At 41.1% G+C, this 123,067-nt stretch overlaps 3 protein-coding genes across 4 annotated transcripts in view; 2 read left to right on the plus strand and 1 right to left on the minus strand.

The window, feature by feature from the left end:
* chst11 (carbohydrate (chondroitin 4) sulfotransferase 11) overlaps positions 1-34,916 on the plus strand; it is a gene marked incomplete at both ends in the record, with an annotated part of 98,835 nt that extends 63,919 nt beyond the window's left edge. For both annotated transcript variants that reach the window (XM_083935455.1, XM_083935456.1), the window contains 3 exons: positions 12,001-12,086; positions 33,874-34,103; positions 34,292-34,916. In XM_083935455.1, the coding sequence (XP_083791581.1) occupies positions 12,001-12,086; positions 33,874-34,103; positions 34,292-34,916 (941 nt within the window). The remainder of the gene's footprint in view (positions 1-12,000; positions 12,087-33,873; positions 34,104-34,291) is intronic.
* Positions 34,917-64,319: 29,403 nt separating this feature from the next.
* slc41a2b (solute carrier family 41 member 2b) lies at positions 64,320-115,058 on the minus strand. Its single transcript, XM_083935127.1, has 11 exons — positions 115,020-115,058; positions 113,339-114,019; positions 111,727-111,834; positions 109,070-109,141; positions 108,285-108,429; positions 107,758-107,904; positions 97,946-98,093; positions 97,161-97,240; positions 86,706-86,837; positions 83,101-83,249; positions 64,320-68,842 (listed from the first exon to the last, which is right to left on the minus strand). Exons 2-11 carry the CDS (start codon positions 113,879-113,881, stop codon positions 68,657-68,659), a joined length of 1,710 nt encoding a protein of 569 aa, XP_083791253.1. The 5' UTR covers positions 113,882-114,019; positions 115,020-115,058; the 3' UTR covers positions 64,320-68,656.
* A 797-nt stretch (positions 115,059-115,855) lies between these two features.
* On the plus strand, positions 115,856-120,722 carry nopchap1 (NOP protein chaperone 1). The gene is made up of 4 exons (XM_083935627.1): positions 115,856-115,975; positions 117,926-118,000; positions 118,128-118,261; positions 118,372-120,722. The coding sequence occupies exons 1-4, from the start codon at positions 115,915-115,917 to the stop codon at positions 118,558-118,560; spliced, it is 459 nt and encodes a 152-aa protein (XP_083791753.1). The 5' UTR covers positions 115,856-115,914; the 3' UTR covers positions 118,561-120,722.
* Positions 120,723-123,067: the final 2,345 nt, after the last annotated feature.

Consider the following 123,067-nt stretch of genomic DNA (forward strand, 5'->3'; position numbering starts at 1 on the left):
GGTCACTTGTAACTGCGGTGTGAACGGAGCCTAAGTTACATTCCAGCACTTAGTATAACACACACTGAGCTCTCTGATGTTTGTCACTGTTCATGATTCACAACATCAATTTCAAAGAGTCTTTTTGGAGTATTTTTTTTTCATTTGGATGTCACTGTATTGTCCTTTTTTTCTTCCAAAGCCAACAAAGACATTTTGTTGGATGTTTTAAGTGAATTGTGAAATTTGTCTGTGTGTGACCTTCTGCGGCACAATGCGATTTCATTTAGTTGAGCTGTGCTTTGGGAAGCAGGGTGGGAGCATTAAGTTTTACTAGGAAGCATTTTAAGTGCTCCCTCTGGTTCTTAGTGGATGACAGAGAGGTCTGCTTGTTGTATTGATCTGGAAACATCCCATCTTCTCTCCACCTGCTTTTAAAAGGACTAATAAACCCGAAATTGAAGCATTTCTGAGCATTTTCAGTCAGCAGGATGATGGTGACAGGAGGGAGGAGGAGAGGCGGAGGGCTGTCAGCGTGACGGTATCCCTGCAAAGTCTGATAAAAGTGCAGTATGAAAGCTGAACAGCGTGTGCGCTGTGTTTCTGTACTATGTGTGGATGTTTGTGCAGCACACAGAGTGCCTCTTCCCTTTAGGCTACATGGCACTGGAAACTGACTGGGCTGCTGGTGTTCATGCTGGCAGGGACAGCACAGCCAGAAGGGGAGGGAGGGGGTAGGAGAGCATGGTAAATGGGGTTCTTTAAATTTAGGTCTCAATAACTCCGATGGAAATGCAATATGTCGAGCAAATTTGGTGATGATGATGAAAAACAGGGACATTCCCAGAATGCAACCATATGTGTTGACAACTGACTGGGATAGTGACTTGATTTAGGACTTGACTTGTCTTAACTAAGGACTTCATTTGACTTGACTTGCCCGAGGAAAAATTACTTTGGACTTGCTTTAGACTTGGACCAAAAACACTACATGTGGAAACATATGAAATTATTTGGTGCCTTTAAAACAATGTATACAAGTTAAAAATGTTAGCAGAGTCTGGATACTGCGGACCTGCCAACTTTTTGTCTTTCAGATGCTGCAGCAGGCTCAGTTATCACTGAGTGAAGATGTTTGTTGAATGCTGCTGATGTATGGTTGTAAAGTTTCATGACACTTTGTTCATCCTAGAGATCACAACAGCTCATTTTATGGTGAGATCAAGGTTAGAAAATACTCCCACTACAATGAAATGGTAACTATGGAGACGGACATCATCACACAAGAACATAATTTGGCTCATTGAATCCACAAGAGTTGCATCTGACTGAATTTATGCACTTCAAGACTGTTTAAGGACCCCAGGAGGCAGGCTAAGTGACTAGGTGAAAATAGAAATTACATGTATTTTGCCCCAAACTGTCTGGATTTTCATAAAGTGGGCATGTCTGTAAAGGGGGGCCTTGTGGGTGGAACCCATTTACATTGAGATATTGTAAGGTCAGAGTTCAAGGGACCCCTATGAAAATGGCCATACCGGTGTTTCCCTCGCCGAAAATGTTACTGAATTTAAACCGCTATTTATCCACCTTCCTGATAAGCTAGCATGACATAGATGATGCCAATATCTTCAGTTCATCTTAAAGCTAGAGTCTGCATTCTCATAAAGAAGCTTCCAAGGGTCTCTGACAGGCCACCCCCTAGAACTGCCCCTGGAGTTACAGTTGAGGCTGAAGCACTTCAGGAGTTGGAGTGTCGCTTGAAGTGCTAAACAGGTTTGAGTGTCAGTGTAAGTGTAAGAACTGACATCAGATGATATAACAGTGAAGGGTTAATTGCAGCAAGGCAATGAAGATCCAGTCAAAATGAAAGTGAATTACACGGTGTTCAGTGATGACACGGATGAGCGCTTATTTATGAGATAAAAGCGATTGGACTATCAGTTGACTATCTCATTATGTTTCTACTAGAATATGCATGCGTTAATGTTCAAAAAAGACCTCCTTTTTTCTTCTGATACTGCCCATGGGTGCTGCACCAGTATCAATGTGCATGTCCTGTAATATGTTTAAAAAACGCTCTGTTGTAGTGCCTGTCTCTTTAAGCCCCCCTCCGGAAAAAATCTGTGCACTTCCATCTCGGAACTGTCTGTCATTGCAGCCGGGGATTTTCTACCATGAAAAAGCAACAATAAGGCATCTCATCCAAATACTACACAACTGAACATGTTCCAGCAATAATGTTTCTGAAACTGGGGAGAAAGCAACACAGGGATTCATTTTAGGTCTGTACATCTGACATTGTAACATTATATAGATGACAAAAAATAAGGGAAAGCAAAATAGATCCCCCTTTAAACTCCCAATAAGTGCATTCAACTATGAGGTTACAAACCCAGAACAACAAGAATCATGTACACTGGCTTCAAAATGAGCCAAAATATAAAGTGCTACATACAGTACAGCATAAGTGCAGGATGTATGTGAAAATTATTATTATTTTTTTTTTTTTTTTTATTTGGACCATCATCTTCTTAGTCAAGGTATAGTTGGAAGACGTGTTTTTAGCTGGCTGAAGATGTGTAGACTTTCTGCTGTACCATTTATATGTTGCCAAATTTAAACTGGTCCAACATAATTTGGTCACAGATTGCAAAAACCACAGTGTCTTAAAATGCAGTCCCTCCAATGACCAATTGACGTTGGCTCCGGAAAACATAAAGGGTATATTTTCAGCAACTTTCTCTGGCAGTGAAAGGGCATATTTCAGCACTGTTGTTTTTCTACCAAAGACCATGGTCTTGCATTATTGGATGTGCTATACAGGCTGTAGCATCAAACATGTACTTTTTCATAAGAATGAGTGTGAAGGTAACTTTCAAAGCTGACGGTCTGTGAGTCCACAACACTGGCCTCATATTTATTAACAGTTGGGTCTATTAGCACATCATCGTGAGAGTTTTTTACTTTGCAGTAGTGCACGGCCCATACCTGTCAGCACTGAGGAAATGAAAAGGTTCAGCTTTCCCATGACCTTACCTGATTCCAGACCTGAGGAATCTGGCCAGCCGGTGCAGGTGAGAGGATGGTGAAGGGCAGTGGTTTCCATGGTTACGGCTCAGTTCCCACCAACCAATGAGTCAGGTGTTGGCAGGGGACTATGGGTGACCTCGTGTTCCTGTTGACTGCGTGAGCATACACTGGTTACACACCGAGCTCTGTGAGATGTGTTTCAGCCTCATTGTACAGGTCCCAGTGGCTTCAGTGTGTGTGTGTGTGTCTATGTGCGTGCATGCGTGCGTGCGTGCGTGCGTGCGTGTGTGCGTGCGTGCGTGTGTGGGATGAATCGCTGGTCAAAGGCAGACAACAGACAGGTTTACTGACAGATTCAACAGTTCAGCCTGTGTTTGTGTGTGTGTGTGTGTGTGTGTGTGTGTGTGTGTGTGTGTGTGTTTGTGTTTGTGTGTGTTTGAGAACAAAGGGATTTATAAAGATCAGCCTTTCTGTTTTCTCCAAGGATGGTCACATAAGCATAAACCTACACAGAAAATTGTTTCACTTTGAAATTGGTTAAAACACCCAAAATGATGATTGAAATTCACCGTCTTGAGGAAGGGCCGTCTGTTGAACCTTTGCTGCTGGAATGCCGTCTTAAGCCGGAATTTCTAAGTTCACAGTTGGAGATATATTGAAGCCCCGACCTCTCAATCCAGCACAGTAGTTAAAGCTTTAGGAATACACTGTTTATTCTCACTTCTGTCTTATTTGTGTCTTATTACAGTTTTTCTCGATTGCTAAGACACATGTCTTGAAAGCTTCTCTCCTTTTCTCTAAACTGTAAACACAAACCCCAATTTTCAAGCTACGTTCACAAAACCTCAGACTCTTCTTGCAAAACCAAACTTCCACCTCAAAACAGCTCAATCTGTGCCCAAAACTGAACTTTGTTATCAAATCATGCCCCAAGTCAGTAAAAACACTACTGAGCTGTCACTAAACACTACATAGAAAAATAGAAAGCACAATGCTCAGGACATGAAGGTGAATGCATGTTGCAAAACAAAAAAACTGTGCATTTAGCACTTGTACACAAAGACAAAAAACAGAACTCTTGTGCATTTACACGCAGCACTTGTACAAAACAAAGAGAAATCGTATGCATTTGCCACTTGTGTACATGTGCCACCTGTCCTCCCACCCCCATGTGACAGTCTTTCAATTCTACTAAAAGAGAACATGCAGATACAAAACATATACATGGAATACTAGGCCTACAGGCAGTTAGACTAACCCTCCATTACAATACTACAGTACATTGGCACAGTGATGTACTGAAACATATATTTACTTACAGTATACTGTGGTACAGTATATACTGTAATATGTCATACAGTAATTTGCTCTCAACATGTACATACTTTACTATAATGTCAAAAAAGATAATTACCTGTTCTCTTCTCTAAATCTTCGGATTATGGTGGACACAGTGAATCTACCAATGTTTGGTTGTACCCTTTGTCCGGCCTCCCTCATGCTCATACCATGGACAAGAACATGGTCAATCACAGTAGCTCTGATTTCATCAGATATTACTGTTCTTTGTCTTCGCTGACCACCTTGACCACCTTGACCACCTTGACCACCTTGACCTCCTCGACCTCCTCTCACACAAACTCTTCCTCTCAGATTTCTATCCATTGTAGTGCCTCACAAATCAGTGCTCTCTGAACTGGCTTTATATATTCCCTCACATCATTAGCCACAAGTGTGATCAATTTTGAGTTGTTGTGTTCAAGTAGGGACAACCGTGCTTTAATTGTGTTTGACTTTTGCCACCTGTGCTCACCATTATGCAGCACAGGTGCATCACAATGAAAATGTGTTGGTAAGTTGTGTCTAAACAGGTGAAAAGTGCTCATGGTTTTGCCAAAAGAGTGATTGATTCAATCAGTGGGTTCAGGCAACAGAGAAATTGGTTCAGACAACAGGGTTTAGTGTTTTAGCAATTGAGAAAAACTGAAATAAACGTACGCACATAACTGTTCATCTTCCATCTATCTGTGGACGTGTTCCTACAGTGTATAAAATAATAATAATAATGATAATAATAATAATAAAGCATAATGCATTGTTATCAGCCGGTACTGCAACAATGGCTGATCTGGCTAACCCATGAAACATAGTGGTTTTTCAAATTTGTAACTGGAATGGGGTCAACTCGGGTGTGACATCATTCCCATTTCCAACCTCCTACGTCTGAGGTCAATGGACAATTTGACCTTCACAAGCAGTCAACAGTTGTTGTTTTTTAACAAGGTGCATGGCACATTGTTTTTTTTTAAGGTTTTTCTGCAGGGATGAGTCCTAAAACCCCAAAATGAGTTGGCATTTTTGCATTTACACATAGACCACATGAAGAAATATGTTATTGGTGTAGGTAGAGCAGTGTGAAATAACTGCACTACATTACCTCAAATCAGAGAAAATGCATGTTTTCCAGTGTGTCCGAGTGTTGCAGCACAGCCAGAGGTGGGATTTACATGATTCCTGTGCCACTGGGTTGAGGTTTTCCATTAAAAGCTTCACATTAGTTAATAAATATTTTGTTAATGCTTTCTAGATCAGTTATAAGCCACAGAGAACAAGTTATGGTGAAATCCGCAACATTCCAAGTTTTGTTGAACGTTGTTAACGTTATCCCTCTCTCTCTCTGTCCACTCATTTCCTGTCGTCTTGCTACTGTCAAAATCAAGGCAGATAAATGCCACAAAATATATGTGTATTCCATGATTAGATGACTGAAAGATGAGAAAAAGTTGACCCTTGCCTTTGTGTTTTCTCTACTGTAACGCACTTTATACTGGACTAGCTAAAAACATCTATCAGCTGCAAGTTATTCACAATGCAGCAGCAGAAAGAGAACATATAACACCCCTATTATACTGTAGTAAGGGTGTTATATGTTCATACTGTAAAACTACAGAATTTTCTGTTTTAAGGTTGAAGGGAGTCTCCATAAACTTAACAGAAAAGGTACTAGTCATTTTCTGCCAGTACCTGATCTGTTCGTCTTACAGTGTGTAGTGTCATTACGATGGCTACCTGTAATGTTGAGGATGATTTTATATGATTTTACTTGTTCTTAAGGACCTAAAGGCTCTGTTTTAGCACCTTCATACCTCTCTGACTGCTTATCAAAGTATGTTCCGCACCATCCCCTAAGGTCATCCTGTGCTGGCTGCTCAATGAACCAAGTATTATTCATGAAACGTTTGGAGAAGCACCTTTCTGCTGTTATGCACCAACGGTTCCGAACAAACTCCCACCACAAATCAACGAACTTCTATTGATATATTTTTCACTTGTTTTATGGATTTTTAAATCTCAAAAAAGTTTATATTACTGTCAACAAATTGTAGTTATTACTTGTGTTTTCTATCTTCTGTCTGTATGTCTTTTTCTTTAATACCTGTGTTATTGATTTGTTTCTTTTGAGCTACATTTTATGCTATATAAGATTTTTCCTTAAAAAAAACTAAATCTGTAGAAGAGGAAAATTGGCCAGAAAAATATATTAATTTGATTGTAATAAGGTGGGGATTTGAAGAGCAGAGACTTGTGGAATTTCCATGTGTTTCCAGTGTGGAAGTTTTCAGATAACTAACCTGACTGGATTGATCCTCATTTTCTCAGCATATTCATCTGGGAACTCTCGTTTGGAGATATTTTGGGAAGGGGTAAAAATACTGGTTGCTGATTGGATAAACCATCTGTCTATAACAGCATTGAGGCAAAGCTCAGAAAGTAAACATGAAAAAGGATATTTTCCGTTTGTGTAACATGAATTTATGGATAAAAGGCACAATTTCAGGAGCCCGGTCCATATTCAACAGAAGGAAAAAAGAGTTATTGAGCGTCTTGCTCCATAGCTGCTCTCATCTCATCTGTGGAAGCCGCCATATTGTTTACACTGAACAGTCGCTTCCCGTCTCGTCAAACTTAAATCCGCCTCAAAACCAACGGTGATTAGTTCGGTCGCTTGGCAAACTTCTCCAAATTTTCCTCACCCCACGTTACCAGACTGATCTGAGAGTAAAATACAATGGAGCTCAGAGATCAGGATGGGCTCACGAGGCTGGCAGATAAAAGCACAGAACAACAGCTGCGGTGTTGCATGTGAAAAGACATCTCAAGATCTATTAAAAGGTTTTGTGATTAGCATCTGTTTTTCAGTGTTTTGATGATTTTCAGCCTGCACCAGATTATACAGGATCTCCTGGGCATCATTTGTGGCAAAAACTCTGTGAAGTGGCAGAAGAGGCAGCATAAGTGGTTAAAAGTGCAATCATTTACATGCATTACAGTGTTATTGCCCTCATTTACCTCTGGATCTTTCCACAGCGGATCATACTTTTAAAGTGCACTGAATCTCACTTGGGGAGGACAGATGACTGGAAGGGATCTGTTGGTGTTCACAGTCCGCACAGACAAGCTTTCAGCCAGATTTATCATTTATCATTAGCAGCAGGCTCAATGGGGCTAGCAGATAGATATCACTACAGCTCTGTGACCTGTCAGTGGCACATGGTGTGCACACACTCACACACACGCACCAGGGCCGAATCCTCATTACCTTGCCATGCACCTCCAGCTTGTGTCCACAGCCATCAGTAATCACCATTGCTTTTACTGATTCAGTCTGCTGGGAGTGGAGTGCACATGTGCTCCTGCATTTCAGTGTGAGCGAGCATTAAAAGCGGATATTCCATGATTCCATTATTGCTCTGAGAGCTCCAGTCTTTAGAGAAAGCAGTAATTGCCTGTTTACACCGTTCACAGTAGAACAGAGTGTTGAACTGCATTATTAAAAACCAGCTTTAGCAACAAGCTTGTGCTGTGTGTGTGTGTGTGTGTGTGTCTGTGTGTGTGTGTGTGTGTGTGCGTGTGTGTGTGTGTGTGCGTGTGTGTGTGTGTGTGTGTGTGCATGATTAATCGTGCATGTACTGTGTGCATGTGTGTGTGTGTTGAGGGTGTGAAGGCATCCCTTGATTCTCTCTATCCTCCCCTCGGCGTTTGAAGGTCATAGCTGTCTGTTGGGGCTCGTTACACTAACAAGGGCTCAGCTCACTCCCCAGGGCTCCTTCAATGGATCTGTGGTGTGGACCAATGGAGAGATAGCAGCTCACATACAGGTTTACTTGTGATATATCTGTGGTCAGTACCAACCTCGTCTCACTCCATCCTTCAATTATTAACCAGGAATTTTAAAACTGAGAGAGGAATGTCTATCGTCTCCTTTGCTTTGAAGTTCCTCTGATGTGAGATGAGAGAGTACGAGGAGACAAACGTATTGATTTTTAAGGGAGGTTTGGCTGCAGCTGCAGCAAGAAAAAAAAAAAAAAGATATTAAAGATGAAATGCTGGAAGTCACAAACAACATCCTCATTAGGCAGATACTGAGTGTGCAGTGGCTGTAAAGCAGAGGCAGATTTACATGTTTGTAGTCAACAGATCTGTACACTTACGGTTGGGTGCATGAGCAGGTGTGTAGATGAGAACCTTAATCAGCTTTACACAGTGGATGTGCAGGTTTCAGTCCTGCAGGTGACTTCTCCCACCACATATCTTAAATAGAAGTAAATATATACTATATAGTATATAACTGTCTGAACGTGTTTAATTGGCTGCTGACCCTGTATCATGGATGGATTATGACAGGCCCCTGGGCACAGACATGGGAGAAAACACCTTTCCAACAGTACATATGGGAGCAAGACACAGAGTGAAGGATAAATAAACTCTCTTGTTTCTCACACTAGCAGACACTTTTTGTGTGGTCCCTTTGCATCTCTTTCACATCTTTTGTGGTCATTTAGTCTCTTTGAGGTAATTTATGTGACTCTCTTTGGTCATTTTGCTTCTTTTTTGTGATCATTGTGTCTCTTTGAGGTAATTTATGTGACTCTCTGTGGTCATTTTGCACCTCTTTCTGGTTGTTTTGTTTCTCTGTGAAGCGTCTCTTTGTGTCATTTTGGGTATATTTTTGGTCCTTTTGCTTCACTTTGTGTCCATTTTGAGTGTGTTTTTGGTCGCTTGGTGTTTCCCCAGTGACCTGACCCATTGACCTCCTGGTCCTGTGATCACATCTTCACCCTTACAAACATAAACACTGAGGATGCTATCACTCATACATTTACGTACTTATTATTACATACTATTTATGTACAAAACTGTACTGATAAGTTCATATGAATAGTTTGTTTATACACTTCCATATAATGATATCATTTTTGATGTGACTAATGTAGCCACAGTAATTATTAGGTTCTTTAGAAGTAGGGCTGCGACCAGGGCCGTAGTTTAGATTTTGGCTGAATAAGGTTTTGCACTAAATTACAGAAGCTAATGGATGACATCAGGGAGTCAGCTCTTGATAATTAGTAGAATTATATAGTCCTACTAAATTATTACAAAATTATGGGCCAATAAAATAGCATTACTGTTTTATTACCCATCATGAAGGTCCAATACTTGCTTCAAACCCCTCTTCACACTGCCAGGAATACACTCCTGGTGTTGAAATACTGAACACTGGTGGGAAAATACTTATAATACTGTCTGAAAATACTGGAATTAAGCTTAAAAAGCTGTAGAATGTACATTCCTGCAGATAAAAACCCAATACCCAGAGGAAATATTAAACACATGACATCGAGTCCTAAATGTGAGCTGGATGAAACTTACTAGGATAGAAAACAGAGAAAAGTAGCGATTCCTCACATTTGAGAATTTTCTTGATAAATGACAATTAAGCAATCATCAAAATTGTTTCGTTGATCTGCAAGTTACAGAGTAATCACTGCTCGAAAAGGTAAGGTTACTAACAGTGTATCAAGTACAAACAGAACATTATTTTGTACTCTCGTTGTCGTATAACTTATTAATTGTGATGTGACTACAAACGCAGGCTTAAATGGTAAGGTTTGCTGCACAGAAATGTATCCAATGTGAAGGTGCATCACTCTCCTCATTAGCTCTACTGATGGCAGTAACACATGTTCATCCATGAACATGAGGCAGATGACGTGTGGAATAAACTGCCATTAAATCCTCGGCTTTCACGTTAGTGATTCATTTTCTTCCCTGTCGATCCTGTGCCATCCTTCAGCGCTTTTTCCATCCAGAGTAATTGGAGAGAGTGTGCTGGCGGGGGCGGAGTGTTGCGCTGGCTGCTCCCACTGAGCTGCTGCCAGCAGCTTCCGCTCTGTATTGAGTTGTGTAAAGAGCCAGGATCCAGCCAAACAAACGCTGACCTGTGGCTTCGCCCTTGGTAATTCAATGCTCTCATTATTTATCCCTGCAGCTTTCTGCCTCCTTCTTGCAGAAATTGGTCGTTTCAAGTGATGGTTTCCAAAGTGGCGTCCTTCAGGATGGGTCCAGGGTGTCCACAGCAAAACAAAGAGTAGTTTGATTTCACTCTTGCGTCATCACAAGAATACAGCTCAGGGAAGGAGCGACTCTTCTGATCATAAGCTTCTTCCCCGCACCATTAGAGAAATACCGCAAAAGTCTTCTCGGGATCTATAGCAACAAAACTTCTCAAACACAATGGTGCATAAGTCTCTTCTCTTTTATAATGGTGGTCTGTTGGAAATACATTTCATTGTACCGTTAACAATCATATGACTAAAAAAGTGAAAAAGCTTTTGGAGCCACCAATTTTTGGTTGCAGTACCATAGTTGGCTACCAGCAAAAATTGGCAGCAAGGCTGACCGGCGGCACCATACCCAGCTCTATTAATACACCTTGCTCTCAGTCATCGGAAACAAATTATACCTCAATATTATATTATTAGAAAACATATTTTGTTGTCTCTGAAACTCACCAGACCGCCAGTCTTTAAATTCAAAAATTATTATACTATAATTGATAAAGTGCAGACTATGTCCTGTCTGGTTGTGCAACTTGATGGGTCTCTATCTTGGAAAAAAAAGGTTTGCATAATTATAGTAAAACTGCAAAAAGGGTTGTTTTTTTGGGAAATGTCCAACCTATGATCAACTCTGAGGTTGCCAGAGCATCCTTTCTTCTTAATGGACAGAATCCCAACTATAAAGATGAACATCCTGAAAGGTTCCTGTTTTTGTTCTAGTGTCTGCCATTTTTTCTACCCAACTATTTTTTTTAGAATGTTAGGTGGGATAATTTCCGGGTTCATCCCAGGGCTGCTAGGCACTTCTATAGAGGCAAATGGAGGATGATGGGTTATCCCCTCACAACTTTTGATTTCACTACTGGGCAGCTAACATCCACACATTGCATTACTGGTATGACAATCCTTACATTGATTGGTGTTTACTTGAAGCTCGCTCCTGTCAGCCATCCTCTCTGGCTGCTCTGCTTTGTGCCCATTGTTCTTCTAGTTTCACTAAATACACTCTAAACCCCATTATCCTGTCTTCTCTAAGAAATTTGGAAACAGTTCTGACAACATTTTGGTCTCACCTCCTCTTCCGCCTTCAGTCCTGTTTGTAGAAACCATTTTTTTCTCAGCTAGTTCTCACAAGCTTGGTACAGCTTTTGTGTTGTGGGAAAGCAAAGGGTTAGTATATTTCTCTGATGCATGTATTCATAATTACGCTCTCTAATCAAATTATGTTGCCCAATGATGATGTCTTTAAAGCAAGTGATACAAGATAATTGAGGGAAATGAAGGAGATTAAAACGTGCCATTATCTTGCTATCATCACTTGTAGCCATGGTGACCACTGTGCAGCAAATTTTATACAGCTTTAACTGTAAGAGGTGTTTATGCAATGTGTTAACAGGCTATATTCTAGTAGAAGTAGACTGTATATTAAGTGCAAGACTATTTTTGAGCATGAAAGTCAGTGCTCTTGAACAACAAAGGTCTTAACTGATTCCTCTCAACTGCATCTGCCTTGTCGCTCTGTTTCGATTGGACTGGTCGGTTTGAATGATCCTCAGCTCTAACTGGAGTTTTCTTTGTGTTTTTGCAGTCATGCGGAGGAACCCCTTTGTGGTGGATGGCTGCTGTAGGAAAGGGTCCCGCAACGCCCTGCAGGAGCTCTACAACCCCACACAGGTAGGAGGCGAACATGCTCACATAACTGCTCTCTCCATCTATCTCTCTTGACCCTCATCTCTTCCTATTATACTCTGCTCCTCTCCCAGCTGACAGAGGTCCTCTGAGGCGCTGTCCCCAGCTAGCTTTAGTTTAGCATCTTTTGTGTATGCCTGCCACTGTGCAGACCTGTTCTGGGCTTTCCCAGTTTTCTTTTAGCTCCCCTATTCGTAAACATGAGCTGTTTCTCGGTCCTGGCTGACATGTGCAGCAGTGTCTGCATGTCAACCTTTGAGTGACAACACTCTTAATGTCCCTGCTCCACATTGATGACTCCATGAAAACTCCAGGGGACAGGGGATATTGGCTGCCCAGCGCCCATAGTCAGTCTTTGGGGAATGAAAATGGACAACAAGGAACAAAAAGGGATAGAGTAGCTTTGCTGAAGTCTAACAACATACCTCAAGGACAGAAAGGGAGTAAGCTACTAAAACAAATTGTTAAGAATTAGCAGGTAGTATTCCTCACTTGCTGTCACTGTGAATAGCAGGACCGTTATTTGCAACTTCAGTGTCTTTTCCAGCCAGTGAAGCCTCACTTCATTTAACATCCTACAATCTAGATGTAAAGAACTTAATGAGATAGCAGCCATCTGAAAACATGACACCTGCTCAAGTTTTAAAGGCTGCTTTATCGGGCAGTTTACAATGAGGAGAGACAGAGAAGATGGCACAATGAAATGGAGATGTGACAAAGATCTTACCCTGCTGAGCTAGCAAGACACCCTCTGTTAATTATTTGCTATTAAAACTATGCAAGGCAAGATTATAGGAAGAAGTCACCCATAAAAAAAGTTATGACAACTTTGACAAGTCAAACATCAGGAGTAAGAGTGTCCTACCCATAGAAAAAAAATACTAGTAGCATACCTGTCAGGGTCTGTTCTCTCAACTTGGTCCAATTTCCTCGCCTACGGGAGTCGCCATCTTGTCAGAAATGACTCCTCCTCATTTCCTCTTACCAAAAAAGGGCATTGATGTGACGTTGGGGGGAGGGAGATACGTCCATCTGACTGACTAATACCTCCGAGGATAAGTGAGGGCCAGCTAGCTGCCGACCCTTATTCATACACTTCAACTTCCAATAGAAATAAAAAAAAAAACACCTGGTACCAATAGTTGTAAGGATAAAAAGAAGCTTATTTTGGATGCCAACTCAGTTTAGATGTGGCTGCCAAAAAGTAATCCATGCTGTATTGTAAGGAAATCAAATTTGGAAGACAAAATGCAAATGTTGTAAAAAAGGATAATGTTAACTGAGTAATTTATGACACTGTGTGCAGAATTTCTTTGTGCTTACGGCTTTCTTTCAAGGTTTTCTGATGGCATCTAAAACATTATCCCACTGGCTATTGATGTAGTCTGTGATTGATACTCAGTACAGGGAGATGGAGCAACAGTATTGGTCGGCATTTCTATGAGCTGCAAAACTGGTAATATTTTTTTCCCGAACAGGCAAATAAAAAAACATTTGCTTTATTAGAATTTTAGAGAAAATGATGGATATGTACAGTATATCAGCAAAAAAGAAAAGAGCGCTGTATGGGGTCATTACTGCACTGTAAATCACACCTTGACATCACTTAATGATGTCATGTCAGCCAAAGAATTAGATCATTACAGACACAATCCTAGGATTGGGAGAGGTGAGGTGCAACATGACAGAAAAAAGTCTTTCAACACTTCACACATACTTTAGCCCTGTGGCGTGGGCGTGCTTCACCTGGTGGGGCCTCAGCACCCTACTTGCCATGGTTACAGCTACAGTTTTGTTTTCATCATACTACCACTAGGAATTACCAAGTCAGAATGTGAAACTCCTTTATTACAACTTGGGTTTTATTCTTTTTTAATGAAGTTATTGCTGAGATCTTGGAATCGAGTAGCATTACTATAAAAAGTCCAAACAAGCATGAGTGGTCTGTCAATAAGACAGGTTAGCTTTTGGGGAGACTGAGAAAATGCTTGAGAGATTATATATCTTATCCTGGCTGGGATCATCTTGAGGTCTCCAAGGAAGAGCTGTGAAGTATTGCTGGGGAGAACGGTGTCTGGAATATTCTGGATGGATGGATGGATGGGTGGATGGATGGAGTTTGGTAGGTCAGAGTTGAACCGGGAAGTGTTTAAGCTGTGATCCATGGACAGTTTGGGTTTTAATTTTACCATTCGCCTTCGTTTTGCTTTCCAAATAAATCTCACAACCAGTTAGGGTTTGTCTTCACAAACCTTTGGGCCTATTTTAAGCGATGCTGCCACATCTCTGCACTTTGGTGAGTATAATGCTATTACAACCAATAGAACTACGAACAACTTAATCTACAAGCTTTTAAGCTTTGGAGATACGGAAATAAAAACCAAGTTGTACTCGTTTAAAAATGATGCTCTTTGGCATAGACCTCCAAGTGTCCTTGCATGCATCATGAGTTTTCAAAACAGTCCCTGCTTGCAATGATAATGTAATTCTGACAAAAAGTAAAGTGGCTTAACGTTCACTGTGATGGATTACAAATCCCAAGCAAGTGAACTGAAAACAATGGATACCTTGAAGGTATAGGTAATCAATTCAACAACCGAATGCTCTAAAAAGGATTGGCAAGGATGAAAAGTATACACAGTGTGTACTTTATGGGCTTCATCATGCAAATCCACTTTTCCTAAAATAGACATTTGGAACATTATGGGGTGGAAGCCTGTATAGGCCTTTAAATTTGGTAGAAGATGAAGAACAATAGTACTCTTTAGTAGTGGTGCACTAGCTGAAGACCAGAGTGAGACAGGAGGACACTGCTGGAGGTGATGCTATCACGGTGATGGATTGGATAGTTTCTGCTCCTCTTTTATTCTCTCATCACAGTCCTCCTCACTATCTATCCCTTACTGTCTGGGATTTTTTTTCTGCAGCAGGTCTGTCTCTTTCCTCGCACCTCCAACTGTCCTTTATTCCCTCTGCTCTGCTTCTTCTGTCCTGTGCTGTCTCCAGCTCACTTTTCCCATTTCTCACATTCTCTTCACAGGTTTCCTTTTCCTCCATCTGCCATTTATCACCGTGCACCTTTCCAATGCATACAGGGGTCTTTAAGTGGCTTTCTGGACAGCTAAGATTAGACCAGATGCACATGGACTGGCCGTAGGTTCATTTGAGGATTTTTCCACACGTTCTCACTCATGTGAAGTCCCATTGATATATTTGTGTATGCACAAGGGGGTGTTACCACAGCTAGAGTCAACTTTAGCAGGGTGCTTGGGGTCAGTGGTCAAGAGAGAGCTGTTGCTGTGTGTGTGTGTGCGTGTGTGTGTGTGTGTGTGTGTGTGTGTGTGTGTGTGTGTGTGTGTGTGTGTGTGTGTGTGTGTGTGTGTGTGTGTGTGTGTGTGTGTGTGTGTGGGTGTGTTTGTGTGTGTGTGTGTGTGTTTGGGGGGGGGGGGTGACTGAGTGTCCTTGTAGCTCCGTCTTTGTGAGAAGCAATTTAAATTTTAGACCTTCAGAGTGGGGACACCATATTCCCCCAAGAACATTTTCACTTCTTTACCGGTTGACTTTGGGTTTCTGACTTTGGTTTAGGGTTGAGGTGAAGCTAATTAGGCGTGCAGTGTACAGGTTAAAGGGATACACAGAATATTTAGGAAAATAGCCTGCTGGTAGACACACTTGAAAAATAATGAAAACGAAGTAGATACCTGAAATGTGGTGGTTTTATGCTGTTTTATTTGGGCATGAGACAGGTGCAGTGAGCGCGTACTGCTTCCCGAAGTCTTGACGTCCCAGGGAGGTTGCCATGTTTGCTAGCACTGTGTTCAAACCCAGGGCCTTCTTGCTGTGAGGCGACAATGCTTAGTGAATATCCTCAGATATAGTAAAGAATATTCCATCCATAACCACAAACAATAGTGTTGTCTACTTGAGCATTTCAATATAATATACAGTATAATATTAAACTGAAGGTCAGAAAACTTGAGTTGCTATAATGACCTGAGCAAGAATAAAGTGATGCACATACAACTAACAAATAAACTTAATTACTATACACAACCACAACTAGAGTAATGTGTATCTGGATAAGTTAACGTTCTTGTTAACCCAAAGTGTAAATTATAATCAGAATGCTAACAGATCAGAGGTGGTCTGGCTCACCTTGTCATTGAATCTGTAAAGGTAATTCGCACAGTTTAGCCGCAGTCATGGAAAAACAAACTTAGCCTGGGAACCAGACAAATCTGCAAGCTTGTGTTTTACTTGCTCTCGCATATTGGTCTGGCCCCACTCCCATTTGGAGAGATTTCCAGCTGGCCAGATCCTGGCTGGGCCAATCACAACTGTTTATCTCATAGGCTTTGGGGAGGGTTTGATGCGAAGACTGGCAACTTGCAGAGCCTTCGCGCTTCAAGCAACATGCACGATGAGTTTGTTTTTATCACAATACCCTCGCATTGGAGCAAATATGGAGAGCGTTTTTGAAAACAACCAAGATGGCTGCAGCTAATGTGGAACTTTCTGTTAATGTATTATTTTCAAATGCTCATTACAAAAACGGCAACACTTGTTCTCAGACGTCCTGGTGCTACAGCAGCTAGCATCTTTGCACACTGTAGTCTGTTCAAACTTGTCCATCGCTCTGCGCTACATCACACGTTTCCGTGCTTTAATTGGTTGTAGGTCTATCTAATTGAATCAGGAGACATTTTGGTTTACAGCTGTTAAATTAAAGCCTTGGAAACTGAAAACAGAACAGGTTGCCCTTTCTTTGCATGGGATAAAATAAGCAGAGCTAATAGCACAGACTAAAGTCCCCCAGCTCCACTAATGGACATTAGGAGATCAAACATGTCTGTTTTTAGAGCTTTATTTTTAATATGTCATATTAAGAAACCCAACACAAATAATGCACCCGCTGCCTGCAAAAACACATGATAATAGGAACTTATGTATGTCAGTTTAAAAACACAGCATACGGGAACTGTTTCACAGTCAATCATAGCTTTAAATCAAGTGATCTTTTTTTTTTTAAAAAGCTGCATGTTGTAAATATCCAAATCAAACTTTCCCTAACTCCCATTCTGTCATCCATCTTTTTTTTCTTCTCTTTTTAGAATGTTTCTACATTCAGTTTATCGCATCCATGTTCTGTGGTTTCCTTACAAATACAAACTTTCCATTGAATAAATCCAGGGAAGAAAAAACTTTTTTTCTTCACTCCGAGGCTTAACTTCCTACTTGCTGAGGGCTGAAAGTACAGTCTGCAGAGACGGGGTGTCTTTGAGGATTCCAAAGGCTCATAGAGATCCTCTTCTTTGCTTTTTTTATCCATTCGTTTTTTTGCTCTAAATTTAGTAGTACTGAACTGAACTCTGCATCTCTGGGGCCTACACTGGTTTCATTAATCAGAATTAAAATCAGAGTGCCAAATGCAATAAACCGAGGGAATATAGGGAATTATTTGATGTGGCCACACACATGCTCAGATACCATCTAAATACAGGGAAGGAAACGTAATCGTTTCTCCTCATGGAAATGTTTTTTTTTCTTCCAGAGGCATGTAGACTCCATAATTAAACGAGCCAAAGCCTGGCTCACAGTTAAATGCTGATTCAGAGATCAGAACTGAGGCTGGTGAAAAGGAAGTGCAGATCAGGGTTTGGAACTGGGATGAATGACTCAAAGCTAACATCAGCACTAATGAAGGGTCACTGTAATAGAAGGATGTGTTGCTGTGTGTATATATATGTGTGTGTGTGTGTGTGTGTGTTTGTGTGTGTGTGTGTGTGTGTGTGTGTGTGTGTGTGTGTGTGTGTGTGTGTGTGTGTGTGTGTGTGTGTGTGTGTGTGTGTGTGTGTGTGTGTGTGTGTGTGTGTGTGTGTGCGTGTGTGCGCGTGTGCGTGTTTGCTCCCATACAACTAAACTCCTTTCTCAATAATAAGTGACTGTTTGAAGGACACATATTTTCTCCTGGATTACGTATATTTTTAATGTATCAGAAATATGTCAAAAGTCAACGCTGACTTACGAACATAAGTTAACTTTAAGTTAAGTGACGTAAAAAACATACTTCTTTTAACCTAAACTATGATGTTTTCCTAAAATTCTTTTGTTTTGCAATGTCAACCATGTGTTTAAAACTGTGATTATCTCACAAAGCGCACCTTTGTCGCTGGTATGAGAACGACTCAGATCTGGAAGGAAATGCTTCCCTCAAATCATATATTGAGATTGTAGTTTAATTGTATGGGAGTTGTATGCCTAAACCTTATCAAACCCAACCAACAAAGGCAACGAGTACTGGCCGATCAGAGGCAGAGTCGGGCATGTTATAATTTCTCCATCCTAGGAAGCACCTTTACTGGGTAATTCCCAGACCCCCAGGAAGTACCCTTGGCTTTGAAGCCAATTTGACATTGTGGTCAAATGTTGGAATTACAACTTCTGTGTCTGTCACGTCATGTCATTGGGCCCAAAAATACCTTTTCCTCATTGACTTTCGTGGTGAAAGTAATTCCGTCTGTAAATCTTTGGATATATTTTCACAACTAACACGAAATGACATGTTTCGCTATCAGAGTTTGATTCATAAGGTCCGATAAACCCTGGAAAGAATAGAAGAGGTTCATGATTAAATAACTGAATCCCTATTAGGGCTGCCCCCAAGTAGTCGACCTAGCGCTGGTCGGCCAAAAAATCATTAGCCGACCAAAATTTCCTTAGTCCATTGGTCGCAGGAAAAAAACAACAACATTTGGAGCCTTTTTCTTGTGACTGAGGGCTGGAAGGATTTTAATTTGAAGGGCCAGATACAGGAAGTCATGACACTCCCTCACTGTCAGTGTTTTGTTTTTTTAAGCACGGCAGGTCCAGGTCCCTTCGACATCATGGTTAGACAGTTAATAATTAATAGCCAATCATGTCGGACTTCTAAAATATGGGATCACTTTGAAAAGAACAAGGATGACCCCAAGAAGGTCACATGCAATTTTTGCAAAAAAAACTTTGCCTTTCACTCGTCAACAACAAACATGACCTACCACCTTAAAACATGTAAGGAACGTTAGCCTAGCTACCTGCCCATGGTACGACAGGGGGAGAATATATATATATATGCATCCATTAGTCGACTAATCGCTCCAAATGACGATCACTGGTCAACCAAGAAAACCCTTTGTCGGGGCTGTCAAACTATCCTCATCAGCTGTTCGTACATAAAACTTCCAAAACAATCCACGTATTTATAAGGGTACAAATCCTGAGCAAAAGAATGAAATCAGGTAACTTATAAGGTTTCTAACCTCTTCATAAGGAGGCAGGTTGGGATGGTGGATTGGTCCCAAAACACAGAACATGAACGGGGCTCTGCCTCCAACACTGAATCCTGTTCTCCTTATCACCCATGGCAATTTCGGTGAAGAAGCAGTGGTTGTACTTGCAGCTCCTTCAAAATGCTCCTGTGAACAAAACACATTTTGCCACTTGCATCATTCTTTCATCACCATCATGTTGACAGGAGGGTAGATTGATTGCTTGTTTGGATGACTGGTGACTCAAATATTCAATCAAGCTGTAGGCTATTTCTTCGGCTGAAGAGAGATGAAGAAGTCATCAGTCCTGGTTGGACAACCAGCAGCCAGAATTGGAAATGCTGTGAAATAATTGTGTTCTGAATATTAATCGTGTTGCGGAGAGTGGTCATTTTGGTGTTTCATGATTGAACGTATTCAGTGAAGTGAGGAAAGTGTCTGCATGTGTCTGTGCCACTGAGGCTACTCTGGTTGGTTTCTTTCACTAGCTGCAGATATCCCACTAACCCCACAATGTGTGTGTGTGTGTGTGTGTGTGTGTGTGTGTGTGTGTGTGTGTGTGTGTGTGTGTGTGTGTGTGTGTGTGTGTGTGTGTGTGTGTGTGTGTGTGTGTGTCTGTGTGTGTGTGTGTCTGTGTGTGTGTGTGTGTGTTTCTCACCTGTCCCTTCTGTCCTCCCTGGATCTGGCACCCTGGGCCAGATTAGGCAGGAACACAGTAGACACTGGCACTGACTTGAAAGAAGTGTTGCACCTTTCACCCACAGTGAATAGGGCAAAGCTGCTGTCTGAGTGAGCCTCTGCTCTAAAACTAAATCAGGCCAGAGCTTGTGTGTGTGTGTGTGTGTGTGTGTGTGTGTGTGTGTGTGTGTGTGTGTGTGTGTGTGTGTGTGTGTGTGTGTGTGTGTGTGTGTGTGTGTGTGTGTGTGTGTGTGTGTGTGTGTGTGTGTGTGTGTGTGTGTGTGTGTGTGTCTGTGTGTGTGTGTGAGAAACTGGATAAGTCATTCTGCCGTTAACGACAAAGGAATTTAGAGGAGTTGTTTTGCTCTCTGAGAAGATAAACTGTATCAAGACAAGAGACAGATAAATGCAATTTTTCATTTCCTTACGATCAAAGTACATCATTTCATGATCTTAACATTAAAAGCTTATTTTCTTGAGATTATTAAATAAGTCCTCTGTTGGACACAACATTATGTTCACAGTTCGATCCAGTTCTAATACAGATACAAGAAGCTAATAATAATCAATAATAAATAAATAATAATCCAGTTTGAATTAAAAAATAAACGGTTTAAATTGATTTCTCTATTTTCCCTTTTCAAGAGGAACTGTTCCCTACAGCAGTGTTTCTTAAATGGGAGTATATATACCCCTCAGGGTACTTTGTAGTACTGCAGGGGGTACGTAAGCTTATTAAAATTTCCATTCATGGATAATTCCTAAAACTAAACTATATACCATATAATGCCATAAGTTCAATCGTAAACTGCTGTAAACGGGAAGCTAGTTTCAATACTGAATGACAGACACAAATCAAGAAAAAGGATTTGTACTGAAATGCAATTCAGCTGAAAATATGGAAAATAAAAAAGATCCTCAGTGAAGCAAAAGCCTGTTTCTCATTCAATTGTAAGTGCAACTTATCAAAGAGACAAACTTCAATGCAGCTGCAATGCTGTCTTAGTAATATTGCATGATGACAAAAAAATATTTCAAAGGGGGTATATTATTGAAACAAGTTTGAGAACCACTGCAACAATAATCTGACATTGGAAATAGACAGAATATGCCACGGTGGCCCACCAGCAGATAAGATAAATAAACTCCACAAGCCGATGAGTCACAGGTGTAGACCCATTCTCATTCCCAGAGCGGCAAATACCAGCGTTTTGTCACAGCCCTCGGTGTTCGTCACTCTTGAGTGTCTGTATGAAACGCACCAGGCTTTCAACTGTAAACCCATCTGTGGTAATAAAAGACGCTCAGAGCAAGAGCTCCAGAAGTAAAAGTGACAAAGTCTGTAAAAGTGAGGATGTCGGGGTGGTGTATAGGTCAAACAAACAGGACTTTCACTCAGGAGATTGCAGTTTGTGTCCAGTGTGTCACTATTGTTACGTTACAACACACATATTTTAGCCCCACTTGCAATTTTTTTACCAACCACAACAAAGGTGGTTTTGTTGCCCAAACCTAACCATGTAGTTTTGTTTGAATGCACAATGATAATCACATGTTCCTGCGACGCCAAGACATCCTGAAAAAACATCAGGACGTGACAAGTTGGGATGAGAACGGCTTGGCAATACACACATTGCATACATGTAACACTATAATATCCTGGAACAATGTTTTCACAATTTAAATGATTGAGGATTTGTAGTTCCCTGGTCAGATCATGTTGCTGCACACTGATACGGTCTGATCACATGACACATCTGTCTGGTTATCCTGTGGAGCTACTGATATAATATGATGCTGAACTTTATGAAAACCTACACTGTACCTTTACATTTACAGAGTCAAGTCATGCTGTGATGAAGCCTTAAAGTGTAATTCCAGCGCAAAATCATCCCAGGGTCTTTTTTTGGCACTTACCTACATCAAATAAGCTAAAACAAGACAGTTTTTTTCCTGAAACAACTATTAACAGAGAAATCCCGGAGAGCCGCTAACAGTCGGACGTGGCTAACACTGATTAGCTCGGGGCAGCACGGCGTAGGCATTAAAACGTCTTTTTTAACCACTAATACTGCTGAAAATAACAGCAAACCTCTGCAGTAGCATGAGAAGAGTCCCTACCCAGAAAACGAAGTTGTACTGCCCCGAGCTAATCAGTGTTAGCCACGTCCAGCTGTTAGCGACTCTCCCGGATTTCGCTGTTAATAGTTTATACATGAAAAAAACTCTCTCCATGGCTTATTATTTTATTTATCAAAGTGCTGAAAAAGACCATGTGATGATTTTGCGCTGGAATTACACTTTAAAAAAGCAAACACATTCTTACTTGCTGCCATTTGAGGGCAACAGTCTGTAGACTCTCCAGATGCAGTTTCAAAAATGGAAATATGTTGCTGAGTGATAAGTGGAACATTCATTTCACTTTTTTTTTTTGCTTCTCCTCCTCTTCTCCTGTGATCTCTGCTCCCTGAGGGTTCAAACATGGTATGCAGGGAAAAAAAGGTTTAAAGAGAGAAACTTTGATGGCTCTGAGGGAAAGTCAAAGCAGTTTGTCATTATCTTGTCTGTTGTGCTATAATTATACTCCCCCTTTTCTCTTTTAGTTTTACTTACACACTAACACACACATGCATCTTCAGATGTGCAGCAGCACAAGTACACACGTCACACATATACTAATGTGATATGGATACAGCGATATGTGCAGCTGCAGCTTCTACTGTCCTGTTGTTCACATTTGAAGGTAATGGGACAGAATCAAAGAAAGGGCAGTGCTAATGTTTTATCGCAGGTGATGTGGTGCAGTAACAGACATGTTAACTTTCCCTTGGGAAGCAGGCATGAGGATGAGCTCAGGTTACAGGTTTAATGTGACCGTGGTCCGTGGGACAGGGAGAGTCAGGCTTACAGGTGTCAGATATCCTGCAGATCTGCCCTGAAGTGACCATGGCAGAGCTGTTTGAGTAGTGTGTGTTTATCCGTACATAGTTTGGCATCAGTCTTCAGCTGGAGGGCTCATGTTTAAACCATTCATTTGCAATTTTTTTTATCGTAGTTGCATTATGGGGCATCTTGTGGTTATGCAGCTGTGGGAGGAAGGGTTTACAGGCAGATGGTGCATTCAAGGACAAACCAGAGTCAGAAAGTTAGTAATTGGCTGCTTAAAAGCAACAGACAAGATCATTTAAAAGGGTTTTGATAACAGTCCCTGCTCCCAAATGCCCCACCACACTATAACGTAACATTGACTCAAGGGTGATGCAACTTTTGCAAAGTCTACTGAAATGGATTGAAACTGTTTGTAGTTTAGAGGCTAAATTATGGTAAAAGTCTGTGCCAGTATGGTGGGAACCAGACGAATCTGCTGAGCTCATGCTCTCTAGCAGGTATGTCTGCCCCCCCCCCCCCCCCTTTACTTTGAGACAGATTTCCAGCCAGCCAGATCCTTGGGAAACCAATCACAGTGGTTTATCTCATGTGGGGCGTGTTTAGGATGACGACTAACATAGAAACGTTATGCTTGAATGTAGTTACTGAACGTAATGATCATAATGTTCTTAATTGTATGTGTTGCAAAGCACTACGTCGCTTTATTGCGCTGAATGGTTACAGGTCACATTTCAATGCTCTGACTCATGTAGGTCTATCTAATTGTTCAAGAGGCTTTTTGGACGTGTTCGCACTTACTGGAAATACTCTGTTTGGTTTAGACTAGGGATGGTGCCTTGATAGGACATGATGAGATGATGGGACTTCGATCACATAGAAGGTTTATAAATTGGAAATAAAGAACTGAGGCACTTGCCATTCCTTGAATTTGTCTGATTATTTCAGCATTGGCCCCTTATTCACATACAAGTGGTGGCTGCTGGTCTTTCAAGGAGGGGAAGCTAATTTTTCCGGCCTACATCATAAATGTGTTTGTTTATTTATATGTAAATTCTACCCTTTGTTTCTTTTCACGAAAATAATCTGTGACCTTGTCGTACCAACTAGGCGTGTTTTCCAGAGACTTGACCAGCGTCCTCTCAATGGCAGCAGAGCTAGGCTGCTTAAACGGCCTTGGCCCAGCTGGAGCTGCTGCGCCAGGCTACTGTGAAGTGTGACCGCCTGTTAGTGTGAGTGATAGTGATGGGGGGGAAAGCTCCACAGCTGCCACTGCTCGTTGGGGGAAGAAACCGCAGAGAGACAGAACAGAGTTGCCCAACACAACACTAGTCGTTTTTAACAAAGAGTCTTAGAGCAATCACCACTGTCACATACCTTCCTAAAGATGGAATTTAATCAGTCTGTGTTAAACCCCTATCAGCTCCTGGTCTGCTGCTCTGAGCTGTCCACTGGTCTTTGCTTAATGCAAAAAGTGATTATCAATGGTATTCAAAGATATGGCATCAAAGCCCAAACCTATACTATTTGTAGTTTTCATTATTCATCATACATTAAAAAAACTATTTTGGTCATAGCTTTCATTTTAAATATTCTTTATGGAAGTGCAATACTTATTGCTGGAGTATCCCTTTAAACTGATTTCAGTACTTAGACTCCACCAGAGTAGCTCTTTAAACACAAGGTGCAAGCATTCATTTCTAATATTTAGGCTCTTTTTTGAACATTTTCTGTTCAGAAATATATAGCGCTTACTTCCAGAGTTATATCCCTGTCTTTCTTCAGTTAGAGCATCACAGGGCACTAAAAACTCTTCCTCTTGTGAAATGGTCTGTTAACAGCTACTTTAGGCTGTGTAAGGCCTCTGGGCTTCAGTGCAGCTTTTACAGACAATCATCCCTGAGGTGCCTAGAGTACAACATGATCCACACTTACATCATATTTTTTGTAGGCAACACTGACTCACTTATAAGCGAGTGAATACCTGACTTTGCTAAAAAGGGAAGTATTGGGGAGTAGAAAATCATTAAATTATCATTTTTATTAGCATTAATTGGTGCTAAGAACAGAAACCAAGCAACAAATAGCATCACAGTGTAGGTCTCAGTCTGTGTGTGTGTGTGTGTGTGTGTGTGTGTGTGTGTGTGTGTGTGTGTGTGTGTGTGTGTGTGTGTGTGTGTGTGTGTGTGTATGATTTTAGCCCCTGGCATACACACTGGGTCAATTCACTGCCTCCCTGCAGGGCCTTACTAAATACAGGTTGCACAAATAGTTACAACGTAGAGGTAAGCTAGAATTTAAAATGTACGCCTCCGCTGAGCAGGTGGAAAAAGATAATTGAAGAGGGATATGATAAATAGTTGTTGTAATGAAGTGATCGTCACACTTTTTTCACATCTTGTTGCCACGATCACTCCATTGTGTTGAATTGTTTAAAATTAAGTATTGCCCATTGCAGCAGCAATGTTCTGCATAAGGATCTACATACATTTTCTCTCAGCTAACGCTACCATTGAATTTCAGATCATAGTGAGACAAGGAAAGCGGATGCTCATGTTTATTGCTGGTATTATTGCAAAACATATTGTAATCCCTAACATAAAATAGCTTTTGACGTGTTTTACTGTTTATTCTGCCATAGAGCTGAATGTATGGTCCAGCCTCCCTCCTGCTCTTCAGTTGATGAAACACAGTCTGCAGGACAATTATGTTGATCAAACTTGTAAATTAGTGACACAGGAAGACCTTGTTTCCCGAATCTCAACAATGGGGAACATGAGTGCCAAGTTAGCAAAACCCTGTCACATTAGCCATAGTTACGAAAAACATACCAGTGTTAAATAAACCATAGCTTCCTTCAAAGGTGTTGACTTCTGTGGTTTCTACAATACTGAAGGGATTTTGATGTGGTTTTTAATCATGGTCAAGGTGTGTGTTAATGCATATTCACTTTGCCAAAGCAAATCACAGAGAGAGAGAGAGAAAGAGAGGGCAGTCGTGGTCGAGTGAGCTAGAGAGTGAATGAAGAGAAGGACATACATTTATGACTCAAATAAATAAGGCGATATTTTCTGATTGTTTTATGATGGTTACATTCTGAAGCTCAAAAAAACACAAACTCAAGCCTGCAGGGAGGTGACTCATTGCTCGATGTGTGTGAATGCTGCACACCCTGGGCACTGTTATTGGCCAGGGGTTTATTCGGTTGTATTTTTCTTTTAGTTTCTTCAAGTTTAAATGAAGTTTTTGCATCAGAATGATGATGATGATGATGATGATGATGATAATGATGACGATGATGATGATGATGATGATGATGATGATCCACTTTCCAAAAACCTCATAGACTGTAAAAAAAGATAAGACATAGCTTCTGGGTCTGAAAAGTCGATGCAGTAATGCCTTTAACCTGAATTCTTTCTCACGACCAGCAGGGGGCGACTCCAGCGGTTGAATAGAAGTTTGTATAGATGTCAATGAGAAGATGAGCCTACTTCTCACTTGTTTTATTACCTCAGTAAACATTTTCTTAATGAGTTTATTGCCTCACTCGCTAGTTTCTAAGTCTTCTTCAAAACAGCATGATGTTCATTTAGTAAATCATGGTCCCATTTAGAAAAAAAAAACAGAACATAAAGCAGGGATGCTATAGGGCGGGGCTATACTTGTGACCCTTCGCTCAAGGGATAGAGGTTTAATAATGTGTATGAAAAGAGTTCAATAGACCCTGCAGTACATGCAGATTTACGTAAATGTTTAGCATCCAGATCTGCCGTCCATCCCAAATAAGGTCACTCCTGGTTCCAAAATACCAAGACGCAAATAGCAAAATCTCCTAGTGTAGTGTATCTGTAGTGGCTATGTCCATTTTTAAAAATATTTTTTTTACAGTGCACACATTTACCCCATTTTTTTCAGCAGTTAACTTTGAGGTGCCTTTGAATACATTTTTCCTGACCTCTCCTTCGGAGCTGCTCAGTAGACAGATGTCTGTGGTTGTAGTGAGCTTTTTCCGGGTATGAATGTGTGGAGCTGCGTGAATTTGAAGCAGGGCATTTTTAGAAAAAGAGCATGTGTTCACAGTAGTTTCCGTGGATAAATAAAGGTAAAGAAACAGTTCCTCTGGTCTTTTCCGTGTCATAGCGGGTGCAGGTGCTCGCGGTGAGGGCCCGGTCCCCCTCTGCTGGTCCGACTTCTCATAAATGACATTATGGAAAGTTAATGTGCCGCCGGCCTCGGTGGAAAAGATGGCACCGCCTCATAAACTGTCAGCATTGTCAAGGTTTTATAGAAGGACCTCGCCTTGTTGCCTTTTATAGGGACTCAGGTGAAGCATTATGCACTTGAAAATCAGGTGTGTGTGTTTGGTACAGTTGCGGTACACTGGTAGCTTTATTCCTGCCTGCTCTATGAATGCCAGTCTGTAAGCAGAGAGGGTCAGCGAGACAGACTGCCTTTAGTACTCAGTGTGTGTGTGTGTGTGTGTGTGTGAGAGAGAGGGAGAGAGAGAGATGGGGAAAGAGAGGTGCTTTGATGAATCCTATTTATCTTTGTTTAGATGACTTCCCAGCTAGCAAGAAGAGAGGGAAATGGATGCAAAAACAGAAGACGAGGAAATGGAGGAGTAGTTTAGCAGAAAATAAGCATTCCTCCAACATGACCAACATCAAACCAAAGTGAGAAGAATTACTGCTGCAGCACTTTGCTTTCACCTTATTCACTTTGGACGGCAGGGGCATCGTTCAACAATTCTCGCCCGTTTCCAGACACAGAGGAGTATAAACTTGAGAGGCAGCACCAGAATGGCCTCACAGAAAATAAACAAAAGCTGTGCATTTAAATGAGGAAACATCTAAATATCAGCACTGACTGCTGCAGTGTTTGAATTGCAGCTTCTTATTTCTTAGAGGAAACGGTCTTTCAGGCATCTTCTCTAAACAAAGTGCTCTGATGCTCTGCAGATTCCCTGGGCTACAAATCACGACACATTAGCATCTCATTTTCTCCACAGACAGTGTTTATAACATATCTCTCAACATTCTGAGGAATACATTATCAGCAGAAAGCTCTTTCCATATGTATGCTAATTTAAAGTGCAAATGTAACATCCTCAAGATATATATCGTAGTATGAATTTTGGTCACTTAGATCCTTAATTCTTAGTCCATGAATCATTTTAACTGATTCTATGTTGTGATATCACATGGCCAGAGGTTCCAGGGCAATATCTTTGCAATGTGTATGAACCCTGTACCCGTTAAAGGCCCCCTGTACCCTGAGTTTTCTTCTGTCTTTATGTCTTTACGTCAAGTGTATTTCAATAAAAGATGCTGTGTGTACTTTACTTAAGTAAAAGTAGTAACACCTCTGTTACATGTATAAGTCCTGTCTAGGTACAAAAGTATGAGCATCAAAATGTACTTGAAAAAAGTAAAAGTACATTATGCCCACTAGCTAATTTCAGAATAATATACACTAGAGGTTAAATACCTGGATCGCCACACCGGATAGTTGGACCACTCCCAGCCTGGTCAGATGCGTACATGAACTGATGAAGCCTCTTGGATGAGAGGTGAAACGTCTTCCTAGGCCAGGGGTTGGCAATTCCGGTCCTGGAGAGCCGATGTCCTGCATGTTTTAGGTTTCTCCCTACCCTAACACACCTGAGTCTAACGATAATCAAACTGTGACAAGCATCAGCTGCTTGATAACAAGCAAATCATTAGAATCAGGTGTGTTGGAGCAGAGAGAAACCTAAAACATGCAGGACAGTGGCTCTACAGGACCGGAATTGCCCACCCCTGGCCTAGACAAATAACCAAGTCCAGTTGCTTTTGACTGAAATTTCTTTGGGGGTAACGATGACCTGGACAAATGAGAACATTCACGGGCTTACACTGGAGAACAAAATTAAAGAACAAAGTATTAATTCTCTATTTATTTTAATCTGTTATTTTTTATTGTTCATTATTTGATAGAATATCTGCTTGTTAAAATAACCAAGGCAACAGTGATCAAAATGAGAGAACAGTGTTCATTGTGTCAGAAGTGAAGATTTCAACAACGTTTTCTTCTGTAGGATTCAAAAATGAACAGGAAGTGTAGAGGCCACAGCTTTGAATGACTTCAGCACATCTGCTCCCACAGGACATCACTAGTATCTCACACTGCTCTGCTTTGATCTTGGTCCACTCTGACTCACTCTCTTCCACACTTCACTAACTGGAGTGGGTTTCTTAAACATCACTTTGTCGCCAAGGATTTTCCAGAGATCCTAAATGGGGTTTAGATCTAGATTTAGTTTCTTAATCCTATAGCCCAAAGAAAACATTGTTGAGATTGTAAATCTTCTCTTCTGACACAATGGTTACTGTTCTCTAATGTCTATATCTATATTTAAATCTAATATCTTATTTTGCTCACTGTTTTTTTGACAAAATAAAGTTTTTTGTGCCTTGATTGTTTAACAAAGCGTGCTAGTACAGCAGTGGTATAGACACAGCTGATATTCTATCAAATTATGAACAGTAAAAAAAAACACCATCTCCAGTGTAAATCATATTATTGGATTGTACTTGTGATGTGATGCATTCATGTGTTCATCACTTTAATGTTGCAGCTGGTAAAGATAGAGATACTGTAGTTTTTACTACTTAATACTGATGGGAATTTTACAGTAATCCATAACAAAACATCATAATTTATGATTTGAATATATTGTGTATTAATAATCCCAATCTGCAAACTAACTAATGTTATCACATAGTTGAGTAAAAAGTACAATATTTTCCTCTAAGATGGAGTGGAGTGGAAGTAAAAAGTAGCATTAAATGGAAACACTCATGTAAGGCATGAGTGTCTCAAATTCATGAGTGTCTCAAATTCTACTTAATTTCACTACTTGAGTAAATGTACTTAGCTACATCCCATCACTGCGTGTATCATAAACAAATACAGTCACAGCATTTCCTCCCTCACAAAAAAAAAATCTGAGTACCAGTAATGTTGCTTGCTATACCAAACATGTAGTTTAACTACTTCCAGTGAAAAGTAGCTTTACTACACTTTCAAAGTAGCTAGCTTCACCAACCCCTGCTCCTGCCTCCAACCACCAGTCAGTAAGTGCAATAGCATGGAGGCATTGATCAGAATGTGGATCGCTCCACATCGGGTCCTTGTGTGTGCAAACAATACAAAACCATTTATCAATATCAAAAAAGCGAGTGGTCCAGAAATCTACATGATTACAATACAGTATGAATAGCTGTTTACAGTAGAGTATCATTTGTGGTCATTTTAACCAAACACATTTACATCATGTACATCGTGTAAAGGCTTAATGAAGCTTTAAAGTAGTGAATCATGGACCCACTTTATTCGATATTGTACTCTAACTGTAAACGATAAATGAAATGACCTTTTGGGGCCTTGGGAATCCAGGGTGCCAGGGTAGTTGCCCACTTTTTACGGTTAGTAACATCCTTCCATTCATCCTTCCAGTTGTAATCCCCTGCTAGCTTCCTTCCTTTTTCTTGCCCTCCCTGCAACCATCGGCAGATCAGGAGTTAATATCCCTTACCACCATTATGTATCCGTGCTCATCCTCAGATCTTATTTCTAACTCATAACAACTCTCAGTGAGAATCATACAGCCCTGGCCGAGAAATAAAGACTTGAAATATGGAAACTCAATCTCCATGCTCCTGTCATCATTTTCTCACACATTTTAACAACAAAAGAAAAGAGCGCTGTCGTGAATGTACAATGGGCCCGCCTCAAACTCATGCCGACGTGTGAAGATAAGACAACAGCATATACAACGCTGATAATGATGTTTATGGTGAGATTATATTTAAATGTATGCGTAAGGATTGCTTTTGTATTTTTCTTCCAGTTTTGATGGGTAAGTTCGCCAAAGAGACGACGCAGTTGCTAAAAGAGAAGGCCCAATGTTATACACACATCCCTTCACATCTAAATCAATATCCCTATGCTGTAACACTTCATCAAATACCGCAGCTGCACAGGGCAATTCCTGAAGCGAAACCAAAATGACCATATCATACATATCTGATAACTACTTTTATAGTGGCTTTATGGCTTTTGCTATAGCTCGTATCCAATGCTGACACACTCGTTTGTGTCCACAGGGGATTAGAGGGGTAATGTGTGAGCAAATATGCAAGTAATGGCATCTGCTCTCTCCCATGGGAATGGCTTGACATGGCCAGAGGTCAGTGATCTCCATCACAGATCCCTCTCACACTGTATCGACGTATCACCTCTCTCATCTACTCCTCTCTCTCCCTCTCTCTCTCTCTACCTCACCCTTTCATCGAAACTGCACAAGAGGCTTGACTGAGCTGCTTGAAGAGGAGATAAAATAGCAGAAAGTAATCCTGTGGAAAGAAGAGAGATAAGAGAGGAGCACAGAGGCAGAGCAGGAGATGACAAGATTCTCCCTTGTCCCTTCTTCCCATGCTAATTACAGCATTTGTCCTCCTCTGGGATGGAGGGCTGCGCGCTCACTACAACATCTATGTGAATCATAGCTTGATGTCTTTGAGCGGATAAAAGAGGAGAAATTTTCATCAACAAAGAACTGCTATTCTCTATGCACTGTTACGCCTTAGTGGGCTTTGATGTGTTGGCGTATGCATGAATAGGAAGGAGTGTTGGAAACACAAAGAGAGAAGCAGTGGGGAGCAGAGATGCTCATAATCCATCATGCCTTGTCAATTCGCTCTTCACTCAAAATACTTTAAAGACCCCGTTGATATGTCAGAGAAAGGTGAAAAGGGCTTTAAAAGCATGGGGGCGGGAAGTCAGAATTGTTTTCAAGCAATAAAGAAACTGGTAAAGTTTTAAAGTACAACTTCATTTTCCCCATTTACAATGGAAAAATACCTATTTTTTTATCTGGAGGAAATTCTATTATCACGTGGAAATAAGATACTTTGTTTTGAGCAAATCATCACCAAGTAGGGGAAAGATCCATATCTATGTTTTAATCCTGTGAGAATAAGCTTCATATGCTGTATTGTGCAAACAAGTTATTTTCATGTGGGGCCGAGATCCATATGTTGTTATTATCTTGTGGAAAAACACATGTTATGTGTGCAAGGTATTTTTTGCAGTAGTATGTATTTTCTAGTGGGAATAGGTCATTCAAAAGTCAATTTGTTTGCACAAGAATGAAAAAAGACCATCTTTGGGATCTCCATCTGGCATTAGATCACTTGCATCACTAGGATGAAGATGAAACATTAAGTTGAAACAATAAAAGAGACATAATGTGGCAACAGTTCTCATTCATTGTAAGTATAGGCAAAGGTTTCAAGACTGTAAATAACAGTCTCCTCAAAGGGGGAATTATTTTAACTGATGATATTTACAGGATAACTATCTTTTAATTGTCAATATTTAATATAATTTCTGTATCTAAATATGGTTGAAATGTGAATTCACAGTGGGAGAGTAACTGATTGAAACACGGCTCTTGAATGTCTGGGACTTTAGGGTCATGTGTTTCCTTCTTGCCTCCTTCTTGGCTTCGTCATCACATGAAACGGTGTAAAAGATTGGTTTTCACTCATGTTCTGTGCGTGATGATGATGGTTGATGGCTGAAAGGTGACTTTGAAGAGAAATGCATACAAACCTCTTTAGTCAAGCTGTCTTTGTGTGTAGTGCTTGGTGGTGGTCTCCGAGTTATTTCAACGCTCCATGTCAGCCCTGGTGAGTGTAGCACTGAAAGGCCATCCTTGTTGTGAGTGGGATGGAGGGGTAAAGATGCAGGCCACAGTACAATCAATTTAGATTTGGCGAGGAAACCGGGGAACTGCCCTTGAGGGGAATTCAGACCCAGAGGAAAAATAATCATGAGGCGTATAAAAACATTTCTGCCCTTCAGATGCAAAGTCCTCAGGCTGCTCTCAGACTTTTTTTTTTTAAATCCCCCCCATCCTCCTACTTTCACTCCACTTCAAATCTCTGTCGCAGGCGTCCGAATATGAAATATGCCTCACATGAATGATTGCAGACTGGATTTGCACATATTGAACACTCAATATCTGTATTATCCTCCAATATCATTATCTTCCTCCATACCTACCAACAGACTAATCTCTATCTCAGTGTGTGGAGTGACTCAGATACGGGGAAAAGATAGTCAATAAAGAGATGAGTATGATAATAAAGGCGGAGATTAATAACCCTATCTCTACCTCTCTTCATCACTCCCTCCTTCTACTTTGGTGCAAACTTCCATTCATATTAGAGTGCTTTATTGGCACAGTAAGGTTTTCCTTACGCTGCTAAGGAAGTTATACTGTCATGAACTATCACATCAGCATGTAGGTTTTCCGATATGCGTTGATATGAAAACCTTTTTTACAGAACATATAATACAGAAAACGATGCTTGGGGTGATTGAGAAATGGTCACACATTTATTTATTTTATTTTTAGTTCTTTATTTTCTCAATTTGATTTCTAGAATTAGTTAGTAGACATGTTATGTACAATAGTGTAAAATACCATATAGGCCCCAATTAACACTATGGTACTCTATGGTTACTTGGCTAACATACACAAACTTATTTTAAGTATATATAATTCTCCTGAAATTGTTCTATTTCAACAGCAGACAGTCTCCAGATTCGCTTAAACCCTATGTTAAAATTTCACAGCAATGTCCCTTGCTGTGAAAAAAAAATCACCTCTCCATTAATGCATGTACCGTATATAGGAACTGTTTGTGAATGTGTGCTTAATTGAGGCCTGTGTGTGTCTTTAAACAACAAAATAGTGAAACGTGAATTTCCCCTTGTCAGACTAATGTTTTCTTTCTTTCTTTCTTTCTCTCTCCAACTCCCTTTTCTCTCCGTCTCTGCTTGAACAGCCGGAGTTGTCCGGAGCAGCGGTCCTCCACCAGACCAGGAGGGATCAGGTAGTGGATGCCTGTCGAGTCTACAGTGCATCCAGCCGTAAGCGCCGAGTTCTGACACCCGGAGACCTCAAACACCTTGTGGTGGACGAGGACCATGAGCTCATCTACTGCTATGTCCCCAAGGTTGCCTGTACCAACTGGAAACGTGTCATGATGGTGCTCACAGGCCGGGGCAAATACAGGTGAGTCTAGTACCTGGGCCATACATTCCCCTTACAAAAGTAAAAAATCACAAGAAAAGTGTAATAGGATGTAGTTAAATCCCTGCAGGCTGACGTCATTACACTAGAAGTTGATATAAGGACGTGAATCCATATTGTTTGTTTTGCTGTTGTTGCTGTCTCACTGTCAGTATGCGTCTCTTCCACAGCGACCCAATGGATATCCCTTCCAATGAAGCCCACATTCCTTCCAACCTGAAGACGCTAAACCAGTACAGTATTACTGAAATCAACCACCGCCTCAAGAACTACCTCAAGTTCCTCTTTGTTCGTGAGCCATTTGAGAGATTGGTCTCCGCATACCGCAACAAGTTCACCCTCAAGTACAACTCATCTTTCCACAAGCGTTTCGGCACCCGCATTATCCGCCGCTACCGCAAGAACGCTACGCAGGACGCCCTGCTGAACGGTGCGGATGTCAAATTCAAAGAATTCGCTGAGTACCTGGCGGACCCGGCCACGCAGCGTGATGGCCCGCTCAACGAGCACTGGCAGACGGTCTACCAGCTTTGTCACCCATGTCACATCCACTACGACCTGGTGGGAAAGTATGACACGCTGGAAGAGGATGCTAATTATATTTTGCGACTGGTGGGTGTTGGCGATTCCTTGCGCTTCCCGAGCTATGCCAAGTCCACTCGCACCACAGATACCATGACGGCCCAGTTCTTCAGCAATATCAGCACTCAGCAGCAGATCCAACTCTACCAGCTTTACAAGTTGGACTTCCTCATGTTCAACTACTCCACACCCAGCTACCTACGGCTGGAATAATGGAGGACAGAGCTGGGACTCTGAGAATGGCTGCCTTGTTTGATGTGAGGCAACGAAATGAGTGGAGGGATTTTTTTGGAGGCAAACTTGATTTAAAAAAAACTGTTGTCGTTACTGGCAGGCGTGGGGTCTGAATTAGGCACAATAATAGGTAATGAAAGAAAGAAAGTTAATGCGTGCTTGTCTGGGCATAAGGTGGCTTATTTCCAATCACCTCTGGGATACAGAGAGCACTGATTGGATGAGAATGTGGGCTAAATGGACCAAATGCATGCAAAGACTACAATGTGTGGGTGAAGCAGGTCTTCAAGGGGTTTTAAAAGGGTAACTTATCCTCAGAGGACGGACTTGAAGAGCGATTCTCCTGACGATGTTCCCTTCATGTTTAAACAAACTGCTGACAAATTAGGCTGCTTCAGATTCTACAAAGCAAACAGTGGCCTCGCACGTGCCCTGACCCCAATGCATCGTGGGAGCTAAGCTTATCTCCCCCTCCCCCTTATTTATAGAGAAACTCCGTCAAATTGTAAAACACAATTCATGTCCTTTGCTGCACTATTAGCGTGGCGGGTTAGTGCCCATCGCCCTGGCCCTCATTAGATTCATACATTTCAGAGGGAAAATGGCTCATCACCGCCTCAAGGGCACCCTGGAATAGATGGCTACTGACTTTACTCTCAAGGCCTCTCTACAACTGTAACTATGGCGACATTGCGTTCAGCCAAAAGTTGTAACTGGTCTCCGTCCATATGATGTTGTCAGAAAGGAACTCTTGTGTTATACCTTGAGGACCCCAAGAAAATGGAGACTCCTGCTGCAGCAGCAAAGTGAGGATCTGCTTAGGAGGTCATTGCCTGTAACACCAAGCTTTCACAACACTTTGCGCCACAGGACAAGGCTGGAAAGGTACGGATGTTCTCACGTGATTGTGCGTGTGTGAGTGACAAGTCTGCAGAGAAAGTTTGCGCTGAAAGAAAAGAGACAGCCTGTGTGGTTGCGAAAGGGCCCCACCATGCCTCACCATGCCCCACTCAGCGGACACACCCAGGGCCACACCCACAAAGCCCCTGCTCAGATGACCAAACATGTCTTTTAGTAAATTAAGGTTATCCTTTTGTCTTCATGCTTATTTAGATTTTGTATTGTCTTATGAGGCATTGCTGCGAGCAGCAATAACAAATATTATTTAATTTGAGAGAGAGAGTATCTGGGCTGATGAACTTTTTAAAGTTAAACTGTTGTTTATGTTTTGTCGTGTTGCTTTCTTTCTTCACAACTTAGTACATCGCAGCATTTTCATTTCTGAAGGGTGTGAGGTACATCTCAGCCCACGGCTTTGTCCTTCTGTGTCTTCGATCTCCAGAGATTTATGAGTTCTGTTCCATTTCCAGTTGTCAAACATTTGGCCTTCAGAGATCCACACTCGGTGTCAGTATCCATCATTGGCGTTAAATCAATTAATGGAAGGACACACACACACACACACACACACACACACACAAACACTTCTCAACCAGTAAATAAGGGCTAGCTGCTGCTCTTAGTGTTCATATCAACAATCTACTGCCCATATCATCAGAGACTGTATCTTGTAACGTGATTAATGATAGTGATGCAAAGCAATGTCAAGGTTAATAACCGCACTCTCCATCATGCTATGAATTGGATTACAGGATGTTATGTAAGCATTATACAGAGAGAGAGAGAGAGAGATAGAGAGAGAGAGAGAGAGAGAGAGAGAGAGAGAGAGAGAGAGAGAGAGAGAGAGAGAGAGAGAGAGAGAGAGAGAGAGAGAGAGAGAGACTACCTCTGGAAGTCTAAACTCCAGTTAAAGTGAAAGAAATATTATTTGGTAAAGTTGCATCTCTTTGTTGCACTTGACTGAACCAGAAATAACATTATATCATGCAGACAGTTAGACTGAGTTAATAAAGCCCAAATTTGGCAGGAAAATGTTGTTCCATCATTGCTGCTGTATTGCCAATATTTGACTCAGTTTCAGTTTTAGATTCAGATGTTGCTGATGCTGTGATAACAAATAGTAGAGCAGCTTTGTGTGAATTTGATTAATTGTTTCTTTCTAAGGAAATATAAACCAACTAAAGCACAATAACAACTGACGTTATGAGGGCCTCAAAGTGGGTCCTTCTTTATTACCTGATCCTGAGGCCCTGTATAGTCAAGTTCCTTTATAAGGCCCAATATCACTTTTGATATTTCTCTCAGAGAGATTTATAATCTATATAAAATACAGTACCACATTCTGTCTTGATTCAGATAATGAGAATGAAAGAAAAACTCCATAAAAAAGCAACCGACCAAACAAACTGGACTTTTAACTGGAAAAACGTGCAAAATCCTCCAAGCAACACAAAAGGAACCATTCCTGCAGGGATAGACATGCAATAGGTGCTGTGTGTACACAATAGAAAGAACTACATAGCCTTAGTAGAACTACAATACAATAATAAAGAGCCAGAATTCTGATTTTAAATAAATCAAGTAAATAACATATCAGTAGTGTGAAAAGATAAATAATCTTAACTCTAGCTGTAAGACCTTCAATCTTTTCATTCAGATTCAATGTATTGCTAGGATATACTATTACTAATTCAATTCAATTCAATTCAATTTTATTTACAATGCCAAATCATAACAAAAGCTATCTCAGGGCACTTTACAAACTAGGTAAAGACCACACTCTATGACTTATTTACAATTTACATAGACTAAACAATTCCCCCGTAGAGTACGGTGGCGTTGAAAACCTTCCCTATAACAGACAGGAACGTCAGACAGACCCAGCTCTGTGGAGGACGGACATCTGTCTGCACCGGTTGGGGAGAAAGAAAAGGAGAGAGAAAGAGAGAAAAGAGAGATGGACAGAGAGAGACAAAGACAGACACAAAGACAGAGACAGACATATGGATATCTATAGTAATGTGAATATGACTTATATGTTATGGCAGTTAATACACTCCAGTAAAACTGAAAGAAATATTATTTGGAAAAGTTGCATCTCTATTACATAAAAAAAATTAGCCAGTTGTAAATAATGTAAATTAATACAGCTTTGCAATGCAGGAGATGTTTTAATAAACTAACTTAGAGTTTTTACTTCCAAACTGATAGTCAGGTAAACTGAACTTCAGTACTTCACTATATAGGTGTTCTAGTGGTGACCCCATGACTTTAAAATCAAGCTGGTGAGTGAAATGTCAGCGTTTCTGATGGGTGTGATGACTGAACTTTAGATTATGAATAGAAAGTTATTTCCTTTAGGACACGAATACATTTTAGCTGCAGAACCTTTCCTTGTAACTATTTAAGTATTATTACTAGAGTGTGTGCACATGCCTCTGTGAGGGGGTTATAATGAGAGAACAGCCATATTTTCTTTGTTTTTTTTTACCCCCACACATCTGGCTCTAATAAAGGAGAAAAGCTACCGGCTTGGCTTGCAGCCCACCGGCCGCAGTCCTCCTGCACAAACAATGGCTGTATTCTCAGCAAGGCCTCCTCCTGGGTCAGGCGCACGGAAATACACACACTTATTGGCTCTCCTGCTGATGTTGATGCCACGCAGCATCTTACTCAGCAATTGCAAGCAAAGGCATGGGAGGGCACACCTCTCCACTTTAACACAGTGACTGTGCCGCTCCTTAAACTGCTCATTTAGCCCCCAGAATGGAAGATGAACGATACACAAAGGACCTCTTAGGCTGCAAACAAGCTGTTCCAGAGGCTTCTCTTCTACTCCCTCTATTTTCTGCTCTCCAAACTCACTCGCAAATGTGGCCTCCGGTATAAAAAAGAGTCAGTGTCAATGATCCCTACAGTCCCTGTGGGAAAAGGGCTGCCTGCTTAAACAAACAGTGGTCGTAAAAATCCCCAAGCGAGCACCTAAAGGCTGCGGCTGCCTTTCTGCCTGGGATAAAAACAAACTGCCACATTTCGAGTGCTTCTGTCCCTATTCTTAACTGGTTAGTCTGCACCAGCCTGTTTACTGCCCAGTTGTCTCATACTGTAGGAGAGTTTATATTCAAGTCAAGCCAACGGGTATATTTATGTTGTTTTTGAACGATGTCTATTATTAGACTGAATTACATATTAGCTGACAGGAAGGCTTCTAAACATATTTGAGTTTTTCTCTCAAAGAGGGGATTATGTGATAAGTGCTAATGTTTTTATTGTATCATTTGTTCACGGATGAAAACATTTTTACATACAGTACTAAGTTTCATACCAGGTTAATATCAGTAAAGAGATATTTTGACCATTTGGGAAATATGCTTCCTACCAAATTTGGTGGGAAGTCCTGATCTGTTAAATATGGAGCATACAGCTAGCATCCGGTTAGCTTAGTGGGGAAACACTTATCCACTGCCTTAGTTACATGAGTTTGATCACTTGAGCTGATGTATTTTTAAAAAATGGTGTCATGAGCGTTACCTATCGCAAATTTGAATCTATTTTCATCTTTGCATTGGTATGTAATCCCATTGCGCAATTTGCGTGAAACACATGTGCTGTAAATGTAGTATAAGAGTGTACAGCCAATCTAGCAGCTTTGGGAGGTTGCATGTTAAGTTAAATGCTAACATCAGCATGCTAACATGCTCACAGCTACAATGCTAAAATACTCGTGTGTAGTAGCAGGTAAAATGTTTACCGTGTTCACCATCTTAGTTTAACATGTTAGCATGCTCACAATTTCAATAAGCATTAAGCACAATATTGCTAAGGCTAATGTGAAATTTAGCAAACCAAAGGACGCCATTTGGCAAATTGAAATTTGATTGGATATTTTTTTTGTCTCCAGTTTTTATGCTAAGCTAAGCTAAGTAGCTCCTAGTTGTGTGGACTCATCCAGCTCTTAGCAAGAAAGTGTATTCCCCAAACTGTCGAGGTACTGGTTTATAGGGAAGAAGATAGCTTGGATTATACCAGTTTGTATAGCTAATTTTCATTCCTTTTTGGCACCAAAAAACATTTGAAAATTTATTTAACCAAAAATATGGTTATTATATTGTCAGCACAGGAGGACAAAGCCAGGAAACCTTTTTATCCTTTCTTTTTGTTTCATATCTGACAGCCCCAGTGCAGGATGTTATTGTACAGTGTAGAAATGATGTCATTCATTCTGCTGTTTGAGCTGTCATGTTTGGATCGATTAATTACTCTGGTTGCCCCACACATTTCCAGATACACACACGCTCGCACACACCATGTCTGTGTGGAACTATTGTTTCTCTGTGCCTTTCATTCATAGCAACACAGAGCAGAGATTCAGAGTGCTTTGTGTTGTCACCTGGGCCTTCCTCCATGCCGACACACACACACACATACACACACACACACACACACACACACACACACACACACACACACACACACACACACACACACACACACACACACACACACACACACACACACACACACACACACACACACACACACACACACACTGAGTAACAATTAATGTGTCCACCCACAACTCCAGTGTGCCAGCAGGGCAGATGGTTCTGCTTCTCACCCTACTATTTCACACGCTCTGCTGTTGTAAGTTGTCAGCATAATTAGAAAATGATTGTGACAATGGGTGAAACGTTTGCCTGCCAACCAGCTTCCACAGTGCATTATATATTTCAGGTTCAGATTTTGGATTTGTAGGATTACTTAATGGCACAAGAAGAAGAGGAGACAAGAGCCGTTGTACAACAGGAAGAACCCAAATTCCATTTGAGCAAATGCAGCACATACAGTAACACCAATAAAGCATCTTTTACTTGAAGAGACCTCCATCCACACTTCACTTCTCACAGGAACTCTCTACAGTATTTACACACACACACACAGTAGCACACACACACACACACACACACACAAACACACACACACACACACACACACAAACACACGCACACACAAACATGCACACACACACGCACACACACACACACACACACACACACACACACACGCACGCACACGCACACACACACACACACACACACACACACACACACATACTGTTTGGCTCACAGAGCTGAGCACCTGCAGAGGCCCATGTGACTGCACCAGAGAAAAACTCTGATTCTCCTGCTGCCTCCTGAGGGTCTCATGTTCACACCAATGTGGATAAATCTGTATCTGGTTTGAGTGAAAAAGGAGCTTCTAAAAAATGCTCTAGTGTACCTGTCATGTGATACATCTTTGATGATCTTAACTTGCTGGTACAGCCTTTTTTTCTTGTAGAAATCATGCATATTAACCTACTTAAAAGATTTAATTTATTACAACTTGGGCCTAGTAACTGGTGCGATATGGAAACATGCTGTTGCAGTATCACATAATACACCCTCACTGTACATAAAAGCTGTGTTTGTGCACAACTATGGCAAGCACTGCAGGTCACAGTTGAACCACAAATTCTGTCTGTAAAACTTTGTTTCCTGAGCTTTGAATGATCACACACATCTCCGAAACATTCAGCAATTATGGAGAATATACCCAGTGGAACACATTTAAGTCTTTTTTTTTTTTTACAGCATCTGTCAGATTTGTCCACATCAGCGTGGCTGTGGCCTCAGCGGGCCTGTCAGGTTTCATGTGTCTGTGCTGCCCCGACACCTCGTCCTCCTTCTGTGAGCAGAGATCACACAGATCTTCTGAGTGTGACCGGCAGCTTCCTGCTCTGCCAGATGGTGTGGATGTTTTGCTGAAACCTGTACATAAATGTGTGTGTGACCTTTTGAGGAATGAGTCCGAAATCAGCTGTGTCTGTTACTGAATTTTTACCATGTCATCAGCATTTTTCACCATTGTGTGTATCAGAGTGCCTCCTGTGCTGTAACTACAAGTGGAACGGCTGGATCATGTCTGCATTTGTCATATAGAGTGTTTGTGTTTGTGTGTGTGTGTGTGTGTGTGTGTGTGTGTGTGTGTGTGTGTGTGTGTGTGTGTGTGTGTGTGTGTGTGTGTGTGTGTGTGTGTGTGTGTGTGTGCGTGCTGTACCCACTCTGCCTTAGAGGGAATGTCTCTGAGGAAGGCGAGAATCTCTTTCAAACAGGCAACACTTATTTATTTATTTATTCGCAAACTACCCATACTCCTGCCTTGCAGTCACCATGGCAACTTGCCTAAACTCTCTGTATCTCCTGTTTCCTCCCGGGACGGCCTCTTGCTGTTTTGTTTTACTCGAAAATCATAAATAATTGACTGTGTACTGTACACTGAGTGTTGTCGATCCTACAGCAACACAACCTGCAGTTCATCCTGTCCGATGTTTTCACAATAAAATAACACTGAAACTTCAAGAGCCTCCCACTGCCTATTTCATGTGTGCATGTGAAATATGTAAGAATATATTAGCTGTGCATGACCTCTGACACCGAAAGGTCCCGGCAGCACTTAAACAAAACATAAAGAACAAAAGAATAAAGCCATGAATTCATCTTACTTTCCATAATTGCCTCTATATTCTGTCAGAATGGGAGATAATGGTGAGGGAACTGAAGAGGTTATAACACATTCTATATCATACAAGTGTATAAGACATGAGACGTTCCGTGAAAGTTCAAGCAGAGGAATAATTATCATTTTAGGTTTCACTTCTTAGTTATAATGTCTGTGCGTGATTTTGATGGGATGTGTTCACAGGCTTCCCTGTCCTGGCTGAAGGACATAATGTCTCCCTGCTATCATCATTATCACCCACCTCTACGGAGGATATTTCAACGGGTTCTCTTTATAGGATTTTACCCCTATAAATTGATCTAAGTGACAGGTCTCTTGATCTATTAAACTAATGCGGGTTGGCACACTTGTGGTGTTTTACTTTCGATTGAAATCAACTTAAAGTGCCAGGGGAATGTGTTGTGTGCAAACAGGCTGCGTTCAAAATCACTCCCTATTTACTTCTCCCTAAACAATAGATACTCAATAGCTTAATAGCAGCATTTTTGAATACAGAAACATGGGTATTGGGTTTCAAAATGCATTAAAAGTAAAATATTAACTGCATTGATTGACTTCTTTGTCCACATCAAAGCACACCACTGACAGGCATATTATTATCTTATGATTGGGAGGACAAACCAGCTGCCTATGTGTAAAAGCATCAAATTAAATGACAGAATTGTATTATCAGTATTATAACTGATGCAATGATATGCATAATATATGATATAAAGGGGACAAAACATTCACTTTTTTAGTGCTTGTGCGCATACCTGTGGGTATCTAGAGTGCCTACCAACTCCAGACTGTGGAATAAGAAAACCCAGTTAGTTCTTTGCTGCTTGTATCAAAAAACATGGGATTCAACAAGCCATACAGATTTGGCTCATTGAAATATACCACCCTCCATCTGAGTATCTCCACCCACGGCTAGAACTGACTTTGCTCAGTGCGAAAACTTAGTTTTCTCACAAGCCAATCAGAGCAGACTTGACTTTTTCTTAGGGGGTCTTAGGCTGAATTCACACAGACTTCGTTGTTAAGATCTCAACATTTCTGACCGCACTTGAAGGCAGCTTAATTTCACAGAGAAAGACGGAAAGCAAAGAGACAGAGCGACTGAGCGACTGTGCAGACAACTTTCACTGCCACAGACGAATGAAACCCATTCAAAATGAATGACTGACTACCTTAAGTGGTCTGAATGAGGCCTTAATTTGACAGGTGCTCAAACGGAGGTATATTCGGGAGCATGTAAACATGTGTTAGTAGAAACCCAAAATACAAGTATGAACCTGGAAAATGAGCAGGATACGCCTGCTTTACTGTTTTATGGTGGAGCTCAATTAGAAAATATTCATAATGCAGCAGTCAAAATGTCAGTTTTGGGGTGATCAAGGAAGCAGTTATCTTAATACCTGGGCGTATTAAACCAAAATATATTAGAATGGCGTGGAAGAAGAAGTCCCTCCCCATGGGATCTTATTTTGGGATAAAAATACTGTATGTACGGTGGTGAACGGAGAGACACAAATAATTGTTTGATTTGTTTGAATTTTGTTACAATTGAAAATACGATGCTTGTCACTTTCAAGGATAATTTTCCAAGTCAAGAAAGTCACAGTTTGTTGTAGGTTTGTCGTAGAATCACCTAGTTTTTTGCGAAGACGCTTTGTGAACTACGTACCCCTCTCTCGCACAATATACATCACCTTGGTTGCTCACTAGCTAGGTATCTAATGTTCTATATCACATTATCTTACCTGCTGTGTTTCAACCGGGAAGTGAAAGTATGAGCAAGACCTGCTGCTCGTGTGAGTAATTTTACATCCCGAACGAAACACACACAGGCATCGGAGCTTGAGTGACACGTCAGTACGCAACTTTGAGATAAAGAGACTTTCTTATTAGGTATTTCTATTATGTATTACGGAATACAGTCTTTCAACAGTTTAACCAACTGTTGGTTTCTTTACCTGCAAAATTATCTTTTAAATTGACAAACATAATACACGTAATTCATGGTACAACTCAAAGAGAATACAAAAAAAATGTTTGGTCATGTAACAATTTTTCTCAGAATCAAGGAAGAATGATTGAATGGTTGCTTTTTGCACTGCCTAACACGTCGACCAATCAGATAGAGTTTTAGTGTAGCCTCCAGTAGCCCATAATGTTCCTGCATATGATACACCTGCTAGTTCTAAGCTCCGGCTCATTAAAGCTGCAGCAGCTGTATTCGTCACAGCCTCCCTCTCTGTCCATCTCTGAGTCTGCACATGCTCCCTGCAAAGACCTCATCTCTCTCATTATGCCAATACTGCGTTCTGCAGTGGTTCCTTTAAAGTGGCCCACTTTAAAGGAAAGGCCTTGGGTCCAAAGTGTAGCACATGAAATATACACCCCCCCCCCCCCAAAAAAAAAAAAATAGAAAGGCATGCCAAGTAAGAGTGCTCTCATCTGTGAACACCACAGATAAGAGGGTTGTTGGTAAAATATACAACCCACTGCCTGACCTTCTCTGACCTCCACAAAAGAACTGTACATGCCAAATTTAACTCTTCATTCTCTCTTTACATTGAGCTCAAGGGGATTATCTTTGATATTTACTGGACAGTTTACAGTGCAGAGAGCCATGAGGCAAGGGAGATGAGAGGAGTGAAATCTGTCCGAAACACAGATTTGGTATGTGCCAACTCAATGCTCATTTGAGGAGTTATTTGGTAAGAAGAAGAGATTTTGAGCAAAACACTTGCTCAATTCCATACACATATGAATATAGAACCTAATACTGAGGAAACTCCCACACCTGTCCAATATCAGAATTGGAAAGGTGTGACAATTTCTGTGACTTGACATTTACACCGGCTTGACACTGTTATTGACAGGCTTTAGACTTTACACTAAGCTCAGCTAACCAGATCCAACTTGTTATTAAGTGGATAGAAACGAGAGACATCAATCTCCTTTTCTAATTCTCAGAAAACAAAGCAATTAAGTGTTGGCCATGGTTGATCTGTATCATACCAAAGCCCACCTATCTCATGGGTAATTTAGAAGTGGTTGTACTTACAATGGTCAAACAAATTAGACCAGGCGTGTGCTAGCTAGTGAAAACATTCGGGGCTGTAGCCCAGAAGTCCTTTGTGAGAACGTGCAATTGTGACGTAGTTCAAGAAGAAAAGGAAAGACAAACGTTTATGCGTGACTCCCCTCAGGGCAGGCCTGCTGAGTAAACTGATTAACGTTATATTAAGGATAGAAAAGGTCAGCACAGACGCCAGCAGCCAGAATGAGACATTAGAACAGAAAACACGGTCATACACCGTCCCGATGTCAAGTGGACCGGGTTGAATCCACTGCAGATCTCCTGAAACTGTGCAAACTAGAAGACATCACTGCTCCGATGGAAGTTTTCTCTCCTGATCGTTGTTTCGGTTTAACCCGTTAACTGGACACTTTCAGCTGAAAGAGTCTGTGGTTGCGGTAGTGACTGCAGATGTTAATGACAGCAAGAGAATGCGTAGCTGTCCTATGAATGCCTTTATGATTAGTTTATCATTACAATATGAAGCATAACGTCACCTATCTAAACTTTATAGTTTTGTTTGAGTAAATGTGTCAGTGGAGTTTTGTACCTTGCTTGTTGTTACTGTAAACAGGGAGAGAGCTAGTTCTTCCTCATAACATATACTGTATTTCAAATTCATTTTCTAAATAAATCGATTTGTCTTTAAAACCTGCCTGTGTAAACGTGTGGGTAGAATTTTATTCACCACTTAAAAAAACAAAACCCTATTAAGGAGATTCATTGTCATTCGTAGTTAGTCTCTTGACTTTCATTTATTTTCCCAGATATGCTGATGTGATGATGTCAAGAGATTAACTCACCAGTACCTGTCACCCTGGTGTACTAAAACATATCTCCTTTTAATACAGTTTATGTGTATCTCTCTTAAAATCATAATGTTTTCATCATCTGCACCCACTATGGCAACCACAGATCCACTCAGCTGAAAGTCTCCAGTTAACGGGGTCACTGTTAAACTGGCAATAAAATAAATAAATAAAGCCTCATATCTCTATCATGTCACCAAGTCAGTCTGCTTTAAGTTTGATTCTGAAGTTATCTCTTGTCAGTGTGGACACGTCACAATTTTGCGTTTTTCACTGCTACAATGTTGCATCTGTGGCTGCTGGTAATGCAACCACATGAAAGTCTGCTGCGCCGGGCTATTTTCATCAACATTATTTTGTCGTTTTTTTTTATTAAGGCACACTCACACTGTCCGTGCCAAAGCATGTTTCACGGCTAAAGTCTAGTTTGTTTGACCAGTGTAATTGCAACCGTATCACGTCTAGGAGCGGTACGCTTGCCGTCCATGGCCCGTTTGGGAGAGGTGGGCTTTTGAAAAGCACATTTGCACATGTACGAGCACGAGCGTGCGCACGTGTACGTGTAAGAGCACGAGGCCTACGGCGGTTCTGACTTTATTTTATGTGCGCCTGTTCGGAAATAGAAAAGAGAAGGACGGACCATGCGCGGACATTTAAAACAATGGCGCCGAAAGGTTCACGTTGGTGTGATGCGGAGGTGGAGTGTTTACTGCAGATTTAGAAATGGTTAGCTAAAATTAATGACTTTTAAATTAAGTGATGGATAAGTGGTTGAAATACTTAAAATTTAAGGATAAATGGTTGAAATATTTAGCTAAGAGTGATGGATAAACAATTGACATAATTAGCTAAAAGTGATGGCTATGTGGTTGAAATAGTTTGATGAAAGTGATGATGAATTGAAATTAATAATGGATGAAGTAGTTAGCTAAAAGTGACAAATTGATAAAATAGTTATCTAAAAGTGATGGATAAATTGAAATAGTTCTGAATAATGGATGAACAGTTAGCTAAAAGTGACGGGTAAATGGTTGAAACATTAAGCTTCACTTCAGGTAGTGTAGCCAAGGCTAATGCTAAGCTGAACAAACCAACCTTAATATTGACAGTTTTAGTTTTTAAAGATATCCACTTTTATACGATGTTATACATTTGGAAAATACAGTACACTGGGAATCAATGAAGGGGTACATTCAGACCAGGCTCTGTGGGTATACCTCGGACAGAAAAAAATGGAAACCACTGCCCATTTGTCATGGTCTGCGGTGGCTGTGACTCAGGTGTGGGGAAGCAGGTTCATTTTTGGGTCGGGTCCTTGTCCACCTGTTGAAGTGTCCTTGAACAAGACATTATATGAATGCAGTCCATTTGAGGTTTTAGCTCTTGGTCTAAAATAGAACCTATGACAACATCTGCTTACATCTCCACATAATAACACGTAGGCTGTTATATTCAAGTACTGCATGTGTCCTGCTGTAAACAAGACACATTGAAATGACAGGGGTGTTGTTTGGGTGGACAACCGAGTGCAACCACTTGCCTCACGCCCCCACGCCTTCAGCAACACAGACATTTAAACACACACAATTGGCAGTGTTCCTCCTCCTGGCCGACCTTGTGGTCCCATCCCTGAAATACACATTACCCTTCCTAACCTCTCTACACACCCTGTCATTAGAGGGAGGCGACAGCGACTGGTGAGCGCATTTGTGTGTTTCAGTGGAAGACGGACAAAAAAACGAAAACAGAAAAGCAGCTACATATTCCAACCAAGAAGAAGAGAAAGAGATGGAGGCAGGTTTCACGAACAAGCAGTGTGCCAAAGTGTATTCGTCTCTCTCTTTTTTAGACAAAGAACAACACAGGTAATCAAGACATATAAATAAAGCCTCATATCTCTATCATGTCATCATGTTATGTTCTAATGGTGTATTTTTTTTTCCTGGCTGATTAGACCTCTGCTAGGTTTAACAGTAGCCTTAGCTTAGGGGGAATATCTTAGGTCACAAATCTCCTTTTTTTTATGCACTAATACTGCTCAAAATAGCACCAAACCTCAAAAGTAGCATGGTAAGTATCTCTAAATGTCACGTGAGGGGCTTGGGGCGTGTGTTTCCGGAAGGGGCTACAGGTAGAGGTAGCATCAGACATAGCATCAGTCTCGGTGTGCCTGTTTATGTATTAATTTGATGTATGTATTTTCCGAAAAAGACCATGGGATGTTTTTTGCCGGAATTACGGGATTACACTTTAAATTCAAGGTCCATTTGTTCAAGCTTCAAGGTTTATGTGTTCTGTGCTTCACAACAGAGTTCAATTTACAGTCTCTACATGATACATGAGAAAAACAAACTATATTTCATGATGGATGATACGTTTTCCATTGTTGTTTGTGGGTGCATCACTACTGTAGTTCAATTTCAGGCTAGTGGGAAGTTTTTAAGACTGAAACCTGAAATTATCTAGACATTAAATGGCGAGCCTGTATGTGTGAGCGCATATATCAAATTCAGTCCGACCAGACTTTAAACGTTTACCCTGCCAGCTCACCAGTGCAAAGCCTGAGTAATCTCTGAGTGGGCTCATGTTTAGAGCATGCATTGGCTAACAGCAGAGCAAAACAAACCTCCGACGGCGAAGAAGAAGGATGATTTACACAAATACACAATTAAATTGTCTAACTGGAGTGACAATAAGATACGGGAACTGCTGTCAGTAAGGACTGACACCTAAATCATCAGACAGATTCAAGGAATGCCAAGAGACTGCTGTTCATGACCAAATTACCAACCAGCTCTGACTGCACTCTGTAATGGTCCACGGGGGAGAAGGGAGGGGGGACAATCACGCTAAAGCACGGCACGGATCATCTGGGCCAAATGTGAGTGCACCCTTAGAATCTCCTGCTGTGTGCTGCATGTGTGAAAGAGAAACTCTGCATTATCTGGGGTTCATATGTTGAAACAGATTTAAAAAACACTTTCAAACACTCAAGACAATTAAAAGACAGGTTCACAACTTTTCAAGTCTGCCTGAAAACAATAATCATGAGCCCATCTGTGCTTTGAAATGGTTATGCTCGCTGTAATAATGCCTCCTGTTCACACAGGTCTTTGACAGCAGGACCTCCACAGCTCTGGACGTTGAATTGATGCATTAATGGCCGTTTAAGTGCAGTGAGACAATCAGTGGGAAAAGGAAATTAATTTGCAGCCAATATTCACTCTTGCAGTTATAATCACTCAAATGGCTTTAGCACATTAGTAAATTAATAATTGTAAGTGGTCTTATTATTTAGTAAAGGCTAGAAATGGTAGATAAGTTCAACTAATATGGCATGGAGATGACTCTGTAAGGAATCTAGAAAATACAAGCTGAAAACAGACAAAAGAGGAAGAATGTCCAGGAGGCTTTGATGAACTCTTCAGAACATAGACTCTTTGAAATTAATTGATGTCCTTGATGCGCTTCAGAGATGGAAACGTTGGCACAGCCTGAGTCTGAGTGAAGACTAACGACACATAAATGGCCCATCAGCGTGAAACAAAAGGATACAGACACCTTTTGATGATAAATTTAGAGAAAATTGTACCCTTGATGACACCAGCCCATAGTGTCTTCGGTGTAAAAGATCCCTCCTATCGTGTGTTCAAGTGAGAGGGGTAAATCCACAGTCATTCCAGTTCCATCTCCAATCACTCCCATCACAAGGAAGCGCATATTACACATTTATCATGGTAGATAGGGTCTGAATAAAGATCAAACATAAGTTATCCTGTGTCCTCAAGTTCTTCTACTATAAAGTGTACTGTGCAGAGATGAGAATAATTCATCTGGACCGTGCAGAAGCATTTGAACACTAGTGTGAAACCAGAACTGACACTTTGCAGTAAGTGAACATGATGAGATGCATTTCACCCCTCGTTATCACAGATAATATCAGAATTACAAAGGTGTCTGATTCTGACTCTGTTTCCCATGACTGGATGAAGCAGGCTTGTGACCACAGTGTTACAGTTCCAGATTCACACCAACCTCTATAACCTTCAGGCCACTGCTGTGCTCCCTAAAAAGAGAGATGCTTTCCCATGTGTGAGGCACTTAAAGAGAAATTGTCTGTCCCGGATTTCTCTGTTAGTTGATCATGCATGAATAAAATTGTCTCGATGGCTTATTTGATGAGTGTATTTGCCTAAAAAGAGCCTGGGATGATTTTACACGGGAATTTCCCTTTAAACAATTGTTAATGCACAAGTATCAGGGAGGGTTTCACCGTAAAACATTATTCATGGCAAGTCAAATTTTCATCCATGAAGTTGAAAAGTGTTGGCAGGAAATCCAGACTGATTGGATTATCTGATGTGATGATAAATCACCAGCTGATTTATGCAAATGCTGTCATTAAGAGCTGAGGGCTAAACGGACAGAATAGAGGCCAATCTCTTTCGCTCACATCTCAGGCAGTTTGTGTCCTGAAGCTTAATGTTGCTATAAAATTGAATCTGTCATCAGGAGGGTGAATTTATAATATAAGGTGGCTCTTGGTCAGAGAGACTGGGCTTTTTACCAGCGCAAACCAATGAGCCATTGGCCTTGCTGAAGTGCCCAGCGGCAAGACACTGAATCCCCACCTAACAGGAGCCACTAAAGCAAAAGGATAAAGCTGAGCTGTGCCTAAGGCAGTGGCACACAGAGGCAGGGTAAGAAAAATGGGATGCAGACCTTATGGTATGACAGTATCTTTTTCACCACTGAACAATAAACAAATCTTTACAATAGCAACAGGTATTCTGTCGTTTTAATTATACAGCAGTTAGTTCTGACCAAGTTTTTTGATAGGACAAGAGGTGTTTAATGAGTACTGATATCAACATCAACTGCAGTCTCTTCCATAGTTCAGTACCTGGAATGATTTTCCAGAGATTCTCTATGGGGTTGCAAGAAGAACGGACCAAGATCAAACCAGAGCAGTGTGAGAAACATCACAAGTACAGCCCAATAATATGTTATACACTGGAGATCAAAATTAGAGATACAATTATAAATACTTGATTTATTCTGAAATACTGTTAGTTTTTATAGTTCAGATTAGATAGAATATCAGCTGTGGCTATACCACTGCTGTACTAGCATGTTTTTGTTATATAACCAAGGCACTTCAACAAAAACCTTTATTGAGTGAGAAAAACAGTGAGTAAAATTAGATATTAGATTTAGCTATAGATTTACCCATTAGATAACAGTAACCATTGTGTCAGAAGAGAAGATTTACCATCTCAACAATGTTTTCTTTGGGCTATAGGATTAAAAAGATAAATCTAGATCTAATCCCCATAGAGAATCTCTGGAAAATCCTTGGCAACAAAGTAAAGTGTAAGAAACCCACTTCAGTTAGTGAACTGTGGAAGAGACTGAGTTTCACAAAATAAAGGTTTTTGTAGAAGTGCCTTGGTTATTTAAAAAACATTCTGGTACAGCAGTGATATAGAAACAGCTGATATTCTATCAGATTCTGAACAATAAAAAATAACAATATTTCAGAATGAATTATTTATAATTTGTTCTCTAATTTTGATCTTGAGCGTCTATCACAGCATAACGACGTAAATGATGGGGTGTGTATGTTTCTCTGGTCCGTTCTGTTATGTGTGATCTGTTTGCTGTTGCTTGTGAAATGAAAGATGCAGCCGGACTTGCTTCAGTGACTGTAATAAGCCTAGCCAGCTGAGCAGGTCTGACTAATCGATAAAAAGGTATATGACACGGGGTCAGTCTCATACGATAGGAAACTGATCCAGTGTCATGTGTCAGTCAGCTCAAGAAAATCAACTCTTTTGGAGAAAACAAGAACAAAAAAATGAGAAAAGATTACTGGGACCAGCCTGGTCAGATGCGTACATGAACTGATGAAGCCTCTTGGATGAGAGGTGAAACGTCTTCCTAGACAAACAACCAGTCCAGTTGTTTTTGACTGAAATTGCTTTGAGGATAACGATGACCTGGACGAATGAGAACATTCACAGGCTTATTTACCAAAATAGTCCACAAAGTTACAAAGGAGTAAGAAAAAAACGGCTTCAGCTCCTAGCCATTCAATAGGCTACTCTGTTTCTTAAGCTTTTTTTTTTTTTTTTCAGCTTGGATAAAGTCTCAAATCTTTTTAATTTTATCATTACAGTTATTCCATAGAATAACACCTTTGTTGTGATACAATGAAGTTTTGCATTTGTTCTTATTGGTGTTGAAACAAAAGAATAAGGTTCCGTTCCGTTTGGCACTGATCCAGTGTCATAAACCTGGTCCTTTCCATATTATCATGGCACATACCCATTTTTTAGCTGGTATTTCCACTTAGGCGACCAAAATGTTACAGTTACAGTGCCTATAGAAAGTTATGATACCCTTCTGAAATAGGCACTTTTTATAGCCTGAAATGATAATACATAAAAACATTTATTTTTTCCAGTGTGATTTACACTCATTCAAGTGAAGTTTTAATTTCTGGAAATTAAAAAAAATGAAAAACTAAAATAGCAGGGTTGGAAAAGTGATGAGTCCCCAGATGTAATCCTTTGTGGAGGCACCTTTTGCTTTAATCACAGCCATCACTCTGTTTGGATCTGTCTCTACCAGCTTTGTGCACCTAGATAGGAAATATTTCCCCATTCTTCCTTACAGGACTGTTGGAGTTCAGTCAGATTCTGTGGTGAGCGGTGATGGACTGTACTCTTCAAGTCCGTCCACAGATGTTCTGTATGATTCAGGTCAGGGCTCTGAGTGGGCCACTCTAGGACATTCACAGTCCTCAGAGGGATAGTTAAAGCCTTTTAAATCATTGTATATCCTTCTTCTAACTTGTGCCTATCCACAGCTTTATCCCAGGGCTCTTTTGAAATCATCTTTCCAACCATGGTGAATTATTATTTGTGTTATCATGCACTAGTAGGAGTGGACTCCTCAAGGAACAGATGATTTTATTCTGAAGTAATCAAAAACACCACAGTTGATGTCAGGTGGAGGCCAATTAACTTGGTGTGTGATCTGGAAGGTGATTGGTTATACCTGAGCATGTTTATAATGGTTATTCTAAGGGGACTCCTCACTATTCCAACACTGCTTTTTCTAGTTTTTCTTTTCACTTGAATGTTGAAAGGCAAATGTGTAAATCACACGGGAATAATATATATTTTCTGTTATGTATTATCATTTCAGGCTGCAAAACCAAAAAGTGACTATTTCAAAAAAGTATCATAACTTTCTATAGGCAATGTAACTTTAATGAAGTGAAAACACACTGTGAGAAGGTCCTAAAGACCTTAGAATGTGGTGGACCAACCTGGCGATGGCCGCTTCTAGTGTGGTTATAAAGTATCTGCACTAGGGGTCAGATCAGGGCCAACTTATCTCGGGCTGACATCAGAATACCTTCTTTGAGAACTTTTTTGTTTGTTTTGGTTGTCAGTGCCGCCCTGAGGAAGGGCAGGATACATGTGATGATGCACTTATAAAGCATGTTTGGTTCACCTTGATTTGTTTGTTTCTTAGTCAATTCCACACAATAATGATGCCTACTTAACCTGCCATGGCTCCATTCAGCTCAAATTGGGACATGTCAGGCTTTAGTAACCAGCCAGGATGACAGTGAGGTAAAGTCAAACAACATGCTTTAAAATGTCCCTTCAGAGAACCAGGATTGACAGCACAGATGGCCCTCCGTGTTCTTGTACCGTCTATTATAGTTTACAGCCATATTAATTTTTCTGAAGGTGACCTCTGACCTCCCTAAAGAGGGGAGGAAATTAAACAAATCCTCCACAAGATTTAGCAAATTACATTTACTTTCCAGTGGCCAACCCACATACTAAAAAACATGGTTATTGATGGCTATGGAATACTTTGGTTGGTGTAGACCTGCCTTTATGGCTGTTGCTGCCCATGAATTAAACCTGTCAGAATACCCCAGCGGCAGATCTGCAATTACATGCTGTTTGCCAGACTGACTTTGATGGTGGACAGCTACATATCCAACATGAATAATAAGTCTCTACGCTATAATATGCAACTTTTCACCTTCAGGCTGCACCCTATAAGCCATCCATCGTACTGAGCTGTCTACATGAGACAGCTTCCAGCTTGAGGCTGAGCTAAAGACACCACAGGCACTGGACAAACAGATGGGGAGCAGCCAGTTTTCACTTACTGTAAGTTGATGCATGGATGGAGGCCCAGGACGTGTCTGATCGAAGTTTGGCTTCACTGTTGTGTTCTATGACTTTTTCCTGGTGATGATGCTGATGCACTGATCGATACATCACTGAAAGGCAACTTGTCAGGCACAAGAAGTGTTCACAAAAACTGCTCTATACTGATCATACAAAATGTTAATGTGAATTAAGTTACACCAGCCTTGCCTTATAATTCCCTGTATTTCCAATTAAAACAGAAAGTTAAGATTCTGGGAAAAAACATATCAAAAGAAATTGAAAAGTTGGACTCCTAATGGGGAACCATATTAATGTTACACATCAAAACGTGTTTCCAGGTGTTGAGAACTACCATGTGTGTGTAATAGAGCCTCTTGTGGTAGGTCTGATAAATGTCCTCAAGTGATGTGACTTGTTTAGGTTGGTGGCTACCATACACTAAACAATGATAGAGCATAGATGCTGGAAAAAGAACAAAGAACAGCACCGAAGGCTTTTCTGAGTGAAAAATATGCTTTCACTCACACTGACTTCACTAACCCATGATAGATCAGGGATGCTTCACCCAATCAACTGCCTTTATGTTTTGAAAGTTCCTATCTTTACTAAACCATTACCAATGACTGCTTCTCAGATGGTACTGTGTAACAAACCAGCTGAAGTGTAGAGAGTAAATAGATTAAAAGAAGTAGAGGTTGCGGTCTGGAAATAAAACAACTCTCCTTGGCCATTTAACCTATCACCAAAGAAAAATGGAGAGGTTCTTTCGTGTCCACGCGTATTGGAGATGAAGACGTGTTATGGCAACATCCAAGAAGACAGCAACAGAGCAAACAGCTGATCAGTCATGTGAGTTTATTATTGGCTACATGAGAACATATTGCACAAAGTTGTTGATCCCATTTAGCACATCAACTCTTTTTCAACTAAGGCAAAAACCACCTCAAGTAAGTGTAAAATGTTTTTTTAGCACAACTGGGCAAGTTTCACTAAAATGTGCCATTTACATGCAGCTTTTCTAATGTGATACTTCAAATGGAATGGAAACACGGTGTGTGTGTAGGATTAAAAAAATATTACTTTTTACTCTGGTGGTAGCTAAGAGTGACACTATATCACACAGCCATGCATGCTGTCATCACAAACAAATTCTGTACATAACAAAAAGCTGTTTTTTGTTAAATAGATGAGTGTGGTGGGGGCTGGCAGCTGTGACAGCTTGCATATGCGATGATCCATCAGTGTTGACGTGTTTCACTTAAACCCCATCATGGCTGGGTGGAGGGTGAAGGGCAGTTACTTTCCTCCAGAGTCCTATGTGAGGATCAGAGGAAACTTGTCACGCTGCCTGAAATGTGTCCTCACTTGGTGTCCCTCTGTGCTGATGGGTAATTTCTGTCTGAGGTGTTCAGGGGTTGGAGCACATTCAGTTGTGATCCTACTACAGAGTAATGGCTATCAGCCTCCTCCTGCTATTTCGGTTTGGGTTTGGTGCCAAATGAGATTGATAACAGCCTAAATAAAGACGAATTGAGCGACGTTTCACTCCAAGAGCACTGAGCACCCACTAGGCTGAGTCATCCGTCCTCTGCAACAGCGCTATCGATCTTCCCTTGTCGAAAGTACAGTTACTGTCAGTGTAAAAGATAGAGGACACTGAGGTCACAGTGTCACATCCAGGCCGGCTACCAGCTGTCTCCGGGTTTTTTCTGAGAAATGACTCAACGTTTAAGACAGCGGGATGCTGCCTGTGTGAGTTACAACCCTTTGAAGAGGACAGAGGACTGCAGGTCAATGTCGAAGCTCAATATATTCAACAGGGAAACATTCCTGTCCGTCTGACCCCAGAGGAATGTCACCCCAAGGTGTCTCTGTGTACTCATTAAGAACACATATAGATGCTCTGGTCAGTCTTGCTCCTGCCGCGGCAACCTCAAATCGGACAAGACGAAAAGTTAAGTAATCTGGTTTACAGAGAAGTCTTGGATGAAGGTGGTTTGGCCCCAGAGGAAGTCAAACTACAAACCCTAGTGATGTTGCTGACATTCTCTTCCCATTAAGCATTATACGTTTTTTCGTGCAGTTAAGTTCAAGTGTAATTCCGGCGTAAAATCATCCCATGGTCTTTTTCGGCACTTACATACATCGAATGAGCCATTGAGACAGTTTTTTTTGTGTATGAACTATTAACGGAGAAATCCGTGAGAGTCGCTAACAGTCGGGCGTGGCTAACACTGATTAGCTCGGGGCAGTACGGTGAAGGCATTAAAACGTCTTTTTTAACCACTAATACTTTCTTAAAAATAACAGCAAACCTCTGCAGTAGCACGAGAAGAGTCCAGAAAACTGAAGCACCAGCATCCTAGTTAGTGAACATGGAGTTTATTAAAAGAGTGTTTTGAATAGGGTTGCCAACTCCCTAAACAAAAAAAAGGGACACCTTGTTGGCAGGCCCGGCTGCCTTCATTTTTCCTGGCGTAGTGAATCTTTTTAGCCCTTTTTTTGTATGTGTGAAGCAATTTTGTTTACTACTTGACTCAAACCTGAATTGAAATAGATGCATATTTGAGTGATATAATCACAGAAAATAAATAATTATCAGCATTTTTTCATACAAAATAACAAAAATTGACAGAATAAAATAAATATATTTCCTGCTTAATTTAAAACTGTATATATTAATTTAAAAAAACAAAAGCAGAACATAGTACAAGATTAATGCAACAAGAAAAGTGCAAACATAAAGTCTGAGTAAAACACTTGTGCCTCAAAGACCATGACAGTTGTAGTCAGTCTATTTGTTTTTTCCGTCTGTCCTTCTTCTGAGCTCTTGCTGCAGCCACCAGCTGTTTGTCTTTCAGTGCCACAGAGTCAAACTCTGAGAAAGACATTTCATAATTTAGAGGGACAATGAGCTCTCCTATAATTATTATTAATTAGTCTTATTCATTTATATATTAGTTTGATGTATTATTTATCTACTTAATGTACTCATCTAGCAATTGTACTTGCTTATTACACAGAAAATAATATTGTTATATATTTCTCCATACAATTCAGACATTGATTGTACTTTCCCATATTAACCTTAACCAGAGTGTTCAAATCATTATTTCCATACCATATCTGCCTCTGGCATTGCCTGGTGAACAAAAAATTGGTCTCAGGTTCCACTAGTTTTGGTGTCCCTTATCCACTGGCAGCCTGTTGCTTTAGGCCAGTTATTCCACCATGGGCTATGGAAAAAGTCAGCCGGCACACAACACTTCATAGATGATATTGTGCATTTTGTCCACCCATGTTTTTCCTTCTAACGATTCCTTTAGGTATTTTTGCATTCTTTTCTGTCTTTTTTCTCGAAGGAGTAGTTGCATTGCTGCTAGAAGATGTACCGCCCGAGACCTGTAAAGTACTGCCGTCCATGTCCAAGCTTTGTTGTCTTCGGGTATCTTCTTCCCAAGCAACAGTACCTGTGTTTTTTTCCTGTATCCAAAAGTATAGGTAGTTAGTCTAAAATCATCCTCTCATCCAAGTTGTCAACGTTAACACCAGCTTTGAGACTTAGCCCTACGCAGCTTGTGTAGTGAGCATATAGGGCTGCCCAGCTCTGCCTCCAGGCCTGAAATATGAATCCAATGCAGCAGTGTCAAAGTCTGCAGTTCATCGAGTGGCCATTTGAGGCTGACTCCAAAAGTGAGTCAATCCCCATAGACCCCATGTTAAAATGTCCAACTTTACAGCAGAAATAAACTTAATGTTTACAGCCTGATACAAAAACAGTTCTTGTCTCTATAGCTAATAATGCATAGTTGCTGCATAATAAGGAGTAGCAGCTTGGGTGACAGGTGGGTGCTGACATTGGTGACCAGCATAAAGTGTAGTTTTATTCGGCCTGTCTCAGCTCCATACACACTCCACCTCTTTGCCCATTTTTGCATTAGCCGGGAGTTAGACGCCTCATTCTGAGCCTCATGTGGACTATATTTTATACAGTATATGGTTCATTCAATATGCCATCTGACCACATCTGAAGGCAGATATACCTATTCCAAACAGCCACACTGGAAGACGATGTGAAAAGCCTGACGTTAAAGTCCCCTCCTGACTACATCACACAGCCTCTCTGATGTGTCTCCAAGAACGCTTATGCGTGTCATGTTGCATATTGTATATAATTGTACACATGGGGATAGCACACTTTTGCTCAGTCTGTCCTCAAAAGCATTCATGCTGTATGTAACAGTCAGACAAGTATATGTAGCACACTGAGGCCTGAGGAGCTTATGTCGTGTGAAATCCCCCATGCACTGGCAGAGACCATACCATACAATGTAATGATTTAATTGTTCTCAGGATCACCCTCACAAAACGTTTGCTCTTTTACTCTATGGTACAATTTTTAGGTCCCTGGTTTCACACTGTGACACACTGTTGGAACATGTCTGAACACTTTTGCTTGTCTGGTAAGACCCACAGGCATCTGGAGACATCTGTTTCCAGTTATGTTGTGCATGAAACATCAATTGTTTTTCTGAGCTCCCAGTGAGCTGCTGGGGGATTCATGAGCTGGCTGTGAGCTACCGCCAGACCTCTCAGAACACGCTTCTGTCTCGAGGCTCCATATTAACATACTGGTAATAGCCCCGAGGGTGACTGGATGAGTGACGGAAGGAGGTTAGGTTTCACAGGCCCTCTGGTCCTGTCTGGGTCAGCTGCCGCTGAGCCTGTAGACCGAGGAGAGCGTATGTACCCCCACAACTTCACAACTCAATTTATCGAGCTAGCACTGCGTCCCATCGACCTTGCAAAAAAAAAAAGAACCATCTAGACACCAACAGAGGCGCATTGTTAAACACAACACATGCTCACACACCAACTGAAATGTTTTAATCATAGCAGCCTCCGTTAATAATAATAAAGGTCCTTGCTGTTGTTATTCAATACAAACCTCCTGAACCATAAAAAGTCCTTCATCTGAAGAACACAACTGATTCATTCAAGGAGACAATCCATATGCATGAATAATCTATATCTACTGCCTTTGGCTTTGATCACATGAAAGGTAGGGAAATCCATTTGATGATGTTGAAACACTCAGTGCATTTACATGCACATCAGCAAACCCGAAAAGCCTGGTTAAGGGAATGACCTCGTATACATGAGAGGGGGTTGAATGGGAAAATGACGGAGTAACTCTTCCTCCGATGCAGTAGGTAGCTTTTTTTCCGGTTCACCTTTGTCAAAATCACAAACCGACTTTTGGACAGAATTACGACAGAGACGGGTCTTCTTGGTAGTGATGTTACTTACCGTTGCAAAGTCCTCCCATGGTTTTTTGTTTTTTTCATGTTGTTTTCGGCGCCGTTGCTTCCTGGTTTATTCTATTTCCGGGTCAAAAGCCACCGCCGTGGAGTGGGGAGCATGCGCAGACAAGAAACACGATAATAATCCGAGAATGCTGTTTACATGTGCGAATAATCAGGGAACTGAAGGAGTTCCCTAGGTCTGTGAACCGGGGTATGAGAGCTCCAATTTTATCTGGGGTACAATGTTTACATGGTGTTTGAGAAACCAAGGTATGCCCTTAACCAGATTATAATTGGGTTGCATGTAACTGTGAAGAGTGTTGGAATGCTTCTCACAGTGCTTTAGGAGATATGGGAAATCCATTAGTTATGCAACCCAGGGCTTTGATTTCAGACCATGCACACAGTCTGTAAGTATCCCCTTTTCTTTTGATCCTTTAACTGCCTCTCCCTGTTCCCAAGAAAGACACGACTTGTGACACCAAACTTTGAAGATTCTTATTTTCATGCTGACATATTCTTGGCTGTTGTCACGGGAAGCACGTTTCCTTATCAGCTCACAGTGGCATCTTAGCTTGTCTGCTGCAGTGAATCGATTCCGAGGATACTCCTGGAGACACTTTGATGCTCAATGGTGTTACAGCTACAGAGAGATGCTTCGCTGCCTAATTAGTAAACCGATCATTCCTCATCTAAAATGGCAGCTGTCATGCTAAGGATCCATTAAGAGGACAGATGTGAAAAAGACACGGAGGCCTGTAGACAGGATTTCAGGAATGCTGAGGTCATGAGTCAAGTTCACTCAGACGCACACCCCCCGATGTTCACTTTGTTTCTTCAAATGTATTATGTGGATTTTTCATATTTCATTTATTTAGTCAGCAGTTCAGTTCTATTTTCTGTAAATATTCTTTCCATCATGAGAGTTTAAATGCTGTTTCAAAGCCTTCACCTTACGGCCAGGAATACAATTCTGGTGGGGAAATACTGACTCCCTCATATTGCTGGCTGGATGTCAAACATTATCGAGCTGCTGAAGTCTGGACAAGTCATAAGTAAGGTTGTCACTAGTGTGAAAATAATAGCTATTCCGATGCCACAGCAAAAAGAAAAAAGTCCTTGACATAAAAAATAAGATCACTTCCCCTGCTTTTTTTAACATCAACAACCTGCACACAGTGCTGGTACAGAAAAAGTAACTGACACATATAACACATATCAAAACAGTGTTGATGTTGTCCCTCTTTGTTTGGTACTGTCAAATGTGGATATTGTATCATTTTGAAAGTTGGTATTGAAAAGCATCAATGCTTTTGCAATAGTAGCTGTAAAGACTGTGAAGCACACACGCAGGGATGGATGGGCCTGGGCACCCATTTTAAAGATCAATGAATTAGAAGAGTGGGGTGGTGCGGTGGTTATTTTGTGTGGATTCCACATTTTTTGTTATTGAAGAAAGCAATGCCCCGTAGGTTGTGTGTATCCCATGTATTAAAAACAGGAGACGCAGTACAAGACGGCAAATCTCCGCTTGAGGAGGCAGGTTCGAGTAGCGGATGAGTTTCCAAAACTCAGGACTTTCACCCGGGAGAGGGGGTTCATTTCCCGTTACTGTTCATGACACAAGCTGTGTTCAAAATCGTTCCCTTACTCACTCACTCACTATCCCTTATATAGTGTTTATTAAATAGTGCACTATATAGGGAATGACCTAACCAGATTTCGGACACTACACTGGAGTTTTCAGTACATGCAGTGGATATATTTGTGACGGAAGCGGGTGTGTCCAGCATCATGTAAACAAACGGAGCTGTAAACTCATTTTCAGTCTTTTCATGATACAAAGCTGCACTCAGGGGGAATGTAAAGGTTAGTATTGATGTTGATATTAGTTTTAATGTTAAATCCCAAATAAATTGTTGCAATGTCGATGGTGTTAACGTGTGGTTTTGTTAACAATGTTTGTGTGTCCTGATTGCCAGCTGTAATGGTCCAATGTTCATTCATTTCACGAGTGAGTAACAGCAGTCTGCTCGTGAGTAGCGGTTGTTCGTAACTACGGTTAGCTCTCTGGCTACTGTTAGCATCTCTTCTGCTGCTTCTTCTCCTCCGGTAAAACGCGACCGCATTGCATTGTGGTATGCGGGTGTACAATGTAGTGCACATCGTATGTACACTCAAATTAGCAGTGCATTTTGGGTATTTTATAGTGGACTATATAGTGAATGAAATTAACCACGGAGAATTGGAACACCACTACAAAATGGCAGATTGTGCTACTGCTGAGTTCTTCTGTAGGCTATGACTTAAAAGCTATCCACCTGCTCATGTAAAGTGTGATAAAGTAATACCATATCTGATTCCTCTCTCTATTAGATAAGTTGCAGGTGCAGAAGAATGCTATTTAATAACGATAATTACTGAGATATCCCCTTTCCTTTACCTAAAGTAAATGTAGCTAGAGTTAGGCAAGTAACACACATTAATAACAACTTGTAACTTCACTCTGTGTATCACTCACTACATCAAATCAATCTCTAGGGGGTTTTATATAGAAAATGTGTCACATTTGTGGCCAGGCAAGGCTAAAGTTTGCCGTCCTGTCTATGTAAAACTGAAAAAGAATGCTTTCTTGGATAGGTGTAAACATGTGGCACATGGAAGCACAAAGTTGGGTGTACGGTGACATGCAACATATGCGTCAGAAGAAGTTAGCCCCGGGATCTGATAATTCACAACTTTCTCTGCTGTGATGGTCAGCATCAAAGGCTTTCCAGGCCAACAGTTCACGTCATCGACACCTCCGCCCCAATTCACGCCTGTGCTGCCAAGCCGCATCAACTCTACTTACATGGAAATCAAGCTGTCACATTAGGGTGCTAAATCAGGTCGGCAAAATACCTTGATCTGTCTGAATTCTTTTTTTTTCAAGATTTTTTTGGAAGATTTCCAAGTCTTTATTAGAAAGGACACCCTGCCTGAATGCTTTCTGTCCAGTGTAAAAACACCTTCTCTTACAACTCCTTCACCATTCAGTCCTATCGGATGTGTGTGTGTGTGTGTGTGTGTGTGTGTGTGTGTGTGTGTGTGTGTGTGTGAGTGTGTTTCTGCTGGTGGAAACAATGCAGTTCTTAGGAGGTTCGCTGTTAACACTGGTTTTAATCTGGCACTGGCACCAGCCTGGCGCTAGGACGATGGTAAGTGTAGTTAAGGGTAAAGTTGCTCAGCAGAGAAGCAGCCTCCCTCAAGGTCCTAGTGCCCAACGACAGTAGATATTTAAATTGAGAAGCAGAGGAAACAACCAGAAAACGATAATTTTAAGTAAATAAATACAAATTATATCAATACTCATATACTGTATATACAATACTGATTAAAAAAATCGAATTATTATTTTATTATTATTATTTGGGGGAGCTTAGGAACAAATTTAGGGTAGCTTCAGCCCCACTAAAATAGGCCTAAGGTCATCCATGGTGTCAACATGGCGGAGTTGCCACTGCAAATGGCTCCTGCAACAAACGCAACGCAGAGTCGTTCCACGAAAGGCTGAACCTGGAGAAACCTTGACATCATTGCAATATCAACACATTTCAATGGTCAATCAAATATTTGCAATTCACAGTTATGGTAAGTTTCAACTATTTACTTTTCAACTGTGACAAACTTTCAAATGAAAGCCATCGTGATAACTAACTTTCCAGAGCTGTAAAATCCCTCCTCGTAATATTATGTGAACCCCGGCTGGTAGAGTTATTGACTCTTTCTTTGATAGGGCTTAAATTGGGAATCTTTTCTAACCCCTTATATAACAGTTTGATATATTTTGTTAAATAAAAAAGTAAAAACATATAATTTAAGATGGCCTCCTGTAAAAAGTGTGCTTTAAAAAAATAATGATGACAATGTTTAAGGTGAAGATGAATTAATGAATGATGCTTTGTCCACAGAAAAGCAGAGAACTCAGTATTCTCAGTGGAAGCTACAACCCAGCTGGGATGAAATGAACTGGTCCCCTCCCAGTACAGCATCAAACCCAATCTCTGAAGTCTCTTCATCAATGCCAAACCATCTCTGTTATTTTGCTAGAGCAAACCGAATGCTTATGTTCTAGCTTTTATAGGGAAACGTGCTACTTTGTGTGCTGGAGGTGGGCGTATGTGTGACATCTGTGCAGAAATGCACGTTTTTCCAAACATTGAGGGCAAGAGGAGAGGTTAAGCATTGCCTGGTGGTGTTGTCATGGAGACCATTGGAGAACGCAGATAATATCTAGGGCTTACTTCAGGCAGACGTGGGGGAAGTTTCAATGTTCCTTTCAATTATTACTCCTGCATTTCCTCCCTGTCTCAATATTTAAGCTCCCATGTGCTGTCTTTCCCTCTCAGTGCAGTAATAACAGCATGTGTTCCCATGTGGATGAGAAGACAGCAACTTGTCAGCTAAAACCTTCAACGCAAATAACCAAAAATGAGTTGTTTCTTAATTCAAAGACATTTATTTAGGCATTTCTGGCCCACATGAGCCACAAAAGCAAACAAAAAAACCAAAAGGAAATATTTCTACTGAACCAAGTGTATGTCACCCTTTGAGAACCTTGGGATCTCTAGAAGTAGTCAGTAATTAAAATACCATTTTGGAAAGATAATACTCAAATATATGAGTCGTCATCATGGAACTGAAAGTGAGTACAAAAGGAAATCATTGCACAGTATTATAATGCGGTAGAAAGAAAAATGTGTTTAAGTCATGACAGAGAGAAAAACCCTGTGAACCAGTGAATCAAGACAGGCACATATTGGAGTTGATTAGAGCCAACATTCACATGCACACAATATGCCACTGATTTCTCAGTTTATTATTAAGCAAGAGGGTTTTTCCAATGTCATTTCTCCTGGAGTCAGAGTGAGTCAATTAATAATGAGGGTGTTTCATCTGGATCAACCTCTGTTGTCTGAAGTCTGGTGTTTAATCCGGTTATGTTCACACCGCTTAAGATATGAGTCTGACATTAGTATGAAATGAGCAGATAATCAGACTATGCTGACATGAAAACTGTTGATTAATAGTGCATGCATGTAGATGCTATGCATATATGCACTGTAAACAGCATGTAATTCGAGTGCAAACATCCGCCGTGGAAGGTGTTCTTTTTTTTCCTGCTGGACTGCTGCAGTGCTCCTGCTCTGTGTGCACAACCAGACCCCCACCGAGGACAACAGACAGGGATAACAAACAGAGGGAACGAAAGAGAGGGAACACAGGTGGTAGACTTAATGTGCAGAAGATGCCATGGTTTGTTTTTCATGAGTGTCAGAGAAGTGATGTTTACATTTAGATAATAGCAGGAGGCTAAGGCGGAAAAGATGAATAGGTGCAAAGATACACAAAGTAAACATATCTGCGGATTGGGTGATCCAAAGCAAAAGCTAACCATTCACTAGGCCCTGTCCCCTACGTCCACACTAGTACATTTTGACTCTTAAACAACATTTCAAAATGAAAATACAGAAAATACTATTAAGGAAGAACAACAAAGGTGAAAAGTAAGAGCAGAGATTTACTTTGGACTGACGTCGAGGTGGAACTTTTACTGTAACACAAGTATAAGATGTTAACAGCAGTGGAAAACACTGATTGGTGGTTGTTGCAAAGCAAGTATGGTGACATATTAGAGCAGTACCAGGAGCATTATCCATCACTGGAGGAAGACATGTCAAAGACAAAGGAGCACCCACCAGAGATGGTCACAAGTCACTTTTTACAAGTCCGAGTCAAGTCTCAAGTCTCTGAGGGAAGCAGCGAGTCCTGATCAAGTCTCTTATGGTTTTAATAAAAAATAAATTACAGTTGAAGTGTAACCGCATTGTACAGTTACACAAAGTCCCAATTAACAATGGTTTATGATCTAGTGTAAATAATGAAAGTCTGATGCTCCATTTACCTGAATTTAATTACAGCCACACCTGAAACTCCAAGTCCTGCTCTCATTGGAGGATTTTAAGACATTTGATAATAACTTGGAGGCAGACACATCTGGTTGTAGATATTCTCCACAATGTATTCATGATATGCTCGAGTTTGATGTATATTTGCTGTTTTCACTTGTTATTTGATACATTTTTGTCATATTATGATCATGTATTTTCTATTGGCTGCTCATTCTGTTTGTCAGAAACTTTGTCAGTCGTGCTGCTGTCTGTCTCTGAAAAAAAGAGATGTTTAATGTCAGCAGCTCTTTCTGTGAAATAAATAAAAACATCCTCCAGCCTCTCAAACTCAGTGTAATGGTTAAGGCTAATATTTCAGAAACATTATTGTTATGTGGTCAACAATAAACCTGTAACGTAAACTTGCCTTTAGCTGACATTAATAATTAACGTGTATTTCTCCCGGTTTAATGGTCTTAGCAGCAGATGGAGGCAGCACCGGCAAGAAAATATGTAATTTAATGCACGGCAATCAAAAAAATTAATCTCCCACAAAGCTAACATTAGCAACAAGCAAACGTTGATAGTTTATGCAGCTGAGCTTAACACAGCAGTTGCATTCTCCAATTCTTGTGTTTCAGCTGAGCCTGAAGTTATTAAAGCCAAACAATATGACATGGTGATGTAACTGCAGCAGCAGATTGGGGTTAAGTCAGTTTAAGTTGGATAGGCTTGGACTGGAGTCGTATGTAGTCGTATGGATATAGCCTTAGTTTGTGTTGCTATGCCTGTAGTTTTCTGTTCTTAAATAGATGTATACTGTTTATATGATAAGACAGAAATCATGGAATGATTTCTGCCAGTGGTAGACCAAAGCAGCTTCGCATTTTAAGCATCCATTGATCTTGCTGACTGAGATCTGTCGCTAAGCTGTAGCTAGCTAGCTAAATAAGCTAATGTTAACTTCATGAGTTAGTTGAAAACACTGTCTCCAGATGACTTTTTCAAGTTTCCAGCAGACTCTTCTTCTGAAACATGCAGTTGACTGCCAAACACATGATATATAATGAAGTATGAGTGAGGCCAAAGCTGCCTGTTCCAGCCAATAAGTCAGTTGTCAGCTAATGATCAACATAAAAGACACGGAACACTAAATAAAGAAACAGCATTGTTCCTGTACTGCATTGTAGAGCGAGTGAGTTCATATGATGAAAGATGTATAAAGAAAAATGCAAGACTGATATTTCATTCCAACCCCGTTTGGCCTCTCAACTTGTATACCTATTTGTATTTTTATACTAAGATTTTTCTTTTAACATCTGGAGAAAAAGGCCTTTAGAATGAGGATTAGCCGATATGTTTTGCAAACTGAATGGTTTCTTGGGTAACGTTGCTGGGGTTTCTGGACTCTAACCTTGATCAAATCCAGTAAAGTTCAAGACAAAGCTGCTAAAAGCACACATTGGGGAAATACCACACAGCGTAGAGAGCATTTTCAACATTACCTATACAATAACCACATGTCTCCTATGGGGTATTGTACTCAGTTAATAAGTTACTAAATGCCCTGGAAGTAAGGCTCTGTCGTAACTGTAGGTAGAAAGCTGGTTAGCTGGACATGCTAGCAAACTGATAAACACACTGGTTTATCAATTCCTTGCACTCTTTTGGTTTTGGAATGGTAATAAGACACCCACCCCCCTTACACACCAAGTTAAACAAGTGGGAAATCCAAAGCTTGCTCCATAGACCGCTTGGGCCCAGTTACAGTTGCTAAGCTATGATTGGACACTGTTGGGGGGTGGTGCTTAGCAAAGGGCCAATTCTCAACAACTAGGCCACAACCTGGTACCATAAAGTGTTGTCACTCTGTCCATGAAGATACTTTTGAACTGAACAAAATTTACTTTACATTACATTATTTAAACGTTATAAACTCATTTTATTTTGACACTTTTTAAATTTCATCCATGTTCCTGTGTTAGCATCATTTGCTACACTGAAATGTGGCACAAAATCATTTGACTTCAGAATTCAGAACAAAGAGCTACAGCACTGGTCCATGAAACTGGACTTGAATTACTAAAATGTCTCTAGAGCAAAAAAAGGTTAACCCTGTCAGGAGGCAGGTTATAAAACATAAATGGAAAAGAAAATGTATGTATAGAAGATAAACAGATGCAGACATGTTTACGGGCTTAATCCAATATTCCATCTTAATCCTTGCAGATTACAGACAATTATAACTGTGATGTATGGATAGGGCACATGCTGACTTTGGACACTGGTAAAAATAAAAACAAACACAGGAAGAAATGTACACTTCTCCTTCCACCATACCATACTCATATTATTCCCTTCTAACCATGGTGCTGGTAGACCTGCTGGCAGTTCAAAGTGTGTGTTCTTTCAAAAACTTTCTATCCTCCATCCTAGCCGTCTGTGTCCCGCGTCAGAGTTCTTGTTGCAAAGCAATTACACAAGGCAGGTAACAAAGTTTGTGACACAGTGGGTGGTAAATCCCCAAAATATACACCAGCAGAAGAAAAGATAAGACCTCCGACTGATGCCTGGCTGGCAGAGTACACCACCTTACCAACAGCAGCAAGGTTTCCTCAACGCTGTGTATGGTGGTTGGTGTTTTCCTGCTCCTCTTAACAAGCCAAGCAATAAAATATGCAAGTGCTTTGGTGCAAACAATGCAGATTGCATTCTGTACTGAGAACAGTCTAAATTTATAATGTCTTTAGTGTGTAGAACTATAAGCCAGGAGCCGAAAATCATTTCAAACCATCACATAGTTGAAGTGAAGTGAAGCGGAGGAATGTGTGTCAGTGACGGAGAGCACCCACATTCCCACAGGGCTTAAGGGAGTGAGTAGTCGGATGGCAGAGGCAGGGTTCCCGTCACAGTTGATGCCGAAAATGTCAAAGGACGCCTCAGTCGCCAACATCGCTGTCCTGGTCTCCTATGACCCACAGGAAGTGGAAGCTGAGTGCCAGCAGGGCGGTGCCCAAAAGGTCACCCAGAGCCGTCAGGTATGGAATGGAGAAACTGTCTGGATCTTTGCCGCTCCGCCACATGGAGTGCACCATCCAGTCTGCTATACACAGCAACAGCAAGACCTGGAAGAGAAAGAGCTACATGGTCACTTCTTTCAGAAAAAAATAGTCAGACAACATGGGTCAACATACATCTGCAAATGAATTATCCATTGAAAAAAGTATTGATTATTTAAGATTTAATAAATTAATGGATAAGTTCCAATGCAGCAGGTGCACTCACACAGTCCATTCGTACCCTGCCCCGTGCGTTGCCCCCCCCCCCATGACATGGTAAATATTATACCCGATAAATATCAGAATGCTTACAATGTAACAGTGAGCATGTTAGCATAGTGATGTTAGCATAAAGGTCAAAGCACTACTGTGTGCACTTACAGCCTTACAAAGCCACTAGCTTGGCTCTACTTTTCTTGATGAGGATCATAATGATCATAATAATTGTTTGGTTGTTTTTGTTATCGTCAGATTACTCATTACTCATGGACCTGAGTCTGACTTTGATTTCTTATTCATTCATTTTCTCTTTTTAGTAATTTTGGCTTGTTTAGTAGAGCTTTTCTTGCAAAAAAAAACAATAATAAGGCACAAGAAAAGAGGATAAGAAGAGGCCATCTGAGTGTAATCATTAACCAAAGAATAGAAAGAAAAGCAAGGTGGAGACAAGAAAAAGCTTGTGTTATCAAGGCTGGGAGGAATAAGTGCCTCAAAATGCTGTGCAGAATCGCATAAACACCTAAACTGTAGTGGGAACAGAGAGGAGAAGGAGTAATGGACAGAGCAGCAGACCGAGACACGTTGTTAAGAAAGTGTTATTCATAATTCAAGTTTCCACGCATGGAGGGAACGGTGCCGAGAGTAAAAGAGAAGTCTATTAAAAGATAAGGACGGGTCTATAATTTAAGGGGAAATGAGCTGTCCAGAGTTGGTGGTGCAAACATTATAAAAACAAAAAAGTATGGCATCCTATGAAAGATATTGACATACTAAGACTACAAACAGCGATGATGGTATCAAGAGGTAGCAGGGATAATTGATTATGACAATATATTATTTACTGTGTAGAAAAACACATTAATGTTTAAGTTGTGGTAACCTGCTGACAGTCACACTTGTCTTTGGATGTGGGGGAGTTTTTGTGATGTAATGTCTAATCCTGTTGAACAACGTGGCCTGATGCTTTCATATCCAATATTGTTCAGCCATGATCCAAATAAAGCTTCTCACAAGTGAGCAACAAGCTTGCCAACTTGACTATCCTCAAGCTAGGGTGTTACAGCTTTGTCTTTTATTGACGATGACAGGGTGTCACAGTTGGACATTCTCTCAGTTGTTGCGATCGTTGCTTGTGTAGTATCACTTGCCTCAAACTGTCAACTATAATCCATCATTTACAGTACACAACTTCCCATCAAGGATATGAGGATATATTTTTTTCTTCAGACAAACAGACATAGGGAGGAAAAGACAGAGCGAAACTTGTGTGCAAAGTTTCAGGCAGTCAGCTTTCTAAGGACTTTGATGCATCCAGTGTCCACAATTTGGCAAAAGAAAGAAAAATGGAAGAGACAAATATAATGGAGTGGCGATCCATCATGCAGTCCCTTTATCTGTCTCCATCACTTGCACCACTCAGACGTGATTAAGCAACCAAATACAGAGTGTCTACAAGGTAAGGTTGTTTGATCTCCTGAGATGTTCACGCTCATTTGCATCTGCCTTTATGTCAGTTTCTCCAATTACAAACCACTTACACAGGTGGCAGGAATATATAGCTGAATATATCTGACTGTTGTTCAGTTTGTTGTGAGTGCTGGGAGCAAAAAAGGTGAAATGCAATTCTTCTGGCTCCCTAACAAAGAGTGTTGGAAAGGTGCCCGGGAAATATCAGTACAAACTAAGTTTTGTAATCTGTGTGCATTCATGCAATGTTTTGGAAATGTTCTTTCATTTACCAACTAGAGAACTAGGGGCCATCTTGTGATGGGATCACCATCACAACGCCAAATCATACCAGGGTTGTAAAGTGGCAATGGCTCCTTCCCCACTTTCTATCTCCCTACTTCCAGCGCCCTTGCTGGGACCATACCCATCTTTAAACTCAACCTCCATTTTGATATCAACTACAAACCTGTAAAGTTTTGTGGCGGCATCTTGACACTCTGAAATTGCTTCACAACACTACTTTTTCATTGCTATGCCATGAGTGGATGGATGTTATTTTGACAAATATCCTATTTGGAGGTTGGCACCCTGGGAATGGGTTGGGTTCAGACATTCCTAGGGCCTCTGACAGTAATATCTGTAAACTAAATGAACATGGCCTGTTGGTGGGTATTCAAACTAAATAATTACACAAACAACGCTTCGGAAAAACGGCATAGTGTGAGTGTGTTGCTTCAGGTGCCTTCAAAGACTTGCAACTTGTACTTCACCTCCAAGAACATGACATCTGACTTGCTCTAAAAGGCTTTAGGCTTGCTCTGGACTTGCCCTTTAGGATGTGACATTTGACTTCAGATTTAGGCTCGTCAATGCCCCAAAAGACAAACAGTTTCGCATATCTGTGTTCAGTTTGTGTTGGTGGCGGGACGTTGCCTTACAGGAACATCCACATTGGCCCGGATACCAATCCATAGGCCGGGATCAGTATTGGGACGGATCCAAACATATTTCAATGGGGATTGGTATTGACTTAAAATAACCTGATCATTTCAGCTGCTTATCTTTATGATAGCCAGCCAAGCCTAACAGGGTGAGCATTTTCTTTGCATATTCAGAGTGCAAATGGGGAAAAAGATTGGGGTGCAATTGCGTGAGTGACCCTGAGTGCTGGCCCCAAATGCTCCACCCAGATTCGCAAATCCGTCATCCAATCTTTTAGCTCTCATTTATCTCTCTAATTAGCAAAGCTCAGTCCACAAAACAAGGTAGCAGCTTTTTATTTTTTAGCAGGGGCTGACCACCGCTTTCAGCGTTTAAAATGACAAAAGTTACCAGCCGCAGGTCATGAGTAACTTCATGATGATCAAATGAAACTAGCTGTTGTCAGGTTTCTGTGTCTGCACTTGACCAAAGTTTGTGAGGAAGAAAATTCAACTCCAACAACAACTCCAGCAGTGATAGGTCCTGTAAAACAATCCAGCTGATCATGTGTCATATCATCTTCTTGTGTCAGTGGCATTCTCCTACATTTGTTCACATCATGACATTCAGTAGAAAGTGTGGATTCTGCTTTATGTAGCAATGCAGAGTTATTTAATTGTAAAGCATACAGTACTACTTCTTTGACTGATTATATTTATTTTAGTGTATGCAGTTGTGGCATTTAGGTAAATATAATATCAGACTGAAATCAAGAACAGAAAAACTTTATCTGGACATCACAACTGTCAATCCTGTATATCTTGTAACTAATTGGACAATTCATGTTAAGAAAAAAATGCACTACTTTGAAAATAGATTAAAAAAAAGCTTATCACAAACACTGCACAGCAGTTCGTAATAATGTGAGACACGATTTTGCAACTCTCCAAAGTTATCTCTTCGCCATGTTCATTTCTGTCTCAATGATTGATGGTAAACAGGAGAATATGCAGTTCACTTCAAAAAGCACCTACCAGGAATGCCCATGTAAAAGTCTAAGCATGGGTTCTGGTCATGTACACTACTACCAAGGTGAGGTTGTGAAAGACAAGACATAATGCAGTTGAACTGCATCAGCAAAGTCTCTCCAAACAAAGATTTCAAAGCATACTGGGGTTTCAAGATGTGCTGTTCAAGCTCTTTTGAAGAAGAACAAAGAAACAGGCAACATTGAGGATCATAGACGAAGTGATCAGAAGATGTCCAGCAGTGCCATTCGCTCAGAACAGGCAGAAACCAGTGGGACCCAGGTACACCCATCTACTGTCCTGAGGAGTCTGGACAGAAGTGGCCTTTGTGTAATAGTTCCTCTGATGTGGGAACAAGGCCAAGGGACTTAACTATGCACGAAAACATAGGAACTGGGTTACAGAAAAATGGCAGCAGGGTCTCTGGACTGATGAGTCCAAATTTGAAATATTTGGCTGTAGCAGAAGGAAGTGTGTTCACCGAAGGGCTGAAGAGCGGTACAATATCTAGTGTCCACAGGGAACAGTAAAGCATGGTGGAGGTTCTCCCACTCTATTTGCTGCATTTCTGCAAATAGAGTTGGATGTTTGGTCAGGATTAATGTTGTCCTCAATGCTGAGAAATACAGCAGATACTTATCCATCATGCAATACCATCAGGGAGGCGTGTGATTGGCCCCAAATGTATTCTGCAGCAGGACAGCGATGTCATTAAGAACTATCTTCAGCATAAAGAAGAACAGTAAGTCCTGGAAGTGATGGTCTGGGCCCACAGAGCCCTGAGTTCAACATCATCCAATCCGTCTGGAATTCCATGAAGAGACAGAAGGATTTGAGGGAGCCTACATCCACAGAAGATCTGGGGTTAGTTCTCCAAGATGTTTGGAACAACCTACGAGCCGAGCTCCTTCAAAAACTGTAAAAGTGAACCTAGAAGAACCGATGCTGTTTTGAAGGCAAAGATTTGATTTACATTTCTCTTCTGTTCAGTCACTGTATGTTGATACTTGATTTTTTCAAGCCTGTCTAAAACTTTTGCGCAGTAGTGTACAGTATGTGGAAGTACTGAATTAACTGATGATAAAATCATATATGTGTGCACTGACTCCCCCATTCCTATTTTAACCTGCTCTCTCTGACACAAAGTTCCCTCTTCTGTTTGTACAGATTTACTCCTCTGAGTCTCTTTGCATCATGTAAGTATGCAAGTATACATTACCCTCAATCCTGCACTCAAAGACACTTGCAAATCCTGCCTTAAAGAACACAACCACTTAGTGCCACTCTGTTAGCTACTTTAGAACACTGAAGGTATTTATCATCTGGGTAAACATAATTGGATTTTGCTTCAGACTTCAAGAATAACGGCTCACATAAATGCTTGATTTGCAGACTGTTACAAGCTGTTTCACACTATTGATCCGATATTGTTTAAGAACTTATTCTAGTGTATGACTTGAATACAATGATACTCAGGAATGACTTGAATATACAGAGACTCAGGTATTTTTCTTTTTATTCTTGTTTTTCTTGTTGAGATTTACAAGTTTTTCATCTCCAGCACCATCTGTTGTCACTCCTGCATCACCTAAACATGCCATCCATTCAGTTCAGTTTAATCTCTCCAAATTTCCCTGTGTGGGATGCTTAAGTTGATCTGAATCGGAATTTGTCTCGGCAAGCTACAGTATATTTTGCTCACTTCACACTTTCTTTACAGAGAAAAATACAGGAATCCTTAGTATTTCAGTGTAAGAAAAATGTTTAATTAATGAATGTCTCACTCACAAGTGGTCTTCTACTTCATGTACAGTGCCTTGCAAAAGTATTCACCCCACTCTGCGTTTTTCATGTTTTGTTGCCTTACAACCTGGAATTAACATGGATTGTTTTATTTTTTTTATTGTGAAGCAAACAACAAATAGGACAAAATAACAGAAAAAAGGCAATGTACATAACTATTCACCCCCTTAAAGTCAATACTTTGTAGAGCCACCTTTTGCGGCAATCACAGCTGCAAGTTGCTTTGGATAAGTCTCTATGAGCTTTCCACATATTACCACTGGGATTTTTGCCCATTCTTCCTTGCAAAACTGCTCCATCTTCTTCAAATTGCATGGTTTGCGCTTGTGAAAAGCAATCTTTAAGTCTGACCACAGATTTTCTATCGGATTGAGGCCTGGGCTTTGACTAGGCCAATCCAACACATTTACATGTTTCCCCTTAAACCACTCAAGTGTTGCCTTGGCAGGGTGTTTGGGGTCATTTTCCTGTTGGAAGGTAAACCTCTGCCCTAGCCTTAAATCACGCACAGAGTGGTACAGGCTTTGCTCAAGAATATCCCTGTATTTAGAACCATCCATCTTTCCCTCAACTCTGATAAGTTTCCCAGTCCCGGCTGCTGAAAAACATGGATGGCGCTAAATACAGGGATGGTGTTCTTTGGGTAATGTGATGTTGGATTTGCGCCAGACATAGCGTTTTCTTTGATGGCCTAAGAGTTACATTTTAGTCTCATCAGACCAGAGCACCTTCCTCCATACATTTTGGAGTCTCCCACATGCCTTTTTGCAAACATCGGAAAGTAATGGCTTTCTTCTGGCCACTCTGCCATAAAGCCCAACTCTATGGAGAGTACGGCTTATTGTGGTCCTATGTACAGATACTCAAGTCTCTGCTGTGGAACTCTGCAGCTCCTCCAGGATTTCCCTAGGTCTCTGTGCTGCCTCTCTGATTAATGCCCTCCTTGCCCGGTCCGTGAGTTTTGGTGGGCGGCCATCTCTTGGCAGGTTTGCTGTTGTGCCATGTTCTTTCCATTTGGTTATGCTAGATTTGATGATGCTCCTGGGGATCATCAAAGATTTGGATATTTTCTTATAACCTAACCCTGACTTGTACTTCTCAACAACACTGTCCTTTACTTGTTTGGAGAGTTCCTTGGTCTTCATGGCAGTGTTTGGTTAGTGGTGCCTCTTGCTTAGGTGTTGTTGTGCATCCCTTAACAAACAATAATGGCTACTTGGATGTATTGTGTTTACATTCGCAGCAAACATCTAAAAGCATCTGTATAATGACACTGCTTGTGAACATTTTCCTTTCAAAATCGTACCAAAAGTTCTACGGTAACATCTTAACTCAAAGTCCACTAACTAGCTCTCTGTGGTCCTCCTCAGTGCAAGGTTGATGCAGTATTCATATTATTCATATATTCATTTATTTCTTTTTGCCTTCACTTTTCAATTGAAGTCTTCAGGGATTCAAAAAAGTGAAACCAGGGTCAAGTATTATGTACAATAATATATTCAATAATAATCACTGACTAACTTCACACTAGTAGTTTCTAATGGTCCAATTTAGTACTGTAGAGAATGAGAGAGTTCTGTCCAGTAGTCTGTTTAGAAATCCATAATAGACAGTATTAGTAGATAGTATTAGTGTCTAATCTCAGTCAGCCTTACGTATAAGGTATTTATGTGTGCATAACGTCTGAGCATAGTTGAGCAGTTTGAACACCAAAAGCTCAGCTGACAGATGAGAGATCAAGCAACTTTCTCACAGCTGAGATCTGTCACGATAACACTGATAATATCTATATCTACCCAGCCTTGACTTACATAATGAGGTTTGGGCCTCAGAGAAAGATATGTTCACCCTTTGTAACAAGACTGTTAAATGTCCTATGAATGTAACATTAACATAGTAATGCATCTTCATCAGTGGTAAACTTTGTGTAACCTTTTCAGAGTTTTAGTTTCTTGACTTTCAAACCATTAAACTACGATTTTCTCCCCCTGAGTTTCTTTGAAACGTCTGTGGCTTATTGCACTATGTTGCCTTAGTTTAGTTTTGCATTGCCTCATTCTTTGTCTGAAAAACTAACACGGCACTGTTAAACCATGTTCTCTTGTGCATTGTTTAAGTTATGTTTTCTACTCTTTTGTGGTATATCCTTGGTTTTATATGAACTGTGAATTTATGCAAAACCATCACCCATTGTATGCAAAAATATGCAGAGGCATTTTTTTTCCCACTAAGTGACTGTACTGTGAGGCTCGCAAAGATATCACAATGAGTTGGGCTATGCTGCGGAAATGTTTCAATTTCTTCCCTAATTTTCTATGGCTTTCACTTTAAATGGAACATTATTAAACCGCAGCATGTGCAATTTCTGCTTATCACTGCTATTAAAGAAACAGATGGTTACAGGACCTTTTTTTTTAACTGAATAAGATTAGGAAATTCCACCATGCTACAGACATCTTTGCCAAATTGTGTCTGAACCATGTTGGGCACAGAGAGAAAATATAAAAGTAGCCTCAGGTTATATTGTAAGGTCTGCATATATTGAATCGCAAATGGATGCAGGTTCATGCTAAGAGTTTCAGGCAATTGGATATTTGAAATGCAGGTCATGTTTGAATTAAACATTTATTTCTTTACTTAGGGTTACTGCGGGACATTAAAGGAAATACATTTGCATGGGTAAAGTGAATTCAGTTTTCAAATATGCAGTAATGCACCACACCAGGGTCTTTTGAGGGCACGAAGGCTATCAACAACCATAAGTAATGATGCTGTCTTAATCAAGTTTCTGAAGGGAACCTCTTTGATATCTCTCTTACCCAGAGTCCAAACATTAAAATCAATAACAGAAATGTCCCTCATGAGGTCAGAGAGAATGAATTACTATAGAAGCAGACCATCCTATACCGGCATTGTTCACACTCATAATGTGGAGCTTGTGTGTTCGTTTGAGTTTACTGTCAGGCGAGATGATGAGAGCAGCAGAATGTTTATTACCATTATTAGTAAAAGGGTTGGAGTACAGGAGGAGAGTCTCGCTGACAGCACAGCCACTGTACAAATGTCCCCTGCTCATTATCCTCAAACACCCACACATTTGTTTTCAGAGAGATAAAGACATCAGTAAGAGCCTTGCACTCAGGCGATGGGCCTGAACTACTGATATAAAAATACAGAGCAGAAGAACAACAATGGTGTAAACTAAGAACACAAGGTGGAACTTTTACTGACAGGAACACGAGTATAAAACGTTAACAGGAGTCCTTGCAAAGCAAATACAGCGACGTTTTAGCGCGGTGCCGGGAGCAGATCCATCGCCAGAGGAAGCACAAAAGGTCTGTCAGCCAGACTGACTGACTGACATGGGAGTCTGCGTCATTGTTTGCAAACATCTCTGTTTCTGCCCGTCCACACTAAAACACGACCCAAGAGTATGGAGAGTTCAAACTGCAATGAGTGCCTGTAGCTCACCGTATTTATACTTATCCACGGACAGAAAGTCCTGCATGCATTTCATGCTGAAATGTAGACCTGCATACATTAATGTAGGTACCGCCTTGTGAGTTCCATAGGCTCATGTTTGACAACTGAGAAGGAAGCAACAGCATTTAGCCTCTATTTATTTAAAACACAGTAATGTTTGGATTGGAATATGCAGAGGAGCCCTGGAGAAATTGATACATGGTGAAGTGGAGTGGTTTGAAAGGGTCTGCTTTGGTAGGAAATTTGTCCCTTCTGCAAGAGCAGCCTTAAACCTGCAATAACAGAGTTTTGGGGCCCTCGGGGCAGCGCAAACAAGTATGTGAATGCAGAGTTGACATATCATTACATTTCAAGTTAATATGGTGAACTTGTTAGCAAACGGTTTCTTATTTACACATCCAGCAGTTACAGATCGACCTCAGCTTTTATTTAGAGTCATGTTTCTGGCCACCTGATGATTATAACGTCAATATTCACTCCATTTGAAGGTTTGGTCTCCAGCAACTCCTGAGGGAAATATCTGGCTCTTGAGTTGTTAAAGCTCCACTATGTTCACTAGTGTTGGGATGATACGAGTAACTCACGATACGATACTGTGACAACATTTGGCCCTCGCTAATGATAATATGACAATATACGATATCTGCAGGAAATATCCTCTAAGATACATCACAATATCTGTGTAACCGAAGAAGAAAATTACCAGGAATATCTCAGGACTTATGTATTTATTCTTTATCAGATTCATTCGTGTGCATTGCAAACTGGCCAATCGCACATAAAACAATGTACAACAAATTGCATAGTGCCCCTTTAACACACAGTGACCACTCTGTAGCCTTCTGTAACACTTCTGCCATGCAAGTGCCAGTGTGACTCTCGTGCGTCACCTGAGTCTAGGATAGCAGCTCCCAGTTGTTGTCAATAAAGTGAACAGTGACGTTCTGAGAGGACTCGGTGGCCCTCGAAGTCCAGCCACTGGAGTGCAACTCTTTCAGTAGATTGAAGTGCATACTCCACCCTTGCTTTCATCTCTGCAAACAATGCTGGAAAAGCTTTACCAGTGAAGAATCTCAGACTCAGTATTTCGTCTTGTAGGTTCTAGTGTTGTCAACATTCCAGTGTTTCCCCTACCAATATATTAGGGGGCGCCCCACCCCAAACGGCACCCCCCGCCCACATTGAAAGTCAAGTTAATTTGATCTAATTGTATTTTCTGAATAGCCGTCAGATCCCAACAGAAGTAATTTAAGGTTCCCTTTCCTATAAAAAATCTCTATACCTATACCCTCTAGCCTTTTGTTATTTATCTTATTTGCAGGACAGCATGTTATTTCTGCCTCTTCATGGTCACGTGTTTACAATTCTAAGAAAACTCAGACACTTTTTGGAGATTCACTTGTTCAAAGATCGTTTGTTAAATTGTTTGGGAAGAGGCTCCACTCCTAACGGGGAAAAACGAAACTGAAACTTATAAGAGATTAGATAATTCTTTTTGCTTAAGAAGATGATTCACTCCTACAAAAAAATAAAATAAAAATAAAACAGAATTAAACAAACTGAAATTCTTTCTTTATTTTGTTGTTCTTGAAAACGAAAAGTCCTTTTTGTTTTAATTTTAACTGTTTCTGTTGGGGAACATTATTTGGACCTTTTGGACAATTTTTAAAAGACATTTTGAAATGTCTTTGAAATGTAGAAAAGCGGATAGCTGAAGAATACAACACATGAAAGCGGTGAGAGTGAAGCAAAACAGTTAAGTTGTGGGCCAGACAGCTAAACTGAATGCTGAAACTCACCATTGATTTCTATGAGGGGAACTACAGATTAAGCTTATATTCTTTGTGGGTTCGTCACGACAAGCAACTCCTTTCATAATGCCACTTTCAAGTTCACATTTGTTACATTTTAGCTTGGATGTACCCACTTCCCAAATAAAGAAAATGCACAGCAGATGCAGCAGAAAGTAGGGGACAGCACAGATAAAGGGGCTTTAATGAGTGGTGGGGACGGTGTAAGTGTACCCCTAACACTATAAAACTGATCAACACATGTACACTATGAGCTTACTATTAGTAATAGCAGTAGCTCTAGTATATCTAATGTGGTATATCTTCTATTCCTCTGAGTTACACACTTTAAATATAATCTGTCCTTGTGAATTTACATAATTAAAGCTCCATAATCCTTTTTCTGCCACTCAATTGATTTCAATTGGATGTGACAAGTTTTTTTTTAATCAGTTCCTTACAGGTCAGAATTACTGAATTTTCTGGAAGTATCTAACGCATGACCACTTGACCTGAATCAACTGATAGTATTTCAGCCGAGCCAGACTGCATGTGTAAGCACGGTGTGTGCGTCGCCGAACCTGTCGCTTTTTTACTTCGCCGCCCAGGTTAACACGTTAGAGCAGCCACAATGCCCACCTGAGCAGCACGTGGCAGCTGGAGAAAAGAGTCGTTCGAGCGGCTTGCAGAAAAAAGAGACAGTGAATGGTGCTTTGACAGTCATGATAACATCAGACATCATAACAGCATATGCTACACACGAACACATTTTCCACTTAACTGAATTAAATGAAACATGCTACTATTTATGGCCATTATCATAGGTACAACTCAATGTAGAAACAGCACCACAAACTGCTCATGCTTCTGGTCTGGCTCAGACATAAGAAAGTAACTGTACATGTAATTTACTAACTCCAAAAGGTAGTGTTAAGGCACTCTTCATGTAAAATCACAGATTTACACTATGTATAGAAGTGTGTATTAGGACTGGGTATAGCCCACAACCCAATGATACGATAGACATCACGATGCAGAGGCCTTTATATGATATGTATTGCAATACATATTGATTCTGAATAATGACCATGTCCTACATATGTCATTCACATATGAAGGCATCACACCACTTCCATGAGGTGAGAGCTTCCAATCTACTGACGTCATACAGTCAACACTGTTCAGTTTCCAATGGAACTCTGGGACATGAGGTCCCAGAGGCCCGCCTGCAGTTACATCTTACCATCAAAGAGGTCGCTAGAAAGAACGTATCCCAATTCTAACGGATTACAACTTTAAAGAAAACATATTTTTTCTTAGATGAAGACAGAGTTGAGCATTTATCCTTGTTGCAGTTTTAAAAGGGAACCACAGATTGAATATGCCATTAGAAAACCTAGTTAGTATTAAACTTCCATATTATGTGCAGCATTCAACTGAATAATTAGTGTCTGTTATTCTGTGTCTGTTTTAAGCACTGATGACAAAGGAGATGCAATTCTATGAGTCAGTTCTACTTTATGCCAATAAATAATACTTTCCCAATAACCTTGCAGCTATGACACTGTGCAGAAATGTTCATTGAAATAATTTCCCCTCGGGGATGAATGAAGTATAACTGATTGATTGATTGATTGATTTATTCTGACATTCAGCGTCCTGGCTGCCTCTCAACCTGACCCAGCTTGTAAAACCTGTTGAACATTTAAAATCCACAAAGCAAAGTGGTGTTTAAGGTTCTTAAATCCAATCAATACATTGATCAGTATTCTGTCTTTAGTGGTTGTAAAAATCAAGATGTGAAAGAGGCTAGATCCAAACTCTTTGTACCCCCACAACCCTATGAGCCTTTCTCTGCCATTTGATGTCTGGGACTAAAGCTCCCTTAAAGCAGCTCTTCTGGCTAAGGACTTAATTGATTTGGAAAGTTTCCAATGCCTCAGAGGCCAGGATTACATCCTAATGTTCCATGTCTGCATTAATGATTTAGGGCTGCTTTAAAAAGCTTTCGAAGTAAGTAATCGTCTGATGCATACACACAAACTAAATTCTTAAAATTCCAGTTAACACAGACTATGGTGCGTTTGAAAAAAATAAAAATAAAAGAAGTTATTCATAACACACAAGTCTTTCCTTCAAAATGATCTTCACTGATACCAAAATGATTTCTTCGGGCATCGCCTGAAACCACAACGCTCCAGGAATTCACAGGATACACACGCCCACATCTCCTCCTTCACTACAAGTCTGAGGGAAACCCATCCACAGATTCATCTTTCATAGAAAACTTTTCTCACTGAATAATCAGCTGTGCAGGTAAGATGAGCTTGTGCAGATACATCATAAGGCAAATTCTTTATAAGGTAAATTTGTACTGCATAATCACTGATGATGGTGAGTAACGCAGGTAAAGCTGAAATGGCTCCTTGAGAAAAAAAAAACTGATGCAAAGCTACGTTTAAATAATTTAATGTAACTTTGTTGATGTCTTCTGCTTAGTGATCGATCGGTTGGTCCATAAGCTCTTGTTCGAGAATTCTCATTGGTCGAACAATCACTACCCATCTGAATATGCCAGGCACTGAAAACACTTTGCAAAGATTGCCTTTGGAGGCACATGTTTTTTTTTCAGCCAAGATACCATGATCCTGCAAGTCTCCCGTGATCTTATGATATTGTGAGAATCCTGCTGGCGTGGTGTGACACTGAAAAATTCTGCAGAAGTAAGAATGTCCACAAAAGGTAGAGTACCTGCTTTTGATGAAAGCTTAAGGCTGTAGGGTGAGAGGACAGATCGACAGTTACTGAAACACTGTTGTTCAGCACTTGGTTGCCCACTGTGATTGGCCGGTTGGGTGAAAATAGTGACAGTGATGAGTGCAGCATTTTATGTTTACAATTGTCAACTTTCAGCGAGCAAAAAAACCTCCAAATGTGTAGCGTTTAGCACAGAATAGACGCTCAAAACTCCGTCACTGCTGCTGTTTGTAGCAACAATACAATAGTTTGAATACAATGGCTGGGACGATAAAAAATAAAAAAAAAGCAGCCAAAAAAATCAAAGAATACAGGAATTTCCCTCACAACATAGTTGCATTTTCTTTTTCATTTATAAAAGGGACACAGGTAGATATAATTCTATTAATATCATTTATCAATCCCATATATTTCGTAAAGGCCCTTTAACACATATTTTGAAAACCAGATGTAGTCACACGTGTATCACTCTGCAAACTTCAAGTCTGTCTCTGCTCTCCCTATCAGACCTCTCATCTGCTCCATCTGGGCCGTTTGAATGACTTTAATAGAAGCGTCAGTATAGATATTGATGCAAGACAGTTGTAGCCTTGGCTGATTTGACCACGGAGAGTCGGGTGATGGCTGACACAGTATTACACGCACGCACGCACGCACACACGCACTGTCTTTTGTTTTGGGGTGAAAATCCTTTTGAAAATAATACTCTTTTTAAAGCAGCATTGATGTCTGCTGTCCTAAGACTCTGGATTGGGAAAAGGGTCCTTGAGCTTGAACACTTATATGAAATAATGAGCAATACATGTAAAACAGACTATTTTACAATTCTAAAGCTGCTTCCATGTCAAAGCATACGGATACTCATTGTGCTCACCTGCAGCATAGCAGCAGCCAGGTAGACGGACATAAAGATGGGTGTCAGGGTGGTGTGTCCACTCTTCATCAGGTGGATGGTGTAGAGGAAGATCAGGTGACCTGGGATCACCAAAAGGAGGAGCACCTGAGCAGAGCGATGATTGGCTCCTGGGGAAATACAAAAAGGTTTTGTTAATATTTGTGATTATCCTATAGGCTCTGATGAAGTTTGAGAGGATGAAAAAACCTTTCAAGACACATTAAAGGGACACTGTGGCATTTTAAGTTATTTATTACCTCAAATCAACATCTTTATTCATAAATAAATCCTAATTGGTGAACAGTTACCTCTGCCAACAATCTGACGTATCATCCTGAGCGAATCATTTCTTATCTGTATTTCCATAGGACAGGTAAGCTCTATGGAGGCTTCCATGTCCTTCCGGTCTATAAAAAATATGACCGGACATTAAACACTACGTGGTACCAGTAAGGCTAAACGTGTTTTCACTCAGAGCCAGCGTGAGTGTGGAAGGCTGGAGAAGGAGCTCAGCTTGATGCGTTTGTCACTGCCCCAGCAAATTGGAAAGTGTGCACTGCACTTTTGTTTATAACTTAAGATCATACTAATGCCACGCCACAGGAGAAGGAACCCTCGTTGCCAAAAAAGAGAATTAAAAAGGCAATGTGACCATACCTGAAGACTACTGTAGCTTCTACTTCACGTTTGGAAAGGGAAGGGTGAGGGGAGGGGTATTCAGTTGTTTGTAATCTCTAACTCCTTACAAAATGAAGCTAAATCCTACGCACTTCTCTTTTGAGATAAGGAATACACAATACTGACTCAAACAGCAATACAAGACAAAAACTCGGAAACAAACTCAAAGAACAAGGTCAAATAAAAGAAAAAAATGATATAAGTTTAATAAACAAAATTTGTATAATTTTGTTTATTAAACTTATATCATTTTTTTCTTTTATTTGAAATGATAAAGCCCTAAAATATGTTGCAAATTGTAGCAAAGTATTAGTGTTTTACTTTACATTTTGTTCACGTGCATGTTAGGAAAAAAAGATTTGAAGTGCAAATAAAAGCTACAGGTCACGTTTACGCTCGGATATGCAGCCGGTGCAGGAAGAGAAATAGATTTATATGGAAGTGCATCTATTGAGTGAGACATGCAAATAAAATAACATGCTTGTGGTCTACACAGGGGTTAGTTAAGGGCACATTCTCACTGTCCATTCGTACTGTGCCCAAGCAAGCTTCGCAGCTAAAGTCTAGTTCTTTTGACCAGTGTGTACAACTGTTCTGCGCCCAGGCAGGGCAGAGAGAGGTGGGCTTTAGTAAAGCACGGTTGCCCATGTATGGGTATGAGCGTGAGCTTGAGCAGTATTGACGGCGGACCTGATGTCTTTTTATATACAACTATTTCCCGCGACGGACATTTAAAAAGATGCAGCCGAACGGTTTGCGGTCGTCTGATGCGGAGGTGGAGTGTTTACTGCAGATTTGGTCAAATTAAAATACTCAAAAACAGTTGGACAACAAAAAAACTCAGAGGGGTAATGACGTATAAGGACGCACTCACACTGTCCTTTTGGCCGGGGCCAAAACCCTTTTTTCAGCTAAAGCCTAGTACGTTTAAGCAGTGTGAGTGCACCCGTTCCGCGCATAACTGCGGCCAGCGGGCCGCCCACGGCCCGCTTGAAAGAGGTGGGCTTTAGCGGAGCCGTTTGCACATGTCCGCCTGTTCGGACTCGTAAATAGAAGGACGGACCATGCGCGGACATTTAACAACAACAACAATGGCGGTGAAAGGTTCATGTTGATGTGATGCGGGGGTGGAGTGTTTACTGCAGATTTGGGCGGATGAAAATATTCAAAAACAGTCGACAAGACGCACAAAAACTCTGAGGTCTATGGAAAGATTTGTAAACAAAGCCACACACACGTGATCAATGCGTGTGACGTGTTACGGCGTGATGGCGTATGGACAGCAAGAAGCATTGAACATTTTAAAAAGTTGTCACAAAAGAAAAAGAAAACACAACTGTAGGGTGTATACATGACAAATACATTCAACCTTTCTTGTTTGTTTTATTGTGTTTTATAGCTCAGGGATTTTTGTGGACATTAAATGATTCCATTAAGGGGGTTAAACCTTGGGGGGAGGGGGGTTGTTGGTCGTGTTTCTTCACAGCGTAAACAAGGATCTGGTCCATGCTAATGTATTCAGCTACAGTCCTGTTTATCTTCCGTGTTATCTTTGCTCATTAAATAGAGTTAGTATAGAAGCTGCCACTGTTTCTGTCTTTTTGCTAGTTGACTCTTCAGACACATCATTGCGTCCTCCCGTTAAATGAATGTCCTTTCGTTAGCTTTGTATGCTAAATACTTCTGAAAGGCACTTATTCTTTGTTCATTTTCTACTAAAACTGGTAGCTAAGGCCCTCTGGCAGCAGCAGCAGCTGTGTTCAGTCAGCTTAGTGTTACCGTGATGAACCAGTGGTCATGTGCTCAGAGAGATGAGCTGTAGCTGCTGGTTGATGTTACGCGTCAACTGGAGGAGGCGGTGATGGCATTGCTGATGGCAAAAGTACTGATACTTAGTGAGTGTTAGCGAGTAAGTATCTTATCTCATGCTAATTTATGGTATCGATTTTTTGACAACCCTACAGGCTATTCTATGTATCTTCTTTTGATAACTAAAGTAATATGTTATTCACTTCTGTTCTCTGATCCTCCCTTGAAGCTGCCTGGAGCCCTCCTGGGGAGGCCTGCCTCACACTTTGAAAACCTCTGTACTATTCAATGACTGATAGTTTGGTGACAAATTGTGCTGTTTCAAGCAGCCCACCTACTGTCCACTGGATTCAGAGTCCTGCTGGTTTTCACTATAGACTTCTAACAAGGAATTAATTTACTCCTGGGACAGCAGGACATGGCAATTAACTGCCTGGTGGGAGGGAGAAACAGCAGAACTGCAGCCCACCAGACAGAGCTGTCAATTTACTGCCCAATTCAAAGCCTAATTATAATCCTGACAGCATTTCCATAGACATTTGATATCAAAATCTACTTTAAACATGTGTACTTGTGTGAAAACTAGGGCTGCCACTTACACCAATTTTTCCATTGATTCATCTATTGATCATTTTATGAAATCGATTATTCTAAACGATGAATTTTCCTCCAAAAAATTGAATTGATTGTTTCATGAATTTCGCCACTCGTTAAAACATACGGCAGGGGATATTAATAACTGTGTGCAATTCTAATTGCAGTGCTCATCAGCATCGACACTGCAGAACGACTATAAGAGAAACACTGACAGGAACGTTTTGAAACCTTTTAGAAAAAGTATTTTTAAAAAAGAGGAGTCGACTCTAATATTGATGTTGACGCACATAAGGTGTCAAAATCATCGATTATGACGACTAAACATGGCAGCCTAAGTAAAAACCAATCACAATAAGCGAAGGCAATTATTAATAGTTGTAGTTATTAAAGTATTACTAATGGCCAACATAATGAATAAGTGCTTCACACCTATCAAATCAGATCCTAGTCAATGTGTGAATTTATTCAATGTTGTGTACTCTTGCCTAATCAGTACTGACCTGATCCCCAGAATGTGCGGCAGGGGTAGTAGCAGCCCTTGGCCTCATCAGGAACCTCCCCGGGAGCACAGTGGAAATGCAGGTGAGTGGAGAACCTGCTAGCCTGAATAGCCACCAAGTTACCCCCGATTCCTGGACAAAAGAAGAAAGAGTTTAAGGTTCATGATTGGAGCAAAGCACTGTGTCAGGTCAAGTCAATGACGAGCGGGTAAAGGCAGGTACATGTAGCTATTTATCAGTACTTTTTCAGGAATGATGGGTTAACAGAGACAGGCTACCAACCAATACTGCATATTTGAGGCTGATACCAATATTGACATTAAGGGCACACTTACACTGTCCATCCGTACTGTGCCCAAACAGGTTTTACGGGTAAAGCTTAGTTCAGCTTGACGGACACGGACTGTTTGGGAGAGGTGGGCTTTTGTAAAGCACATTTGCACGTGTACGAGCACGAGGCCTACGGCGGTTCTGACGTCATTTTATGTGTGCCTGTTCAGACATATATATATAAAAAAAAAAAAAGACGGACCATGAACGGACATTTCAAACAACGACGGGGAAAGGTTCACGTTGGTGAAATATTCAAAAACAGTCGACAAGACACACAAAAACTCTGAGGTCTATGGAAAGATTTGTAAACAAAGCGACGCATCGCGATGACGTTGATCAATACGTGTGACATGTTACGGTGTGATGACGTATAGGCAGCAAGAAGCATTCGCGCGAGGCCCAGGTAGTGTGAGACAAACAGGCCTGGGCTGCAGGGGAGAGGAAAGACGGACAGTGTGAGTGCGCCCTAAAGTTAGTTAAAAATGAACAAATATATACACTGGAGATCAAAATGAGAGAACAAATTATTAATACTTGATTTATTCTGAAATACTGTTATTTTTTATAGTTCAGATTTTGGTGGAATATCTGCTGTGGCTATACCACTGCTGTACTAGCATGCTTTTTTTTTTTTTTTTTAAATAACCAAGGAACTTCAACAAAAACCTTAATTTGTGAAAAATAGAAAAACTGTGTCAGTGTGTGATTAAAAAATGAATAGTGGGTTACTTAGACATTACTTTGTCGACAAGGATTTTCCAGAGATTCTCTATGGGGTTTGTCATTTGTTAAGAAAAAACATGTCTGATTCCAGCTTCTTAAATGTGAATATTTTCTTGTTTCTTTCTTACTCTATGATGAAGAAGTATACAAGTATACATTAATGAAGCTCAAATCAAATGAGGAGGAGGCCGTAGGTCAACAGTAGATGTCACACAAAAGAAAGAACAATGGAACCTAAAGATTCATTTGAGATGCAGCTCAGCAATGTGTGTCAAGGTTTTCTAGTCATGAATCAGAAATAAAAAACAGATACATAATTAAATAAACAGACTGTAAAAGTATATAAGGGCTTAGTACATCAGGATTCAGATGTATGATGGCCATTCTCAAACCCATTATTGTCAATATTCCTAGGAATAAATCCATCTTCTGAATGCCCTAGTTCTCCAGTTTATGGTTGTAAAGTTTCATGAGGCTGTGATTACTCTAGAGGCCAATAGCGGTTCATTTTATACAGTGACATCAAGTCACAAAAAAATGTTCTCGCTACAATGAAGTGGCTACTTTGGGCACGAACATCATCACTCATTAATACAGTTGGACTCATTGAATCAACAAGAGTCTTATCTTTCCAGTCAGACCCAATTTATGTAATTCAACACTGTTTAGGGACCCCAGAATGCAGAAATATCCTCTATTCGCATAACAGAAGTGGATGGAAACACATGCATATGCATTTTTTTGTGTGGATTTTCTGGAGATTTGGTTAAAATATAAGCTACATTTGGATGGAAATCTGGCTAAATATCTCACATTTTCCCAGATTCGTAAGGCTTTCTTCAACTTTCTTAATGTGACCCCATCTATCAACAGTCTACTAAACGCAAGAAGTCCAAGGGACATGCTTCAGCTGTGGTGTAACTTTGCAGATTGCATGAAGACTCTGCAATTACCTTAACACACATTTACCATGGTAGAAAACAAGAACATATGTTAAACCAAATTATGTTGGGGTTTTTTATTAGTCTCTCCTCTCATCTTTGCATTTTGGCTCTTCAGTCCTCTAAAAAGGACTGCGTTCATAAAGCTTTAACCAGCATAGATGTTTGCTCTGTCCTGTCCTGAAGTTTTTTACTACTATCACATATTTCCAGCAAAACAAAATGAATCACAGTCACTTTTCTTGTCAAGTAGATGAGCACTGATAAGAATGTGTGATGCCATCTGTACTGACAACACACAAGGCCACTTTACATTCACATACTGCAGCTATCACACCTTCCCCTTAGCAAGTAGCACACAAACCAAATTCCTGTGTCTTTCATCCTTGTAGCAACCGTCTGGTGACTAAGCCCTGAAGGAGCGCTTACTCACATACATACATACAGATATCAACAACAAAGTAGCTGAACAGTTGGCACACGGATGCTCAGAAGCAAAAGCAGTTAACCTTGTGTCTGTAAAAAGTGTTCAGGGTAGATGGGATGCTAGAAAAGACGTTTCTCTATTCAGAATCATAAACAAATTTACCATTTAAATGCTTGCAATGCAGTAAACAAACCTTTTATACACGGTTGCTTTCAGTCGCTGAAGCAGTTGTGTACTATAAACCATATACAAAGAAGCAGGATGTGTGTCTCTGACTTTTCCCCGAAAACCCGACCTGTTACTGGGGTGAGTATATTCAATTAGACATTACCACCACCTCAGGGTGATGTCCACTTAATTCAATCTATTGTGGCTCTTTGTCTGCCTGGTGACATTTTATTGGGGCATTACCAGCACTCCCACCGGGCCTGTAAAAGAACATAACCTCACAATGAGCATTCACCCTTAATCTGTCACCATCCTGTGGCTTCACACTCCTGCCCCCACAATCTGAATATGCCACTGATCTGATGTGGTTCTTGAAAGGAACAGTTTAATACACTTACTTGCTTGCTTTCTAGACTGAGATCCGAAGATTTCAGGGCTTCCCCCAAATAGTCGACAGAGCACTGGTCGACCAAAAGATCATTAGCCGACCAAAATTTCATTAGTCCATTGGTCGCAGGAAAAAATAAATAAAATTTGAGCCGTGTCTTCTCAAAATTAAGTGAAAATCTATGTGACTGGCGGCTGGCCTTAAAGGCTGGAGGGCTTTTAATTTTAAGGGCCAGATACTAATATTTTTTCTGACACATTCAGAATTAGAATCTGAAATAATTTGCAGGTGTCATTAACATGCGGCAGACGTATAGCGTGCGGCTGTGCGCACTTGTAAAATAATGGTTGGTTATTAATTATGTTGAATTCAGTCGCTGAGGCTATACTTGGGAGGGGTGTGTGTATATATTTATATATATATTTATATATATATATATATATACCGTTGATGAGTCGACTAATCGCTCTTAATGACGGCCACAGGTCAACCTGTGAAAATCCTTGTTCGGGGGGCAGCCCTAGAGGACTGATATCAATCTCATGTCCTTCTACACATGCACTGCACTCCTCAGCATTTATGATCTATGATTTAAACCGATATTCAACAGAGTACCATGCCTTTAGACTGTAAATACCAACCCTCATGGCCCAAATCCTCCTGAAACTCCAGATTAACTGAGCCAAGTCATGGTGCAAGTGCGGCTATTAAATCAGCATAACAGAGCTAATGTTAACGCGGTGTGTTCCTTAACCATCTTTTTGTACAGTTGACCGCAGAGCAAACCATCTTGTCACTTATAGTAACACCACCATACGAATGACCACAGACCAAATCAAGATGACAGAGATAGCATGCTAATGATGCTAATCCTGACAACTAGCCTCTGAGGAAAAGTGAGGAGGAGGAGGGTGTTCTTCCAACCTCAGTAAGGGGGCAGAGTAAGAGTAAAGGAGGTTTGGGGCAATTTACTTATTCAGGTCACAGGATCTGACAGGAGGAATGAGGATGAGGAGGATGAGGAGGTCTGGGCTGCAGCGAGGCTACGTGGGGAACTGCAGGGGGTCCGAGCGCCACTCAGCTGGGTCGCTCTGCCCTGAGGGAGGAGACAGTCTGCCCCTCCCCGTCCAGGTTTCATTTCATTTTGTTGATTTGAACGGCTCTGACAACAAGGTTGTGAAGTGACCACAAAAAGACAGATAAAATATAATGAATGAAAAACATGGACATAAGAGGAAAAAAGTGACTTATTTTTGGAAGCGAGATTTAAAGCACGTAGACACCTAATCTTAAAACAAGCAACAGAAGGAGAGAAAAAAGGACAAATATGCCAAGATGACAAGCAAAGATTAAAGACTGCTGTGTCTGAGTACTGTCTAGTGGAAAACTGCAGACAGAACAAGATGCATTAAATAATGTGATATCTGCACATATTCACAAATCCAGATGAAAGGCCTTTTATGACCTTTATAGGAACACCTGAAACTGAATTTAAAATAAAAATAAAGGCAAGAATACCGGGCCTGTTTCTGATGTAATATACTGTAGATAAAGAACCTGGTTCAATAAGAACAAGTACAACAGGAAATTAACTGGACGACACTTTCCCCAATACCTTGGTTAAACATAGAACAAGAACACCTTTTAAGAATTTAAATATTAATATGATTTAAGCAGCCACAGATATCTTCTATTGTAGGAGAAATTGCATAAAATAATGTATTAAAATGAATTAATGGGGGTCAGTGTGGTAACAAGGAGGCTTTCTTCCCCGTATCTTTCATTTAACCTGTCTTTTCTTATCGCACTCTTCACATCTCCTTCCCCATGCTCTTTTCTAATCAAACATCCACACCGTCCTTTCACACTTTCTGTTCCGTGTGCCATACTTTTTATTTCCTTTTTTTATTAAAACGGAACCTTGGTGCATTTTAATCAGCTGAAAGACGGGGGCAGCGCGTCACACTGTTTCCTAAACCATGAATAACATGATGTAAAACCCAGACGGTTAAAGCGTTTGCTCAGACCTGTCTTTTTCTGACACTGCAAACACAAAAGAAAAAAAAAAGGTCTTAGCCCTCACACACAGACACAGACTCGATGCCCCCAGATGTTTTGTGCCCGGGATACATCTCGACGGAAAACCAATTAGAGGCAGAATTGTACTCCGTCTCGTTAAATGTCTCTCATTAATGCCATTTAATTAAAGGCTTATCTCTTGTTGTGGAGGTGCCAGGGCCCTGGAAACCGTGCCTGAGCCAGTTAGCGGAGGAAGATAGAAGCAGGAGGAAATGGAAGAGGACCAGTTTTATGAAGTGGAGACAGACGGACTCTAGCCGACTGCCTAAACCAGTCTCATTAGGTACGTTATTTATGCTGATGAGCATTTGGAGTCTTTATTTAGTAACCTTCGTTTATCCAGGGACTGTTGAGTGAGCACAGATGCCTCTTCTGTGTTCACGTTTGCATATATTCACACTTGGGAGCTGCACAGCACAAGACAAATAGACTCTAAGGCGTGTCATCCATCTTGTGTATAAACACTTAGTCTATATCTCAGCTCCAGGGGTCAAATACTGCATTAATTGCAAAGCTGAGAAGGATAAATGAGACAAACAGACGGAGTTTCTCTTTACCCAAACTTCCAAGTTAAACAGCTTGTGTCCGTCTGCTGCGTTAAAGAAAATTGGGGTATGTCTCTGCTGCTTAATAAGACAGAATGTCATTAAGAAACCTTTCAACTAACCGCTGTATTTTACATCTTTTACTTCCCACTACTTTTAGAATCAGCTTTAGTTAACTTTTGTGGCCTTAATTTGCATTTGGACTTTATTTTTTACTGATAACCCATTGTTCCTAAACACAGAGGAAAGACTTTCATTTGACTACATAGCTATGCTAAGTAATTTATTTTTCTTTCTGGGAAATCACATCTTAATTACCCATAAGTGGCATAGGAATGCATGAGACACCAGCGTAGTCAGGATTTACAAGCAGGAACAAACCATTGCATGGGGTTGAACGGCATGACAACTGTTTTTTTGGCCGATTATGATTATCTTGTTTTGCTCATTTATAGTTCTGCCTCAGAAGAACAAGCCACTGCTCAGCAGATAGTGGAGAGACAGTGGGGAAAACACAGCATTTAGAGCCAGCGTATTTTCACATCTACTCTGAAATAAGCATTTATTTCCACCAAACCACAGCTGGTGATTGTTGGAACAGTGGAAAGACTTACTAAGATGGTTTTGGTGAGTTTTGTTTGAGTTTGAATGAAATGTGTTTTACGATGAATCAACACAATAATTCCCCTAGTATCTTTGTTCAGTGAAAGCAATTCAAAAGGTGAACAGTTATTTTTTTCAGTTTAATAAGGAAAATAAATGAAAGAATAGTTCCTTCCTTGACATTGTGAGAGTTTATTGTTTATTTATTAGACTAAAAAGCCAAGAGAGCTTGTGGAAAGTAGCAAACTTGCAGCTCAAATGCATCCTCTACTTTGTAACTGCCGCTTGCTAGTCTAAGGATGGTTGGTTAGTAAATTTTAACATAGCGTCACACCCTACTAATTAGGGGGGGAATGGTTCACAAAATCCACTGTTTGGTTCAAATCACGGTTCCTATCTATCAAAGAGTGAGTTAAAACAATGACCCACTTAACAAAAGCACTTGTTGTCTTTTTGCTGAGTATTCCAATCTGTTTGTGGTGTCTGTGGTGACATTTGCATGCTAAATGTAAATAGGCCGGCATGTTAGTGACGCTGCTGACAGCGGTTGGTCTGCAGGCTGAAGTCGTCACTGACGGTTATGCTGCCTTCACTTGTAATCAGAAATCAGGAAATTCCAACCGGTCAAAAAAGAAAACGTAGTGATGACATACAAACCGGATTCCAAAAAAGTTGGGACACTACACAAATTGTGAATAAAAACTGAATGCAATGATGTGGAGATGGCAAATGTCAATATTTTATTCAGAATAGAACGTAGATGACAGATCAAAAGTTTAATCCGAGTAAATGTATCATTTTAAAGGAAAAATATGTTGATTCAAAATTTCACGGTGTCAACAAATCCCAAAAAAGTTGGGACAAGTAGCAATAAGAGGCTGGAAAAAGTCAATTTGAGCATAACGAAGAGCTGGAAGACCAATTAACACCAATTAGGTCAATTGGCAACATGACTGGGTATAAAAAGAGCTTCTCAGAGTGGCAGTGTCTCTCAGAAGCCAAGATGGGTAGAGGATCACCAATTCCCACAATGTTGCGCAGAAAGATAGTGGAGCAATATCAGAAAGGTGTTACCCAGCGAAAAATTGCAAAGACTTTGCAGTTATCATCATCAACTGTGCATAATATCATCCGAAGATTCAGAGAATCTGGAACAATCTCTGTGCGTAAGGGTCAAGGCCGTAAACCAATACTGGATGCCCGTGATCTCCGGGCCCTTAAACGACACTGCACCACAAACAGGAATGCTACTGTAAAGGAAATCACAGAATGGGCTCAGGAATACTTCCAGAAACCATTGTCAGTGAACACAATCCACCGTGCCATCCGCCGTTGCCAGCTGAAACTCTACAGTGCAAAGAAGAAGCCATTTCTAAGCAAGATCCACAAGCTCAGGCGTTTTAAATGGGCCAGGGATCATTTAAAATGGAGTGTGGCAAAATGGAAGACTGTTCTGTGGTCAGACGAGTCACGATTTGAAGTTCTTTTTGGAAATGTGGGACGCCATGTCATCCGGACCAAAGAGGACAAGGACAACCCAAGTTGTTATCAACGCTCAGTTCAGAAGCCTGCATCTCTGATGGTATGGGGTTGCATGAGTGCGTGTGGCATGGGCAGCTTGCATGTCTGGAAAGGCACCATCAATGCAGAAAAATATATTCAGGTTCTAGAACAACATATGCTCCCATCCAGACGTAATCTCTTTCAGGGAAGACCCTGCATTTTTCAACAAGATAATGCCAGACCACATTCTGCATCAATCACAACATCATGGCTGCGTAGGAGAAGGATCCGGGTACTGAAATGGCCAGTCTGCAGTCCAGATCTTTCACCTATAGAGAACATTTGGCGCATCATAAAGAGGAAGGTGCGACAAAGGAGGCCCAAGACGATTGATCAGTTAGAGGCCTGTATTAGACAAGAATGGGAGAGCATTCCTATTTCTAAACTTGAGAAACTGGTCTCCTCAGTCCCCAGACGTCTGTTGAGTGTTGTAAGAAGAAGGGGAGATGCCACACAGTGGTGAAAATGGCCTTGTCCCAACTTTTTTGGGATTTGTTGACACCATGAAATTTTGAATCAACATATTTTTCCCTTAAAATGATACATTTTCTCAGTTTAAACTTTTGTTCAGTGATTTATGTTCTATTCTGAATAAAATATTAGAAGTTGGCACCTCCACATCATTGCATTCAGTTTTTATTCACGATTTGTATAGTGTCCCAACTTTTTTGGAATCCGGTTTGTACATTAGGGGTGGAACGGTTCACAAAATCCACTGTTCGGTTCTTATCATGGTTTTGGGGTCACAGTTTTTTGGTTCGGTTCGGTTGTTTTTTTCTATTTCTTTTAGATTCTAAAAATACATGCAATAATGCAAAAACTGAAATAATGAGGGAGCTTGTTTAGGGATTACTGTAACAGTCTTAAATCAAAGTGAAGTGAGATTTTGAAACAGTAGGAGAGACATTGCTGCATTTACGCGTTTATATATTTATTTGGCAAAAAGGTAAACAATTGTTTGCCCTCTAGGTAAGAATGTAAACACTTTTACATTTTTCAAATCTTAGAAAAAATGAAGATAATAGGATTTCTTTCACTAAAATACGCACAAACAGCAATCACTGAACTGAATATGCTATGCTATGCAATTCATTTGGAACTGGGGCCGGTTGATGAAATGATCCAAAATGCGGGGCTGTAAAAACATGGGCATCACATTATTGGATATTGTAAAACAATGCAGCAACATAGGAGTGCATATAGTATATTGTCTCTATTTTATCAATGTAAATATTAGCCATAGGCCTCAAAGTGCAACAAGCTTGTCAAAAACAATCCTTGTTAAATGAACAAACCTGTTAACCAGAGGTTTTCACTCCATTATTGGACTAAAGTTAAGTTTGAGGCTCTTCTCCTTTAATTTAATTGATGATGATTTAACCACAGATTTAACCAGACAGAAACGATTGAGAACAACAACAAAGTGGTGCTTAGCGAGCTGTTGCCAAGAGGATTAAAAAAAACCACAAAGAAGAGCGTAGCGGGAGCATGCGTAGCGGGAGCATGCGTAGCGGGAGCATGCGTAGCGGGAGCATGCGTAGCGGGAGCATGCGTAGCGGGAGCATGCGTAGCGTTGTGGTCGCGCGCCTACAGGGCTCGCATGGAGCAAATCCACCAGCATGCTGGGATTTAACCCGCTGAGATGAAAAGACAGCGGTCATGAAGGCTTACACTATGTTGCACCTCATAAACCGAATGGTACACACGTGTACTGAACTGGTAGTTGCTGAGGGAGGGGAGAGTCCAACCACTTCATATCTCCTCCACACTTTAACAGATGATCTGGAGGTCCATTGGGATCAAGAAATATAATTTCAAGCAGTTTAGCTAAGCTAACGTAATGCTAACATGTTGATGTTTACCAGGTATTTGGTCATAATCCAGACAATTGGACAAATTCAAACTCAGGCCTGATGATGCTGTTCGAGGGTCAGGGGATCACAGTTTTATGCCATAGATGACTGTTAAAGGTCATGGCAATCCATCCAAAATCGTTGAGCTATTTCAATAAAACTCCCAAAAACTCAACTCATGAGGGGACTAGAGGAAAAGTCAAGGACAACAAACATTGGGATTCTTGATTAGTGAACATGTATGCCTGATCGCAAGTTTGCTGTCTTTGAATCTGGAACAAAGTGGTGGACCAGCTGGTTCTAGGTATGGCAGTATTTGGTCATAGCGCCGCTAGCATGGTTAAAAACATTAGCTTCTAATTTAAAACTGACTGAAAATTCACAAACATTAATCAACTTTGAATAATCCAGGTCCTTCAGCACACTGTTGAAGCCACGTTGTTATTGTTGATTATGAGAGCCTAGGCAATATTGTTTTGTTTCTTTTGTGCTATAGAACATTAAGCAGCAACCAGAATTCGTAAATGAAGTTTATACACATGTTTAACTCCAAACTGTTGGGGTAACTGGTGGGTGTAGTATGTGGGTCACTGAAAACAGCCCAATCCTTGAACACTGAGTCCTGATGTGGGATTAGAGCAATCTAGCCAAACAGGCTTTAAGTTTTCATTACATATGTTTATTTCTTTTCTGTATCCCCCTGGATTTAGGAAGCTATTATATTTAAGGCTTTGGTCCAGGTTCTCCGGAGGGAAAGCAATTGGAAATCAAACAGTGACACCTTAAAGCCATCAGTGACAGAGGGCGACGCAGTGCCAATACTGTGACTCACCGTTGATGACCGGGGTGTACACTACGATGCCAGCCAGATTTGGGTCAGACACCGTCTTGTCCAGGATGAGCCCTCCGATGCTGCAGAACACAAAATAATTAGATCATTACCTGTATTACAGTGTGTGCGCGTGCATGTGTGTGTGTGTGTGTGTGTGTGTGTGAGAGAGAGAAAGACAGAGAGGGAGACAAAGGGCGGGGGCATGGAAAGAGAAAGATGGAGCATGCTTCATCTAAATGATGCCCACAGTGAATTTGTGTGCTCATGTATAAATGGAATTAAAACGCTTTGTCAGCTTCACTGACTGGTGAAGACTAAAATAGAAGGAGACTTTCAATAGTTCAGTTTATTGCGTCTAGAGACAACATTTGTTTCACTCTTCAATAAAAGCCTTAGAAATGTAATATCACATGCACTGAGTGGCGAATGAGACACTCAGTCCCTTCCTACTGGCTGTATTTAGTGAGACTGCCAGGCTCAAGGGGACCCGAGGGTGTATGTGTTCAGGTTCTGCAATTTGTTTAGGGGATGAGTCATCAAGCGAACCAGACACTGGGAGTTGCAGGCACAGAATAGCTGTTCTTTCCCCTTTGAAGCACGCACACGCACACACACACACACACACACACACACACACACACACACACACACACACACACACACACACACACACACACACACACACACACACACACACACACACACACACACACACACACACACACACACACACACACACACACACACACACACACACACACACACACACACACACACACACACACCTGCTGATGACCATGGCGGTGATGACTGGCTCCCATCCGGAGTAGAGCAGGGTACGGCTGGCTGGGTGTTTGGAGGAGATGACGATCCACAGAGGAGTCAGACACATGAAGAAGGCGCAAACCAGTGACGACACATATGGGTAGGTATCTGGGGAAGAGGAAGGGATGCATTCATTTTTTTTTTTTTTTATTCATTTTCCCATTTGGTTGGCTGCAGTTTGGAGTCGATCCCGGTGTGGACATGATACAGAAATCATCTGGGAACTATTTAAATGTTTTCAGAACCAATGCCAATATGATGTACGACTTTGAGAAACAATACCAAAATAGTACTTCTGAAGCAACTCATCATGAGGGACACAAACATGTTTTCTACAAGACCTGCTTCCTCCCTTTTTTTAATACAGTGAAACAAACTCTCAATGTAGGTAGTTTCATATCTCAATAATGATATACAGTATATATATCAGGATATAGCATGTTATCTGGTAAAACAAAATGACAACAACGGCCGAACCTGTGTTCTATTACAATCACTTCTTCCGTCAGTGAGACACCTTTTCATCGATAGGAATAGAATGACGACTACATTGGATTTTTATTCTGGTCTGTTCAAGCAACGCGCTGGAGCACAGCACTGTAGCGTTGTAGAAATGCGAGGCTCGGGCCTGGAAATCATATTTTGAAGGGGCGTTACATCACGACTTAACAGCTGGACACAAATATCCACATGGTAAAGCAGATGTGTATACCCCTGAGCCAATTAAATACTCGACAAATGAAAAGTATTTTCTCATTTCATGAACGACTTTAGTGCAAAATGAACACACCAGTTTCAAGTGAAATTATAGTCAACCCCTCCAGCTTTACACTGACTATGTTTACATGCAGACACACAAATACATAGAGATCAGATAAGACAATACTTTGATCTGAAGGTGCTGTACTGAAAAGACTTTGCCTCCACGCAGTTCTTGACAACCGTTCCCCAGCTCGTCAAATCCCAACGCTTTCTGACGGCCCTCACCGGTGATGACACACAAGGCTCTCACATGCACGCGAGGATCAAAACAAACAACAGAGTGACTTCATTTTCTGCTCAAGGCGTCATTACTTCACTATTTCTTTACAAAGCAAGTATTTGTTAGCTGCTATATTAACCTCTTCTTCCCTGAGTCCGTTTTTGAGGTTCCTGCTCGAAAATGACATGCTCAGAATAAATGGGGTATATCTCTGTAATTACAAGCTTTATGTGCATTATCTTGGTATTACAATAAAGGTTACACATGTGAGATGGCATCAGAAGTGTAAGCAGCACTATTAATGCAAGTGTGTCAGAGTAAATGCAGATGGAACAAAGCAAAAATGGAAGAATTTCTTCCCTCGCCAAAAAAATTTTGTCATTTTATATAAATATTCCTTTGAAAATAATGCCACAGTAGCCAAAAAACTCAATAAAGCCATGGAACAACATCTGGACATCACCTGTGAGAAGTTTGATGCTGCTGAAATAAAGTAGAGGAACAATTATAGAGGTCTTATTGAAGAAATATATAGGCGTCCTCAAGTTTGGCATATTTGGCACGATTTGGCACAACTTGGCACCATTAGTGCCATTTGAGATTTCTTAGGTACCACGTTGTAAAATTAATTTAATTTAATTTAAATTTCATTTTGGATCTAAGAGAAAACAGTTTTTGGAAAAAAAAAAAAAATAATAATAAATAGGACCCCCCCCCCCCCCCCACACACACACACACACACATAAACCCTACAAAATAACTACATTTGTCTCCAAAAGGGTCAGATTACTGTATTCACTATAATACAACAATAACTGTAATAATATAATAATAGTAGGGACATAGTAATTAAAAATAGTAACAATAATGATGGAAATCAGCAACAGCAACAACAACAATGTGCCACTACAAAGTGCAATAGCAAAGTGCTGGCCAAAATATTCTGCAAACAACTATTTACAAGACACAGATCCGTGGCTTGCACAGCCACAGGAAGATAAAGTGCATAAAAGCAGCAGAACAGCGAGTGTCAGTCCGTGTATTCACACCAGCCTCAGTCTGTCACCGTGCGTCACAGCGCTAACGGCGCTAGCGCCGTTAGCGCGACAGAGCCCCTTTGCCCTTACGCGGGGCTATATCTTCCGTCCACATTGGTCAATCTTGAAGCATGACACCTCGTTGGAATCGTAAGAACCAATAGAATCAAGTTGTGAGCGTTTTTTTCACTTAAACCACACGACTAGCGAATCACAAAGGGATAAGGACGAGCTACACTACGTGACGGACAGGCGCTATGACCCAATCAGAGCCTTTGAAAAGCCGGCTTAGCAGGTCAAAGAAGGCGGAAAGACCTCCAAAGCATGCTGGGAGATGTTGTCCTTCCATTTCAGCGGTTTTTATTTCTGTGGATTAAACTTTTCACTGTGATACTGCAAAGGTAAGACAGCATTTCTGGTTTTGGTTTTCAAATGCGCTTGTTGTTTTCTGTCATATTTGGCTGCTGGATCAGTGAAACTTGGTCGTAGAGTGATAAAAATAGTATTTTTGGAACGTGTGGAGACTCTGCTATGGAGTGGATGCAGTGAAATCTTGCTGATATCAGAGCAGCCACTGTGCCAGCTTTATTTGTCTGTGTTGCTCTTATTTCTGTTTTTTCGCCTCATATTGTTTGATTGCTCGCTGTTGTAACTGTGTTTGTTGGTCATACAAATGGTTTATATGAGCATGTAGAAGAGATTCTTAGCTTTCTGGTGGTATCCAGCATGTGTGTCTGTATGCAAGCTACATGTTGCTGCAGAGGGGGATGTTGTTATACTATCTGATTGCCCCCGCCGGCGGGGGCTTCAGGGAAGAAGAGGTTAATGCAATGAATGTTGAGATTAGCTTCCTTAACTACACTGGGAAAATTCCGGGACAGAATTCTTAGTTGAAGGCACGCAGGAGTTTAATTATAAAGCTGAATGAACGAATAGATCAAATCATGCACACTGCCATTGGAGAACACCACACACAATTATTTTAACCATGTTTGGGTTCCAGGTGGACACTTGCACATTATTTTTATGCGGAGAACCCAGTCCTGAGCTGTATGCACTGCTGCATTTTGGGAAATGGAGCATAATGGTTGGAGAAACTTGTGACTGAAAGGCTGCCAGTTGCAGCCCTGTTTTTTATCGCACCCAACTGAGTAGTAATGTGGAGTGTGGTGGGAAAACAATCTCTCAAATGATATAATCAGAATATATCACATCAGTTTTTCTCAGAAATTTGAGGTATGTACTTATTATTATCAATTTAGATGGTGAAACTCTGTATAACGATATCTCCATAAATTATTTCATCACCATACTATTGCGTTGAAAGACGATAAACAACCGACTGACCGAGTCCTAACACAAACACCAAATGAACTTGCTTATTGGTAGCTCAGTTAATTGCATTTCTTTGGGAATATGCACATTTTAAATAATTTTAGCCAGCATAATAAAAAGGACTTAAATATGTATTTTTATGCAAGCTAAATCTTTCATATTAACCTGACTCCGCCAGATGGATTGATATGCATTTGCTCAGAATATTCATCTGGGAATTCTCTTTTGGACATCTTTTGGGAAGGGGTGAAAATACTGGTTGCTGATTGGATAAACCATCTATCACAAACATACGGGCCAAACCAACCAATCAGATCAACAAAGAGTATGACGTACAAACAGTGCATCAAGGCAAAGCTCAGAAAGTAAACAACATGAAAAAGGATATTTGCTGTTTGTGTAACGTGAATTTATGGATAAAAGGCACAATTTCAGGTGCCCGGTATTCCAACAGAGGGATCCAAGAGAAAAAAGTGTAAGCGAGCAGCTAACAGAATTAGGGCTACCGCTGTCTGAACATGTGTCAAGATCAGGTCGGATTTGCGTGCGTTGCTTCCGCTTGCTTGGTAGACTAGAGGAGTTTGCTGTTGGTGTCACACTTAAAATTGCCTTAAAACCAACGCTGATTGGACATTCGCTTGGCAAACAGCTCCAAATTTTCTCAATCACACGTTACCAGAGTGATCTGCGAGTAAAATACAACTTTTTGGTATTGTGACATCTCTAGTTCATGGTTATTTCTATTGTCCCACTATGGGAAATTTTAAATTCATATGTATCCCAGGAAGCTTTAGTTGGTACGTCGCAAATCCATAAACCAATAGCTGTCTGATTTGTGAAACACTGTTCGACAGGGGAACAACTTCGACACAACACCGGCAAAAAAAACCTCAGAGTGTAATGTCAGTACAGAGAGGAAACACACGGCCATCGTAGCGGTCAGCCACTGACAGTTACAAGCTAACAAGCTAACAAACAGCAGAAACTAGGCCAGATGCAGAATTCCTAACTCAGGGAGAAACAGTAGATGTGTTTTGCCATCTCTGAGATTGTAGGATATCCATGTTAAACAAAATATCAGTCATAGCAGAGTAGTTTTTTAAATGCTTTAACACGTGTCTGGAGTGGGACTTTAACAAAGTAATACATTGTATGAATCATGTGTAATAATGTTAAATGTTCTTAAATAAGTTCTTTGTTTTAGAAAGCAGCCTTCTGAGTCCCTATGTAGAGCTGTACTGGTGCACAATCCACATGGAATAGGTCCATTTCATTCCATTTCAAAAATGGACCAATAACCCCCTCTAAAACTGGTATTGGTCTCAAAAAATTGGTCAGGCTTTACAAAAAAAGTCCCAGCAAACCAAAAGGGCTCTTGCCTTTGTTTCCTGTTTTCAGAACCTTGAGGTACACTTAACAGACAAATGACACAAGACTTGCAGTCTCTGCAATAGATGCTGCAAACCAAACTATTTCTGACAAATTCTCTGCTCGCAGCTTTCATCAACATCGTAAAGTTTTCCACTGAGGTTAAAGAAAAGTAGTCAGGAGAGGGAAAAGCCTTCAGTCCACCTGTGCTTCATATGTTTTAATGCGAGAGGAAAGTGGAGCACCGGGAGGAAAGACACACCAACACGTGGAAGGTTTCTCTCACTTCCTCTCTACAACTGTGCTACATTGTTCAAACTTCAATACAGCACACGCAACTATTTTGAAATAGTAATTAGGATAAAACACCTGCTTAGAGCTAACCCCCAGATGTGTTCCAGCAGGATCCAGTTTCAAGCACTAAATAACAGCCATTAGGAAACCGTCCCAGATTTATTATCTCTATGGTCTCGTAGCTGGAGAGCAGAAATGGCCCTATGTTCAGTCCTTCAGTCCCACAATGCACAGCTAAGAAAGATATGCAGAAAGATGTTTGAGAGGGGAGCCTTGTCCCAAATCAATCCCCCCAGATGACACCGAGTTAAAATTCAGTTTACATAAACATCTGACACCCTGCCATTGAGTATCCCCGCTGCCGTGAATGAACCGATGAAAGAACAATTGATATTCTTGTCCATCTCTGGTGGAATAAATTTTACTAAATGCTCTGCCAAGAAAAAGAGTGTTACTGCTGCCAACTCTTTCTTCTAGTTGAGAAATGGCAAGATGCTTCTAATGCACGAGAAAGAAATGAAGATCCTGGTAGTACTGCAATAGCAGAGCCATATTCCATGCTTGTGATGACAGAAGTGCATCCAAAACCCAGCATGAGTTTGCAAATGTAAAGAATGCCATTTTGGTAAGTAAGATGTTTCTCTGCCAAGCACTCCTGTTAACTCGGGATGAAATAACGGTGCAACATTCCCGCCTTAAGCAGGCTGTGGCAAGGGGGCTAGTGAAAAAGCTCTGATAAGCTCTGACTGCTGTTATTTGTGCCACTGGCTGCCTTTGTCCACAGCAATGGGGGCTGAGGCTCATGGGTACTGTAGCTCATGCCAACCTGGATTAAAGTGGGTATGTCCACGTGATTGAAAACGACTTTTTTTTCTCCGTCGTTCTTAAACAGCCGTCTGTCCTCGAGGCCCCCCAGTCCCAAAGCACTCACACGGTCACTTTTTCACTAGATCTAGTGACTTTTCACACCTTCTTAGCAACAGTACTCATAAAAAGTGACTACCCATCAATTTAGCGACTTATTCAGACCATCAGGGAAAAGGGAGAAATATGTGGTCGGCCTAATTTATTCCCATACAGTCGCTCAGAGACCAGTTCAGTAAAGAGTCTATGGGCCTGTCTCTCTCCTCTCACGCTGCAGCACTGTTGTTGTCATGTGACCCCGCGGGGGTTAGAGGTCGGAGGGGGGGGGGGGGGGGGGGGGCGATGACGGCATCGTTAAACAAAGTATGAGTTTTCGCCATCCAGAGGACAACGCCACGGGGGGGCGTTTTAAAATCTTCCCACTCTGGGACCAGGTTTTAAAAAAATCCCGTTTTCAACGCCGGCTCCATGTGGTTGGTTGGACAAAACGATACTAAAGTTGTGCTGTTACAGGAAAACCCGTCTCCGTGTGGACGGGCCCTTAGAAACAAAGCTAAAAGTATGAACTGGTTAAAGATCTTCTGTAACATTGTGAAATTATCCCGGAGACTCCACTCCCACTTTCTTACTCTATTTGGTATTTTTGTCTGAAATGACTACTTTAAGTATAATCTGTTAAATATATTGGCACACACGCTTTAATTCAGGCATTCCGCCCTGGAGGCAAATTATTCTGCCAGTTTATGGCTACACGTAATGATGTGGTGAATAATAAAAAAAACAAAACAAGATACATCGATGATAATGTCCTCCCTGTTATTTGTCATAACACTGTAGATGAATATGTGACTTGTATATGACTCCCATTCTGCTGGTGTGAATGCAGCCGGTGTGAATGCAGCCGGTCCCTCAGTAATTGAATCTAGATCCAATTCAGATTATTTTTTCCTCGATACCAGCCATTTCTTCCTGTTTTGTCTCCAAAAGGGATATGGTTCTCTCGGGAACTGCTCTGGGCCAGTGTTGCCACATCCACACAAACAAACATGCTGTGCATGCTCACAAGTTTTGGCTCCATTTCTTGGTGTCTGTGCTCCATCTAATGCTCTTGTTATCCCTGCTTTTAACTTTTGTTGAGCCCTCTCACTAAAGCACTCTGAAACAATCCTGTTTGTTAAAAGCACTTATAAATAAACCAAACTGGGCTCGACTTGGCTCCTGTAGCTACTTTTTCTTGCCGGTGTCTCATCTCTACTCACCTGGTTTGCCTCAAAATTAGAAGCATTAGAGGCTTGAAATTCTTATCTGCATAAATAATCATGCAATTTAAATTCTGTCAGCTTCTCCAATAGCTGACAGTTAACTGACCAGTAGCTCTAATGTAGCAGGAAAGTGTCGGCATGACTGGGCTCAAGAACAACAGAGCCACTGTCCTGTAATGACACAGCCAGACAGGCTCACTGCACTGCCCTACCATGGAAATATCACATCTCGAGTGTGTTTAATACATTCATTCACAGCGCTAATTTGTTCCTTTCATTGTGGTGAATATCTGTGTCATGCAATTAGACCAGACGGGGTTAGTTCATACGAAACTACTTTCAGAGGAAATCGGTCCCAGTGTTCGGTGTATTAAGTGATATAAGGTGGTGCAACGAAGGTCTGGGTGTGACATGAATTAAACATGTGGAATGTGTGGTGGGAGGAAAAGAGAAGGTCTGTTCTGTTACTGGGGAGCAGTGGTGCGACAAAGTGAGGCAGGAGGGACCTCTACTGGCTGACTGAGGGAAGTGTCTCACTACAGAGCACCCCAGCTTAGAACCATTACCAAGAGAAGATGGACAAACTTAACTCCATTATAAAATCAGGCACGGTTGTCAGTGCGTTTTGTGTTACTTACTCGAAACTAGGATAAAATTATATTCCATTTCAGCATTATCATCTTATGAATGCATGTAGAGAAAATTTAAAACAATTAGTCATGTTACACTCCGAGGTAGCGTTCACGCTGTTGTTGTTTTCGCACATCGTGGCCGTTTAGTTTCAGTCACAATGACTCTTGACGAACAAATGATGCACTTTACTGACCCTGATGTGTTTATTTAGGTTCTGTGGTGTCACAAAGAGCTTTCCAAGCAATAACTGATTGAGAGAATTATTAGTCCAGACTGACATGGGTCACCGTGCCCTGCCCCACCACTAACATGCCCTTAAGTGAGCCCTCGATCTGCTTGTATTGTCCGCACCAGGGTTTGGTTGACAGCTTTAACATCAGCCCAAACCAAGCGTGCTAAATGGGCAACCACATCAGGGATGGTTTTAACTGCACTGAAAAGGATGGGTAGCCTGGAAACCAGATGAATCTGCAGAGCTCATGTTCCATTTACTTTTGCAGATATGCCTGGTCCTTCTCCCATTCGAACAGATTTCCAGATGGTCAGATCCTTGGGAAGCCCATTAACCGTTTATCTGATGTGGTGAATGTTTAAGACGATGACTGAGTCAAGATTCTGTTATTGTGTTGCCTATTTCTCTTTTTAGCTGTCATTTGAGAAAGTTTGTGACCTGGACGCATTTTTGTACTGCTTCAAAACAGACCAAGCACCGCCCTAACTTGCATGTGGGGCTCAGTGCTACGTTGTCTAAAAGTATTTGGCATGCGCCCTTATGACGCCCCTACAAAATCAAAAATTACCTGAGAGGTTCCAGACTGATACACATATGCAAATTACAAGACCACACTCCAGCAATGGAGTAGACTCTGGGCTGTTAGGGTCCGGTTTTCTTTAAAACAATCACATCTTTTCACTGCTAAGCCCTGGATGTATCAATGATACCCTCGCAAAACCAACAGTAGAGATAGCAGAAAGGTCAGCAATGTACCTCTGGTATGTCAGTTTAGATTGGCAATGCCAGGATACAGGTTGGGTGTAAAAGCACCCCGAAAACGCATCTGCTGTTTAAAACACAAATGAGCAAGGATCACATTTCCTGTGACGACTCACATGCACGCTCTACATGTGCAGTGAACTGTTATCACTAATGTGTTAACTTACTTCTTTATGGTGACAGGACAACAGATGTTGGAAAGAGAATGGCCTCACTGAACTCACTGGGGTTGTGCTGTGTCAGACTTAATATTTACAAACTTTTAGTTTTTTTTTCTTTTCAAATGAAGCTGAAAGCTGCATGTATCTGGTAGAGATGGGCACGATTACTCAACCTTTCAAGTAATGGTTCAGTATAGCTGCTTAGGCCATAATAGAGTGAGGCCCGCTTACATGATACGCAGGAAAAACGCTGTTCCATTGTTTGAGTTCATTCTCTACACAGCGGTGAGGAGCTGCTGTTGCCTTTTCAGACATGTTCCAAATCAGCCCTCAGTTTTGCCTCTCTGTCATAATACATTTTCTCCACCCTTGTCGCTGTTGTTTGCCGTGACGGTGGCTTGTTCTCAGGCTTGATTAAAATAATGTGCTCGCAGAAGCTTCGCCATCCACAAAATTTAACAGCAGCAAAAAAAGTACGTTTATTTTAATTTTGCTTAGCCAAAATGGTTAAACACTGTTATAAGGAACTGGAAAATGAGTGCCCCTCTAGTTTAGTGCCATACAGTAATCTCTATTCTCGTGCTGAACACAGTTGACGGTATACAATCATGAACAGCGTTAAGTGTAGGCTGTAACCAGGACTCATCAGGATTTCACCTAATGACAGAACTTCATAGGAGTGGTGTAAAAGGAGGGCAGGACTCAGTAAAAAAACAGTAATATCTCCTACTGATGTGATCAGCTGTAATGAAACCCTGCAGACATGGTGAGTCACTCCTGATGAAGTTACATAGCTTGACTATGACTGTAGCAGCCTTAAAATGTAGAAGTTGTTCACCTACCCAGGCACTTGTAGAGGCCCTGGCTTATCCAGGCCAGGATCGCCAAGGTTATGAGGTCACCAAAACTGGCGGCAATGGGTGTGGCTACGTTGTCTGGGTTGATGCCGGTCTTCTTCGAACCCACAATTACACCCACCATGATGATACCTGAACATGACGCAAAAAGGTTACATCATTTAAGTAAAGGTCACCACATTACTGGCAACTTTCAGACATAATTAGACAACCAGTCGGTCAGAAGGATGTGTTTTTGTAATCCTCACTTTTTTTGTTACAAAGACTGTTTGGAAAGAGGACAGAAGGGGCCCAGATTCTCCATAGCAACAGTATTAACAATTTATTTTCCCTGTGGTGCTCAGCTGTCACTGTGCGTGCGTGTGTGTGTGTGTGTGTGTGTGTGTGTGTGTGTGTGTGTGTGTGTGTGTGTGTGTGTGTGTGTGTGTGTGTGTGTGTGTGTGTGTGTGTGTGTGTGTGTGCGTGCGTGCGTGCGTGCGTGTGTGCGTGCGTGCGTGCGTATGTGTGTTTACCCTGCAGCAGGGAGGCTATAAAGGCCGTGGCCACGCTGCTGGAGCAGAGCAGCACAGCGTGGCTCATCTGGAATTTCCCTTCCGGGATCCAACCAAGAACCACGGCTGCTACAGCAGCCAGGAAACCCACCACAGTGGCCTGAACCTGGAGGAGAGAGAGTGGGATTTACCATGTTGTGTTCTTTTATTGAGCAACAAAAACAAGCATGGCTATGTGTGAAACCATGGAAACAGTGGTTACGGGATTATCAGGAGGGTCACTTTAGGTATTATATTGTATGTTCCATACAAACATGATTGTGAAATACTGTAATTAGCATCATGTCCAGGGCAGCTTTTTACAACCCATTACATAACACTTCCTGCTGATGCGTGTGTCATTGAGTAACATATCGGACAAAACGGCTCGTCAAAACACTGTGAGGCGCGTGTGTTATTGTGTGCTTATCAGTGTGTGGGTAGATGATTAGCAGGGAATGTACTCAGACTGTTTTATTGATCTGTCTGTGTAGTAAAACTGAGTGAACGGGCTCCTGGATCCAACCGACAGCCACCTCTGGTAGTGTATCAAGAATATTACGGACCATATAACATCCATAGTGTTACATACATATGATAGTACGTGGGTGAGATTTTATGCTTAAATTTGACTATTTTCACCTAAATCAAAACATAGAGATTGTGGATTAATTCAAACAATCTTTGTGGCATTAATTCATTCTTAATGAAAAGGCAGCAATGGCTGTCTGTGTATGTAGATGGTTAAGGGCTCAACTGTGTGTTACCTGCTTCAGTGCCAGGTTGCCTATGATTAGATTCCACTTCTCTATTGGAGAATCCATCTTGCCCACATTCACCTGTGTTGGGAGGTAGGACAGAATAAAGAAAAGGAAAAACAGTAACATTCTACATTCATGAACTTAAAAGGCCACTCCAGTACAGTTTGATTACAGTTTTCTTCACATCCAACATTCAAGATTTTTGACTTTAGTTTGGTTTTCGACAGGTGACATGCATTTTTTCAATCTTATGTTATTTGTCACAGGGTCTGTCATTTCCCCGCTTCCCGTTCATTATCTATGTGAGCAGCCGTGCAATGCTTTCTGGCAGCATGGAGTTTCGAACGAAACGAGTTGCCTACTACTATGCATAAAGTTGTGGTCCAGGCTACTTTATGCAAATCGGGAGCATCCATGGTTAATCTAAAATGAAGACAGATTTAACAGATGTATAGATGTTTCTTTGCATAAAATGTTTTCAGAAATACATTTTGGTGAACTATTTTCATGATACCAGAGTTTCCAAACCAGCCGTTATGATTGTCCGTTTTGAAATCTGTGCAGCCATCGCCGTTGTAGGGGGTACATGTTTGCTCAGTTGGTCATTGGTCATTCAGGAGAAATTGATAACTGCTTGTGACAAGGCCATCAAGCTTGCAATGCTGGGAAGCGTGGCGACCTCTTGCATGCAAAAGCGACCGCGACGAACTAGTATTACTGTAATTAGCAAATAACTTCATGTGGGGACCAGTGTTTTTAGAGTGACCCAATACTTGTTGGGACCGAGAGTCTGGATATCTCAGCCTTTGCTGCTTCCATTCTGTCAGCCTGTAAAATAATTCTTAGTCAATTAACACAACAAATTGTTTGTTGTCTGTGAAACTGAGTTTCTCCACAATAAATCATGCTAAAGCATCACTTTAAAGCTTGTTTTACAGGAGATGTGTTCATCAGTTTATTAGAAATAAGTCATTCAGCATGAAAACAGCTTTAAAAATAACTAGCCGACTAAAAGCAAAATGTCAGATTAGTCGGCTAAGAAAGGGCAGCCCTACATTTCTGACAATTCTCTCACAATTCTCCTCCTGGAAGTGAGATGCTAAAGTGCTGGAATGTTTTTTCAGTTATCTTCTCATTTAATAGAATAAAATAATATTTAGCTGGAGGTGAGATGGTGACATGCCTTAGGACTTGACAGGTTTCATCCTCAAAAATAAAATGTTTATCATCTGCAGTCCCAGGATCACAGCAGCATGCCCATGAAAATACTTACATCTACCCACATCTCAATTAACATTAAATAAATGTGCTATGCAATGCAGGTACTAACATAACCTGTGCTAAAATGGAAACGTCCTGCCACACGTCTGCATAATGCATAATTCCTCACACTGTAAGGCACTGTGTGTTTCATAGCTGAGCCTAAGGAGAGTGTGAACAAAAGACAAATTGTTTTTTAGGACGCCACAGAGCAGTATCAGCTCACACTGAGCTCTTCTGTGCGTGTTGACACAGCACTGTGAATGTGGAGCCTGTATGCCGGAGGCCAACAGGAAGAGCCAAAAAGCAAACAAAGTAAGAATTCTGCTCTGTCACTTTTTCAACTTCTTCTGCTTTGTGGATACACACACAAAGATGTGGATACACAGAGAAGTATCTGAAAGGTTCTGCTGAATAAGTGCTTCATGCACTTGTGGACAGGATTGTACCTACTTACACAGGTGCATAATGCAGTTTTATGGGATAGACATGCTGCAAATGTATGAACTTGTGGCTCAAACCTGTCCCCTCCTCCCTCCTCACTGCTCCTCTCTTCTTACACTGTTTGCAGAAGCGGACCAAAACATTTGCTATCTAACTGTCTGACCTCAATCTGCTACATCAGCAGATTCCTCCTCTAATTACTGATCTGCAAAGGTCTAACATCAAAATCCATTCAAGATACTACTCAACAGTAATTAAATGAAACTTTCCAAAGTAATTATAACTTCAACCTAGAAAGGGGCAGTGAAAGCCGAGACAGCTGCACTGACAACGAACGCTAGAGGCTGGTTCTGTTTTCTTCTCAATTTCACCTGACAGAAGAGAAGACGTTGCAGCTGTAATCACAGACTGGAACGTCTCACAGGTGACCGACTACAACACACAAAGAGTCTTTGGAGATGAGACACCACCGCAAAAAAAACAACCACACACCCACATAATGGCACCCCACATCTAGAAGATCGCCTGCAGTAGCTTAAAGGACATGATGTGAGGCTGGCTGGAAACTTTTCTAATGTTGCAACACAATAAAAAACGAATTAGCTTTCTGTTACCTGGGCTGTAGCATTAAAAATTGGAGTTGCAGCATGACGCTGGACAAGTTGGGGTAGAAAATTTAACATGTCATCTACAGAAAGTAAATTGGATGACAACGGTGTGGAATTGTTATCTGAGCCAGCTAAAACTGCATTATGATAATATACGGGCCGTCAGATCTTCAGTTGTGCAAGCTGACCATTTCCATAGTTGCACATTTACGCCTTTTTAAGCCTTTTAGTGACAAAAGCTAAACCCATTCCAGCTGAGAATATAAACATTAATTAGGTTGTTTCATACATAAAAAAAACTGCCTCGGTGTGTCATTGTGCCTGTATTCAGAGAGTGAGAGTTTGTCTCACCGCTGTGGAGAGCCTTGAGGCCAGAGTCATCTCCAGGTTCCCCTTCAGGCCGAGTAGAGCAGGAACCAGGATGAAGATCTCTGTGATGTACTGGAATGCCTCCCAGTGCTACGGGTGACATGGAAAGATAATACAAAACATGTCTGAACATCTACTTACTGCACTTTCACTCGCTAAGCTATTATTTAGATAACGGAAATAGAGCATTCACCGTTACAATGTACTTAGCCCCCGGACTAAATCCAATAGAGTCAACAGAGTGGTTTTGTCTCTCTTGTCAAGAGTAAAATTAAACTCCTCAAACTACTGTACACATCCATTACCGCTCAGTACCAACTGGTTAGCTGAGAAATTCTAGTTTTAGCTGGTGGGCTTCTTTAGCATGCAGATCAAATCTGTCAATCAAGACAACCCCCGAGGGTTCGCCCCCAGGGATACACACAAAGTTTTGGGAAGAATACTCAATGTAAATTTACACAAAAACACCACAGGGAGCTTTAAAATAGACATGATGTTTTACAGTCAGGAGCTTGTGGCCAGCTGTACTTTAGAATCCATTATACAACTTGAGTTTTATTTTTGTTGCTTTGGCCATCATTCCTATTATTTAGAATAGCATTTTTGGGCCTAGAGCTTGAAGATTCTGACCATGTTATCGCAGTGTGCCAGGTTATAACCTTGCCATGCTCCCTAGCTAGCTAGGGGAGGAAGCTAGTAGCTAGTGAACATGGCTGTAAACAACGCTGGATTTAAAATGCAGTCTGACTTCCTGTTTCATCTTTGACCTGCTGCAATTAACGTAGGTGCGCACAGGATTTTACTGAGCAATGAAAAAATGATTCCAATACGTTAAAGTTCTCTCGCTTTTATTTTTCCCTCCAAATCAAGTGGGTTGGATCACTGGTTCTCAAACTGTGGTACTTGTGCCACTGATGTTACTCAAGCTCTCTCTGGTGGTGCGCAAATGACTCTCCAAAATAAAAAAAATAAAAAACATTAATTACTTAAATAATAGAACACTAAGAAAATACTTAAACTTTTAAGATCTGTGAAATGTAATTTAAAGTAAGTTCATCACTTCCTGTAATATTTTTGTTTCAATATCAGCATGCTACGTAGTCATGTTTGTGAGCTAAGCTGTGATTGCAACATAGTAAGCGTAGGTAAAATCATTGGTTTAAATACGCATGTCAGTTCTGATGCTACGCTTTCACACAGTGGCTGTGGCTGAAGACAATCAACAATAACTAATCTTCTGATTAGGAATACATCTTCCTGTTAGTGGCTGAAGCGTGTAGACCTACGCTGCTGTGTTTGAACATTGGTCTTAGTGGTGTTATTTGAGAGAGCCTAATATTTACTGAGGTGGTACGTCGTGTACAAAGTTTGAGACCCACTGGTCTGGATCATTTGGATGAACTGGTCGGATTGCTTAACTGCCCTTCAGACTTGTTTCTGGTGAAACCGTGTCCCCACATCTCAGTAATCACTTTGCTGAACACAGGGACCCAAGATGTAATAAACTGGAATTAGCCTTTAATGCCACCCTCTTGTGAGCTGTACACTATGCTGCTCTCTGCTTGAATAATAGTTGCATTGTAGCTCAGATTACCTGCACAATGTCCAGCACCATTCCAGCTGATACCGTGCCAAATCCAGCGAGCAAGAAAGGCAGCAAGATCTGCAGCGCCATGGCCAACGGCGACTCCTTGGGCATATTCTGCCCAGCGGGTCCCAGCCCTTGCTCCTCATCCTCTTCATCCTCCTCGTCTGCCTCCTCCCCAGAGAGCCTCCTCTCAGCCAGCATGGGCTCTGTTTCAGAGTAACCTCCATCTCCGCAGTCAGATAAAGTCACAGAGGACCGAGAGGCCCGGTCCAGGAGCCGTCGGCCATCTACGTGCGATGTCTCTTGTCTGTAGCCATTCTGGACCGAGCCGGCCTCAGGTTTCGCTCCGAGGTCCACCATGGCTAGCCGCTCCTCCTGTAGCTTGGTGTAACCGGTGGGAACCATGGTCTGGAACAGAGAGGCAATCCGACCAGAAGAAACAGGTTTCAGAGAGAGAGTGCTCCACCCGCCACCTGCTCCGCTCATACGCACGGTCAGGCTAGAGCCCAGGGAATCCCCTATAGCTCCTCCCAGACTCTGGATACTCATGATGTGGTGCAGGGCCGCAGCGTCTCATCTCCTGTCGTCCAGTCAAAGAGCAGTGTAATAATGATACAAAGTAGAAGTGTTTTACACTGGCTCAGGTGCACCATCCATGTCGGAAATTGGTTTTCAGGACTCACCAGCCTGAGGAAAAATACACAAGGAGAGATAACAGATGAGGGAATAGCTGGGAGACGGGGAATGACAGCCCAAAGTAATATTTGAGATGACATCAAACGGAACAGCTGAGTCACTCATAAAGAGGAACAAAAAGCCCCATGATCGGTAACCACAGAAGCAAGGCTCTAAATATGTTGCAGCTGTTTTGTAATGAATGACAGACCCGGCTCTGAGGGAATCTATGGGATGTTACATCAGCATGAGTGACAGGAGTTTGAATCAAAAGTGCCCACATCATTATGGTAACCACAGGCTTGTTTGAGATGCAGTGAATGTGTTCAAGATAGATTTTGGTGTCCCGTCAGTCCTCATGATCACATTCAATACTGGACAATTTGTTGCCACTTTCATGAGGACACAGTACAGCTGTTCACGCCTCATAGTGCTGTAAGCCACGATGCATGTTGCTGGATGTTGTGGAGGTGGAGAATCGGGTACTATTTATCACAAAACCTGGAGGAAATGAATAGAATGAGTTAGGTAGATGGTGTGAGAGTGTAACAAAACAGGGGAAAATGCGCCTCTGAAAACAAGAGATGCACGTTAAACCGGCGTTGCTTGTCACTGCTGCTCATAACTTATTGTCACCTTTTCCTCTGCACTAAGGCCGTTAACGGTACCTGTCTGTATCAGTCTCAGCATTCAACGTTAACGTTTATACTTCACGCGAGCGCGTTCATTTAACGCATTCGTACGGCCACAGCTAGCATTTAATGATAGCCTTGCTAAACACGAGAGTAGTGGCCAACGTTGGTTGTGGATATTTGTTTATGTTAGCTAACACTGCGCTACGGTAGCTAACTTAGCTGTGTAACGTTGGAAATCAAAACAGTAGGAGGCACGGCTCCCTACTTGCTTATGCGTTCACCGGGATAATACAGCGGCCGGTGTAAGCTAGTAGACATAGAAATAACAAAACACTTTGGCGACTACGATAAGAAGTATTGATATTTCTACAAGTTACCTTTTTGTAACGGAGACATTGTATCCAGGAGAAGAGATGGGAGTCTTTTTTGACAATCAGCCAGAGCCGCGTCAGAGGGGAAAATGCTACCGAAGCTCGTCTATGTTCGAACGATGAACCACTCCGTCTGAAAATAAACGTATAAAATAACCCGCGCCTGTGCATTTACCGGCATGTTTATCAGCATTTTGAAAACGAGTTGGCTTGGTTTATACCAAGAATGTTAATTAAATTGGATGTAACATGCGTAGGAACGTTACAACATGCAGAATATGCATGGCAGAGTTTTCCCGCATCTTACCTGTTTTCACTTGTAATTCTTGGCCATGTGAATGGTGGTGATGTTAGCTGAAATATTAAGCTGTAAATAAACACAATAAGGTGTCCGCTTTCAACAGAATAATATAAAGATAATCATGATGCGTACAAGATTGGAGTAGCATCCAGCTGCAAGGGGCTTTGTCAAGTGAGGGGCTTGTGCTCCGGGTCTGCAGCTGGATACTATTGGAGTATTCTCCTCGTCAACTCGGACCATGTCTGACTGGTTCCGCGGTAAACGAAATGAAGTGAGAGTGAGACCTCTCGCAGCACCTACGAGCTTTGTAGTAAGGTCAGAACAAAAAGTGCCACAGATTTTTTTTATTGCAGTTCGCACGCGCAGGATGCACGCTGTTCATTTGTTAAATCACTCCGCTTCTCGGTTCATCTCTATCACATTTTTCATATGTTTTGTCAAAACGAAGAGTTTTAACGACGTTTAAATGGTCGCGTCGCTGTCTTCCGAAACAGAAGATGGCGCTATATAAACATTGCACCGGTGTTTCTGTCGCCCCTCACCCGGATGTAGGTCTCACATGTTACACATGTCGATGCTAACTGTGGTGGCGCCTTTAAAATGGATTTAAACATCAAGAAAACGAGTTCCCGGGCTTTGCTGGCATGTGGGAACGGAGAAGGTATGATGTTTGTATTTGCAGTTATAGTGTCGGATAAAAAAAAAACATGCGAGTTAGAATGAGAACAGCCCGTGTTTCGCTGCGGTCCATGAAAAAGTTAGCTAACTACTGCTACAGCCCCTCCAAGTTGGCGTAGTAAGTCAGTGAATATGTTCCTATAAAGATGTGTTCTTCCAGAGCTGCTGCCGTGTCTGTTTGGGTTTCACACTAAATGAAGAGTTAACGCTTGCACTTTGTGTGGAAGGTTGTAAAGCCAGGTCACCAGATTCGGGAAAGGGTTTGCTTCAGAGGCGAAGAAACCTCCAAAACATGACCAGCATGCTGTTTGATATCCAACAGTCTTCTGATATTCAGACTAAAAAACGGTTCTGCATTTAAACCATTCCATTGAACCACGTGTGCAACAGAAAGCCTATTATTCCTCATGTATCACAAGGCTTGTTTTTGAATAGTATATTTTTTAATGATTTTTTACAAAACCTAATAGGTATTCTGCTTCCTTACCTTCTGACCTGGAGACCTCAAACCACTTTGGCTTTAGATTGTGAGTAGTAGGATGCGCAACTATGTCGTTTGGTTCAAATTTGTGTTTTTTCATTTTTTCCTATATTCCACTTTTGGATCTTTCTGTCACAGTGAAAACTGGAGACACTTCCGGGGACAGTAGAAGCCTGGTACAGGTCTCTGAAAACGGGGACTGTCCCTGGAGACCGGGGGACCCCCCCCCCCCCCCCCCCGTTAAAGAACAAATAAATAGTTCTGGCTTGTAAAAAGTATTGCATGAAACAGAATTCTTCACATCAAACAGAAACGCAATGACCGTTTTCAATGCTCATAATGATTCATTGAAACATAAATTCCTAGAATGATCTAACATGACAAAATCAAAACACATATTCTTTGCTTGTAAAAACTCCATTGAATTGTCACCCCACTCTGCAAGTGTATGAACCCTGTCTAACCAGAGTTCACAGGATTTGACATCAGCTTGTCATTTCTACATTAGCCCTGTTGTCATAAAGGGGCTTTTTGGTTGGAAAACTTTGGACCACTCATTATTACACATTTGTTTGGAAATGTGACTTTATTGTGACTTCATGCTGCCTTCCTCAACCCTTAGTATGATGATTTAATCTTTTTTTCTATGCGCATGTTACCACTAGCAGAAACAGAAAGACTGAATGTAGGGCTGGGAAGGTATGTTTTTTTTCTTCTCACCGCGGTGAGAAAGCACCGTAACCCCTTGGTTTGGTGGTCGACCGATTTTAAACATTGTTGATTTCCTATGGAGCAAACATGAAAACGGCTTTGGAAGGATGTTGACGAGTCCAACAGAGTCAATGTTGTTAACTAAACAATAGATCTTGTGTTTATTAGAGAAATGAATGTGCCGTGTGATCTAAACAAATCTAACTTTCATTAACAAAACAAAACAAAAAGCAGAAATGTCACATGACCGCACTGATGTGGTTATTACATCAACTTTTAAAAGTAACGATAGAACGATACATCGGCTGGCTGATATTTGCGTTTTTTGGGGGGGTATCTCCCGATGCACGCTGTTGCGTTCGCCCATATTTTTTTTCCCCAGCATTATTTACAGACAAGTGTCCACAGGCAGCTCTGTGTAGCTGGAGACTCCTTTTTAAAGTTCAATAAATGTTCCTTTTTTATCAAACTGAGACTTGTAACAGTTATCATCATTGTTCATAATTCATATGATGTAAATTGAGGGAGCAAAAGTAGAATCGTCTCAAGAAAATTGGAGGTCCATATCAGTCATCGGCTTAGGCTGATGGAAAAAAAATCGGTATCTGCATCGTCCCTAAAACATCCATATCGGTCGATCCCCATTTAAACGTTTATTCTTAGCAATACGCGTCTATACTTTTCACTATAGAAAAACAGGTGCTCTATAGCTCATTGGAAGCGTGTGTGTTGTGCTTCTAGGTCTCAGTGAAAAGCTTCTCCTCAAGCCAAAGGCTGGCAGATCCCTGCAGACGGAGAAAGTCCCGAGAAGCAGCGGTAAGGCAAAACGCCACTTCCCTGCATGTTGTATTTGGTATCAGTTACTGTTTAGTTCTTACTCTGAGCGTTAGTCATGTGCAGTTGACATAAAGCGGCTGATACGATGCGTTTTGTTGTGCATCAGTCTTGGAGCGGCTGCAGAGCTTCCTGCCGCAGATGGCCGAGGCCAACGAGAAGCTGAAGCGACAGATGGATGACGCTCCCGCTGGACGCTTTGACATCGAGAGCGTGGAGGAGGCAGAGAAGGTGATAGAGATGGTGAGTGTCAGTCTGCCTCTCTCCGGGGAACTAGAAAGGCAAGCGCTTTTTTTAGATTACAAACGATTCATTTGTAATCTGATCTGATTGAGTCACGTAATATCTTTCAGGATGTGGCGCTCGTGGAGCTCAGCGGCTCAGAGAGCGACTCCGAAGACGAAGAGGAGACTTCGGACTCTGGGGAGGAATCGGGCTCCGGTGAGGAGAGTCAGATCACAGAGCAGAACCTCAAATTACCCGGAGGCAAAGGCAAGCAGAGGAAAGCCAACATCCAGATTCTCCATCAGCAGGGAGAGTAGAAAAAGCAGCCTCACAGACTTTTGGCTTCGTATGGAGTTTCTGTGCCCTACGAGGCCATGGGGGTTAAACTGACCAATGACCAAACCTCTGCCTCAGGTGTGGAGGGATTTTTAAGTACTTCACAGCCACAGAGATCAAAATGCTCCAGTGTGGAGAGACACAGATCATCCTCATCCCTATGGGAACCCCAGTGAATATAATTTTGTACATTTTTAAAGCTGCAGAAGCGCCTTTGGAGCCACAACAGTTGCTGTGATTACCCTCTCCGCTCTGGCCATCGGCTGATCGCTAACTGTACGTGACGTGTTCAGACGTATCCCTGTGGATCACCTTGTTTATTGGCCTCTGCTTTCATTAGCTCCAACGTGTCTTACTTCAGTTTAGACTACAAACTCTTTGTCCTTTCAGGAGGCACAGTTGTGGTCTTGTCGCTGAAGATGGATAATCAGAAAAGAGCATTATTAGGTATATGGCGATGGAAATAAAGCCTCTGTACACACCCTGCTACATCCAGATGTACTCATTCTTCTAACATGCTGCTGCGTCTTCTGCAGAGATTGAGATCAGGATGCCAGTGTGTTTTTTGTGCCAGAATGTCCACATTCAAGCAAGAATGGGTGTGTGAAATGTGACACAGACAGCCATGTTCCTCATGTAGCCTCACAGTAAGAGGGTTCCTGGTTCGAATCCCGCTGGGGCCCTTCTGTATGGAGTTTGCATGTTTCCCCCCCATGTCTGCGTGGGTTTTCTCTAGGTTCACCTACTTCCTCCCACAGTCCAAAGACATGCATGTGTTAGGTTCATTAGTGACTCTAAATTCCCCGTAGGTGTGAATGTTGGTATGAATGGTTGTCTATCACAGGGCATATAGAGACAAACGGAGACAGACTGGTGTCCTGTCCAGGGTGTACCCCGCCTCACGCCCGATGTCAGCTGGGATCGGCCCTGGGGTCCTGCCCCCCGCGACCCTGATAGGGACAAGAGGGTGAAGATGGATGGATGGATGGATGGATGGATGGGAAAGGGTGATGGTGACATGGAATGTAGTCGTTCTCATTAGGCGTTTTCCAGATCCTCTCACTGAACAATCTTACAATAAACTGTCAAACTCTTAACATGGAAAAATTATCATTTAATTCCACAATAGTCCTGTCATTTTATGAAAAAAGGTCAAACAAATTACAACAGAAGCAAACTCAACTGATCGTGTATCCTCAGGTTGTCCTGAGTAAGGGGGGAAAAAGCCCTGAAAAATCCCAATCGGGGACCGTTTCTAAAAAGACCCAAATATGCCCCGTGTATTCACCTACTCATTAACTTTTACTTTAAAGCACGGACTTGGGTCACCGCTGAATGGATTTCACTCCTGTAGATGACTGAGAACTATAAATGTGTCCTGCACAAGATACAAAATTACACAATAAACAAAGATTGTATGTGGGCTACCTTTTTGTCTCCTGCACTCTCCTGTTCTTCCCTCAGACTCATCCCCTAGAAACCGTCCCACGGACCCAGCCCCAAACCCATCCCTGCAATAATCATTAATCAAGGCTGGTTCAAAATAAAAGACTAAATGGGTCCAGTCACACATTAACATTAAGTCTGTTACTGTTATATGTAAAAAAAAAAAAAAATTTCACCCGTCTTTACCCAGTGCTTAGATCCATTTAGGTATTTATGGAAATGAGCACATACGTTATGAGATTATGCTCCATCTGCATACGGGAACAAACAATTTCAAAAAACTTGTAATGTATTTTTTGTGTCTTGATGTAAGTAATCAACTCAGTCATTTTCAAGATGATATCTGAAGGTTGCCCCCCCTCATATTTGTGTGAGAATAATATAATACTGTTTGGGTCTTTTTTCCCCTGACTCAGGACAAACAGAGGATTCACAATCTGTTGAGTTTGCTTCTGTTGTAATCCAGGACAGATAAGGACTGGGACGAGAAAATCCCTTCCATTTAAACAGTCACCAATGTTGGTTTTTCAAGAGCTGAGGTCCCATGGGGTTGAGCTGAAGCTGCATGACAGGGGTGAGACTCGGCAGCACTATAGGCTTTGTTGTAGCTGTCCCATTGCTATAGAGGGGAAAGATAAGACGCAACTCTTAACTCCGTCACTTTGCAACAAACCAGCTCTGAAATTCCTGCATTGTTCCAGAAAAATCCCAATGTTTCAAATCCAGTGGAACATTGTCTCAATGTATTATTGTTGTAATGTAAAAAAAAAAAAAGCCATAATCCAGTCATTAAATAAAGAAATCACAAAACAATCGTAGCGAATCGCATTATTGTTATGTCTTTGTTTCACACACGATGACACTGTCAACATGATCTCAGTTTATTGAAATGAATCAGAAATACTTTAATAATCACAGGGGGAAATTGTTTTGTTTACAAACAACATTTTAGACAGTATTGAACAAATGATTGTGATAATCCAATAAGGAGTGTGTCGGTAAGGAATACATATCTGGATCAAAATAATGGATGGAACTATATCTCAGTCCTTACCAAGTGAACTGGTGTTTGTCACGGTAGGATGTGTGATTGTAGCTCATTTTCATCTTCATATGCTAAAATCTATATTTCTTCTAAAGGATATTATACTTTTGGCCTTTTTATGCATTGCCATCAGTTACTATAAACTCATTACGTTATGAGTTATTATTTGAAGAACAATCGGCAGCATCTGTGACAAAAGACAGGATTTCTAACAGAGAAAATGTGAGTTTCTGTGACGCTTCTTTTTTGGACGAGACAACTCTTTAGTTTTACTCTCGGTTGTTGCCAAACTTCTATTTTCAAATATTTCACTCAACCCAAGTATCCAAGGCTTAATCATCTTCAATTGAGAGGTTAAACATTTCACAGCTGGCTGATGACACGGTTTTATTTCCCATGGATAACATGCAGAAACAAACTGCACTACAGGTGAATCAAAATCATCCCAGGGTCTTTTTAAGCAAACTGGATCATCAAATAATCCATCAAGACAATGTTTTTGTGTATGAACTATTAACGTAGGTTTTCCGGAGAGATGCTAACAGCCTGTCGCGGCTAACACGGATAAGCTCTGGGCAGTGAGTTGGATGCATTTAAACATATTTTTTAACCACTAATACTTCTCCAAATAACAGCAAACCTCTGCAGTAGCAGGAGAAGAGTCCCTAGATAGAAAACAAAGCACCAACACCATAGTTAGTGAACCCAGAGTTTATTAAAATAGTGTTTTAAAGACTTACCTACTGGCCCCTGTACCAGCTCCTCTCATAGTAAAGTCCATTTAAGTCAATTACCAAATACAATCCAAAGGAAGGAGCCCATTGATGATTTATATTCCAGCAAAACATGTGAACGTTGTGGTTTGCTGTAGACACGGTAATCCCTCTGCCTACTACACAGCGCACCGTGACCTTTACCACCCTGCTCGCCAGACGTAACATTCTCCTTAAATGGAAGCATGTTTCTCCACCGACTCATACCAGTTGGATCTGTGAAATTTTGCAATGTCTTCGGTTGGAGAGGTTAAGGTTTTCACAGAGGGGATCTTTGACAGCATTCCACCAAACCTGGGACCCACTGCTGGTTTTTATTAGCAATAGAATAACTGTTACTCCTGATGATGCTGAGGACACTTTGGGTTCAATCTTTCCCCAGTCCTACGCCCAACATAATGTTTCCATCAGACCCAAATAAACTGAACGTCCTCTCATCACTGAAGTGACTCTGGACCAGTTCTCCTCTGTCCACACAACATGCTCCTCAGCAAAGGCAAGTCTACTCTTTTTATTCTTTCTGCTGATGGGAGGTTTGGTCACTGCAGAGTGGGCTTTCACTCCAAATTGTCTTAAACGATGAGACACTGTGTACAGAGACAGATCCTTGCCCTGTTCAGCACTGAACTGGGGACCAACTCCAGCTGCAGTGATGAACTGATTCCCCATTGAGAGTCTTCTCATCATCCTGTCCTCTCGTGGACGGCCGGCCTTTTTGAGGGACTTGAATCTGTGTCCTTGTGAAGTTTCAATCTTGTTGAAATCACTGTGAACGCCCAACCTCTGTCTGATGGCTGAGAGGGTCGTCCCTTTGGCCTTCATCTGGACAACCTGCTGTCTCAGGGTTTCAGTCTCCTTAGAGCAGCTGCCATCTTACTAAGTAATCAGGAGAGCTGCAGATAAACAGGGGGTGTCCAAGAGTAGAGTGAACTGTCACCAGGTGCAGATTAACACCAATAACTGGAGGGATCTGAAAGGGTTCTCTGATTTTACTCTCTGCTTTTTTCCCAAAATGAAGGTTTTTGTTGAAGTGCCTTGGTTATTTAAAAAAAACAACATGCTAGGACAGCAGTGGTATAGCCACAGCTGATATTCTGTCAAATTATGATCAGTAAAAAAAAAACAGTAGTTCAGAATAAATCAAGTATTTAGTATTTGTTCTCCACGGTATACAGATAGAATATTTAGGAGACGTGCTGGTCTGTTTGTGAATATAAAGAATGT

The sequence above is a fragment of the Echiichthys vipera genome (assembly GCF_963691815.1).
Source record: "Echiichthys vipera genome assembly, chromosome: 20".
NCBI classification, from domain to species: domain Eukaryota; kingdom Metazoa; phylum Chordata; class Actinopteri; order Perciformes; family Trachinidae; genus Echiichthys; species Echiichthys vipera.

Excerpts from the sequence above, each read along its gene's own strand:
- slc41a2b (XM_083935127.1), bottom strand. The coding sequence starts at position 113,881 with ATGAGTATCCAGAGTCTGGGAGGAGCTATAGGGGATTCCCTGGGCTCT. Across the intron at positions 86,838-97,160 it reads GTACACCCCGGTCATCAACG|GAATCGGGGGTAACTTGGTG; the intron begins GTGAGTCACAGT and ends TCTTTTGTCCAG. Across the intron at positions 68,843-83,100 it reads TGGCTGCTGCTATGCTGCAG|GTCTTGCTGTTGCTGTGTAT; the intron begins GTGAGCACAATG and ends TTTCTCTTCCAG.
- nopchap1 (XM_083935627.1), top strand. The coding sequence starts at position 115,915 with ATGGATTTAAACATCAAGAAAACGAGTTCCCGGGCTTTGCTGGCATGT. Across the intron at positions 115,976-117,925 it reads GGCATGTGGGAACGGAGAAG|GTCTCAGTGAAAAGCTTCTC; the intron begins GTATGATGTTTG and ends TTGTGCTTCTAG. Across the intron at positions 118,262-118,371 it reads CAGAGAAGGTGATAGAGATG|GATGTGGCGCTCGTGGAGCT; the intron begins GTGAGTGTCAGT and ends AATATCTTTCAG.